Source organism: Necator americanus, chromosome II, assembly GCF_031761385.1.
Source record: "Necator americanus strain Aroian chromosome II, whole genome shotgun sequence".
Lineage (NCBI taxonomy): Eukaryota > Metazoa > Nematoda > Chromadorea > Rhabditida > Ancylostomatidae > Necator > Necator americanus.
In genome coordinates, this window is record NC_087372.1 from 26628231 (window position 1) to 26769845 (window position 141615).

Sequence of the window (141615 nt, forward strand, 5' to 3'; positions counted from 1 at the left end):
TTTGTAGTACCAGACAACATAAAAGGACCAGAATCCTTTTCGTTTCTGTGTCTCACTGGAGCACCAGAGTACGTAAGATTTGAAAAATTTCTACAAACCCTAGGTTTTTTTTGGAGGTCATTTAAAAATTGGCATCATGCCTACATCAAATGCTGACGTTTTGTCCTTGGAATCGTCTCCAGTATTTTGCTAAGCTTTTTTTCAAACGTATACTTCACGTGTACAAAATCACATAACTTCTTGTGAGAAAGAATTGAATGTCATTTTTGATCTCCAAAATATTTAAAGTACACTACATTGGAGTGTGAAATTATTCAAGAACTTGCGCAAGAACTGTACAAAACTATTAATTATAAAAGAATTAAGTTACACAATTAGAAAAATACAAAAAAAAAGTATTCGTTATCTTATTCTAATTCATAAGCTATTTTCCAGCCTCATTTGCGTATGCTTTTTTTATCTTCCACTTATCTTACTCGCAAGTCTTGCTGTGAATTGCAAGCATGTTCTTTTTAAAGGAAGGCGCTTCTGACTGTGGATGTGGTAATGGTTACGACACTTGACTACAGGATTATTACGACGCCTTCTTTCATGAGTTTGTAACTCCTCAGAGCAGAACAAAAGAAGCGCACCTATTTTTAAGGATATTCATAACACAAATGAAGTGGGCTGGGCATCCGTGTAGTAATCTCCCAGAGAAAATTAGAGCCTACGCCATATTTAGAAACTAGGATATGTCTTGATTAGCAAAGAGAGAGGAACAATATCTTAATATTTTATTAGATTGAGCTGTGCTGTGATGGGTTTGCAGAACTTCGCAGTGTCCTTTCTGAATTTTATTTGTTTTCAAACTCATTTATTTTATTCTTAATATTTTATGTCCTAATATCCATGTTTTCGTTGCCTTTATGCTTCATCCCTTTAAAAAGCACAGCATAGTATGCACAAATTCTGAAAGGAGGTTCGATTCCCGAAAGTTACCATGCTCGTTTGCAAGTCCGACTTTCACTTTCAGAAAACACCGGAATTCTTTGTGTTTTACAGGCGTTTCTCTGCAATTCCTTTAACAATTCATCGTCGAAAATATGGATTTCACTACTGCTCCAGGAGTTTCCACATAATGGCGCTGCAAAATCGTCAAGAACGCATTCAATTCCAACGATTCTTCTCTAATCAGCGCGGAAAAGTCCCCAGCACAAGAAACTGCTGAAGCGCGTTGGCAAAAGACCGCGCCGATTTCTCGTTCGCTACACTATTCGTGTCTTGCGCAAAGGAGTTCGGCTGGATTGTCACAAAACTCTGGATCTTCCCGCACAAGAACCGTTTCTCAGCGAATCGACGGCTTCATCGACACATATGATATAGTTGTTTTCATCACCACGCAGACACACTGCGTGTCACCATCGATCTGACTCGTATCTGTCGATGAGGTCGTACTCTGCAGGAAGGGCACTCCGAAGTGGAACAACTGAGGATATGGACCGGTTGTCAGACTGGTCTGACACGGAGAAGGCTACGAAGTGTGCCGGAGTCCTTCTTTCTATAGTTTCGTTCTCGCTGTGTAAGCAATGAGGAATGCGTTGAAGAAGGAGATTCGCAACGAAAACTTGTTGCGCAGCATGAAATTGACGCTCCTTAATGGTAGTGTTATTCTTGAGTTTTTGCACTTGTTTTCGTACAACTCTGCAATCTGCCTTCCTGAAAGTGAGATCGAAGGCCCTAAACAGGATTTTTTTTATCACCTCTTGCCTTGTTGTAGGCGACAGGAAGATCTAATCTCCTGGGCTTCATGAATCTATGGAATGTTTTCAATATAATTGGATAAAATAAGTAGGTTTTGAGCAAGTAGAAGCTTCATTTCTTCACTGCTAAATTTCTGAGCTAAGCTCTTCAATGGTCTATGTCTGATAAGGAATGCGGAGACGAGTCCTTTGTTTAGTTAAAACAAAATTGACATATCGCTGCCGATGTCCGGCAAAGATGCGTCAATTTAGAAAAATTCAAAAAACTGTTCTTTTAGAGTAAGTCTAAACTTCATATTTTAAAAAAAGACTTTAGGATTATGATAATAATTAGACATTTATTAGGACATTTATCAGGATAATGAAATAAAAGAAGATCAAAAAGGTTTCAATCAAAAAGTGAAAATAGCGCACAAACGGCGAGTCGTCGTTCTCGCCCCCGAACAACAACATGAATCGTGTCAGGAAAAAAAGAGTTGCAGACAGTTTCGCATGCGCAAGGAGCCAGTTCCTCATACTATATTGGTTTTAGTTCCGCATACCATGTTGCTGAATTTTTGTTGTCTGTCAATTTAAATTGTTTTCAACGTAGTTTTTTTTTACAAAACAACCTCAAAAATTTTTTCTAAAATTTTTGCGATATTTTTATGTTCCGTTTAGTCCATTTGTTCTGCTAAACAACTCCGAAACGAAAGACTTTGATTATAGTAAAGAACTGCTGCATTTTCATTAATGGTTATTTGAATTTTCGAGGAATTTTTAATTTGAAGATTGTAAAAAAAAAAGTTAATAAGAGAGGAAACTCACCACTATGGAACAAGACACTCGTACATATGGTTGCTGACATTTCAACATCCAGCATTATTTCTTTTTTCTATAGAAATTTAAAAATCACTCGAGGTCGTCACAACTTTTTAAAGTTATATTTAAAGTTCAAAAAAACCTGAAAAGTCATCTGGAACGAAGGTAAAACGATCAGCCAGGTTACCTGTACTACTGTCCCACTGCTCTGTCGGCAAATAAATGTATACAATATTTACACGGTCTTTAATAACTTTGCGATTGTTTCAATTTATACTATGACTATACTATGACTATGACTATGATATACTATATGACCCGCACAAAAACCATCGGAGTTTAAGAGGATGAATTTGTTTGCAGTTTATCTTTATTTCTCACGAAATGCTCTTGATAATCCAACAAAACGATTGTAAAACGTACTGACAGCGCTGGTTTACACAATAACTTTTAATTATTATAAATATGAAGAGAAGGGATACCTAACTTGCTTTCCTCAATATAGACGTGCTTGATTACTAAATCACTTAGGTCCGAATCGCTCACAAAATTGGTTCCTGAATCATATTCTTTCTTTTTGCTATATATTTACTGTATTCTTTTCGAATTTGTCCTCCCCACATCTTTTTGGCACGCAATAGAGCGCAATAAATATATAACTAAACAAATACTATTGGTGGAAGGCGTTCTTTTATTAATATTCCATCATTTCCATATGTGTCTCTTTATTCTCCAGAAAAGTGAAGAAACCTACCAAGCTCCTTTTGTACACCACAAACATTTCGTTCTGTTGTGTTTCACATCAAGAATCCAGGATTGAGATCATGACTCGATTCGACTGACGAAAAAATAGAGAGGAAATGCGGTGCCTCTTCATGCTCTCTGGCGAATTCTTCGTGACTATCCTTTTTCGGGAAAGAAACTAACCAATTCATATGTTTCGTTGTAGAAAAGTGCCTTTTTTGTGTTTGCTTTTGTTACTTCAGCGAAGAAAATAAAAGAAAGGTGGTTTTGGTTAAACATACCATCACTTCACTCAAATAATGGCAAATGTTGCTGGATTTTTCCTTCTTAGATGGTGCCTTTAAATCTGTTTTCTTGTTGAATGAAGCCTATTTTTTAAGGTAAAGAAATTGCTTTCTTTTCCACTTTTCTCTTCTCTTTTTTCTCTTTTTCCTGTCTCTGCCCCGGAGACGAACCATTCTTTTTCAACCATCTTTTTTGACGAACCATTCCGTCAAAGTCAGCAAACCAACCACATATGTGCTGATCAGATGTTTGTGAGTGAATCTACTTTGACAGCCGCTCACGTGATCCTCCCACACCTCCAGGCCGTGAAAACCACGGATGCGTATATAAACCTCAGTAGCTTCCATTGATGTGCTCGGATTCCGTCAATGAACCTAAGTGCTCTCCTCTCGTTTCTCACAGGTTTGTTACAATGATAGCGTTAATTCAGGTCTGGGCAAAAGAACGAATTATATGCTGGGTTCCGTTCGAAGGCAAACTATGTTCGGTTTTCCCTACGTTGTGAGACTTTGCTGGGTTTTTTCTGCGAATCGAAAGGTGCTGCAGTTAGTTGCTGTTGCGTAATTCACGGATGTGACTGCGATCACATCCAATTCCTATTGGAAATCCAGAAAAGTACGCGTTGAACAGTCTTGTGTGCTTTCTTCTCCCCAACGTCGCTACGCGATAGAATGTGCGTGGTATTGTTGGCGAAGACTACATATATCGCTTACTTTTTAACCTTTATAGAAGCTGTCAATAGGAAAAAAATATAAAAGTTAACCATTGTAAGTAACCTTGAGTCCAGCTTTATTTGTGAGTCAAAAGGGTTTATAAGTTATGGGTCAAAACTACATGAAGCTAAGTTACGTAAGTGGAAACGAAGCTCGAACTGATGCGGTGGAGCCTAGCAGTTCGAAACGAAGGAGGTCCCTTGCCAGCACCACGCATCGCTGCAGTACGCGAAGGTCTCACCTCGATTCCACCTGCTAACTCCGCTGGCTCGCTTCGAGCGCAGTGCGCTTACACAACTGCATGAAGCTCCATGTACTTCTCACCTGACTAAAAATTCGGTCGTCGTCTAACGTCTGCAACCAAATTAATCTAACTCAAATAAACGGCAGAAGCTGTCACGCGGGGATGTTTGTTGACGCAACGCGGAGTGTCGTTGTTTTATTACTTCCATCAATTCTGCAACCTGCACCTTTAAATTACACAGTACAAAGAGCTTGAAGCCTGGTGCCGTAGCGCAAGCTTGACGCTGTGAACGAGGGGTCACGATCGAAGCTGGATCATCACTAGCGGCCAACAGACTAAAGAGATGAGTAAGAGTCCCATCTCAATCGCATCCAGGTCGTTTCGGCGCGACTACAGCAATGATACAGAAGTGGAACTTTTATTCATGGGCAGTTACTGATATTTTTCAAATCATTCTTGCTATATTATGCAACTCGTGATGTGCTCGTATCGTATCCGTGCGCAGACAGCAACATACGCTCATGTCGGTTGTGTTTCTTTCACTCTTCGAGTGCACAGTGTATATACACCTCACACAGGGCGAGAAACAAAGCCATGATTTCTCTTTTTGGCGTTTTCCTTTGATCCTTGAAAAAGAAAGGGCTGGGTTTTCTTTGCTCCATTCAAAGCGACAAATTTCCCAGGATGATGGATCTTCACTTTAACGAAATTGCTTTCTAGGCTTGCTTTTCATGTCCTTGACAAATGCTCAGTATTTCCAAAGAGCAGGCCCCGAATTTGCTGGAAGGCAATCGAGGATGTACCGAGGCTTCGGAATGCAGCAAGCTAACCACTGGAGAAATTGGGATCGAGCTGTTCTGTCGTCAGCTTGATTGTATAAGTTCATACAGCTGTGAATCGATTATTTTTCGGTGTTAGAACGAATAAACGACTTTGAAAATGGATTGAGTACGCATATGACTTCCTAGAAATGCTTAATACAAGGTCAAAAAAATTTCACAGAACCGAAAACAACGAAAATGCGAAGGAGATCCCTGAAAATGGACGCATTCAGCAATTGCCAAGCATTATTTCTCATTGCTGCCTTTACGACCAAACATACTCTCACGTTCTAGAAAATAAACGAAGTCATTGATAGGAGCGTTTTGTTTATTTATGTAAGTAACAAGCCAATCACTGTGACAGGTAGTGTCTCGTACCATCATTTAGAACGAGTGAACTTACCTACTTAGATGGCCCGTCTTCACTTCACGTGCGGGCCCCAGCATCTCTTCCACTTGTTTCGTTCTCTCACCATTGCCATCCAATATGTCCTTAAGTTTCGTGAGTGACGTAGACGTGGTCCTTGAGCAGTAACCAGCCTACCTCTCAGCTGTTCTATCTGTGGGCGAACACATTACTCCATCTTGCTCGCGGCCTCTCTCGAGGGCGTTTAGCATCTCTTGGGAACCACTCTAGCGTACATTTAGTCTATCTGTCGTCGATTTTTTCCAAAATGTAACCGACCCATATATGCTCAGCTTTGAATATAAATTCCCCTGGGTTGCAGAGGCGGGATAGTGCCCTTAAGTCCAAGACGAAGACCGTCTAGGTGTTGTGTGCGCCGGTTGAACTTCAGAAGACATCATTCAAGGACTCTATGAGTAGTAAGCAGCTTCCTACGTACCAGCGGTGTCTGCTCACCTCTCCGCTGCGTAACAGTGCGCTGGAGGGACGGTGGACTCGAACACATAGCTCGGCACGGAGCTCTTAGTCCGTAGCCTCCCTAGTTCCGTAACCTAGACTATGTATCGCAGTTCGATGGCCAGAGTCACCTCCGTTATTTATAAAGTTCCATTATAAAGCAGCAAAGCTCTTCGAAGGAAAGAACTTAAAAGAACTAAGAATTATCTGAAACGACTATCTAACCGAAGGTATCTAAAAAGAGATAGCATGGTACTTAATTATGATAGAATTAAGAAACCGCGAAAAAAAAAAACGAGGAGCTCTAGAGAGCCTTGACTTGGGACAAAAAACATTCAAGTCGAAATAATAAAGGACAACTAGCAAGAAAAAGACTCCGTTGAATACCCGAAACCAGGGTCAAGCGGGGTGACCCTCCCGAATACGACCCTCCCCCTTCTTTTCCTTATTTTTCTCCTCTAACGTTCCTGTGGCAGTCCTCCATTGCTGCGAATTCAATGTACTGAAAATTTCATGAGTTTCGAAAAGTGGAAAATTAGTCGAGGAACAAACGGTAAATGAGAAAATTGGTAGCTGACCGAAGCGAAGAAATACCATTTATTAGAAGACGCAAACTTGCTGAAATGCTGTTGAAATACTGGTATTGAAATGTTTTCATTTTTATTCTATTCAATTTCTACTCTAAATAAATGAATTATCTTCAAATTCTGATCACATAATATGACGGAAAAATAGGATGGTCAGGTGCATAGGTCGAACCACAGAAGGACGAAGAAGAAAAACGAAAAAAAAATCAACATTTTGCCCCTGCAATATGACAATGTGGCCTCCTAGGTTCAATTCTCAGCTGAGGCAAAATTTTTCAAAAGAGACAGAAACTTGAAACAAACTCTGAACTTTTGAACTGAAAAACGAAGAATTTTATTCTACCTAGTATGCAGCAGTTTAAAAATTAATTTAACAAAATTTAACGACCTAAAAAGGTCAGATTTTGTTAAATTAATTTTTGTGTATATTGTTGGGTCTGGGAGATAGCGAATAACTTCGTCATAGGAGCACCAAAAGAAAGAGTTTAGGTAGTTTTTGAGAGAAGAAGGTTTGCCCTGAAGAACAGTCACAACGCTGTTTTTTTGGAATTTTGGTGCGATGAAATTTAAAATTTTCCTACTTTTTTTGGATTTGTTCCTTCTAAATTTGAGAGAACCAGACGATCCGGGAAGGAGAAATTTCGCACACGCACACCGCAACCGACTGTGCAACTGCACCACGCTTCACGCCGTTTTGACCCGACTACTTGAAGTGTGTTTTATATATGTAGTGTATTTGTATGTGTACTTGTGTATGTGCAGTGCATGTGTAGCGTGACATGTGTTTGTTTACTTGTGTGGTATGTGTAGTGTATGCGCATGTGTATACGTATACATGTGGTGTGTGTATGTATGTATGTGTGTATGTATGTATGTGTGTATGTATGTATGTGTGTATGTGTGTATGTATGTGTGTGTATGTATGTATGTATGTATGTATGTATGTATGTATGTATGTATGTATGTATGTATGTGTGTATGTATGTATGTATGTATGTGTGTGTGTGTGTGTGTGTGTGTGTGTGTATGTATGTGTGTGTATGTATGTATGTATGTATGTATGTATGTATGTATGTATGTATGTGTGTGTGTGTGTGTGTGTGTGTGTGTGTGTGTGTGTGTGTGTGTGTGTGTGTGTGTGTGTGTGTGTGTGTGTGTGTGTGTGTGTGTGTGTGTGTGTGTGTGTGTGTGTGTGTGTGTGTGTGTAGTGGCGTTCGTGCTGTGGTGAAACGGTGAACGAAATGAACGAAATTCTAGGGATTATTCTAGGAAATTTTAGGAAGCAGTCGGCTTTGCACCGACTTGCACCAAAATTTGCACATGGACGCCTAATTCAAGGTGCAGTTACCAGAACACTTTCCGCTTGAAGCACTAGTACGACTATATCGATCATATCGATTTCGTGTGCGTAACGAAGTAGAGGAATTGATAAAGTGTTTTATAATGTCTTATAAAATTATTAGTTCAAAATAAAACGAGTCTCCTGTAGTAGCAATATAAATGCTGCTCCTATTTCTTCACAAAAACATTTTTAAATGTTGGTATACTGATGGAATTGATGCGACACAAGTGAATCCATCGAAAGTCTTCCAATACCTCACTTATACGTCAGATACTTTGAAAAGTTTGAATCGTAATTTCTTTGTAATTTGTAATTCTTTGGACACTGGTTATTTTTTCAATCTCGAACACCCCAAAAATAGCACAAATCATTCGCATCGTGAAGGTGCTGGTAGCGAACAGATTTTCAAACATCGATGAACGTCACTCTTAAACAATTTAGATTTTGCTGCATTGTGGCTTGGAGATAGCACTTGGAGACACAAAACTGTTGGTTTTCCCGAATGTACAATACGACACTCTTTTTTCTTAGCTAAAAAAAATTAGTGTAACTTTTAGCATGTACTTCTTTGTAGTTGATGCTCTAAGAGAGTTTTTCTATTGTTAAAATAGGAATAAGATGTGGTAGTTTTTTTTTTATTAAAAGCCTCCGATTTCTTCCTTTCTCCTCAAGGAATTTCAGTGCACCTCTCGTGATTTGTCTTCCAACTGTGATTTTCAGGTGACACCTACAGATTACCATAGCAGATGATCATTAATACTTCTAACTGAAATTCCTCTAGTTTTACTCTGGATGCTTTAGGAGAAGTAACATAGAAGCCGTATTCTTTGTGAATCTTCTGAAATGGAATAACAAAAGATTTTAAAATTACCTCACAACTTGTCCCCTATAGGATTCCCTCTCTCATCTAGTCTTGATTGGCAGGTAATTACGCAGAAATCTCTTAAGACGTTTTGTAATTAGCTGCTATTCACGTCCTGTTATCAAGATTTCTCTTCCACGATTGGCGCATTCCTAACAATTTTAATGCCGTTAGCATTTTCAAAAACAACTTTTTTTTAAATCAACATCTGGTGGCGATCTCTTTTATTTTCCAATAAGCTTTTCAATAGATGTTTTTTCCAATGTAATGGTGCAACTTTGAAGAAACCAGAATAGTCTCATTAGCTTCCTTTCTTCATTTCCGCCATAATATCAAGTTGGTGAAGAATTTTATCTTGAAAATTATCCAGTCTACTGGAGGTGAAGGGAAGTACCGTTGCTTTTCCGATGTTTTTATTTGTTTTCAAATTTTCCATTCCTTATCTGTGAAATGAAAACGGTTTCTGATCTAAGAAAACGTTATTGAAATGTAAAAACACCTCTATTACCGGCCGATAAGATCAGTAATTGATTCACCAACAGATTTTCCAAATACAGGTCAAACAGAAACCTCTGTTATTTAAGTTTTCTAAATTGAACTTAAAAAACAGAAAACTCCAAACAGCATGATGTTTTAGTTAGTTCATTCGCCATTTTCTGCGCTTGCCTTCCCTTATGAAATACTTCCTTAAAATAGTCACTGTAAAATAGTCACTGTAATTATCTACCCATATAGGTTCCAAATATTCAAGGACGTGCTTGAATAGTGATATGCCACCCATTTCTTTCTTTATTCTTTCTTAAGCTCCAGCATAGAAAAAGTTCCAATGGAAAACCAGATAAGCTTTGAAGAATAAATAAATAATCAGTAAAAAAATTGTTCGTAATTTCAGCTTTTGTACGATGTTTTGATTCTCGTAGTGGAATAAGTTTTTTAACGAATATATTGGGAGGAACATGATGTACAAGCTTTATTTCAAATAGTTCTTCTTTTCAATCGACAAAGAAGAAAGAAATAGGAATCAAGAGACTGTGCAGGTAACGGTTTCACAATCCTAAAGGGCTGAATGCTTCCATGGCCTGTACAACAGAAGTTGCGTTTACAAAGTTTTATTTCTCTTCGTCTCTCATTCATCCTCAGTGTTTATTCGTTCTTGCCTTTTGTTCGCGTATATTTTGAAATATTAATACCGGCAATGTATTCAGGATTCAGGATTCAAGATGATTTCGTTGTCTCAGTTAACGCGACTGGACAAGGATATCCTGACGCGTTCATGGAATACTGTATCACGGTTGGTAGTCGTTGTGATTTGTGCAATTTGTGTAGCAGCGCAGAAACAGAAAGCAACGCGTGCCCAAAGCAGAGAATTGCCAAATCACGAAACGAGTCTCCAGAACATCTTGCAAAGTTTCCCTTGCATGCGTAAAAATTGTGATCAGCGTAAGCGTGAAGAAAACATTAGCTGTCACGTTTCCACCATCCATATAAAAAATTATATTAATTATAGAAACATTAATAATACCGAAAACTGCCTGAATGTACTTTCCACGACGTGCCAATATGTGTTCACAATCAAATATGCCGCAGTCCTCATCGGATTTCGCTAACCTTAAAGGCACCGTATCACGAAGCAGATAGTGTGGACACCTCATTGGTCTTCGACCGCTCGCTCGTGAACGCGTGCGTGCTTAAGGACAGCACGTTCTAACGAATACGAAAGTTCTAACGAAATAGCACTACCTCATACGAACAAACACTGTTTCCAACACTGTTTTCCAGGACGATTAGGAGGAAATGACTGAAGCTAATCATAATCTACACTCCGTGTTTTGTATTTTACCAACTCTGCCAGTTTCGTGATGCATCGCCTTTGAGGAGGAGCGCAAAAAAATTGATGAAATCGTTTGCTGCTGCACCATGTCGTCAACGAGCTACGCATGTTCGTGATTAGCTTCGTGGTTATCCCTAAAGGTCAAGTCCCATCAAATTCAATACGATAAAAAAGTCGGGAACGCGATCATCGTCTCGAGCAAACTTCCACGTATTCGACTTGCATCGCTCCTCATTACAGCTCAGTACAGTACTGTTCAACACGTTGCTGTACCAGTCCTTCAGAGGTTCTCCCGCAGATCTGATTACTTTAATTTAATTAATTTGAACCCAGAATTCTGCCTGCATCTTGTACGACGCAGGAGAGTCTCAATCAAGAAGTGGCAGAACTGCTCACTTCAGCTGCTGTAGATAAATGGCGTTTGAATTCTTCTAATTTCTTCGTTTAGGGTGCCACCTCCCTCTAAGTGTTCGTGCAAATTTTCGTGGCAGCCACAGAAAAATTGGCGCTTTATGCATTAGTAGATATCTTTTGATATCCATATGTAATTTGAGTGAGTGGAAAGCGTAAAATTTCAGTAGCATGTTAGATGCGTGAGTGTTTCTCGGTAGCTTAAATTGTGCTCTCTTTACAGTACCGATATTCGAGATTTCTGCACATTGACTCCGATGTGATCATATTTAAGGGACATAGAATCTCTAGCAGTGGACATCTTTGAAATGATATTTGAGCAAGTACCCGACGCAAAGCTGATGTTCCCCTTTATGATGAGGGATCAACGAGAGGATGATAAGAAGTCCAGTGAACTCATTTTCCATGCTCTTCGATTTATGCAGGTGGGTGCGCCTTTCCTACCGTAATCGCTGAGTAAACTATTTGAAGGCATCACCCCACGAATCTGAGGTGGTACGGATTTCAGGTGGAGTATTCGTATACGGCATAGTAGGTTATTGAGAGGAGGGTAATTCCGTCCATTTCTTCCTAAAAAAAATTGCCGTAAAAAAACGGCCAGACTTGTCTGGGCGCACAAGGCTGGCGCGCTCCAGTCGAACTCGTTGTATGAAATGGCGCGCCGGAACGCTCGAAGCCGTATCTTCAGGGCCGTTTTTTACGGCAATTAGGAAGAAATGGACGGAATCACCCCTACTTCATAATCTACGATCCCGTGTACGAATGCTCCACCTGAAATCGGTATCACCTCATATTCGTGGGGTGATGCCTTTAATACACACTTCCGTGCACTTAGGTTATTGAAACTACGATGAATCATTTGGAAGAACCCGAAACGTTAGATCCAATCTTCCTGAACCTCGGGAAAATTCATGCTCGACATGAAGAGCAACTCGGTTTCAGGTACGTTGACATGTGGCTTTGAAATCATATCAGATGTCTACTGTGCACTGCTTTCGCTGCCTTTTTCAAAAAATACTAGGAAAAGAATGAATTACTCGACAGTATGAGAAAACATTGGGAACAAGATATCAGCTAAATAATAGGTAATTATCAGGACCATATTTTAGAATTCTCCGCTCTAAAGTGTTAACGGATGCTAGTCTTCAAGCATCTAAATTGCTGCAAACATTTGGCACTTTCGGAAGGCATAAACTGCCCATGTAGGACTGTCCTTGAATCTTGGAACGTTGAATTTGTGGTTTTTCATTCATTTGCTTCAGCTGTGGCCAAGATTGGCAATTATCTTTATTAGCAGCTAAAGTTTCGCTGTTACCGCCTTTGTCAGAGCCTGGAAAAAGCCGTCAGTATCAAAGCCGTCAGTATTTTCTGACGCTGACAAAGACGACGCTTTTCTAAGGGGTAACGTGTGCACAGAGGAGCGCTCTAACATACCTCGCAATGACCGAAGTGGTTTCCACGCCGTTTTTTTAAAAGGCTCAGCGAGAGATTAGCGGAACCATCCAGTATCTATAATCTACAACCCCATCTCGCGGGTTCCTTGAGTGCAATCACGCTGGTTTCCGCAATCTAACGTCTAATGTACTTCCGAACTCCTCGCTGTGGGTTCTGCTTCATGTCAAAATCGTGAGAAGCTGCCTTCAAGGGAACTTTGTGAAAGCGCAAATAAGTTGAAATGATACTGCATGTATGAAAACCCATATGAAAACTACTGTTGCCTATTTAACTATTTCAGTCCTCACTATTGGTCTGTGTTCAAAGAGTGTGTGTTGTTTCACTTCAGGAAGGCAATGAAGACAAACGGAAAGTGAGATTTTGGCCTGCATACAACAAGATCGACTCATTGTCAAACTTTCTCTTCACACTAAACTCGTAACCTTTATAGATTATGCACGAAGAGCAGACTATCCGCCCAAGAAGTTGATTCCTCGATTATACTGTGGAGGGAAGTAAGCAGTCATCGACTCTCACCTGGAACTTGATAGTTATGTCGCTCCATTATTTTCAGGTGCTCCGTTTTATTATACTGCACATGAAAACTGGACTCGAATCAAACGTGATGATCCGGAAAGCTAACCGGCAAGAGGTACTCAGCTTACATGTATGCATGCAGTTAATCGTAGTCGCTTTCTCTTCCACAACGAAGCATGCTAGTCACAGGAGTTCAGTGACGCTTACAAAAACAATAAAACTCGATTTTTTTGTTTCTTACCTGTACCTCTTTAGATTTTCTCTCTCAAAAACATCACAGTTTTCAGGCAAAATCGTGGAAGAAAGGTCATTGTTCTTTAAAGGCATCACTCCTTCACGAATCTGAGGTGGTACGGATTTCAAGTGGACTATTCGTGTAGGGGATCGTAGGTTAATCGGGGGGTCGATCGTACGGGTGAATCAGTCCATTTCTTCCTAACTGCCGTAAAAAACGGCATAGAAATTTACGGCTTCAGGCGTTCTGGCGCACTATTTTCTACAAGGAGTTCGACTGGAGCGCGCCAGCCTTGTGCGGCGCCGCATATTCCGGTATTCCGGGTTTTTTTACGGCAATTAGTAAGAAATGGACGGAGTCACCCCCCTCTCCATAGTCTCCCATCCCATATACGAATACTCCACCTGGAATCTGCACCACCTCAGACACCGCCTTTAAAGAAAGCGTAAGAAAGCGTGGCAGGATGAGGGATAATTGTTTCACGTGCCACGTCTGAAACTACTTTTTGTTTCTGTCAAAATGTAACTCGACCTCGACTTTCCTTCGATTTTAACATGGCGAACGTTGGGTGCTAATCACTGAAAGCTCAAACACACCAGATTTCCCTCAAAAGGATTGTAAACAGTCAGTTAACTGGAAACTAACGTCGGATTAAATAGCTGAACATTCAAGTAAGTTATTTAACACATTTTGGCACAGTAACGCACCAGTTGGCGGAACAACGTTACTTGTATGGAATGCCAGACATTCTCTCCTTACTTCACATGTGAAACCTACGTTAAGTGAAGTGAAGTGAGTAAAGAGTAAAGCGTCTCGCTTAACCAGTGCGGCTGGGAGGCGCCACTACGTTCGCTTCAATTCAGAATCGTTTGAGGTTTACGAACGTGTAACTGGCCAGTATAGTGACTTGCGGGAGCTAGCCGATGTGCATTATTAGCAATGCCTTGTTCGTTGCGAAGAAGTAGAAGCAGGTCCAGAAGCCGAAGAAGACATAAGAGGCACCTCAGCCGTTAGTCGTTTGCGGATTTTGCGTATAACTGGTACTATATTGTAGATCACCTCAAACACCATGAGAACTCCTTTTCCAGCAAAAAAAAACAGTAGAACCAATTTAATTTAATGCAGAGCCCAATTTATGCACTATTCACCTCAACGGAGTTTGATTTCGGTGTCGTACATGGGTTCACTGAACACATTTTGAAGACTCGTTTGGCATATTGTAACAGGCACCTCTCCTTCCCTCTCGCAATTCTTAGACGTTCATCTTGATCACCTTGACTCCCGTTGACCTTCGAACTGGTCGAGCGGGCGCCAGTAATTCTTCCATTTGTCCCGATCGCGTGCCAGAGTAGCCCGGTGGTTCCCCCTTTCGCATGGGACACGAAGAGCATCATATTTTTCTTTGAAGGACTTCGTGAAGAAATCTGACCATCGGGTCGGCGATCTTCCTGTAGTGTGCTTAATATCGCGGGGAACCCAGTCGCTCACGGCTCTGGTCCAACGGTTGTCATTAAAGCGCATCACGTGTCCGGCAGACCTTATTTTACTTTCCTTGGCAAACGCGGCGGCGTCTCTAATCTTCGATCGCTGACGTAGGAGAGAACTTCGAATCCCGTCCCTCACTTGCGTGAAACGGGATACTCCTAGTATCACTCTCTCAATTGCACGTTCAATGACGCTCACCTCTTTTCTTCCTGCTTGCGAAATGCCCAGGTTTCCGAAGCATAGGTCAAAGCAGGAAGTACGGTGGTGTTGAAGAGGTGAGCACGGAGCCGGGTGTTCCTGGTCTTCTTCACTACATCCTCAATGCTCTTGTACGCTCCCCAAGACGCTCGTCTCCTTCTGCCCAGCTCGGGGGTCAGGTCGTTCATCATGTTCAGTTCCCGACGCAGATAAACGTAGCTGGTGCATTCGGATACGTTCGTTCCGTTGAGCCTGAATGGGGCATCCGAGACCCATCAGTTCCGCATGAACATCGTCTTTTGTAGATTCAGCTGAAGATCGATGCATCCACATGTTTCGTCGAATTCGGTCAGCATTCGTTCCGCTTGGCTGATGCTAGGTGTTATCAGTACGATGTCATCAGCAAAGCGCAAATGGTGTAGCTGCCGACCATCAACCTTCACTCCCATGTCGTCCCATTCCAACTTTCGCATTGCGTTCTCGAGGGTGGCTGTGAATATTTTGGGTGAAATTGTATCACCCTGTCGAACCCCCCTTTTCACGTCAATGATGATGTTCTTGTAGAATGGCTTTTTTTTCTTCTTTATTATTCTTAGACGTTACCAGAACGAAATATCTTCTGAGATTTTTCTAAGCTCTAGTCCTCTGGCAAATCAAAATCACTGCAGCGAGTTCACATCAACAACCAAGACGAGAGGAGTGGTCGGCAAGGAAGAAGCCAACGCAACGAAAAAAGTGAAACTTCGATCCCCAAAATCACATTTCAGTTGTCTCGCATAATATCTTACGACTAGATGTGTCAATTGTTATAAAAAACTCTGAAATTCAATCTTATGTAAAGATTACTTCCTTCTGTTTGATCGTTATTGATTCCAGGTGATGAACGCTCTGATGAACAACAGTGACTTGCGTTCGTTGAGAGACACAAAGCACGGAGTACCACAGGTACGGCAGGTGTAGTAGGATCAAAACGACATGAAGCACGTACGCAATTGCGTAGCTTCTCTCGAGGCGCTTCGATGGAGCGTAGCGGCTGGGAGCGTGATGAAACCCTTGCTGGCACCAAGCATCGCTGCAGTTTGCGACAGTCCCACCTCGGTTCCAACTGCTGCCTCCATCGCGCCGTTTTGAGCGCGTACGCAAGTGCACCGCAACTACACTGGTGATTCGTGTCGTTTTGACCCGACTATATAGTCGAGTCAAAATGTACTGAAGATTGGTACACCTACATAAGTGACCACACTCGAAGCGGCGCGGCTGAACTAGCGGTTGATATCGCGGAGAGACCATCGCGAACTGCAGCGGTGAGTGGAGCTAGGAAGAACCCCGCTCAATACGAACCGCTACGATCCACCGCGCCGCTTCGAGCGCAGCCGTTTGTGTAACTCCACCGTGTTTGACTTCACTACTTCTCCTCAGTCAAAGAAGTAAAACCATACACAGGAAATTTTGTTTCCATCACTTTCTCAGAATGAACTGTTTCAGGCATCAGAAGAACTGCATCGAAAAGTTCACAGTTTCTTCGTGCCAGAATACTTTTTGAAAAAAATGCCCCAGTTTGATGCCAACGAAGGAGATTTGGGATGAGATGACTAGGCCACGCCCGTTGTGTTACTGCCATATGAATACGATCCCTTGCTCAAAATTTCGCAGTAAGAACTCTGTCTCGTTAACTGTTAAGCACCTGTACCATTCCGAAGCCTCACAAAGCAAGTATTTATATCTCTTCAATAAACTTTAAAATCTAAAAAAAGGAAAACAAATAAATAAAGTCGTAATCATTCTGTGTTTTTGCTCCTCTCGCTTTTATCTGTACAATAGAGCAATCATATAAACAAGATATATGATCTTTTACATAATATTTTCTGAAGCATTGAATGTATAAGGAGAGCCAGATAACTCGGAATTAAGTTCAATTTGAATTCTTTGCTAACTTTTATTTCCTCTTGGAATGCTATCCAGCGTTAAAGTAATACGCAAACATCATGCTATATAATAACGCGCTTAGTCCGTGTGTGTTTGTCTGTGTGTCACGAAAATACTTCTTAATGATGCAAAACTCTGTACCGGTGGAGTGCCGAACCATTGCCATGCAAAAATTTTCAGAGCTCCTTAAACACGCATGTTGGCTTAGGCAAGTTAGTTTCTCTCATATGTTAGTGAGATTAAATAAACTTTTATGTGAATGTATACTCCCAAAATTGCTAACTATCATGCTGTACAATAACGGGCTTATTCTGCCACGTGTTTGCGTCTGTGTATGCGTGTGTCTCAGTCAAGAAATTCCACAGAAGGAGACAAATACTATGGCGTCGGTTTGGTGCGCTGAAACCTCAACGCGGTAAAATTGGGTGAAACGTGTACTGCGACGTCGAATTCGTGCCCCGCAGCTAGATAGTTGTAAAATGGGATGAGGCGGGTCACACGGGATTGAAATGGTGCGCCGGTGTCAGAAAGCTAGAGGGGGGAGAGACGGGTTCCATTCCGTCGGAGTGCGCGGGAGCCCCAACGCATAAGTGACCACACTCGAAGCGGCGCGGCTGAACTAGCGGTTGATATCGCGGAGAGACCATCGCGAACTGCAGCGGTGCTTATGCAATAGTGATATCCACGTCATTCCATGATAGCGTTTCCATGGTTCCTTCGCATATCTATTTCCCAGCATGTCTCCCTAACGCTGTTGTCATCCTTTTTCAAAAGGAGGTAACACACGTGCAAACGACTGTTTAGATGCAATAGGTAGTAACCAACAGTTTACGCGACCTGACGTAGAACGTCATTTTTATCACTACAATAGTGATATCCACGTCATTCCATGATAGCACACCATTTTTGCTGATAGCTGAGGACGGAGCAGACTCATACTTCGAATAATGTTCCAAATTGTGGAGGTTTGAGGGAAACATAGACGTGAAATCAAGCTGGATTGCTCTCCAAGTATAGAACTGAAAGTTTAAGTAAAAAAGATAAAATCATTCATCTATACTCGAGTTTCCGGGTAAAAAAATGGATAAAGCTTTGATAAAAAGCAATAATTTCCCAAAAAAAAAAATGTCGCTACTGCTATTTCTTATTGGTCGGTGAAAACGAGCGGAGCGAACACCAAAATAAGTCCGAAGTCCGGCTTTAGCCGGACGTTCAGGCCGGTTGATAAAATAATCGTAAATGAATGAATCAGCACAGCAGAGTTTTGAGCTTCAACCTGAACTCAGCTATTTTTAAAACTCTACTTGCTGGACATACGCCTATTAATTATTAAATCGACTACTATAGGGCGACTCAGTAGTTCTTGGTAATGCAAAGAACGTTCCTATGACACAACGAAGGGGAAGTAGTTAGAGGTTATCACGCATCTCCGAGACATCGGAAGAATCGAGCATATGATTCCAAAGAATCTTGAAACAATGAAATCTCTGAATGGAGAATGAAGCTTCAGGAATGTTATATATTTTAGCTTTTTAGCTTCAGGAATGTTATATATTTTAAGAGCTAGTTGAAGCGAATCAAGATTTAAGCAAACGTGAGATTGATGGCAATTGGGGCGAGTACAGTGATCTAAAAAAAATAATTCATCAACACTTCCAAATATGGTAATTTCTATCATTTCTCGCCAATTCAAAGGCTTACACGGTGAGGAATGTAGCATACTCATTAGGCATATAACAATCAACATAATCTTATCTACTCAACTAATCCAAATATTATTCAAACTGGAGCAGGCCTTCCTTAACTTCAATCACGATGTCAATTACGCAAGAGCAACTTCGAGCTATCATCTTCTATGAATGGCATGGCGGCATTGGAGCAACGGCAGCAGCCCACAACATCAACATCAAATTGCACGAGGGCGCTACTACCATCAGGACTGTCAAAGACTCCGACTTCGAAGACAAGCCCCGGTCCAGCGGTGGCGGAGTCTTCGACAGTGACAAGTCCTCACTGTCGAAGACTCCGCCATTCTCCACCTACGCTGTCGAAGAGGATCCGAAGATCAACTTCCGCAGTTTTGCGACGAGACTCGGTTGTAACCATTCGTCAGTCGCCTCCAGGCCCTTGACTACAGAAAAGTGCTGGCTCGATGGATCCCTCACACCTTGACGGATGGCACCCGTTTACCCGGGTTTGCATCTGTCAATCTTCGCCCACATCGAAAGTAGTTTCTTGAAGATCTTATCACTAGAGATGAAAGTTGGGTCCTCTACGACTGTAACGTGCACCGTGCCGTGTGGCTCCCTCGAAGAGAAGACCCGCCTACGCAAGCCAAATCGGACCTCTACCCCAAGAAGTGTCTCCTTTGTTGCTTCTGGGATTCGAAGAGAATGCTGCTTCATGAGTTGCTCCCACAAGGCCACACGGTCACCGGTTCCATATACCCATATACACTGGTCAGCTCGCATCGCCCGTTCGAGAAAAACGGCGGAGACGAGCTTCGGCGCACCTCCTCCACGATAACACTAGGCGCCATGTAGCTAAGGAGACCCATGAAAAACTGGAGAAGTTAGAGTGCCCCATCCCCCTATTCTCCCTACCTTGTCCCCTAAGATTACCATTTATTCCGGCCCCTCAAGGATTTCCTAACTAAGGAAATCTTTACCAATTTTGCAAAAGTCGAAAGGACGGTCAGCGACTTCTTCGACTCCCAGTTTCCTCATTTCTGGGAAAAAAGGATCGCTGACCTGCCCATTAGGTGGGGTACTGTTGTAATTAATAATGGTGATTGTATTACTGATTAATTTCTATTTTAAACTTAAAGTAAAAAGTTTAAATTTCTGGCGTTAATCCGCTTAGGATGCACCCCCACATTCATTTCAATTCAGAATCGTTTCAGGTTCACGAACGTGTAACTGGCCTATACAATGACTTGCGGTGGCTAGCCGATGGGTCAAGTCAGTGTTTTTATCCTCCCAGACAAGTCTGGTACCAATTTATCGACCCCGGAGGGATGAAAGGCTTGGTGAGCACTAGGGCGAACCTCCGATCGATCGTGCAGGAAGCAAAACCTCTAACCGTTACACTACACCCGCCCATATTTCTTCTATATGGGATATATATGACGCAGTCAGTTAGAGGTCCGCTGTAGCTACACGGTCGAAGGTTCGAATCCGCCCTAGTACCCACCAAACCTTTCATCCCTCCGGGATCAACAAATTGGTACCAGGCTTGTCTGGGAGGATAAAAACACTGACTTGATCATCGACTGTCCCCCGCAAGACATTGTATAGGCCAACACACGTTCCAAAACCTCAACGATTACGAATTGCAGTAAAACGCATTGGCGCATCCCAAGTGGATTGATACGCCAGTGACTTTATCCTTTATTCTATTGTAAGCTGTGTAAAAAAATAAAGCAGAAAAAGTGACAAATGGTGACAAAGCTTTCTGTCCAGGCTAATATATACTAAATCCTAAAGGCCAACGAAATCATCTGAACTGGCGAAATCTTTTTTGTAGGAGTAATAAGCAACATCCACTGCGAGCGAACATCACTTCGATTTTTTTTCGCAAAGTTCAAGGACGATCTCATAAAGACCGATCATACGGAATAATATATGGAGTCTGGATCAAAGCAATCTTGCTCGACTTTGGAGAGGAGATGTCCTCTATTAGTCAACACTCGCTGACGATCAATATTCTTTGGTTGCGAGTTTTAGCTTGTGTTGAAGTTGGAGTGTTCGCAAGCTTACACTTATTCAAATTCAGAGCACCTCAAATAAAATATATGTTCAAAATATTTATTGTACCCGGCACATTAAATTACGAACCCAAGTGACCGAAACAAAACGAACAATTAACTTGTTTTTTTTTTAAATAAACAAAACAGAAATTAGTTGATTGTTGTGAACAGAAATTGTAAACTAAAACGTCAACGATGAACAATTTGAAACAATATCCGTTGAATACTGCTGACCACAAATGAAAAAATGGCTCAGACTGAGTATAACTCCAAAACTTTCGTCGCCTCTTCTATTTGCTCTTGTATCCGCCTCCTTGGGGCATCTCCAGCTACATCTTTCAGGCTCTAGGATGATGTAGAATTTTCTGAGGATATTTTGTGAACAACATATAAATTATGAAGAGTAATCACATGAAAATGAGTATAAACACATAGGACAGTAATCAAGTAATGTACCTTTCCCAGTCGAACCACCTGACTATGATATTCAGGAATATTTCGGAATATTCGAATGTACCTATCTCCGCAGGTGGCGATAAGACGGCCGCAAGGTGAATATCTAATGACATGAATACGTTGGTCGGCATGAACTTCAGGCACTGGAAATTGATCGTGAAAACAAATGAAGGATGTCATAAAAAAAGGTAATTGGCCATTTTTAGCTGCAAATGTTTTCTGCACTATGAAAAACTTACATTCCGGAAAGTGTTCATTTCCATCCTCACTGCTAAACACTTTAAGGGTGGATCCGCAAGCGACAGCAAAACTTCCACCGGAAGGACTTACTGCTAGACGAACACGATCAGAACTAGCTCCTTTCAGCAGGGTCCATACACCTCTAAACTTCTTGATTTCATTACAATCACATTATAACATAATATCAGAACAATTGATGGTATTTGGAATATAAGAGGCAAACAATTCGGTCACATTTTTCAGTGCACTAACATGGAGCATATAAAGTCCTTAGATGCGAATTATGCATATACAGTAGATCCAGAGTGCTACGGGAATGCTTCATATGCGATGTTCATTGGTTGTAGAGTGACCCCTAGGAACCTATCATCGTTCCATTTCGAGTTCCCTTCGAGTTCTTAGATCATCAAGCGTCTTAATAAACATATATCAAGTTAATCATATAGTTAAAGATTTACCGACATTCTGAGTATTTCATTCGGAAGTAAGACCAATAACAAGGCTTTGTTAGTCCTCAAGTATGGTTAGATCGAATCGAAGTTGCACACCGATACATCCTTTTTTAAAATCGTCAGTCGGATATTAGATCGTTATGGTTGCGAACGGCTGGCACTGCAGAGATGAGTGGAGCCAGCGACCATCCTTATCAAATCCGCAAGTTTCGCTTTCGCAGTTTCAGGACGACCGCTTACACTATTGTACCAAACTTTAGGTTGTTTTGATACCAAATATAACACAGTACTGACTAAGACACGTTAATCTTACGTATCTCCGAAGTTACTACAGCATCGTCAAAATAGTTACTGATAAAAAAGACATTATACGCAAACATTCGGATAAATGAGTTCGGTACGAACGAAACCTTCGTATGCTGCGCCAAGGCAACGACGGTGAAAAGTACACCATTCAATCGAAAATTGCGTAAAACACCTTAGCAGAACAGGGAATCACTTGATGCTTATGATAAAGATCAAATGCTTCAGATGTAACTGCCTTTCAACTAAATATCAAGACCAGGTCCTACTTGCCGATGACAGTTTACGGCTGTATTCCTATGGAGTTAGAAGATGAGAACAGGCGCGAGTGGATGTTATAAGTTCTGGAATTTGAAACCAACAACAAACCTACTTATTGAGGACTTGAGCCTCCTGGCCTGCTTGATAGCGAATATCTGTATCGAATACCCTCCAGCAGCCATCACGAGACACAGTGATAGCACGAGATGAATCAGAGTTGAACGCCACACAGAACACACCAGAATCATGCCCCTTAACCATAGTTAAAAGCTGAATTAGTGGAAGTCTTGGAAGTGTAGAAAGAACTGAATAAGACCTTTAAATTGAATGCCTTCTTTGCATCTTGGAATACACCTTCACGATTGAAAAGCACCTAAACCGCAAACGTAGACGAGTATTTCGGAAACTCCTTGGTCACAAGTGTACCTCATATACGAACACGTCCGGTGTAAAACCACATGTAGCAACAAATCGACCATCAGGAGACAGCGCAGCATCAAAGAGAGAACTCAGCTAAAAATGTTAAATTCCTGTGTAGTTGGCTAAGCCTTAGTCCCCCAAGGCAGCAGTTAGGTTTTTTGACAAAACCTAGCATGAAACAGACCTTCGGTTCTAAAACTTTCAGGATGTTTCCATGGATATCGTACAGTACAACTTTCATATCAGGAGAAGCCGACATTAAGAACTTCCCTATATGCAGTAAAATCATCAGTCGTATCAATGATAAAAGAAGTTATCATTAACAAACCTGTTGAAGAAATTCCGCAATGCGAAATATCTAAAGCATGAACAGTGGGAAACGATACATTTTCAACATGAACGAATTTGTATGCACCACCAGCTTCTTTTTTCATCAGTTTGAAAACTGCCAACTAAACAAACTTTTACAACAACATTGCAGATTAAACGAAAAAAGGCGCTGTAAAAGTGCTAATCTACCCTGTTAGAGCGCTTCATGGCAAAGATCATACTCTTGCAGTCAGGGGAGAAGGACACTTTCGTAGCAGTATCAAAGTCCAGAATCTGTCGAACACTCTTGTGTTCCTTTTCCTCAAAATCCTAAATAACACGACAATGAGTTCAAAAGAACCCAGTGGAATGAAACTCACAATTATTCTCAGACACTCGTACCTGACGGACTTCGTGCGATGACCGGCAGAGCAGTCGTCGAAAATGTGACTCGCACGATTATCACCGGCCGCAAGCTTATTAAACACTATTTTGTTATAATTTGCGGCAACTACACTGCCGCATGCAGCACACACGGAAACTGAAAACCACATTGATGTCATAGGCTTCCACTATCGAAATAAATTATTGTGTTTCTTTAAACACTACCGATCTAGTAGAATACTACCAATCTCGGTGATCTACATGTGCGAAGAAGCATGTTCAAAGACAGTAAAGCAAAATACACCCAACAAACAAGAATGAGACAAATAATTGCTCGCTGCCAGTGTGGTGAACCGAATTCGCTCGCTATTCCGTCAGTACAAGTGTTTGAGTAGAAACTACGCAGGATTCCATGCACATACCCAGATGTGTTCATTTCTCGAACTTCGAATTATTGAAAAAAATGCATTTGAGGAGGTGACCATCTGTCACACTTACTCGCACATCCCACAGAAACGCGGCCCTATCGGTGGAGACACTGACAAGTTTCTTCCCGTCTTGTGCGAAATCCATGCCTGTGATGTCAGTTGTGTGGCCTTTGAGAGTTGTGACGGACCATTTGTGCTCATATGAAACATCCTTCGCCTGCAAGCGTAATTGGTAAGCGCGATATGGGTAGACTTTAAAGCGTAAACATTTTCTTTGTTGCGTGAGACTTATCTTGCCGAGCAAAAACTAGCTTTTTAAACACCGCACCTGCATTTTTGATCTGACACAACCCATTTGAAAAAATACTTCCACTATTGTTCAAGCTTAATACTTGTACTCATTGAAATTGAAGTTGTCCTCTTGAATGCATCGCAACAACTGGCTTCGAACTCTTAGGAACTTAACTACTATAGTATTGGCGAACGATACTTTCACAAAAGTTACCAACAGGTTGCCAATAGGTTCTACTACCTAAGTCCAATAAATGTCCTCATGCGAGAGGGCGCGATATGAGAGCGTGCATCAAGCTGTTTTGCATGCGTACTGAGTTGGAGAACGGACTGATGCGTCTGACTGCTCTTAATGACGTAAATCCCCGGATTTGTGGACGGAGCTCCGCGTTTCTAAAGTGCTAATTGTGAACTACCTCAATCTACTCTTTTGGAGATCTCAAACTTAAAGATTTCTCCGAACCCTACCTTTAACATATTCAGCGAAATATGTACGGAACAACATATAGTCCGATGCAACGGATGTTACAATGTGTTAATACGTAGGATCCTATCCCTTGTTCTTGGAGCTACTGAGTCATCCTGAAACCTCCTGGGTTTGTGCAGGGAGTCGTGCATTTTTCTTGTGAACTATGGCCCGTCTCTACTTACCGGAGAATGATCCCAATCTTAAGAATTTCTTCGAACGTTGCGTTAAAGATGAATAATAAGCAATAATAGCGAAGGTAGGAGTAGTAACTACAGTATCGATGTAATCGTAGGTGTTCGTCCAAACAGTGGCGCGTACGAGCGTTTCCGATTGAGTTTTGACACTTTTGATCCTCATTCTCACTGCGGAGATCAGTGGAGCTAAGAAAGTTTCCAACTTGACCGGAACGGCTAGCTCCACCGCACCGCCTCCGAGCAGACGCAAGAGCAGCAAGATGCAGGTTAGGCCCAACTGTACTTATACGAAGGTGAATAGTAACAGGTGGTACCTCTTGCGAAGGCCTGTGTAGAATCGAGGTTATGATTTTTTTTTCCAATAAAATGCACCCACATAGCTTGGGAACCGATGTCCAAGCTCATAAGAACCAGGCTCTAAGGACGAATGCTAGAATATAGCAGGATCAACGCGACACAAAGCTCGGTGCAGTCACGTAACCCACGGAGCGGTGTGGTAGTTGGGATTGAGGGGTGACTCTTACTAGCACCCTTCATCGTTGCAGTTCGCGATGGTTCCACCTGGATCCATAGATGCGATAGTCGGAACCGGTGCTCTGACCCTCTTCACTTTTGAGCGGTTGGAGAAGGGACCTCCTACACTTTTAAACGGTTGGTGAAATTAACCCTTCACTTTTGAACGGTTGGCGAAAGGACCCCCTTCACTTGAGCTGCACCCCATGGGCTAAACCCCCTTCTTCTGAGAAAGGTCCGGCTTCTCATTATCGCACCTATGCCTCGATCCCTACCGCTAGCTCCACCACCCCGCTACCAGCGCAACCGCTTGCGCAACTGCACGTCCCTATGACCTGGTTATACATTGGCGGAGCGTACATCGACATCTCTTAATACTGTGGCATGTCATAAATGACAAAGAAATAGGAAAAGCGTCCTTATGTTTACCATAAAATAAATGCAGTAATGTACCTTTGCCTTCCATTGTTCGTTTTTCTTGTTTTTAGTGACCTTCTTCGCCAATTCCAGTTTTTGTCCACCACCTGCTTCTTCTTCTTCTCTTTCTTCCTCTAATCTAAAATTACTTGTTAAGTACAAACAACACGGAGCACGCTACATATAGTCCGGTCAAAACGACATGAATCACGAGTGTGTTGCGGTGCATTTGCGTACGGGCTCGAAATGGCGCGGTGGAGACAGCAGTTGGAACAGAGTTGGGACCGTCGCAAACTGCAGCGATGGGTAGTGCAGGGAGGATTTCACCACGCTCTTAGCCGCTATGCTCCGCTGAAGCAGCTCAAGAGAAGCAGCGTACGCAATTGCGCACGTGCATCATGTCGTTTTGATCCTAGTATAAGAACAACTAACCGTTGTTTCTCCAGCTCCTCCTTTTGTTTTCGAGAGAAGTAAAATACAGAGGAGATCATGATCACCAGAAATCCCACGAGGGCGGAAACTAGTGTAGGGATGTCCATCTCCTCAAAATTTGCCATGAACTGCTTGTGAAAGGATCTAGATGACGAACAATATTATGTTCTGCTTAGTTCATGTGAGGTACGAAGAGACTAAAAGAAAAACAAAAAAAAACAAAAAAAGAAGAAAGGTAAAGGAAGAAAGCCCCGAATAGTGCTATATACGACAACCGAGAACGTCGGCGTCGGGGAATGATTTCGAGAACATATCAGGTGTACGTGGAGCAGTTATGTTGATTACTCAATATAACTTTGATCACATGTATGTATGCAGGTATACGCCTGAGAATAGATGGCCTAAGTAAACATATGCTTCTCTTTCTGCGCTCATATGTATGCGTTTTCCTCGCAACTCGTAGAGTGGTTTTAACGAAAAGCAAGTGAATACGACAAACAAAAAAATTCTAGAAATTAGGTAAATGCAGATAGATGGAAGTTAGAATGCGGGAAAATAAGGCCAAGGATGAGTTTTCTACAGGCATGTCGCTAGTTTGTTCCAGCTCATAATTCATGATGACTAAATATATAAAGAGAGGGGGAGAACGGGTAGAAACATGAAGATGTTGGGAATTCCCACGCTCCAGGAGATAGCATTTCCTTCGCCATACACTCGTAACGAAGTCAAGAGTAGCTCGATCGAAAGGCCGCTTCGTCGTTTGTGTCGGTGACCATTCTTTCTCTGTATGAACTGTGACGACTTTTTTGTTTGTAAAAGAAGAATCACTCAGCGAACCGTGCAATGATCTGTTGTCCGTTGAGGTCCGCAATAGTACGTGAACAACGCTGTTCGGTTGGCACTTTGCCTCTGGTCATTCCAAACCTCGGGAAAATGTTCTTTTCTTCTTCTCTGGCTGGAGAACGGGTTTTTTCCTGGCGACGCAGTTCTTGGTCGCTTCCACGTGTTTCGAAGGCTGACGCCTCCGTCGTCGGGTGGCCCAGCTCGTCGAGTCATCGCAACGTCTTCGTGTCTGACGTGTCCATCGTAGTCGATCGATACAATCTCATTCTTATATCCACGTTTTCTGGAAGCTGTTGCTGTGCTGGTTGTTTTCAGTTTTTAGGTAACTTTTTCTTAAGGAAGTCTTGAGACTGCTTAGTGGATCCGCTCTTTCGCGTCTCTTTGCTCTTTCATTCTTATTCATAGTTAGCGCTCTTGATCGCTCCTGTGTTCGTCATGCTAATCTTGTCGCTTTTTTATGTGTTCCGCTATGAAAACAATTTCATTTCAGAGCAGAGTTTTCAAACATGGATGACGACCTAAGGGATAGGCCTGGAGTGGTTTCCCGATTTTTTCACTGCATAGAAGTCGTAAGTTCTTATCAAGGGCTTTGGTTTAGTTTCTGAACTTCATTTTTTCTCGTTGAGTGACTTGAAGGTTAGCTTAACAGTGTGCTTATGCAGAAGAATCTGAGGGAAACGGGCTCCTGTATTTAGAGGAAGGAGAGCGGGGTTGCAGCGGCGCAAATTGCAGGAATAACAGATAGTAATGCCGCATTAGTGCCCTATAATTGGCTTCTGCATTGGTTTTTTTGTTTGGGATAATGTCACACTGCGAAAAGAACGACACGAAGTAGAAAGAGATTGCCAATGATTCAGAAGATAAAGCTTGAGGCTAAGGCTGGAGTGGAACAAAATCCCGTTGTTGGAAAATCTACTGCACCGAAATGCGAACTGCTGTTGCGGCCATGCACTGTATTTCAAAGATTTCAGTTATATTTATGAAATATACTATTTGTCTCGAAAAAATATCAATTCCAAGATCTGAGGAGTATTCGGGAAATAGGGAGGAAGTTTCTATGAATGTTGTGTTCATGATCGCTATTGCAAGTGCTTAGAGGTTTGCTAGGTCTTCAACATTGACGAAATCACAAATCATTCTAAAACGCAAACCAAACTGGCTATATTATACATTCTGCAGTGTCATACTTGCACATTTGCAGTATTTTTTTTTTATAAATCTCCCATTCTTGCTATTATAGACTTATAGAAATTCGCACCATCAACCCTTCGAACTTACAACGGATCTGTTTACTGTTTTCATTGAAGCGTTTTGTTCATTCATTTTGTTTATGTTGGGATGCCCAACAAACGTGTTTGCCGTTGGTGCAACAAGGATCTTCTTCGCTTCAAATACAGAGCGCAAAATATATACAACTAGAATCAACATAGTTGCAATTCCTTGTCAAAATGATTCGATTCAACTTCCATCCCTATGAGAACCTCCAGACCTGAGAAGCATTGCGAAATATTCACCGACAGAGCTCAAGACAAAGATCAGTCAATCTTCCAGAAGTCTCCGGTCGGAAAGTGAATGAATTTAAAGTCGCCGTCAGTAGAGTAAGTAGAGTAGCTTTTGCTTCAGAAGCTCATGCAGACATCGTGGATCTTCATTTTAACATTCCCAAAAATTCGAGTTCTCATAAAAACTTGCCTTCGTAAAGATATAGAACCAGTTCGACAAAGAATATCCATCACTACAAGGAAGATGAAACGTTTGCAATCAGAAAAACGTGGCTCACATTTAGTCGAATATGTTTTGGACTACAAAGTTCTTAAAAAAAATATACGCATGCATCTTAAGCATCTCTTTCAACAAATCGTTCAGGACTTCACTTATGCCATTTCTCGTTGACGAAGTTGTAGTTACGCTAGAGATCTATTTCAATAACATTACGAGACCTGCAAACATACATTGTATTTTGACACGCCAGTACGTAATCTTACAGCACAGAATTGACATGGGAAGTTTTTGTAAAACTTTTGTTGAAGAAGTGGTAACCTGGAGATTTTTGTTTGTTTTCGTAGTTCTAAAGAGCAGTTCTTGTTGGCTTCGCGATTGCAACAGAATCGAAGTATCTCAGATGAATAACGAATAACTTAAGGTCCGTAAAGAGTGGTAGATTCTTGAGATCAGATTAGCTCGAGAAAGAGATATGCCTGTTGTTCTATCCACGAAAGCGAGCACTTCTGGGCGAAAAAGAGCAATATCTGATACAAAAAAGAAGTTTTTTTAAAAGTAAGTACGCTATCTTCGAGGCTAATTTCTTTGCTTTAAAGCCACGAGCATTTCCTTCAAATGGACTTCTTCTCGCGTTGACCAGATGTTACAGTACTGTAAAATATATGTGCCTGAAGCGACTAAGGTGAAATTCACAGGCGCAAACCAAATCCCTTTTTCTACTCTTCTTTTATTATCAACTGATATGTAGTTGTACAGAATGTTTATTAGACGTTAAGGCTACAGTGGAAATGAAAAATACTTTAAGAATATTGTTAAGCCGCTTCTTGAGTTTTCATTGTTTCCATTTTCTTTTCTGATCACCTAGTAGCAATTGCGTGCTCATATTTTATAACGCACAGGTGAACAAAGGTACCCACGAACTCTTCCAAATTTGTGAGTAGGCACAAAATGATTGTCGAACGATATTTTTAGGAATTGCATTGAGTTTCTCTTAGTATGAGTGTAGTTTTCTTTTCAGAAATATCAATATTATCTGGATAGGCTCACACCACAAACTGCTATCCGATGGCTGATTGCAGTTGTAGCTATTTTCATTTTTTGCGCTAGGATTCTCTACCTCCAAGTTAGTTTTCAAAATTGAACTGCTTCGTTACTAGAAAATTTATTTTCTTATTTCAGGGTTTCTATATAGTGGCATATGCTGTTGGTATTTACTACCTGAATTTGCTTCTTCTTTTCCTTACACCCTCCATCGATCCTGCACTAGAGGATGACGACGATGGACCTGTGCTTCCCTCTAAAACCACGGACGAATTTCGCCCTTTCATGCGTCGACTGCCGGAGTTCAAGTGCTGGTACGTTTTCTTTTGGTCATACGAGGAAGCTTTAGAGAGAAATCGATGTCTGTATATTTTTTAAAGGCAGCATACCACAAATCTGACGTGCTGGTACAATCAGCGGGAAAAGCTAGGGTTGGGGTAATACTGATTTAGTTACTACGAGGTACGTCAGAAGGCAATTCCATGTACACGTTCTATGTAAAAATATAGTTGGGGGCGCTCAAACGCGCACTTATTTCTGTAGTCTCTATCTCTTAGTACCTTTAGCTTACATGTCATAGATCTTCTAAGAGTAATGCGCTGGTCTGAGGGCTCCCACTGATTTAGTTATTTTCTTCCAGAAATAATAGCGCGACTGAGTGGTTCCCTCACATCTCCCAACTACACTTTACCCACGTTCCGGTCTCCCTTAGTGGCCTATTCATTGGTTTAACTCGAAGAGTTTGGTGAGGCGACCTGACTAACCTCATTAACCTTCGTCTTCGACGCCGCTTTTTACGATGAGAGGCTACAACCTCGTCTCTAGCTTCTTCCAGGGTGTTCCCTCACCACGTCAGATTCGTCGTATGTTGCTTTTAATTGAATTCTTAGGTGTTTAGATATATAGGATAGATAATGCACTGTGATCACAAATTTTATTTTATGCTTTTACTTGTTTGTTAGCGAATACTTTTTCATTTGATCCTTCATATCCCTCAATACCTTTTAAGATCCATTACCTGTTTTTTCTTCCCATTTTCCATTTTCTGCCCAGGGACAATTCTTCAAAAGTAGCGCTTTTTCTCCGAATTTTTTTTTCATTGTACGTTGCTGCATAAAGAACACCGTCTTCTTTTTTTATTTTTTGACTGTAAAACTACCTGGGCAGGTGTTGTAGTAGGAGATAGAACCTAAGGCAGGCTTTCTGCGCCGTTGCTAGTGATCTAAACTTAGAAAAAACCCTTGTTTATACATTATTGGTCTTTTCAGGCATTCTGCTATGAAAGCTACTCTCATAGCAATTACCTGCACATTCTTCGATTTCTTCGATGTACCAGTGTTCTGGCCCATTCTTGTTATGTACTTCATTATTCTCTTCTTCCTGACAATGAAGAGGCAAATCATGGTAGGTTCATATAATTTTCACGGTCGAGCCTGTAAAGTGAAGCTTCTGAAAGGGGTACGGGCGGGGAGGGTGGAGTTTGCTGCAAATTTGTGGGTTTTCCTGATGAACAATGAAAGATCTGATTTGAAGTTGCCTATGTGCATTGCTAAACAGTACTTTAATCATTGCATTTACATCATGACAGCACTGTAAAAAGCATTCCTCTTTGCCATGCATAGATGAATGTTCTTTTTTCATTCGCTCCAGCCATTATGCTTTTTTGTGGTCAATGATTGTTGGCTACATATTGGTTTCTAAATCTATTCAGCTTTCTAAGATAAATTTTCGAAGAATTGCTTATTGAAGTTGGTTTTTTCAAATTTCTTCACTCTGAGTATAAACTACAGACTGAGACCTCGTTCTCACGCTTTTGAAAGTAATGTGGAGAGGGCGTTGATGCTAATGACGATTAATATGCATAATATGTCTTGCGCTGGAGCGTAGATTATTTGTTTGTTAGTGTTATTTTTACATATCTACTCATTTGAGCAGCTGTTGTGTGTTGTTGTTTAATTGGGAGTTGCGATAATTCCAGCATATGATCAAGTACAAGTACATTCCATTCACCGTCGGAAAGCCTCGGATGGCAGGTAAAGAGGACACTGGCAAGGTTGTTGTTGGATAGAACTGATAATTGCTTCCTTCTGTTTGAGTACTTCACCCGTTTCGTTGACCCGTACTAAGAGCATCACTGTTGCTGTACATGTGTGTCATAGTATAGCAGTAGTTTGACGCAGTGGTGTGTGTTGATATATGGGTTTTCTGTTTTTCTGTTCATTTGGGACTATCAAGCTCTTTATGAAATGCGCTAATAAACGACGTGTTGGCGCGCTATGGTTGGGTCAGGTGGCTTCAGTTTCTAGACTTATATTAGGTATTCGGTAAGGAAGCAGCACTAGACATTTATTTGCTGAAACCAAGTCGACCACCAACTCAGCCGCAGAACTCGTCGTCTTTTGAATGTTTTTGACAGTCACAGATGTTCGCCTATGAGTTCTTGTTTTTACGAATGGCAGCGCCTTTCCTTCCTTATATTCTTATAAGGTTGGAAACAGCGTCCACACCTTTGGGCCTTGTGGAGAGTACTCGAACTGTGAGAATTATGTATTGTTGTAATAAGTAATTTATTATATAAAGATGATATCATGCTCTATAGTTTCTTTTAATTTATTTGTACGACTTGTTTAAATGGCTTATCGCAGACCAAACCTGCATATGAGATCTTATCTGTTCGCTAAAAAAAATCTATAGAAGCAACTTCTAACGGTACTGATGAGAGCGCCGGCAGTTATCTCATAATGTTAAGGGCATTCACGAAAAAAAGACTTCTTTGATTTTCTTACAATAATATTTCCATAATCAATTTAGATAGGACAGCAAGAGGAATCTAGTCAAAACTCACGGGTGCTGAAGTAGTTTTAGAAGTTTTGTTCACTTGCGCGTATCTGCACTCTGTGACTCTGTGTAAATGTGATTGATACAGTCTAAGTTCTAGAACAAATGATTAAACTTCTTGCTCTCTTAGAAGGTTCAGTTCACTTGAGTACCATTTCACTTTATGCTAGCTGAAGGCTGTTTGCATAAAACGCTATTCTGCTGAGAACTAATTTGTTTTCTGGATATGTTTTGATGGTATTTTGAATATCGGATCTTCCAGAACTTCCAAAGAAAATTTGATTTGCTGTAGATGAGTGTGAAAAGTACATGCTACAGCAATTATCAACTGATTACCGTTGGTTCAAATCTAACGATGGGCGTTGATGTGATCGCCCACACCTACCTTGAGGCCTCCATTCTCGTACTTGTATTGAAGTTCAGAAGAGCTGCTGGAATAAATTGTTGTTGACTGCGCAGTTATCGCTAATCCAGCGATATTCGTAGCACTTGTATGGTCTATGCTGTAACTATCATGCTATGTAGTAATGGGCTTAGTCCGTCACCGGTGTATGTGTTTGTGTTTTCAGAAACGGTTCAGTGCATCTGCTCCGCAAAGCGATAAAATGGGTGGAGACGGGTCCCACAAAGTAGAATTGAATGCGCCGGCGCCAGAAAGCGATAAAATGATCTGAGACGGGTTATACGACGTCGGTTCGGTGCAGCCACGAAGTGGTAAAATGGAGTGAGATAGGTCCCACGTCGTTGGATCAGTGCGTCGACGCCAAAATCCGATTAAATGAGGATGGACTGATCCTGCATCGCCAATTTGAGGCTGTCACCAGAAAGCGCTGAGAGGGGTTCCACGACACGCGATTGGTGCGACAATAATGTGTAATAATTGATAATTCAAAGCGGTTTTGTTTTATAATAAATGAGAACTCATGAACTGTTTTATGGCCGTGACAACTGCATGCACCCGCTACCTGTCTAGTTCCCCTCTAGTCAGATTGACTCAGCGTGTTTGTTGGGCTCTTTCTTCGAAGACTGGGAGCGTGCACACTTATGCACAGACAGCTGCTTAAATATTAGTTGGCAATTGACGTGGTCTGACATTATGACTGAATGATTTGTCCGTATAATGATGGCTTTCATGCCATTTCGTGTTTGCATCCCAACGTTAATGCCTGAGTAGAAGGACGAAAAACTCGCCTACTATTTCGAAAATAGATGTTAAATCAAGTTTGAATATCCTCAAAATGTAGAATATTCATACCTTTGTAATCAAATGACAACAAGAAAACAGATTGAATCTTCCACCAATGCGTATGTTTTTGGAAAAAAAGAGCAAAATAAACCTCGCTTGAAAAAAGAGCTGTTTTAATTTTCGGCGGGAAGTGGTTCTGCTTTGAATTTGCATTGATAAGTGAAGGCGAGCGAAGTGGCACCAGAAGAAGTCTGAAGCGGTAGCCGCACGTTAAAGGCATCACCCCACGAATCTGAGGTGGTGCAGATTTCAGGTGGAGTATTCGTATACGGGATGGGAGACTACAGAGAGAGAGGTGATTCCGTCCATTTCTTGCCAATTGCCGTAAAAAACAGCCGGGAAGATGCGGCGCCGCACAAGATTGGCGCGCTCCAATCGAACCTCTCGTACAAAATGGTGCGCCAAAACGAATGAAGCAGTATCTTCCGGGCCATTTTTTACGGCAATTAGGAAGAAATGGACGGAATCATCCCCTCTTTGTAGTCTCCCATCCTGTATACGAATACTCCACCTGAAATCTGCACCACCTCAGATTCGTGGGGTGATGCCTTTAAGGAAAATCGACGATACTCACGGATATACGCAGACGTTTTATTAGAGTCACGCTCCATCTCAACAACATTTCAAGTCTTCGCAGCAAATGTATCACTTAGCACTCAGATACTCAGATAATGACACATGAATACGAGTATCGATATGTCCTGGGAATTGATTTAGGTAATCAGGGATATCAGTGATATTGATTTATTTTTGCGATGTGGGGAGTGACAACGTGACAGCGTGGCAAGTTCTTAAATCCACGCTGTTCACAATTTCTACATGGAAACCTTCTTAGTTTTTAGAATAATTGATACACTTCTTTTGCGATTTGGTACCCAAGTTTTTTGTGCATGCATTGCTTTTTCACATCAGTATTTGTGTTTGAAAAATAATATTAGAAACGCGAGGAGTTGGTTTAATGACGTCAAACATTTGACGAAGGTGAGTGCTATTTCTGATTGAAAAGTACAAACTACGCAACTCCGAAGTAATACTTCGTAAAATTATTCGTTGGAGTTGGAAATAATGAAAATTAACGAAACAGATGTCCATTTGAATACAACCGTGCCCCGTGGGTGCACACACCTATGTAGCAAATGAATGTGGATTGAGCAGATATGCAGAGAACGAAAGCGAAACCGAGTGTTGTCGAACAGAAGTCAAGAAAGGGGTTTGATGAGAAAGTTTTCCAGACGAGAATTTTTCAAAAGGGATAACGAAAAACAAAAATAGAAGAATTATTCCAGGGACCTTCGAACCACTTTTCTAATTGCAGTGGTTTTTATTGGGTAGAAGAATACATAACATTTTTATAGCTTGCTCCCCTAAACTTCAACGCATCGTTTATCTCATCGTTTGTCAGGAGCAATTTCAACGGAAAAGCAAGTATTTGAAATGTGCTTCTTCTTGCGGATTTTCTTTTTTTTTTAATTTAGTGCTATTCAGATGCTATGGTGCATTACTCCCAAAAAAGTTTAAGCAGGGTCGTTTGTGAAGTTGATTCTGGGCTGCCATTCTACTGAAAGTAACTGCCCTTCGTTTGTTGCATTGCCTTATCTATCCCTTTTCTTGAAATACAGAGTGGAAATGGATGCTTGATAATCTTTCTACTATCTCATATCTTTCACATATCTCGATACGTATGTACACACTCATGCTCTGGTGGAGCATAATGTACAAATCAGTGCAAATCACGGGTGTTAATTACATCAAAAGCGTAGCTATGCTTACGTATATTAGGTTGTAGCACTGGCTGGTAGCTTTTTCATTTTGCTTTTTGTTTGGGAACAATTTGCGTTCTACTTGAAAGAATGTATGAATCATTTTGAAGAGTTTTCTCTACTCTACATACATAATGTAATCGTTTTCCTGAATGACCTGATATTGAATAACATGAATTAAACCGAAAGGGAGTTTTCTGGAAAACTCCGTTTCTGTTATTTCGACATCTCTCCTTCTACGCGCTTCACCGAATCCACCGAAGCAGACCGAAACAACTGCATCATGTACGAAGAGAGAGTGGGCAAAAGAAAGTTGATCGTGGGGTAGAACTTCGTGAAGAAAGATGGGGAATACTAAGCTTTGACTAATTTGTTTTCGTAGCTCTGTAACATTGAATGAAAATTTTAATTAATAAATCACGGAATTATGCCACTACATCGCATTCAATAAGGAACAGAAAAAACCCTGAAAATGAGAAAGTTGCGTTTTCCCCTTCCAAACTTAGCTTTTTTTATGTTTCTAGGAGAGCAGTCGTCGTCTTGGAAAAATCACGGACCCGACCAGACTAGATCACGCCCAGCGTATTAAAATTAGCGGCAACGCAACACAAACGCAGAAGAAAAATTTAGGAAATTTAGCGACGACGGGTAAGGGTGTAGTTAATGAGTATGGCGTGATCACGCCCAATTCCGCTTATTAAGGTAAGTCCAGGTATCCAGGTAAGAGGCGTGAGAGCGAGCAGCACCTTTGCGTCCTCCGATGCACTTTGTTACGCGAAAACGCGGATTATTTCGTTTTCGTCCAGCGTCTGTAATCCAACTAATGTAAATCATATGAGCAGAAGAAGCTGACGTACCGCAAGATCGTAGACGCGTTGCGGCTATTTATCCCCGGTAGCTGGTTGCAGCGTTGGGGAGACGGAACCACACAACATTTTTCATGTGCTCTTTCTAGATACTGGGGAAAACTGAAGATGACCACGCTCATGGATTACACCACTACCTATATGTGTTCGTTGGGAGATCCCCGGATGAAATGAATTGCCTATCAACATCGTCAATTTCGTGATACGTTGTCTGTAATGTAGGCTTTCTTCCTACCTGAAATGTTACTTAAGGGCATCATCCCACAAATCTGGCGTGGTATGGATTTACAATGGAGTACACCTATATCGGGTCGCAGATTATAAATAAAGGGATGGTTCCTCTCTCCCTGCATCGCTGTAAACAGACGGCTTCGGATGCCGCTCCTTACGCCGTTATCTACTGCAACGCGCCACTTTTGCGCCCCTCCCCCATCTGCGATTCGTCGGATGAAATGAATTGCATATCAGGGCATTCGAATAGATTTTCAACGAATCGCAGGCGGGGGCAGAGCACAACGGTGGCGCGTTGCAGTAGAGAACGTCGTAAGGAACCGCATTCCGAAGCCGTCTGTTTACAGTGACGCAGGGAGAGAGCGGAACCACCCCTGTCTTCACAATCTACGACTCGATATAGGTATAGTCCAACGAGAATCCATACCACGCCAGATTCGTGGGGTGCCTTCAAAGACAACGTATCATGAAATTGATGTAGAGTGGAAACTTAATGGAAAACATAGAGTTCGCGGTGTAGATTACGAATATGTGCGTGTTCCCGCTCAGTTTCCCTTAGTGGTTCCAAAAAATCACGCCCGGATTCGTAATCCACACCTGAAGTCTGTTTTCTATCACGTCTCTGCGCTAGTAACGCCAATTTCATCATGTATCACTTCTAGAAGAGGAAATGCGTCACTTTCCGCCACTGAAAACGTTGGCGGAATAATTGTTACGTATCTTGGTTACGGCTCAGGAAACGTCTACGAGATATACATAGTGAACTCTTACTTGTATAGCCATCCATTCCCTGGATTAATTCCTGGCCTGAAGCAGTAGCATGCCTCTTGCGTTTGATCACGGGATATATCACTGATAATATCTCTATCATCAAATATCTGTTGAGCTGCAGTCCATCGAGAGACCACATCATGTTGTCTCGTCCTGTTACTGACTCTCTCAACAGCGCTCCAAACGTAATACTCCGGAGTGCTAATCCTGATTATCTCAGATCACGTACGCAGAACCCCAGACCATCGAAAATGTAGTTTCTCGTATAAGCTTCGAACTGCCGATGCTCTCTGACCATCTGTTTTGACTCGGGCACTTTTACTTCACGACTGCTTTACCTAGGCTGTTGCATTTTTATAATGATAGATAGGGTTTGTTTCAAAAAAGTCACCAGTAAATTCAAATTGAAATCAGTGCATATTTATTCAATCTGTCCTCCTCTCCTCTCCTCATGCTAACATTTCTTCTTGAGTAAACGAAAAGAATGGAACTTTGGAGTCACCGAGAAATGGCTGAGAAAGCCTTTCTGAGACGATCTTCTGTCTCAAAGAAAGGGCTTCTCTTACAAGTCGAACACAATTTGCTGGTACATCTTCTAGAATTGTGTTCGGCTGAGAAAGCAGTGATTTGGCAAAGTTTGTTTCTGACCATTCCACTCAGACAAACTTTTGCACGTGTGATGGGCCCAGTCCACCACCCCGCAACTTCTCTCTTCTTCCTCTTTTCTTCGAGCACAGTCGCTCGAGCAACTGCAGGTCGTTTTGACCGCATATGCATATTTTGACGGTATGTCTACAACAAACATTCTATACCATCGTAATTTGGTTGACTCGTTTAGCGAAAAAGCAGAAAGTTCGGCCGTTTGGAAAGTCTCGGCAATTAATAATTGCTTCTTCTCATTCGTTATTTGTATTATCGCTCAAACGGAAATTCTACAAACACACAGTTTCTTACATCAAACAAAGAAGCAACTACGACCTAAGCGACCGATGATCGCATCGTACATGGGCATAGTTAGGGGAGTAGCTACATCACTGACATTCGCGCCGAAATAGTGTAAACATTTCTGCCTAAATTCCAATTTGTGATGTGTACCTTTACGCAGAACAACTGCAGCGAGAATTTCACCCTGTACGACAGCTCTAAAGTCTCTTCAGTTAAGTTCTTTAGTTTAGGACACACATCATATTTAGAATGAAGGTAAACGAGAAAGAACCACACATTAAACAAAGTTAATAATAATAGCAATAATACTAATAATAATGATGTGATAAATATAATAATAATAATAATGATAATAATAATAATAATAATAATAATAATAATAATAATAATAATAATAAATAATAATAATAATAATAATAATAATAATAATAATAATAATAATAATAATAATAATAATAATAATAATAATAATAATAATAATAATAATAATAATAATAATAATAATAATAATAATAATAATAATATAAACACAACAATAATAATAAATACAGCAAACAAAATTAATTGCTGAAAACAGTAGGGAATAAACTTTCGGAAATATCCTCAGAAAAATATGCCAGGTAAACTCCTTTTCCAACATTTTGCCTCTAATTTGTCACGTTTTTTATATGATAGGTTATTGAGATTTATGCAAGAGATATATCTCAACGAACATCATCGCTCCTAATCATATCAATCCAGGTTCAAGGACAACGTTTAATCGATTACTACAGACTGGGCACACGTGGTTAGTGACGAACCTCGAGGTGGACAGATAACGGCACAAAGAGTTCTATCGTTATGTCGCATCGATTTCACCGTTCCTGCTTCCAATCGCTTCGGTTGAGTTCCGAAGTTTCCAGTGATCTCGCCGATGACTTCTGCTCACTATTCTGCCGTAATAGTTTAATCTCAGTAGTGAACAACATTTAGCTGTCATTTCTTGTCGCAAAAAAATCCTGTATAAAGGAAAATTCTCTTCTGCAGGGTCACGTCGAGTCCATGGTGTGGTACTATATTTGCCGCGAAAATTTTAACTAGAAAGGATATGAGCATCTCTTTCTATAGGAGTTCAGGGCAGAAAATGGCGCTTCAGGATCACTCCCCTTTTTTACATGCTCATTTTTTAAATGAAAAATTATTGTTCTCAGAATGGGGAGAAGAGCGACAGTAAGTAAGACGTCTGGACATGCAATTCCAGAGAACTCTAAGAAAATACCGAATTGAGAAAAGAACGGATTAAAACATTTTTAAAAGGGTCACGTATAAAATTTCTCGCTTTATTTCAAAGACACCGGATTTTCTACTAGGCTTCGTGATCGCAATTAACGGGGTTGGTAGGTTTTACTGCTTTTTGAAATTCTCCAAAGCACCCCTTCGAATGAGACCGAAGACTGTGACGTCACGCTGATGTTCCCCCTTCCCACCGAGTGTTCACAGCCAGCCTGATAGAGACGCCAACATCACGGGACTACGGTATATGAATGAATACAGACCCCGTATAGAAGACATTGCCGAATAGACCGGATCCTCATAAAAGTCAGTCAAACGGGCGCTTTCGATAGCTCCGTTTCACTATATCTCTTCAATTTAACGCCAGTTCTTCCTTCTCGTTGTTTTAGCAATAATGATATTTGTAAATAACTTCCTGACACATGCAGAAATTTCTTGAACTCTGCATAGCACGAGAGGAACGATCCCGCCAATTCATTTCTCGATTAAGTTATTGTTGTTGCGAGCCAGCAAGCAAGAAAATGTCTCATTTATACGAACGTCTGAGAATATTAACTTGGAAGTCATAAAGGTCGAGACGAAAGCAGGCAATATGTTTGGATGTGTTTAATATTACAATATTGACAAATGTTTTTCTTTTGAAAGTTGTTTTCTTCTACAACACTCAGGTTTGAGTTGATATGAAATGGGAACAACAAGATAAACAAAGGAGCCGTCAAACAAAAGAAGTAGGTGACTCAATGGTTGTGAATGGTCAAACGTTCCAGCGCCACCGTATGACCACGGCTGGAGGAAGGCGTTGCAGAGAGAGAATATCACGAAATTTTCAATGTTGGAATCTCTGCACAAGCAGGTAGTGGTAGGAGTGTTATTCACGCGTTTGAGAGAGATCACGCCGAATTAACCCTTCTACAAATCTATATGAGTGTGGTTTTAGTGGTACCCCTTTGTGTTTTTGGCTCTTTAACGATGCAACTTATTACGACTGATAAAATGCAGGTGATTCGCAACATGTCGCCAATTGTGTGACTGAGATAGCTTCTGCTGCTTACTGCAGCTATATCAGATGTTGGAGGATGGTAGAGCTGGCCCTGTTCGATGGCGGAATAAACTGCGTTGTTGTGAAGATGAAAACACACAGGGCCACTGTGCACAAGTTCTTATGGATTTGTCGAGGGAAATATGTGTATTTGTTACTCACTTTATCATTATTTATTTACTTAGTTGCTCCGTACTTGTGAACTACACCCCAGCTTCTGCCAATTTTTGCAGAGTCCCCAAAATCAAATTTTCTTCATACACTGCCTCTGAGAAGACTTGAAACTTCTGATTGTCTCATTTCGGCAACCGTAGTCGTAAAAATTTACGATGTCACACTTATGCCAGGACACACTACGGAAATCTCAGTCAAATTCATTGCACTTATTCTGGAACAAATCGATCGCAGAAACACTTTTCTGATGGCGATGGCGCAATCGGACTGTAACCGGAAACCACCGCCACTATCAGAATGTTGCATCAGAGACGGCAGCTTTTTATCGGCCCTCTTCAGCTATCTAATCGCCAAATCGGACCGCGCCATTGGGCGTATGTAGTGTACAGAACTGCACTATAATTAGTGGTCTTATTTGTTCTATATTCTATTCTAGTTAAATTTTAGTTGTCTCAGTTCACGAATTCAGTTAGTTGCCTCAGCTATGATATAGATCTTCTAATTATGCAAGTGAAATACAGAAGAGACATGAGCTTTCATAGTTTTCATTAACATTGGGTGTTGCGGCGTCTGGCTCAATGGATATTTGTCTCTCATTTGAACACTCGATATTTGAAGGGACTTCCTGTATGTTCTCCTGTTTTGCATACACACACCGACAACTGTTAGAGCCACATATGATCTGCGCATGGCTGAAAGAATAAGCTGAATCACAAATACATCTTGTATCTCGCCTTGTACGGCCAGGTTTCACCTCAGCCTGTCTTTGAAGGGCTTCCGCAGATCAAATGGGTTCTATTTATTCCAATACTAAATGAAAAACGACTTAGCACCTATGTGTCTCAGCTCCAATTTTAAAAATTCATTGCTCTTTTGGCAATTTTCTGCGGCATCTATGGCGGACAACAATTTCGAACTTATTTATCTTCTAAAAACAAAAAAAAAAAACAAAAGGCATAAGAGAATAGATTCTTTTCAACCTGCACCTATTTACAGTACTCAAGAGTTGATTTAGTTACACACAAAGGGATGTAATTAAGCATTTAGCTGGACATAGAGCAATTTTCAATCGTTGCGGAGCGCCGTGCGACTTCAGCGCTTAACAAAACATCTACACTCTAGCTGTGCTCACAATCCGCAAAGGATGTCGATAACAATTCTCGAAAATCGTTCAAGTATTTCTTGTACGTGGTACTCACAATGTCTTATCGCGTTATTTTGGTCACGTCATTTTCAAAGCCACACAATCTTTTCCACTTATCGTGAAGTATTAACTTATAGAGTGAAAGCAAAAGGCCTACACCATCAAAAGGGCAGAAAACTGCAAGTATTCAGTTGTGTTCTCGCATCTTAGTTTGTATTTGAAGAAACTATGAGCTTTTCAGATGAAATCTTTATTAGTCTGGGTTTTCGACTTTTTCGCCCTCATCAGAAGCCAGAACCCTTTTACGGTTTGTGAGATTCTATGATCCACACCATCGAGTGTAGACACCACTCCATTCAAGCCTCTGAAGGTGGATAAAAAGCTGAAACGTCAAGCTGATAAAGGTCCCATCTAAAAATCTCGCAAGCACATCTATAGAAAAAGTAGACAGAAGTATGCCGACGTTCCAAAACACGAGAACGCTTAAATTACTAAGCAAAACACATGGATGAACAGAATACCATTTATCACATGGCTGCGACCTACCAGTCCAAACTATCTGCGCAATGGTCAGAAGACTAACGGTAGGTCAACTAACAAAATTGTAGGGATGACTTGAGCAACTATCACGTTTAAGGAGACCACAAATAAGACGTTCGTGATGCTTCCTACGTCAGTTAACTTGCCTGCAGACATTCGTGACTGTAACAAAACCTCATAATCAGTCATTGATAATCTACCACTCTGAACATTTTGATATAACACGAACAATGTGCGCGGAGATAGTCAGTCACACACAGACAGATAATCTGTGACCTCTCGTTCCTGCAAAAAAAAAATCAAGGAAAAAACTGAAACAGATATGGATCGTGGTCTGCTTCAAGTATTACACAATAAATAAATCCTTTGTCTCAATTTCGCTCTAGAATGACATATCACTGCAGAAAAAGCATGTCAAAGCGAATCCGCTGAATCGCCAAGCTGAATTGAGAGACTTCCCCACCCCCGTGATCGATTTTCCACGATCAATGCCGACATCCGCTGTCGGAGAGGTTTCACCCCACAGGCGTCCGCACGCTCATTCCGTTGCGATGCGATTGGACTTCAGTCACCATGCATGTTGGCCGCTTTCTCCGATCCAACAATTTTCGCTAGTTTTGTGGTTTTCCCGGAATCATCGCTTTTTCGCACATGGCTTTGTTATGCTCACGGTTTGGTGAGGATAAAAAAGCAGATCACTTTTGAAAAATGAGTTGGGGTCACTTAGCCCGTTCACAATGTGTATTTTTCTTGTCCGTTATCTGTTTCCTTTTCATATTGCTTTTTTCTAATTCTTCGTGAAAAAAGAAAACTAATTACCTCGAAATAACTACAAAAATTCTAATAGTTGAATCTCTTGAAACAATTGTTATCCTCTAATCTCATTCAGCACATCTACTTCGTGTTTTTTTTCTCCTCTTGGAGAAAAAACACAGAGCTACATAAATTAGGATATGTGTTGTTTAACTGTTTTTGCATCTTTTTTTTTAAATTAATGCTCTCAAGCTCTTTAGGAGGAAAATTTTCCTAATACTAAAGGTACCGCTTCCGGTGGTGTGGGATTGAAATTCCTCTCACGCAGCCCCTTCTCCTCCATCCAAAAAACATTCTTAAAGGATTGATACCAGGCCGAACGTTTTCTAAGAGGTTTTGAGAGATGCGTTTGTTTGCTCGTCCTCCAAATCGTTCACTTCGTTCATAGCAGAAAAGTCATCTACTGAGGCATCTCTCATGTCTGGGACAGGGACGAGAAACTCACTAGAAACTCCGTGCAGGAGCAGCCTTTGACCTCGTCTCTAAGTCGTTGCGCGATCGTGACATGGCGTGATCATTAACCGAGACATTTCATTTCAACGACTGAACGAGAGGGGCGTGACGAAGTGGCTGCGATTCGCAGCGCACAGCAACAAACAACTGCCGCAATCGTATAAAGGAGAACGACGCTCTTTTCCATCCATCCACGTGGGCTCCGCACCACATGGGGACTTCCCCGACCGTAACTCGGTTCCTTCGCCGCCGCCAGAAACTATCGCTCGTTAGGACCGGTTCCATGTTGATGAAATGTACAGATCGCTCTTCTCCTTATTAGAAAACCGCAAAACTTCACCTATTAATGCACTTCCAAGTAAACAAACAAATAGATGAATACATAATAACAAAATAGTAACTCTTGGAAAGTAAAGTTGCAAATCCTGAGCTAGTAAGGAAAATTTTCCTTCTTCGAAATCTTTATGCTCTGGAACTGAGTTACCTCCTCTATCTTGATTCTCCATGTATGTTTCGGTATTTTTTCTTCTAAAATGTTGAGTAGGCAGATATTTCCCATCCTCTACGAGTACTTTCGGAAATAATAGACCAACAGGTATTAAAGATACGAGAAAATGGAGGGCAAAGAAATGAACTTCATCTGCTATGCTTGAGGAGTATTTGCTTATTTATTTATTCACATGCACCAATTATGCCCCAGCTTTTAGCTTTATTCAGAGACAGCCCTCTCCTCGGCGAAATTGCTTCGATTATGCGCTAAGTGGATTTCACTTCCGGACCACTGGAAGCACTGCATTACTACATACTAACATGATCTAGTGATTTAAAGTTTAAGGAGTATGACCTTAGTTTCAACTGAGGTCCAACTAATTAATAAATTCAGTGAGCCGCATAGATAGATATTTATCAATTCTTGATCGCGAAAATTCTCGAGGACAACTCTAAATATTGGTTAGAAGAAGCTTATGTGCAGTCCATATTAGTTTAGGTGATGGTGGTTTTATCACTCTGCCATATTTTCCAGGTTGCAGCTCTCTTGGGAAGTTCTGATTCTCGAGGGGGATCTTTAGAGATTATGTATACTCAATATATATCTCCTTAATTATAATATATTTTGAAGCTGGTTTATGACCCTACCTGATCAAATAAATACCACAGTCAATCTTTGATCTTTAATGGGCGTACGAGCGTTGTGACACTGTCGCAGCAAATTTCCATGCTCGCTATCTCGGCAGTTTTGTTTACGTTTCCCTATCGGAAACGATCGTAGGCTAGCGATCGTAACTCGGCATTTTTGGCTGGCGAGAGAAATCCTACGGTAGACCAAAAACCTGTAACCGCTTATTTTTTTTCTAATAATTTGTGAAGGATTTCTTTACATAAACTGGATAAATAAGTGAAGAACTACTTCTTGTAACTCCGCTGTACTTTGTCGGTGTTGGCGTAGCTGGCACTTTCTCTGAGCCCTCTTCTCCATCGCTTCACATCACAACGTGCGACCGCCACATGTTGACCCTCCCGTTAGTAGCGGATGGACTTTGTTCTAGCGATAGGCCTGTCTCCGAGACACACATTATAGAGGCCCCTGCGTAGGCCTCTTCCTTTGAGCATCTTAATAAGGTCATCAAGATGATAACAGGAGAAATCCTGCAGAGTTCTCATCTCTCGTCGGAACAAGAGAGGATCTAATCTTTTTTTGTTCCGACTTTTTGATTCCCTTTTCTGCTCCGTTCAGTTTCTCTTTCCTTCTTTTTTCGTTTCCGCTTCTTTTACAGAAGTTTGAACATGTGAATCTAAATGCAATGAATAATGACTAAACACTTCATCTGCTGGGAAATCTGTCCTAGCTTTTCATACTTTAGTGTTCTTCGAACAGAAAAAGATTTGCTCTCAACTATATAGCTTTTTTCTCTTAAATTCCTCTTTAAAAACACATAGAATTTTAGTTTCTCTGGCGAAACTCGAAAACAATGATTTGGAAGTGTTGGGAACTAATCTATTAAGTATGGATCACAAAACACCCCTAACAGCCCACGCAAACACTGACATTGCGTTCTAGAGCCTAATGCTACATGGGATTCTCCGTTGCATTAGTACGACTAGTGATTTCGATGTTTGACGCGCATGCGTAGCTCTCATTATTTGCTCTCACTCATAGCACAACCTCCGCCTATTCCTCACTTTCTAACCCTGCTCATCTCTCTTTTTTCTCCCTCTCTCTTTGCAGCTTATTTTCCCCCCGTTCGCATTGCGCCGCCTTGTCTGATCCAAACACAAACAGTTAGCACTCCCGCCCATTGCTCAACGTAACTCCTCAGCGTTGTTTTACGTCACACCATCATCTACTTTTGTTGTTTATGTGCTGCAGTAATTGGTGCTCAAGTTCCGCGGCTTGCTTCATCTCATCTCTTTTTTTATGTGTTTGCTGAATATCACTCCTGGTATTACAGTGAGAAGATGATGTTCGAGATTGAAGAGGAGATTCTCGATCCACTGGAACCACTGGAATCGACAACACCATCTACGACTGTGTCCGAGAATCCATTCCGTTTCGGTGACAGTCGTTCAGCATCCACAAATTCATTAGTGATCGATATCGCCGAGGATCCCATTTATGTCCCGTCGCCTACAGCGGTGCAGGTGGGTATCAGACATCATCAATGCTGAAGTAGACTTCCTGTTTTAATATAAAAGCAGTCAGTTAACTCCAGTCGAAGACTAGTCATGCTGGAGGTTTGTTTATTCAACCATGCGTATGTTTATGCGACATCATGACTGGCGCATGTCAATTTATCAACTCCATCTGATTCTCGCTGATATTGCCGGTCTTTGCGCCACTGTAGACATTCACTCCCAACTTTTAATAGGAGCTGCGAATATCTGCAGAATACTAGAGTTTGGGCTCTCCTATCGCTTCCCTTCAAATACTCACACAGCTTCGGTGAAAAAAGGACGAAAAGCTGTTATTTAATGCATTGGTGTAAGTTGCAAGATTAGTACAAAAGATACGGTAACGAGTGCTTTCGCATTGCGAGGGTTGCGCAACATCATTTGATACCGTAAGAAAGTTCCAGCGTTAACTTATCGTAGCGCAATTCTGGCCACGTGTGGAGGTACTTGATAAGCGATAAGAAACAAAGCCCATGTTGTCTCTTTTATACTAGGGAAAACACCTTACATACTTACTTAGACAGTCTCTCTTCACTGAACGTGAGGGTCCCAACACCTTTTCCAATCTCTTCATCCCCTCTCCACCGCCATCCAAAATGTTCTCATGTTTCGTGGATGACGTTTCGTTGACTAGGTATTTGAGCCGTGTCCAGCTGAGCGCGTAGCGTTGTTCGTGGGGGGACTACCTTCAGTGCAAAGTCCTAGAAAACGGCAACCATGTGTGCACCAGAATTTAGAAAACAATTCTGAAAAATGAAGCTGTTATGGAGAGGACCGAGTCGAAGGCTCTCACGGTCGCTGTTTTTTTGCGTTCCTTCGAAACGCTCCGAACTACACCCGCAGTAAGACCATTTGATTTACTACTGCAAGGTCATTGCACTTTGTTCTGGGTTTGTCAGGTTCTTGTCTTTCCGAGAAAAAAAAACATTACTCTCGAAAGTGTACTTTATACTATGATTCTGTGTTGTGTAGCCTCTTCACTGGAAAATAATGTCACGTGTGGAACAACTGCGAGTTCTACTACGCTAACTACGTGGGTTTCAGCGCAAGTGTGGTCGTTCGCGCTTCGCACGTTTCACATATCATCACACTGAACGACAAAGAAAAACACAAAAACGTAGTGTAAAAGAGACGAACCACACTGAAACAAATTGAAACGTGATGTGCAACGGCTGAATGTGTACGACGAGCTTTCCGAATGAAGATCAGGGAACGGAAACTGCCGTCTAAACCCTCTAAAGGGGGTGATTGTATGTTGAAGAACAGAATATTCAAGTGACTTCACGACCCTATCTTTGCTGAAAAAAACATAACGTTAAGAGAAGGTAGACAGAAAGGTCTCAACCATTTGTGATTAAGATTAACAGTGTAGTAACTGTCCCAATTTTGTTGATCTGACCACTTTAAGTGTTTGAAAAAAAAATACACCATGTTGAAAATTAGCGGAGTAATGTTTCCTGTGAATTCAGAAGATGTGGCATTTCCCTGAATAGGGACAATTTTGTAATATCTTAACCATAGAGATGCACCCGAAATTATTCTCAGCGTCTAAAACCATAACTGTCTGGTCGAAACCGACGTGGTATACGGTGCAACAAAAGCGTCGTAGTTCCAATCGAGTATACGCGAGTATGAAGGGATCATTGCAGCGCAACTGGTGGCCGTTTTCTAGCTCGAAAGAAGAACTGACATCCTCTGACGGACTGTAAAGGATAAAGTGTACGGACGTTGGTCAAACCATATGCGGATGCGACTACGCGTCCAATTTCCATTCAGGATCGCTTGAGGTCGATGGACGTGAGTGCTGCCTCACAATGGAGTGCTGGGAAGTCGATGCGAATAGTCAGCGTCCCTATCCTCCTAGTCAAGTCTGGTACCGATTTAACGTCACTATGGGGATGAAAGACTCGGTTGGCGTTAGGGCGGTTTCAAACTATTGTTGGTGCGGTCAAACATGAATAAATCCGTCGAACTGTTTGGATTCCAGACAAATCGATCAGCTACGGCTTTATAACTACATATTGCAGCTACTGCTCACTCTTATTGGTTAACCCAACTGTCCGGCGGAGTATTGTGGCACAAATCCATAGCTGGAGCTTCAGTCACTTCCGTTTCGAGGAATGTAGCGGGTGGATGGAGCATGTACATGAAAGGGATAAAAGCACCCCACGCGTTCCCAAGGTTTTTTGAAAAGTACACAATAACATGCACTTCACTTTACCATGATTGTTCGAAAGAATACTTTCTCTGGAAAATATGTGAATGCGTTATTTTGCACTCTGAAAGATCTACACCAGGAAATAAGGACTCTTAACAATATCTTGACTGGGATAATTTCACCATCTGTCATGACACCAGATAAGCGGAGGATGAAAGATTACCAGCTGTTCAGGAAGAAGTTCAAAGTCCTTTTCTCCGGAGATTCTACAGCGGGAAGACTCTACCCAGCTGCCTTTCCTATTTACCTACGTATGTGCCTCTTCCACCTGACAGCATGCTCGAAAGCGCATGATGCAGGCGAGAACGGAACTTCGTTAGGAACCTGTCCAACCTTCAGGACGCTAGCAGTTAGGCCTAATACTTCTCCGGATGTTGTTTCTTGGGAGATGCTCAAGAAGCTTTCGAGTAACTGTCAACTTCCACGGACCGTTCGTGGACACAATCATTGGTGCATTGTCTGTCATAATGTTTTAATAATAGCTTATCGCATCAATTGCCATGCACCAAATACTGTAGAAAACGGTTAGATGCAAATCAATTCCTAAATGATGCCATAAGTAAACAAAAGAGTAAACGGGCAACGTGTTTGTAATCAAAGATGATCCTTTTGTTCAGAGGTCGCTATGTCTGAACGCCACCAGCACTTTGGCCATAGATATTGTGGATTCGGAGGACGACCTTAGCCCCACAACTAACCAGAAGAAGCTTTGTCTGTGCGCTAGCATGAACCCTACTGAGGTAGGTTCGAAACGAACGAGTTGTTACAAGGCCAGAAATACAGGAAGAAGATGTTTCAGACCCAGGAGAAAGGGCAACGATCTCGGAAGAGCAGCCAAAGTGTCATGTTTCCTTACCATACTCATCCGGTCACTGAGGACTACGTTGTTTCGCATGAGGTAAGTGGTGAAGTGTGAACATATCAAAGATTGACATTATTTGCATTATTTCTGATCAATTATTTTTAGATTATTGGAATTGGCGAGTCTGGAAAGGTGATGGCCTGCTACAACAAGGACACCAACGAGAAATTCGCTTTGAAAGTGCTTCGTGACGGTCCGAAGGCTCGTCGTGAGATCGATCTGCATTACCTTACTAAGTAAGACGAGACTAACGCTGTTACCTTAGATAAAACAAGATAAAAGGATGTAAATCACGCAAAATTGATTTCGGAATGTTAGGTTCTTGTTTCCGAAATTCTATACTGAAAAGATAAAAACAAATAGATTAAGGTGTCGCAGTTACTTTCAAGACGCAGTCGGAAAGTGCTATCTTCGCGTTCAATCGTGAAACCCCTTTTTGGCTTCGGAAAACAGTTTCAACAACAAATCTTGTTTTGATAATAAGTTAAGGAGACGTAGACTACGCTAGAGTAATAGTGTAGGTAGTATTATAACTATACATTAGTTCATCAGAAGCGAATTTTTGTTTTCGGTCGAATCGAGTCTGCGTAATAACCTATGAGGTGCAGCTGATGCTTTTGAGAAAGTGTTACTAACTTATTGATTATGCTGTTTATATGTACTAATCGAGAAACAATTTTTGTTTTGATAACAGATAGAACTGGAAATTTGTTTGGTCTCTTGCAAATTATAGTTATACACGCATGTGCAACCACACCAGAACCTGAAATGATCTGAAGATAATTTCCATCTTTTCTTCTTTGTTCACTGTGACAGACGTACTCGGTTTTTAAAAAGTATTTACGAATGAAAAAAATCTTCCTGAAGGAAACTGCTCCTGATTCCATCTAATTCCGTCGGTCTAGAATAAATACCCGTAGCCTTCCAGTTCCGTACAGTAGGGATATTTTTGTCGTAAACACCTATTTTATCAGTTTATTTCCTCAATTGCGATGAACTATAAACAAAATCTGAAGAAGACGCGTTGATGTTGCGATCTCTAGTTGTTACCAGGGGTTGTGTTGTTTTGCAACAGAGGGTAATGGTAGAGTTGATTTAGTGCCCACGAGAATATCGTGACGATCATCGACATCTACGAAAACACGTTCGACAACGTGAAATGTCTTCTGATGGTGGTGGAATTTCTAGAAGGTGGCGATCTGCTCAGCCAGTTCGAAAACCAGGGAAGCAAGCCGTATTCAGAGGAAAGTGAGTCCATAGCTAGTTTATGCCCTCTTTTGAACTGAATACCATCACCACAGATCTCTCAGGGGACAAAGTTTGCAGTGTCACACATCGGCACAAATATTGATGCCTGGAAGCGATCAGCGATTAGACAGTGAAGACTCAATCAGCTTTGTTTCAGAAGTGGGGAAAATCATACGTCAGATTGGTTCGGCGGTGGAGTACTTGCATGGCATGAACATTGCACATCGAGATATCAAACTGGAAAATATTCTTTGCAGGTTAGTCACTGTAATGCCAACTTATGAAAAATGTAGCACCAGCTACCTGTGTGGAATCACTGAACCTTTAACCGTTACGATTTGGAAAATACACTTTAACGCTCTTACTACAAATTTTGCTCAGCAGTATAGACATGCTTTTCCAAACTTCGTCAAACTTGAAAAACTCAAAATCAAGCAAAGCTTCTGAGCGTAGGTGTTTCAGATATTATTCGTAAATTAACTATTCCAGACTAATTCCTTCTTCCTGAGAGCCACTCCTGAGAAATCACCTTACATTAGTATGTAGGATTCAGAAAGAAGTTTTCAAGAGTTTCAATGAAAATGCAAAAGACCCTTTGTAAATCCAGAAATTAGAGGCCCCAGTTTACCTAAAAATTCAACCTCATTCCAATGATTTTAGTTCTACGGGTGACAACTGCGTGTATAAACTGGGAGACTACGGGTTTGCCAAACGCCCAGAACGTAACGTTCTTATGGAATCGCCGTGCTGTACGCCGTACTATGCGTCAGTTCTTTCCAATTTCCTCGGAATGAACTGGTGTCGCTATCTGATTTATTTCCTCACTTCAGACCTCCTGAGGTGCTATGTCGCGAACGGTATGACAAATCTTGCGACATGTGGTCGCTGGGTGTGGCTATGTATATACTGTAAGTCTAACTGTTGGTGTTTAGTTTATTCTATCGAAAAAGAAACCTCGTGCTTGGCGTCGTACCTTGTGAACATCTTGTGACAACCAGTATCGTATCTGAGAGGAAAAGTGTTCTGAAATCACTGCACTATCCGATATAATTCATATTCATTTGAACACTTGAGTTCCAAATTTAAGAAAGCTGATTGAAAATTCTATTTTAACAGGGCAATACAGCCTCTCACCACATCTCTCGTTTTTACGCAGAGGGATAATTTATTTTTGCCACAGAAATTGGCAAATTAGCGATATCCAGAGAGAAGGAAATCAAATGCAACTAAGGCGAGAACTCTTGTTGTGTTCATACAAACGTGTGTAATTTGTCGGATAGTGTGAGAAGACGACGAAAACAACAACAAAAACTGCTTCAGTGTTCCGAGTGTGCGTGTCGTTTGATGGAGAAGGATGGGTGTATAACCAAGTAATTGATCACTCACTGAGAAACTGATATTTCAAGTTTCATTTCAGAGGGAATGAAATTACAGAAAAGAAGCGTCCCTAAAATTTGACACTAGCAATATCGGTAATGTTGGACTTCTAAATCCATCCCGATCTATCAACCGACGCACACCATTCGAGTTTCATTCGTTTATGAAATGTGTTTCGGATACGATACTTTAATTGTAACGAGATGTGTACCTGCTGGGTGGTTTACAGACTATGTGGGTATCCGCCGTTCTACAGCATGAAGGGCCTTGCCCTCTCGCCGGGTATGCGAAATCGAATAGCGAAGGGATACTACGCGTTTCCGCCGGAGGAATGGGACCAAGTGTCTCAATCCAGTAAGCGTAGCACACCACACATACCTCCTCAATAGTAGCCACTGGTCAGCCCAGTAGCTCTCATCCTCGGCGTCGACCAGCGCGCCCCGCGCCATACGCCGCATTGTCTCTGATTACGGGTCCTCGTGAGTAATTCTTGCCCCAATCCCTCAAATTTATGGACCCGGATCAAGATGATGGTACGTACGACACGAAGCGTTTTCTCTTTCTTGTCTTACATTCTCTAATCTCGTCTTCTTTTGTTAAACTTCCTTAACTCTCAATCATGTTTCAGAGTAGTTGTCTCGAGAAATTCCCGACAATGAATTACTACCTGAGTTCATGAATCAAATTTTAGCCAAAGATGATATTCGATCACTGCTTCGCACGGATCCATCTGAGAGGATGGATATCCACACACTGATGGGCACACCTCTCGTGACGGGAGAAAAAGAGCCTGTCGGAATTGCTATTCCTGTCCTACACGAAGAGGAAACAGATGAGGTACAGTTCTTCCTTTTGAAGCGTAGGTGTTGGAAATGCAAACAGCGACTTTGCGAACTAACGAATATATCGTTTTACATCTCGCAAGAGCAGCATAGATGGTCATTCGCGATGTCAAAGTTGTGCGTCGTATTATATTCTGAGATCAGCGAAAAATAAGACACCTCTCCTTGTCGGCCAAGTAGAAAATGTGAAAGAAACAGCGTTTATGAAAGAGAAATCGCCCGACATCTTTTCGAGATTTGTTTTTTTTTGCTTTCGCCTTTCTCGTTTTCTCATTTTCGGTTTTATACTTCGAAGGAGAGATGTTCTGAGAGCATAAAGTAATTATGTGTGATAGGAAAATTCTGCTTCTCCGTCATCCCATAGTTGACATATAGTCACGGATAGGTATGTTTCTCTACTGTCATTGACCAGCAAGTTTGATGTAATCCGGAAGAGAATGGAAGCACTAACATATTCGCATGAACAAATTTTTCAAATAGTTTGTATCTGTCTGTTCCATTAGGAAACCTAAGATTCTCTCACAGATTGCCGAGGAGCCGACGGTCGTGCCTCGCAGTGTTCGATTCCTTCGAGATGGCGTTAAGCCGCCACGATTACACAGCATTCAAGTGAGTACTTTCTTCTGCAAACCTGTTGACGACAAAAATCTGATGGCACTTTAACACTGAGTCTTTCAGGAGGAGGTAGGCCGAGCTCTGGATATGATGCGACTTGGCGCCGACTCGATCTTCCTCAAGAACCCGCAAACTTCATGCAATAATCTTTTTGCACGACGTCGCACAGCTCACCTCAGCATTCCTAGGGTCCAATGTTGATCCTCGAAGGGAAATCTCGTTCTGATTACTCTCCAGAAATTCAGGAACCTGCACCATTCTCCTCTTCAGTCGCTAATTTGTGGTAGCGATCTCTGGAACATTCATCTTACCACCTCCACGTTTCATCATTTTCTGTAAATTATTGGAGTCTTCACTCCAATCCTTTCTCTACGAGTTGCTGGCCTCAGTTTTATCTTCACTTGTTACAAAAACTCAGGGAAAGAGGACTGCAACACGCGGGGATCGGTAAGTGCAGCACTCAGAGAAGCATGTTTTGCTAGTCGTGCTTAAAAAAACGCAGTAATGAGATGGAATTTATCAAGATTCCATCCACTTGCTCAACTATCAATATAGGATGACTCCATTTGTCTGTCTTCTAATTTCACAGTCTTTCCTGACAAGTACAGCTAGCAAAGGAACTTCTTCTACAACGACTAGCGTTGTTTCCTTATTACTTGCATGTTCTCCTTTTCTCTCGGAAACCTCCAAACTGTCCTTCTATACTTCTATGTTGTTTGGGAAGAAACTGACTTTGCGCTGTTGCGTCGATGTACAATAAACTTGCTGACTGCGAAAACGAAGACTTTCCAATAGAAGTGCTAAACCTAATTATGACTTTTCATTCACATTTTTACGAGAATGGTTTATGAAGACATGTCTGTGCGCACGGAAGAAACAAACATATCCCTGGAGACATCTCCACCTCATATTATGAGTTCGCATTGGAGATCTTGGCGTATTCTGAGACTACGCGATACTACTATCTCTAATATATCAAACGAATGTCATCAAAGATGCAAGGAACTTATTTTAAAATACTAATGTATGCGAATTAATCCTAAAACAGAGCACTTTGTGGCACCTATTGTCCTTCAGACAAATCTACAGTAGACGTCTACGCGGTGGGAACGACTGCGCACCTGCTATAATACCGCGCACCTGTAATAATGCAATAAAGGCAAGGAGACCGTGCCGTCCTGAGCGTTACGGGTTGCATGATGTTATAACCCCTGGCTTTGACAGTATTATACTTCGCAATCGCTATAAAACTCTATACGGCTAGGAGGGGGTCTGCGAAAAAAGGGTAGGGAACTCCAAAGCTTCTCCGATCGAACTGCTAACTAGAGCACAAAGCTCGTCCTTGACTGTCAAGTGCAGATTGCGAAAGGAGTGTAGTGCTCTAGTCGCTAGTCGATTGTAGCAGTTATGGAGTGCCCCAAGATGCCAAAACCAGAAATTTGAAGGTTTTGACTAATAAGAAGAAAAGGAAGGAAGCCACCGGCGCTCCGTTCTCATCCTTGTTCACGCGAAGAGAAAAAAAAAGTGAAATTCGCCAAAACAATCAACAAACATCTATCGTCAACAAATATGGGCCCGAAACGCAACAGAAAGTAGGTGTAGCAAAAGTCGAGTCAAAAGAAAAAGGAAAAGAAAAAAAGAGAAAGAAGAAAAAAACTTCTTCGCTTCAAAAAAAAAGTGAAAGCCCCTCTCGCTCAATAGGTTTCCAGGACAGTGCCGCCGAGCTGAGGTCGAGTCGGAAGTAGCTGAAGCCTCCTGCGATTAGTCCGGGATTCCATTGGAAGAGGCGCCGTGGGACCCTCACTTATCTCTGCAGTCCGATCTGAGTTAGAGAGCGTTCCTCCTTAAGCGCAATTCCAATACAATTGCACGAAGCTTTAGGTTGTTTTGACCCGACTATACATTTAATAGTGGGCGAATTGCCCAGCAGTAGGTCGAGAAGGCATTCTGCAACCATATTCAAGATCAGAAATGCTTTAGTCATGTTGCTCGAAAAACCTTGGCGCATCCCACGCAATAGCAACAACAGGAAGAGGAGCCAAAGGTTTCAGCGGAAATAGCCAGTCTAACCGAGGAGGCACTTCTGACATAGGTTTCCTCAGCGACATCCAAGCAATCCTAACTGGTTTGAAACGGTCCCGATAAAATCCGAGAGAAAGTTGGCAAGCACTGTGCACCATATGTTTTAAACAACATGCGGAAAGTATATATCTTCACACAAATCTATATAAAATATTTATTCCTACTCAACAGCAAAAGGAGATCGTGAATTTGAAATAAACATAAATCTGTGTGTAAGACTGTGTGTAAGAGCAGCATTAATTCCTGGTCTTGTCTATGTTCTCCTTGTTTTCGGAACTATTCAATGTAGACGATTCCACTCTCGCAGACAAACTCTCTAACCGTTGTTTGAGATTAGCCAATTCCTTTTCGCTGAAATTTGAACAGAATCGATGTTCCAGTCTTAAAAACACAAATGAGTAAACTGACCCGTGCTCTAGTACGAATAAACTTGCGCCAGATGATGCAGTGAATGGTCGGGCTGGGCCTCTCGCTTCTCGCTGTAGCTCAGCAGCTTGCAATGACAGCTGAAACTAGCAACTGAAACAAGACGAAAGATGTAACAGTAAACTGTAAGCTTCAATGCGATAAAGTTTTTGGGACAAAGTGCAGGAACAAAACAATTGGTGGTGACGGACTTCTCTGAGATGTCAACTTCCTCGCCTTTATTTCAGAATCGTGGATGTTAATTGGTACGCGAATGTTGCCTCTACAGTAACTTGGGGGCAACCGAAGCTTTGACCAATTTCATCTGCAAACAGTTTCACCACAGCTGGTCTGGTCAGGATACTTTCGAACCGTTAGTCGTACAGATGCTCCAGAACCTCTTACCATTGCGCTGTACTCCTTCTAGCATTAATATTTTCAAGCTAACATATATGCATATCTTTCAGCGCGGACATTTACGACAAAGCTACTACTCTAAAAGACTGCTCTAAAGTACAAACTATAAACCCAATTCCGACAGAGCGGGCGTGAAAGACGATGGTTTATCGTACTGACGAAAAAAACAGAGCAAACTAATCAATTTTTCATTGGGAGTCTCGTATATCGAAAGGAACCGATTGACCAACTTTACTGCACCAATACAGCAAATATCGGATGGTGTGGTTCGGCACGTCCATCAGCTGTCCGACGAACCGACCATACTTTGGTTATTCATTCGTAGTTTTTCATGTTGGCTTGTAATAGTTCTGAAGCGACCTAATGGCTTCTAAAGAATTGTTCTCTTTTGTGAGTGGTATTGAATACACAGAAGGTCAAAACGTCTCGAACTCAGCGCAGTTGCCCATGAAGGTGCGTTCAAAGCGACAAGGTGAAGTTCGCGGTCGGAAACGGAGAGTCGACGCTGACTCCACTCATCGCTGTGGTTCGGATGAAGAGCGAGCGTCAGATCAATTTGACCCGACTATGACTTTTTTCGCGTGAAGAAGATCCGTGGCTCTATAAACAGTGGAACGAAAAATCCATTCTCATTAACAGAATAGTAGGAAGAGCGTTAAGTTCTTCGAAAGGAACATTTGAAATGCTCATACCATGGAACTGTGGTGTCAGCATTTCAAATGTTGACATCACAGTTCCATGGTATATAGTTAAGACGGGCATGCAACACTACTTCTGGATTTGAAAAAAAAACTGGGAGAAATACGAATATATATGAACAGCGATGAATGAATTAGAAAGCGAGTACGAATACAGATAACTCTTAGCTCTAAGACATTGACAAAACACTCTCGTACGTTTTTTTTAAATTTTTAAATGTAGTTCATGACGGTTTACTAGAAGTATACGATTAAGAATAATAAGGTAGAAAAGGCAATCTTTGGAAACAAATGGAACTCCACAGACCTTTGACGTTTCCATCGCGTAAGTAAGCATTCTCGCTCGACACTCTTTTAGCGCAGCCAACAGCTTTGTTTCTTCGCCACTTAGTTTCTGATCGTGGGATCGGGCAAATATCTAGAAATAACCAGTACTACCTATGATGATATAAGAAGAAAATTCTATGTAGGGAATAAAATGTTCGCCAACTCTGTCTGCACGTGCTAACGATTTCGCAACATCTACTCGCAGTTTCTCTTTTCTATCCTTGACGGATACATTTTGACGGAGGACCTAAATATAGGTAGCAGGAATTCAAGGCTACGAGTTGAAATTACTAACGCTGATCGCATACTTTAAGCAGCCTCTGATTCATGTCGTTTTGTTTTTCGGTCAGTTGCTTCGCCATTCTCAGCAACGCAGCAAGCCTGAAGAAATTGAGGCTCATGAGTAGTTTATACAACCGTAGCTCTCAGAAGCGGAATAAACAGTAGGAGCAGGAAAATATTAGAGAAACACACCTGTCTTGGCTCATTTCAAGAGCAGCAGCCAATACCAACTGATTTTTATGAGCTGTGTTGAAGTAGTCGGAAATGCTCTCCAAGAATTCTAGCGGAGACTTGGTGGTTCTAGAAAAAGCAGACATAGAACGACATTAAACGATATACACACATTTTGTTCTGTACTAAAGATAACTTGTGTTGAGTTATAAAAATAATTGAATATAATGATGGTAAGAAAAAATCAACAAGTGAGGAAATCACAAGTTACCGTTACTGCAAACATCTCCATGGTGTCACATCAGTCACCATTCACACCATGCTAATCCCACAAAACTTATCTTGCAAGACTAGAATATTATTATGAACTGATAGTCTATATCAACGGTAGCTTATGCTGTGCTGTTCCTATGTTTGTCTCAGTGGACATAATACATTTTTAAAGGCATCACCCCACGAATCTGACGAGGTATGGATTTCTGATGGACAAACTCTATACCGGGCTGTAGATTGCGGGATCAGGGGTGGTTCCGTTCATCCCTCCCTAATCGTAGTAAAAAAGGCTTGAAAGACTCCGTTTTTCAGTCCCATTTCAGTTGCAACGCTCCACTCTCGCACACGCGAGCATCCATCTGCGCAGCAGTGGAAAGCCAGTGAGTTCTCCTCGATGTCTATTCAAACCAAACCTATGAATGGGTTGCTGAAGGGACCAGAACGTATAAATAGAGGAGCGTCCTAACGTTCCTCGTAGGAACTAGAGCGGTTCCCAAGCCGTTTTCTAGGACGATTAGAGAGAGGTGACCGTAACAACCCTGATTCGGCAAACTACAACTCCATTTCTAGCTTTTGCCGTGGATCCCCTCATCACGTCGGATTCGTGGTATGCTGCCTTTAATTGCGGCAGGGGAAACAGATTCGAGTTCGTAAGTTACTGCACCGTCACTTGAGCAAAAAGAGGCATGCCAGCCATACCTTTACCATGTATCTTCATTAATCTGAATAGTTGATTTTTATTCAAAAAACTTATGAACATGTGCAAAATTGTTGTTCTCAGCTCTTTTTTCTTTTTTTTCTCACAATAATCAACTAACATTTGCACTCTAATCTGTAGTCAAATAAAGTAATTAGTTCTTGATGAGGCACTTCCTATGAACATTTCTACGACTAAGCCATGTTGGCACGGCCGCTAACTCCTAAAGACATGTCTGAACATTCAGGCAAAACACCAAATCTAAGTTACATGAAAAAAGATATGAATCGTAATGAGTTTTGTGTTCAAACTTGATAATGAACATAATTTTCTTCCAATAAGTACAATAAACTCAAATGACTTACGACTTCTTTTACTTTTAAGAGCTTTCTAAAAAATAGAGCATTTTAAAAATCTAAATCCTTTTTTTAAAACGAATGGATTGAATCCTCTACCACATACATGATACGAGGAAGCGGTTCCTTTTTAACCAGAATGGCCTCTAGAACTTTTTCATTCAATGGTGACCGTGCGCTTTCTAGAATGGAAGAAGGCTGAGAAAAAAACCACGTTGGATCAGCAGCTTTCTGCCTAAAACAAACATTTAATAAATATGAAGTTAGCACCGGTAATATTTCATAACGCAAACATAGAGTGCACTTAGGAGGCTCTGTTCCAAGGTATGAGTTCATACTATCCTATTCATGCTAATCTTATTCATGCTTCATAATTCGTTCCAATGAAAAGCTAACAAGGAATTATAAACGTAAGCCTCAGAGTGCGCATTGTTTGCGCTTCCCATGAACTTAATGTAAAGGCGGATACCTTAAGAAAGCAGTAGCCAATGGCGGATCCTCGGACGATGAGACGACGATCGTAGACGTTTCTCCAGCAGTTGTAGATTTGCATATTAGATGTACAGCACAGTTGTGAGCAGTACAAGGGAACGTGGGATCACGTGTATCACCAAGGTGTAATGGAATGTTGATCAATTCGCGAACTATAGAGAGGCTCGAAGACGGAGTCGTGCTTATACCACTGTAAAGTGTTTCTATTTTATCGAAAAAGTCAAAAAGAAAGATAGAAGCACACATTACCCCTGGTCCTGAAGCATTCTAGCATATTCTAGAATCCACTGCGACAAATCCAAATGCAAAATACTGGACTTATTTGCTATGATGACCGTATATTCAAGACCGGTGGAGCATACGCTCATGGGATAAGTTTGAGGAAGTTGCAACTGCTCATGCAGGAACAAGCTGAAGAAAAAGAAAATGAACTACAACAAATGACAAGTGAAAACACAAACTGGAATACCTATAACCGCACTGTTCGTCAGGAAGAGCTATTACAAAGGAAATAACATTTCCAGACGAAAGGATAGCAAAAATAGAGAAGATCTGCAAGAAGAATAGAAGAATGACTATTACGAAAGTTGTTGATCTAACACAACAAAACACATGACAAGCAGTTTCATTTCAGTTGTTAAAAGTGGATTTTTTCGAATTAAAAAAAAAACATTGCTGCAATGAAATTGAACACTACTTCACACATGTATATGTTAATGGCATGAATAGTATATATTTTATATGTAATGAAAAAAATTAAACCTACGTCATTCATGGGGTGATCAACAATTTGGATGCCTACAGGATCACAAGGCAGAGCTGAAGGAGGAACAAGAGGTCGAACAATTGGTTGGGCATTACCTAAATGGATGGGAGGACTAGAACTATGAGGAAAACCAGATGAACCAGAAAATAAGGGGGATACTCACTGATGACACTGATCACAGTCGCGTACATTTCTCCTTCTGAATCAATTGCTATCACGACAGGATTCTCTTCTGGTAAGGCTAGACAATCAAATGACACTGAAATGCTCTGATGTCTAGATAAATACTACAAAAGAAGACTTTAAAGAGTAATAGTTGGGATACGATGTATTAGATATTTGAGCACTGTAGTTCAAATAGTGGAACCGAATGCAATGGAATAACTTTTGAAAATAACCGTGAAAGGCGATTTCAACTTTCGATCAAAGTCGAATTTGGTTTCAGTTTTTTATTGAAGCAGTTGGTGCCTAGCATGCCAACCAACATATCACCAAACACGTCTTGTAGCGTATAATGAAATGTCCAAGAAGATTGAGTTCAACAGACTACTTGGACGCTGATCACGTAGGCGCATCCCTTCAAGGCTGATCAACACCGTGCAGCTAACCCTTTATCCTCTCCAAGATCGATGACTGCTTTCATTTTACAAAAAATCTCTCCAACTTTTCAAAGACTTTTCTTGATGACAGATAAAGGGATACATTGCAAGTTGCGAGCTAAATTGCTCACCAATAGACTTGAAGAGACCGTACGAATTCGATCCCGGGGTTTCCTGGGGTCGGTCGTTAGCACACATAAATAATGAGTAGTCAATTACGGCATACGGGACGTCACATATATTCTCTGCTCGGTATAATCTGCAAAAGTTAGTGGGAAGGTTTGATACATTTATCTATCGTTGGCTTTGTTAAATTGATCTCAGCAGGTTAAAGATCCTAAATAATTGCAGAAGTGCGTCAAATATTGTGAAGCCTGTACACTGAATTACCTTATACGGTTATCATCAAAGAGCACTGCAAGAAAGTTGACCATAGAGTTGAAGGAATCAGCAAATATCCACCGTAATTGCAGGACGTGTGGAGGTCTTATAGACTCAAAGAGAGTAGGGTGCACCCCTTCAAGCCTAGAAAATCGAAGTTATTAATTCTTTGTTTCCTTTACAGTAGAAATGGAAGAACATGAATTTTCACAAAACAAAATACACATGTTCAATCGAGATCGAAAAAGTGTTCGCCTCAGCAAAACTGGGGCACACACACACACACACACACACACACACACACACACACACACACACACACACACACACACACACACACACACACACACACACACACACACACACACACACACATACACATACACATATACACATACACATACACACACACAAAGGTGAAGCCCATTTGGTCTACAAAAAGGTGCCCAGATTCTATAATGTCACGGCAAACAATTTATCAGTTATTTTCGTTTATCTCCATTGATAGAATTTAAAAAAGTGCTACTTGTCGAATATGTTCAACCAAATTAGCGCGATGCGTCACGACAATTTATGGTAAGGCATCAAGAAATCTCCAACTTGCCCTAATCCCCAACGTTGAAGACATTCAGAGCCGATAGGAATGAGAATATAAAACTTACTCGCAAACGTACTGATCGAGGGGAATATAGTTCTCAGATTTCGAAGCCCACAAATCCGTGGATACTCGCACAATAAAGAGATTATCTGCAGAGGAAAGAGCAATAAGCGATCCATCATTTGTGACGGACATGGAAGTGACATTAATATCATCCGGAATACGCGGTGATAAAGTAACATTCTGCAATTATCATTTCAAGGGGTGAAATCAGTGTTTCACATAAGTGGAATTAGCACAAACACAATACAACAACATCTGCAACATGATAAAACTTACATACATGGCGTCGAGAAAAAAAAAACGAAAATAAATTCAGAAAAAAAAAACTTACTACAGATTTCGTATATTCCGCATATCCGCGATTATTAAACAGCCCGTACACAAAGTCCATAGACCCATCGCAAAAAATCACCAAATTACTATACCGAAAGGACGATATCAAATAAGGTCTCCCGACGAGGGACTTTCTCAGTTCACCGAAACTTCTTCTCATCCTGTAATAAAACAAAGGCAAGTGGGATCAGTAACAAAGGAAACAACGCAGGATACGAAAGCGAATAGTGCCTAGACTAGTCCACTTCTTTATAAAACTGAGATTGTAAATGGTATTTGGCGAAGGTTTCAAGTGTTTACGTAGTGTGTGTGAATGCACACACCACAACATATTTCAGACAATCTAGCGCCCATGTGTCTTTTCATGTTCAGTGTGCACGTACATATAGTTGAGTCAAAACGACATGAAGCAAGGACAGCTGCGCTCGAAGCGACGCGGTGGAGCGTAGCGGTTGGGATCGTGTAAGGATCCTCGCTACCGCCACCAATCTCTGCATTTCGCATGGTCCCACCTCGATTTCAACCGCTGTCTCCACCGCACCGCTTCGAGCGCAGGCGCTTGTGCAACTGTCCGTGCTTTATGTCGTTTTGACCCGACTACACTCTGCACAAGCTGAGGGCATCAAAAGCAATTATACTAGGGTCAGAACGACATGAAGCACGTACGCAATTGCCTACGCGGCTTCTCTCGAGGCGCCTCGGTGGGCGTAACGGCTAGGAGTGTGGTGCAATCCTTACTAGGACCACCCATCGCTCCAGCTTGCGACGGTCTCGTCTCGGTTTCAACCGCTGCCTCCACCGCGCTGTTCCGAGTGCGTACGCAAATGCACCGCAACTGTACTCGTGGTTCATGTCGTTTTGACCCGACTATACCACCGTCAAGTTGGCTCCAACTCAATAAATCCTTCAGTTTTACGCCAGAAGACGAGAGCACACCAGTTTCATATGTGGACAATCTAATTAAGTCCTGACGCTCAGAAACACAGGAAGCGAGCGGGACTTGATAAAAGCAGGCCAGGTTCAGACATCGAACAAAGCGAAACATGTCCTCGCACACGCTCTACGCATTCTTTGAAGGGCTGCAATAAAAGTTAATACCAAACGAATCAATCAGATATCCTTTTTGATGAGTATTAATACCCTGTGGAATCAACAAACGCTCTTAAGTGGTGTAGAACTGTAACTATAGGGAGAAATTCACATTAGAAACCAGAAAAGAACGAATTCAACTGATAACATTTCGCGCTTTCTGAGTAATCTCAATATAAAAGCTGACTCGGCAGGTCTACTGGATTGTCGTGACGGCTGGGCAATGCTCATATTGAGGGAGATGCCAAATATCCTATTTTCATTCTACAGAAATCCTTCTTATATACCCAGCTTCAAGCTTACAGTCAATGCGTATAAGGTTAGACCATGTCATTGCACATGAACAGCACATGCCTCGCTTGGAATGTGGGCCTAATATTCACTTCAAAACTACGGTGGAATAATGAAGTTTAAATCACAACTATCTGAAAACTCTAGAGGTGAAATGGCAAGATTGGGCTGTTGCAAGTTGACATCGTAATGCGCACATGGCACAGAAAATCTTCACCGAGGAGTCCTTGAACACAGCCTAATCTTCTCTATTTACAAGAAGAGCAAAATCCATGCTAACATTACTGTTTTCTCCATAGCCTTCGAGGTTTGGTTTTTTGCGGGAACTGCTTATCAACCACTGGTGTCCCGAACACCATCAGCTCGACTGTGTTGAGAGTAACGAAGCGAAGTGTCGTTTCCAGATAACTCATGTTTTCCGTAGGTAATCGAGACACTTTTGGGGGGGGGGGGTTGGCCCCCAACAAAACCCTCCCCTGGAGGTTCTCCCAAAAACCAGGGACTAGAGGCTTGCAACCTGCCCGTGGGTTTTAAATTTCATGCAAAAAACAGTAATAGAAAAGAGTCTCCTGACTCCGGTAGAAAGCCTGGTACGGTAGCGCCAGGTAGGACGGGGTTGCAGGAGTCATGTAGGCTACCGAAACGGAAAAGGACTAGGATGACGATCTGTACTTATAACGCACGCACGCTTGCATCGGAAGCGGCCATTGAAGATCTGATGGTGCAAGCCAAGAAGATCAAGTACGACGTCATCGGACTGACCGAGACGAGACGACGTCACTCTCTCAACGCTGTATTTGAAACTGGAAAGAACTGTTCTTAGGAACATGCGACAGTAGAGGTGTTGGTGGAGTTGGCGTCCTCGTCAACACAGTATGGCACAGAACATCGACTCTTTCGAACAACTCGACCGAATCGGACGTCTGCGGATGAAAGATGTGGTCCCACATCGGCTTTGACTATCTTCGTCGCTTACGCTCAACATCAAGCTACGAAGAAGAAGTCGAAGCTTTCTATATGGACCTGGAGAAGTTCTACGAGAAGATCATGCCTTTACAAGGTCATAATTGGCGACTTCAACGCCAAAGTTGGCCCAAGAAGAACGCCGGAGGAACTTCACATCAGGACCCACGGCCTACAATGGAATGACCAGGGAGCTTTCCGAGTTCATCATGACGACTAAGACCATCCATGGGAACTCGCAATTCCAGAAGCCCTCCTCTCTACGCTGGACGTGGAGTCACCCGGTGGAGGGTACCGTAATGAGATAGACCACATCATCGTCAATAAAAGGTTCTGCCTGACGGATGTCGCTGTTGTACCAAAGTTCTATACGGGATCGGACCATCGCCTCCTCCGAGGAAGATTTTCTTTCACGCGGAGAGCAGAGAAAGCCGCCAAGTTCAGCAAGAGAAATCCCAAAACTACCATCAACTGGGATCTCTTCGCTACGTTAGCCGGCTTTGGGAAGATTCCGCAATGGACAACATCGACGAGGAATACGACCGGCTTGTCAAACACCTTCATGACTGCGCGAAGAAGGCTGAGAGTATTAAAACAACCAAGAGACGCCTGTCTCTTGAAACTCTTGAGCTGATACGCCAGCGTGGAGCAGCACGAGCCGCAGGGAACCAAGAGCTTACGTCCGAGCTCGCAAGGCTTTGCAGAGAGGCGATAAAGAAAGACCTTAAAGAGAGAAGAGCAGAAGTGCTGGCTGAAGCAGCAGAGGCGGGAAAAAGCATCCGCTATGCCCGCCGAGACTTCGCCAGTCGCAAGACAAGGATGACAGCTCTCCGGAACCCGAAGGGAACAACCATTGCATCGAGAAGGGGAATGGAGAAAATCATCTACGACTTCTACTCTGATCTCTTCGACAGCCGTGCCATTGCCTCCTCACCATCTGAGGGAAGATGGACATGTCATTCCAGCGGTTCTCCCGTCCGAAATACGACATGCTATCATGTCGGTGAGAAATCGTACAGCAGCCGGTCCCGACAGAATAAAACCAGAACACCTGAAGAACCTTCCGCCAGTACTCATCAACACCCTGGCGAGGATCTTCACACGTTACCTGTCGGAATGCAAGGTCCCTAAACAGTGGAAGACCAGCAAGACCGTGTTGCTGTATAAAAGGAGATCCACATGACATCGGCAACTATCGCCCAATCTGCTTACTGTCCGTCATCTACAAGCTCTTCACAAGAGTGATCCTTAATAGGATTGAAAAGGTCTTGGATGAAGGACAACCATGCGAGCAAGCAGGGTTTCGAAAAGGATTCAGCACGATCGACCATATTCACACTGTTTCGAGACTCATCGAGGTATCACGAGAGTACAAGATGCCGCTCTGTCTCACTTTCATCGACTTGAAGAAGGCCTTTGACTCAGTTGAGACGGAAGCGGTCGTGGAAGCCTTGGACAACCAAGGCGTTCCCACTCAGTACATAAAGGTGCTTCGAGAGTTGTACAGTAACTTCACGACCGGAATCTCGCCATTCTACAAGAATATCATCATTGACGTGAAGAGGGGGTTCGACAGGGTGATACAATCTCACCCAAAATATTCACAGCCACCCTCGAGAACGCAATGCGAAAGTTGGAATGGGACGACATGGGAGTGAAGATCGATGGTCGGCAGCTACACCATTTGCGCTTTGCTGATGACATCGTACTGATAACACCTAGCATCAGCCAAGCGGAACGAATGCTGACCGAATTCGCCGAAACATGTGGATGCATCGGTCTTGAGCTGAATCTTCAAAAGACGATGTTCATGCGGAACGGATGGATCTCGGATGCCCCATTCACGCTCAACGGAACGAACATATCCGAATGCACCAGCTACGTCTATCTGGGTCGGGAATTGAACATGATGAACGACCTGGCCCCGAGCTGGGCAGGAGGAGAAGAGCGGCTTGGGGAGCGTACAAGAGCATCGAGGACGTAGTGAAGAAGACCAAGAACACCCGGCTCCGTGCTCACCTCTTCAACACCACCGTACTTCCTGCTTTGACCTATGCCTCAGAAACCTGGGCACTTCGCAAGCAGGAAGAAAACGCGGTGAGCGTCATTGAACGCGCAATTGAGAGAGTGATGCTAGGAGTATCCCGTTTCAAGCAAGTGAGAGACGGGATTCGAAGTTCTCTCCTACGTCAGCGATCGAAGATCAGAGACGCCGCCGCGTTTGCCAAGGAAAGTAAAATAAGGTGGGCCGGACACGTGATGCGCTTTAACGACAACCGTTGGACCAGAGCCGTGAGCGACTGGATTCCCCGCGATATTAAGCGCAATACAGGAAGACCGCCGACCCGATGGTCAGATTTCTTCACGAAGTCCTTCAAAGAAAATTACGATGCTCTTCGTGTCCCACGCGAAAGGAGGAACCACTGGGCTACTCTGGCACGCGACCGGGACAAATGGAAGAATTACTGGCGCCCGCTCGACCGGTTCGAAGACCAACGGGAGTCAAGGTGATCAAGGTGATCAATCGAGACACCTGGTTTGGCCTTCGATAGTGTGGTGAACGACGGCATCTTTTTGCAATATCTGGGGATCTTGCGCATAAATGCGTGTAGCTTATGCGGGTCGTACACAGATAATGCGTGACCAAAGCGTATACTCAAATCTCTGGTTGCGTTTAGTATAACCGGGGCCACCCCAAACAGTTGGCAATCAGACTCGTATGCGCTGCCGCACTCGACTCTGTACCCTTTAAATATAAAAAGCAACATAAAAGCGAAGAAAGAAAAGCAGTTATTATGATTGTTATTGATGGGTGGCGAAGATGTGAGAAATTTCTATGAGATTTTTTCTCTGGATTTGTAAGAGTTCGCTCAGTGCGTGGGTGTACAAGGATGAACTGCATTCGCGCCGATTATAGTAGGGAATTTTTGAATGTCATGGAATCAGTACATTACTGTGGAGGTGCATGCTACTGTTTGTTAAACCGTCGCTCACCGAGCATTCCTTCCTCTGAAGTCTTTTTTTTTTGCCTGGGATGTGGCCGCCGTATGGTTTATAAGCCCATCTCGAATTATGTTGCGGCGAAAATTCTCTCAACCAAAAGAGCTGATGGAAACCCCATTAGAGTTCAACGTCGTCTAGATGTGCCTTCGTACGACCGCGAGATTGCTGGGACGTAAACTCTGGATCGTAAGTACTCACGCATCCAAGGAAACCGCTGAAGACAACAGTAAGGACGCCTTCCACTATGAAATGAGTTGCTGCGCCGTGGTTGTACAGCGGTAAAAGGGGGGCGACAGGTGCACCGATGTCGAATTGGTGCGCCGGTGTCGTGGTGAAGTAGAAGGAAGTGACACGTATCACGGGCTTTAGCCGGACATTCAGACTGGTATACATATATAAACTAGGATCAAAACCACATGAAGAGCGTACGCAATTGCATACGCGGCTTCTCACGAGGCGCTTCGGTAGAGTGTAGATGAAGGATGAAACCCTGGCTGGCACCAGCCACCGCTGCATTTTGCGACGGAGCCAACTCGGTTCCATCTGCTGCCTCCACCGCACTGTTTCGAGCGCAAATGCACCGCAACTGCGCTCGTGATTTATGTCGTTTTGACTGGACTATATATAAATATAAATATAAATATAAATATAAATAAATAAATAAATAAATATATATATGACTTACTTGACTTAATTGGCGGGCTGATATCATCGCCTGACGCGATTACCCGCAGCTTCGCCGAGATGTGCCGTCCCTGAACATAGCTCTGACCAAACTTCTCGATCTTCTGCGAGAGCTTGCACAGAATCAATCCATTTGTCGCTATTCCCTATTTTGCGAAACCTTACGTCTTGCCTGAACTGCTTATGCACGCCGAGTGTCCTCAGGTCGTCTTTCACCACCTCAGTTCAGAACTTCCGTTTTCGCCCAGGTGGCTTCTTCGATCACGAACCCGACAAACTCCTCAGAACTCGTTGAACAAGGCGATTATGTGGCTCCTTATTATGTTACCATAGAAACGAGGACGATTTTCTGTAGCCACTTTTGATGGTAGTGTGAATACCTTCCATGTCTCATCCACCGATACACCACATCGCATTCCGCGTAAAGATCTTCATCGTGCATACCCAAGGCTAACAGTAGCCAAGCAGCCATCTAATCTGCTTCCTTTCTGTGCAGTCAAGCTTCTCTATCACCGTAGACGGTGTTGCCAAAGTCTCCGATCCGTACATCATGATAGGGCGAGTAGCGGATAGGTAGACTCGCAGCTTGACTTCGTTGGTGATGGGGGGTCGACCACAGGCATTTCGTTGATTAGTTGAATGCGAAAACGACCTTGCTCGAATCTTTGCTGAATATTTTTCTCGTAGCTGCCGTCGTTCTTCACCGTATAGCCCAGGTAACAGAACTCAACGACGAATTCGATCGGATGTCCGTCCACTCTGATTTCGGTTTGAGATCTCGAAGAGGCCGCTTCTGATTTGTACTTATCAGCGCGCAGACATAGTCTATAGGCTGCAGCCAGCTTCGAAACGAGGTTGAGAACGTGTTGAACTTTTGTACTACTTCTCTCGAATACAACGACATCGTCGGGGTACTCTAGGGGCAAAGGGCACCCTGATGGTGCTAAGACGATGTCGTCAGAACACTGATCTACCGTTCATTGCATAATGTGGTCGATGGCGAAATTGGACAGGAAGGGTACTGCCACTGCTCCCTTTCTTACTCCAGTTACCACCTCAAACAGTGTTGTACAGTCGGCTGGTGCTCGAACTGCAGCAACTGTTCATTGAATCATGTCATCAAGCAGGCTAACGAACTTTTCTGGTATTCCATCCGCCTGGAACGCGCTGAGAAGACGGCCTCGATGAGGAGAGTCGAAAGCGGCTTTCTAATCCAGAAACGCTAAATGCATTGGCTTCGAATACCATAGTCGTGGATCGGCGAGGACGAAAGCCACCTTGCTCGTCGCGCGTTGTTTCTTTGCGGTGTTTGATAATTCGGTCCAGGATAATCCCCTCCAAGAACTTGTACATCACACGCAGCAATGATATTCCCCGATATTTCCTAGGATCCGTGACGGATAATTTCCTGTGTAGAGAATTATGAAAGCGTGTCTCCGCGAGTCAGGCAACCTTTCTTCTATCCATATTGGACGGACGATCTTTGTCATCTCACGAATTCCAGACGGGAGGAAGATACTCCTGCTTTAATTCCGTCGTCTCCACCAGATTTTCCATTTTCATATTTTAATAGATCTTTTCATACAGATCAAAACCTCCCACTTGCTCGATGGCTCCTCGTTAACTGCGTGTGTCTACGTGCTCGAGTTCAGGAGCTGACGGGGTCCAGGAAGGTATTGTAGCATTCCCTCCACATTGAAAGGGTTACTTACGAACAGTCACTCCATTGGCAGTGTTGAGGTCTGTTTTAGTAAAGCATAGGCTTTCCGCTCTTTCTTGTTCTCCCACTCTATCCGGACTCCTTAGCTCTTGATAAGCATTGGTATTTGCAATTTTGTTGCAGCTGACGACCCAACTTCTTTCTCAGATGCTTTTCATGGTTGAAATCACCAGTATTGTGAGCTGCACATACAGAATTATACGTGAACCTCGTCTCTCTGGATACAAAAGCGAACTTCTTCTTCGGCCCTAGAAGCGTTTCCTTTGTAGCGTCCTGGATGCACTTTGTAAAGGAATCGGCATCATAAAGTCTCCTCCCTGTCAGTACTCCAACATCTATAGACACATCGATTTTCGGCTGCAGAAGAGCTTCTCTGTTTCTCTTGTGAAACTGTAACATCAAGTTCGACTCTAGCTTGAAGCTGAGAAGAACTGAACGGTGGTCAGAGTCGAACTTGATGTACCAAACAGCTCTAGATTTTCGAATATCTGACTGAGAAATGTTCCTCGCCAGAACGTAGTCGAGCTGATGTTTAAGAGTCCTCATCTTCCGCTTGCGCTGCTCTTCAGGCGTTAAAAGGGTTGACCCCTGCCACGAGGGCTGGTGGCGTCTATGATTCACTTTTCATAATACAAAATTTTAACTTCACTGATTATAAAACTGATTCTTGGAGAGTCCTGATTTTGACCGGAAGTGTTTGCTTGAATCGATGATGAAGTTATGAGGGTAGAGACCTAATTCAAATTTTTTGTAATTAATAACTGCATTGAAATCGTTTCTCTTGAACTTTCTTTCGGACAACAATTAATTAAAATTTTTACTCAGAATATGAGTAGAATCTATGCATGTACTACTAACGTCATACTTTGTGAGTTGCAACACCGTCCATTTTAGATAAGATTTGAATTTCTACAGATCCTTTGCAGGTTTTGTTTTCGTTAATAATCATTCAGCGAAGCGTTGTATTCTCAAGAGCTGAGAATTTTCCACACTTAAGCGCAAGTGAGAACATTTTGCTATGTCTTTCCTTTTCCAAGTCTAGCATGCAATACGCTTAGTTGTAGTCAAACTCTGATTGTTACACATACATATTGACATATCATCTGGATATGCTATAGAGTAGTAGCGTCGTAAATTTGATTCTTGTAGTCTGAATCCTGTATTCTTCGATGATATTCAGCCATAGTGGAAGGTTTTTGGAAGACATTAATTTGTTCTTGCAATAAGTCATCGAAAATCCTGGCAATCCATTGGTGCTTGCATTGCGAGTTTATTACCTCTCCTTCCCTTCCAAAATTTTTCAATCCTCCATATTTTTTTCTGCTGCGTCTGAGCTCGATTTGGTTTTTGAGTGGATCAGAAGATTCCCCTGTTCCTATACTCTATTCCTCTTCTATGTAGTGCTTTGTTTGACTTTGATCTTAAGTGTGGCCATTTCTGGTGACCTTTGAAGTATTAGGATGTTAGGAAAGTATCTGATGAAAATTTCGCAATAGCGCACATTTTTTGAGATGTTCTGGAATTCCCCGTTTTAGATGTATTATATAAGGACACTACCGCTTATATGCACATAACATATCCGGCTCCCCCTTCCTTGCCTATTCCATCCTATAATGGCCGAACATCCCACCCATATCCGGCACGTACCCCTTTACGAGTTCGAATCTGGCCACCCCGCTGCTGAAGCCCATCGAAACATAAGTTAAGTATTCGGCACTGAAGCTCCTTCTGAGCGGTCTGTGCGCTCCTGGTTCTGGCGTTTCAAAGCCGGGAACAAGAAATTCCATTCTGGTCGACCGACTGCAATATCGTTCGACAAACTGAAGAGTCTGGCGGAGCAACATCCATATGAAGGTGTGTGGTATTTTGCTGCCAGTCTTGGCTGTTCGCTGTCCACCGTGAGCATTGGACTGCGATTTCTCTGAATGGTGAAAAAGCTCGGTCAGATGCTCCCACATGCATTGAGCGACGCAACCGCCAAAGAAGTCTGGACATCTGCAACACTCAGCTGCTCTCCAGAAGCAGCAGATTCGACTGGCTGGACATCATTGTCACTGGAGATGAAAAATGGGTCCTCTAGGTCAACCACACCCACAAACGTGCGTGGTGCGCTGGCGATGAAATGCCGGATCCTTTCGTGAAATGCAAAACCATGAGAAGAATGCTGAGCGTCTGGTGGGGAGTTTATGGAATCTACCGTTTCGAACTGCTGCCGAACAACACGACAGTTACTGCCGAGTTTTCTGACGAGACCAGCAAGAATGCAGGACTGGCCGACAAGATGAGCAAGGAGCACCCGAAGCTCGAGAACGTCTGCTGCACGATAACGTGCGCCCTCACATCGCAAAGAAGACTTCCCGCAAAATTCTGGAGCTCGAATGGACCTGGTCCTGAGCGACTACCACCTCTTCCGATCGCTTCAGCATCATCTGGAAAAGAAGCGCTACGATGATCGTGACCAACTCGAAAATGACCTTCGGGCTTTCTTCGCCTCCAAGTCGCCGGAGTTCTACGCCAAAGGAATCCGTAATCTTGTGAGACGTTGGCAGAAGGTTGTCGATGTTGATGGAGATTATTTCGTCGAATAATAAAATGTTGTTAAAAAGTTGTGTTGTTTTGAAATTTTGCCGTATTTCGGCAGATACTTTCCGAACACTCTAATAATACATAGGAAGAGATAACTAGGTGACGCCCGAACATCAGCTGTAGTAAAGACTGTTAACAATGTTGGGTCTTGCTTCGCACTGATAATCGGCAAGATAAATAGAAACATGAATAAAACATTTCTTCTAAAGGCCACTGCTTGCCAACAGTTGTTTTTGCGCTGTTGAAGGGTACATCCTTTTGATTGGCGATACATCTACCAAACCTCCAAAAAGTAGGAAAAATTCCTTAAAATTCCTTCGCTATACTGAATTTTAAGGCAGAGGAAGATGAAGATCTTTGTAGCTCTCTTCAGCGCTGCTCAGATGTCCTGTTGTCTTTCTCTCAATTTAAGCTTAAAGCTTCTGTGGTGTTAAACTCTACGAGGCAAGCTCACATGATAAATAAGCACATGAGAATACAACAATAATAACCAAGAAAAGTGCAGAAAGCATTCGACATCTCTGTACTTCACACATATTCGCAGCCGAGGTTAAACGTGTGATGGGATTTTGCGGTGGGAGGTAGTAAATGGGATAACATGATAACCAGGACAAAATGTTACGTAGTATTAGGTAATTACAGAGTTGCAAAATAAACAATACAATAAACAATACATAACAACGATACGAAACAATAGATAATGTTAAATGATTACATAAAAAGGAAATATTATATTTGTTTTCAGCAGTAGGACAGAATGGAAGCTTCAACATTTTGTTTTGAAAATGTACAGCGAGTTGACAATGTAACAGTGGGACGATCCAGGTTTTACGATTCGCTGAGTCAAATTTTTGAGTTAGATACTTGAAACCACCTCTAGAAGATGAAAATATTTAATTATGCATAGATTTCAGCAGCTTAAAATTGGATTTAATGGACTTTAATGACGAAAAAGCACAGATTCTGTTCACATTAAGTCAGGAAGATTGCGAATAACTTCGTCATAAGAGGACTAAACAAAAAATTTAGGTAATTTTTTAGAGAAGAAGGTTTGCTCTAAAAATTGTCATCGCTATCGTTATTTTTTCCACCTACTATTCTTTTTGGAATTTTGATGGAACAAAATTTAAAATTTTCCAACTTTTTTTGGATTTGTCCCATCTAAATTCTAACCCGATGGTTCGGAAAGCAGAAATTTTGCACCTAAGGATTTTCTTAGTCCCCCATCTGAATATATGGGCGATTTCTAAAACGCCGTTCCATTTTCTGGAATGGGAAAACTTGCGAAATCCCACTTTTTACTCGCGCGCTGGAAGGTATGCTATTTTGAATAAAACTCAGTGACTCAGAGTAACTTAGCGCGAAGCAAGTCATCTTCCACTATTTTATAAATGAGGATTTTCTCTGTCGCATGCTTTATCACTCGGTTTCCAGGGTCTCGCCGTTTTTCCAAATTTTTGACGGGACAAAGATAGTAAAAATGCCAATTTTCCCATCTTTGTTCCATCAAAATTCTAGAAAAACTAGGAGGTGGAAAAAACAGTGGTAAGACTGTTTGCTAAAGCGAACCTTCTACCCTGAAAAAAAATACTGAATTTTTTCTTCTGGTTCTCTTATGACAAACTTCTTCGCGATCCTACAAGCCTAACAATGTGCACAGAATCTCAGGTTTTTTGGTCATTAAATTCCAATAAATCCACTTTTAAGCTGCTGAAAACAACACATCACTAAATTATTCATCTTTTAAAAGTGGTTTCAAGTTCATAACTCTTTTGCAAAAATTTGACTCAGCGGAGTGTCGAACCTGCGTCGTCCTACGTATTGTCATATTGTAAGGACAAAATGTTGATTTTTTCGTTTTTTTTTTGACGTTCCTCTGTAATTCGACCTATTCACCTGACTCTTCTCTTTTTTGTCGCACTACGTGCTTTACTTAGTGTTCAGAAAAAAAAAGATAAAGGACAAAGTTTCTGGCGTTAATCGATCCTCTTGGGATGCGCCCCACATTCACTTCAATTCAGAATGACTTGCGGTGGCTAGCCGATGTGTCAAGTCAGTGTTTTTATCCTCCCAGACAAGTTTGGTACCAATTTATCGACCTCGGAGGGATGAAAGGCTTGGTGAGCAGTAGGGCGGATTCGAACCTCCGATCGGTCGTGCAGGAAGCGGAACCTCTAACCGCTACACTACACCCGCCCTGTGTTTAAAAATATTCAATAGATTTTAGAAGAAAGTAGAATAGAATAAAAAAGGAAATATTTTGATAGCAATATTTCAACAACATTTCAGCAAATTTCCACTACTTGGTGTTAATTAGCTCCTGTCAACTACCGAATTTCACATTTGTCTATTGTTCCTCGGCTAATTTTCGATTTTGTTTTTTCGTAACATACGAAATCTCCAATATATTGAATGGCAGAAACCGATAACTGTGGCAGAAGTGTTGGAGGAAGAGAAAAAAGAGGGGGCGGGGGTTTCTTATTCCGGAGGGTCGTGTCCCATCGCCACGCTTGGCCCTGTTCGCAGCTGTCAACGATAAACGCTGAGGATAAGTGCAGCTCGCGTGGTGACCGACAATGATGATGCATTGGTGCAGGAACTTCTCGAATCGTTTGGTGTTCACTTGATCGCATCCATTACAACTACACTCTCGCAGCAGTAACAATCAACCAACAGCGTCAGAGGCACCAAGTCCAAGCTGCGCCAAGCAACCATTGCGCTTGGACCTTTCGCGATCCCGGATCTCACTTGAGCACAACTCTTCCGTGATTTTACATTGAAATATAAGCCCACATTCTTTCCGTTATTTTTTTTATTTTTTTATTCCCACACATTTACCGTTTCCCGCACTTTCAGATCGTTTCATATGTAGCAGTGATGATGCGACATTGGATATTGCAATGTTCTTTATAATGATAAATAATTCGATAATCATATTAATTCGTGTTCATGTCACATTGAAAGGATTAAGGATAAAGTCTCTGGCGTATCAATTCACCTAGGATGCCATGACTGAAAATGAATGAATGACCTATACAATGACTTCCGGGGCCCAGCTGAATTACGGGGTATCAAGTCAGTGTTTTCATCCTCTCAGACAAGTGTGGTATCAATTTTTCGACCTCGGAGGGATGAAGGACCTAGTTCCCACTAAGGTTTCGAACCTCCGACCGTGCGGCCACAGCGGGGCTCTTACCGACTGCGCTACATCCGTCAGGTCATATCATATTAATTTAAATTCCTTTGTTGTGCTATGTCATCTCCATCACATTTTGAAATAAAGAATGACTAGATGGCAGAATTTCGGGCCAGCAGAATACCAAGTTACAAAATTTTCTTCTTAGCATATTAGTTCCATTTTATTAGCTCATTTTCTCGTGACAGTTACCACTTTCTTGGGAAATTAATAAGAACAACGTCTGATAGCACAAAAGATGCATTTCCTATTGTCTAATGTCAATTTGGGTGCGTATCAGAGCAAACGCCTGATAATGTTCGTAGAAATCCTCAGAGGAGATGAACTACCGTGTCTCTCGGTAGCGGTAGTTGAAAATGAAATTAATTGCGAAAGTTTTGGAATCCGTCAAGATCAAAATGCATCCGAACAAGCCTTTGCTGCTCTGTATTTTGTGTGCTTTCGTCATTTACGTACATATCCACCAACAATGCAAAAACCCTTTATATTCATTCTCTTTCTATGAGTTTGAAGTTGGTTAAAAATGGAGTTCTATAAACAATTAAGAGAAATAGCTGTGAGTTTCTCATCGGAATATTATATTTTTGATTTTTTTTTTATTTCAGACACTAAGACCCATCTTTCGCTAATAGATAGTCTGTACATTCTTCTTAAAGCGTGCCACTCGCGTAATTCTTAGACGTGGCTCAGAAATGGTCGAACATACCCGTTCTGTCACCAAAACCTGTGCACATCCAAGAGACAATTGAACTTTTTTGAAAGAGATCGAAGTAGCAGTAATTGGCTTCGTGTACTAGCATATGTATGTAATTGCCACACGACCGCATGTGACTGCATGCAGATCACATGAATAATCATTGCTGCTTCCTACCTGATACCTTTTCCAGTGCTGAGGAAATGTCTATGAAAGCTGAGTTGATTTTTCTGGAGAGTTGTAGGCACAGTCATGTGAACAGCAGTTTCATCACAAGGGATGACTTAATACCCATACAAACTTTTTTTGGACTGAAGGATGTCCTTAATCCATCACCAGATGACCACTGAGAATGTTGCGCCATGGACGGGCAACTGCTCTTCCACTGTTACATTTGGTCGCTGTAATCTTGGACTCAATCCCAACGCCCGCTCAGCATATTGTCACGAAAGAACGCTAGACCACTATCAGCATATCATCGGAGTGTTGTTGTCGTTGTCCTTTTCTCTGCAGTAATTTGAATCAGTTTACTGTAGATCTTAACTTTCCGATTATTCTTATGGTTCTACGGTTACTTCTGTTTCGAATTCTATTCGCGTTTTTTTTTCTTTACGAAGTGGAGATCACGTCTTCACCTGCATATGTAGAGGTCATCATCTTTCATATCACGTCTACACAAGAACTGTAATCATCCCAGATTATGTTTGGTACCCATTTATTGAACCGAATCGAAAAGCGAATCTTGAATCGAAAGGCCTGGTTGGCACTAGGGCGATTTTGAACCATCGATCAGCCAGCAGAACTACTTACTAATTGCGCTAACACCCACCCATGTATGTATGATAGACGAAAATCATGTAGATCCGTTATGGAAATTAACGCCGAAGTTATTATGATCTAGAGATAGGGGAGAAACTTTAAAGAGGAGGATAGAAATGTCTAACAATGAGCTCTGTGATATTATGTATGTACTTATTGCATTCCTTCAGTAAGAGCCATACGTTAGTTTCTTGAAAGCTAAAAGATGGTCTAGTTAAGCTCACAAGGATCAGCGAAGTCCTGATAGTTACTCATGTACGGATGGAATCCCTGTTCACACGATCTCTCCCTCATCCTCCCTTTCCTGGAAACAACGGTGCTTTAAGCGTTCTTTCAGATGCACTTCACTTCATATTTTTCTAACATAATGTGCTATTGTCTACCGATAGGAGAATAACCGACATGAGAAGTCATTAGAACGTCGGGAAGTAAATAATTGAGCATAGGAAGAAGAAAAAGTAGTAGGACAAGAAAAAGACGAGGAAGGCAAGCTTCAATTTGTTCCTTTATTCATGATTAATGTTGTTCATTTATTCAGTGATTAATTAACAATTAACAACACAATTACTCTCAACGTCCTTTCTTTAATTTCCGTAACTTCCTGGACACTTATTTTTCCCTCACTTTGCCTTCACCTTTCCTGATAACACATCTATTGATGGGAATATAAATGAAGCTGCGAAAATTTCCTATAGGGTGGCGGGATTTTTAGCAACTTCTTGAAAGAGAGTAAATTTTCAGTGTCCTACTTATAAGTACTGCTTATAATGTTCGACCGATATTTTACGCTAACTTCTTGTTCGCCATCTGCTTTGGATTTCTTTCTCCTTTTTGAAAAAAAGGGGCGAATATCTCGGAAGTCCTCGTATTTAAAACTCAGAGATGTGATATATCATTGTTGTTCTTCAGATAACGTTCTTTCACGTTAAGCAGTGCTTTTTCAAACGACAGACGTCTTTCTCTGCTTTGTAATGCAATTTATTCACTTTCATAGCGCTTGTTCAGAATCGCTTCAAAGCTGATGAGTTTGAAATTTCAATATTGTTAAAAAACATTTTGTGAGTTTCTTATTCTTGAGAAGCTATTTATGGAAATATGTGGGGTTTTGATCAACTGTATTATTAGACTTATTGCTTTGGAACTAATCTGTGTCCTCAACAACAGTCGCTTCTGCGTTGTAACTGGTAACAAATAGCATCATTCAATAGAAGATTTTTTTGATTCACTAGCCGTAATTTTTCTTCTATGCTTGTGTGGAGATAAATTGCGCCTAATCATTCGAAAAGTTTATGATTCAATTCTTTCTTGATTTGAAGAAATAAATAGAGTAGGTGGAACGTACATAAATCACCTGCTCACTCACTCTATCAGAGCTCATTTTCACCGTCATCGTTTAGAAAAAGATGCTGAATAATTCTTTCTGGAAATCCAAATGCTAATCACGGTTGGTTTAAAACTGAATTTATAGCAGAGGGGGTGGAGAGGTGGGGGGAGTTACATCTGAAAAAGAAGAAAAAAATCCAATCTTCTGTATGCATAACACTTATCCTTCTTCGTTCTTTGCAGCAAGGAAAACTTCACGAATGTGTCTTGCACTTTTCATTTATCCTCTACTACTAAACCTCGTTTACGATGCTACATTTAAGATCTGTGGAGCAGAGATATGCGCAATGAATAGAAAATATTTGTGAAATATTGTGTTATTTGCTATATGATAAACATGATGAAGAAATCATCACAGTCCAGTAAAAAATTTTCAATGTAGTGAAGTAGGATTTCAGCTGCCGGGTTCTTTGTTTGATAGCTCTCGTTATCAGGGAATCTAGGTCTAGCTAATTTAGTTTCCTTTCGTGTTTTTCGCACATTTTTTGTTTCAAATAGTTTTGTATCTTCTCAAGAAGTCAGAAAGAAGAAGTTTATTCAGTTCAGTTATTTTTTGTGACTTAATTCCACAAACAGAATTTTCCTTAAGTTCATTCTTTTTTTCGAGTGTCCATCTATTTATTTATCATTTTGTTTTATTTATTATTTCATTTTATTTATTATTTTATTTTTATTTTACTGCTTATTTTATTTCCATGACTGAGATCAAAACTCGCTCAATCCAGTGTACTGTTTTGTAGCTCTTGTTGTAGGCGCTCTTTGCGGCGGAGTTCGTAAACGAGCGGTTGTGAGCAAAACTTTGAGTCAGTCTAAGTAGGAGCAGATGAGCAGTAGGGATGTGCTTCGACCTGTCGCCAGGGCAGTCGATCGATCCTAGAGCATAGTGCGCACATGAGATTAATGTACTTCTTAGCCGGTAATCGATGCGTTGTCGAGAACTCGCTGCTTGTCCCATTTTGAACGTGTTGTCAGCTAATTAATATTGAATTCATCCGGAGGATTTCTGCTGCCAACCAAGCGTCTTACGAAAGACTGGTTGCGAGCGCTACGCCTTAATTCTCTTCCTCATTTCTTGTGGCTTTACCGCACTCACCTTTAGTCTTACTCCTGCAGTAATCTTCCTCCTCTTCTTCTCATTGTTAAACTACTTCTTCGTTTGAAATCATGCGGGGAAATCTCCAGTTCTTGGAAGAAAGGATGAACTGCCCTAATGATCTGCTCTAGTGTTCACTGTTAAAAACGATGCAATTTTTCAAAGCATAACTTAGTGCTATGACCTGTTAGATCTCAATTATACTACGTAGTCCTGCCCCTTCCCGTGTTGGTAAAGTGGCACGTGCCTAGACGTCTTTTGGTCTCCCTCAAGTGGCCGACACCCAACGAAGACTCTGCAGATTTAGGTGGCTTTCGTCAGTTTTTTCATAGTACTTCAAGCACTGCATCGTTCGAAAGTTGAACACATCCATCATTCTGAAGTTTCCGCGAAAAATTTGACTACTGGGAGCCGATTTTTCCGGTTTCAATCTATTTCAAGCTATTCGCGTTTTGTCGAATTTTCTTATCCTTCTAATTTGCTTCAAATAACAAACATTTGTGGAATGATAAACCTAGCGTTTTTGAAAAATTTACTCGTTCAAGAAAGTTAACGTTAATTATTGTTAACACTTGGTCGTATTTGACCACAGACGAAGTTGACGGCGCTACTGTGTGGAAGTACTTGTAACAAAAAATCTGTTCTATTTTTCTAACAATCTAATAGAGACCATATGCTCGAACAACAAAATATTTACATTTTTATACATATTCATGTGTATAAATGCTTAAGCAAGCGCATTTTTATGCATATATCTTTTAAAATCAACTTCTGAAATATCTATTTACGTGTGGCAGTTTAGGAATTCTACTGTGAAGCTGTAATGCTTCTGCATGTGAAGAGAGGAAGAGTCCTAAACCCGGAATGAATAATAAAATAACCAGAGCTTGTTAGAATTGACCCAGATCATGTACGATTACCAATTTAATGCGATTTTCAAATCAGCACTGGCATATGTGCTGCAATGCTGCTTTGTAATAATAAATCACGAAAAGCCGAAGAAGAAGAAACCTCTCATTTTCTCCGAGTAATTGGCTATTTGGGTTTTATGTGCTTAAAACTCACAGTCTAAAGAGATGGATCTAATGTGATGTCCTTTAATCTTCCGAAATCTCTTAGCTAACCATAAAACGTGACAACTAAGCTGACAAAAAAAAACTCGTATCTTACCGGTCACACCCCCAGCATTCAATTCCATCTCTTCTTCTCAAAAAAAAAAAAACTACAAAAAGGTGCGGAGGAGGACTCGCTAAAATGAAAGTATACTTGGCGGGATCACTTGCCCTTCTTTCATGCTCCGGCTTAGTATTGCAGTGGTGGGAAGCGCTAATACAATATATACATACTTGTGCATTTGGGTACTCCAGATAGTTTTTATCACAAGATTTTCTGCTGTCTAATCTTCCCAACTCCTTGAGACAACACGCCTCTCCGATCTAAGCACATCTTATTTTACCTTTAACACCTTAGAAAAAAGAAAGTAGAAATCCTATTATAAATTTTGTTTGTTAGGTTTTGAGAGAAGATCAGCGTAGAACAAAACCTTTCTCATTTTCTGGCGCCACAATCGCAAATAAAGTTCTCTTTCAACTTCCAGCCCACTCTTTCAGTCGAGTTCCAACATCAGCGGCCGGCCGATAGCTGTTTCTTGGTCTTCTTGCTCCTCTCTTTTCTGTTCTCGTGGAAAATCCATGGAATACATACATCAAATAGCAAAGTACACTTTAAAATCTAAACACCGCAGAACTGTAGAGGGCCTTATAGATGCTACGCATTTTTTAGGCATTTATTTCAATCAACACCATCGTAAACTCTATTAAGAACATGAAAGACCACTTTTTTGAGATATCCATTGGATTGAGAGAGTCTGAAAATTATTATCATTCATTTTTACTTATAACATGGCAGTTGCATAGTCTCTCGTAACATTTTCTTTCTGAATTTCGCTATTTTGGCGTGAAATATTTTTTTTTTAAATTGGGAATCTGTTGTTGGCCGAGATGTTTTGGTGCTGTTTGAGTTGTTCTAATATGTGTGAAAACAACGGTGAGCGGAACTGCTCGGAATCCTTGCAAGCACTCACATTTTTGGGATGAACGTGAATTTCCGGAGAAACACATGCACAACTGCTACGTTAGCAGCATCCCATAACATCTAATTCGTCAATTTGATTAGGATGAAGATTGACATTCACACATATTAATCCAAGAATAGTCGCACCCATGTTGTACGTTGCTCTTTGAGTTTTAAACCTTCACGCGTCGTACCACAAGGAATTAGCGTGAGGGTATGATTAACGAGCTGCATTGCGTTATAGAGCATTCAGACGCCGCACAATGGCACCGGTTTTTCTATGGCAGCATTGGCAGCCTGTTAGATTTACTGGAGTAAATCTGCCCCTTTTTACTGGTCGACCGACTTCTAGTGGTGCAAACAATTCCACCTAAGATATGATACTAACAAGTTGGTTTTGATTTTTTCTAATTACAAAATCTAGATCTAACTATCAAGTATTATTAGAGTGGTGTAATATTTTCGCTTGTTAGTTTTTTTTCATTAAATAAAAGTATTAAAGTATTATCGTTCATAAAAATATAAGAACTGATGAATGCACACATCAGCACTTTAATGTAAGCTCACAAATAATTCCTTAATCTTTCTTGCAAAAAAAAAACAGCTGAAATCTATAGAATTCAAGATTTCGAGAACATTTCAAGAAAGGAAGAAATAATCGTCTGTACTGTTGAAATATTACACAAACGAAAATCGATGGAAAAAATGGCTCGAGGTTTTTCTCTCCAGAGGAAAGCTTAAAATGTCAGCTGTCGAATCTGTATGTGCTCGTAGATTTATAAAGGAATTTAATACATTATATGTATCTAGATTCGTGTAATCTGGAAAATTGAAATGGGTCTTCTTCAACCCAATTTTAGAAATGACTTTGTAAAATGTAAATGTAGATTTAAAAATGTAAAATTATAAAATTTGTACAATTCCACCGTAAATGAGATGAAATTGTAGAATTGTTTTTCCCTTTCAATCTGCTTGTAGAAATGTGTACGTGATGGGGATCGGCAGAATCCTCAACAGAAATAGAACACACTCTTCAGGTGGGTATGATAAGGTAGTCGTGGGGTGAGAGGAGGTCGTGCCCCAGCTAATTGGTAATTTGTTGCGTGAACGCTGAGGGTGCAGTATGTAGGCCCATATCAGGTGTTAATGACGCGAAAAACATCGCCGTGAGCATCACAAAATGCGAACGATCCTTCCGCTTCTAAGACTGTGAGCACACAGAAATTTGAGTTCACCTACTACTGTTATACTATTTCCAGACGGCATAAGCGCATTCGTCATTGACGACATGCATTTGGTCGTGGGAAATTTGCCTAATCTTCGCCAAAAGCGCAGCAGCGAACTGTCGTTTGAATCTCCTGTTTGTTTGCTATCGATCAGAAATGATTTCTTACTCGATGCGACAAATGTCAAAACAATGCGTTTTCCGTCTTCTCCTTTGATAAACAATGACTGTAAAAAGTAAAATATTGGGCAAGATGAACATGCGCCGACCACTATGCGACTTTTGATCTACCTCTCTCCGATTCGATCGCCACCCGTTTTGTCTTCACGTCCATCAATTGGGCCTATCCATTATTTCCTTATCACATATTTTATCCATTTCTCCTTCGACGATCGCTATGCAATGTGTATTACGCTGATTTACACCCGTTCGCCGCCATTCTCTCTTTTATTCTACACATACGTCGTCATGTTGAAAAATAGAACTGTGAGAATGGGCAGAGTTATTGCTGGATTTTTTCTGTTGAATTTTTCATTCGCTAACATTGCACGACTATCCATAGCGACTGAGAATCGTCGGTGAGGAAAAAATCAGTATAGATCATTGTTTTCGTGCTGTTTTCGAAGAAATCGATGTCTTCATTGCTCCTAATGAGTCTTTCATCACTTGAGCGATGCGATACCGTTGTTGCTTTAGTCGAGAAATTACAACCCCATCAATAACATTGCTAGTTTTTCAATGTCAATGGATTTCTGACATGCCGGGAGGTCATTTTTTTTTGTGATCCGCAAAGAAAGATGACTATCATGCTTTATTCTTAGTTTCTGGTTTCATTCCAATTCGAATTTTAATGTATATTTGGGTAGATTTTACGTTTTTCATGTTGTTCCTTCAGGCATTTTACAGTTGTGGTCAGAATTTGGAGGCTGCCCGTTTTTTCTGGCATATTCGTCATTTTTTTTTTGAGAGTACATTAGTAACAAAACTTTTTCTAACTAAGAAACTTGGGCGAATGCTCGACAAAGGTCCTTCTTTTCCTATCTATCTTTCCTTAAAAATATCTATCTATCCTTAAAAAATGGTATCATTCCTTAAAAAAGACATCCATTTATTTATGGATTCATTTGTCCTACAGCTAAATTTACTTCCTGAAATCGATATGTTTTTGACATATATAAGAGAGGAGAACAGTGTAAACGGAGTGTGTTACTCAGTGTATTCTACAAATGGGACAGAATGTTGAGCTATGGCTCCACTCCTTCGTTGAATGCTTTTCGAGAGAATTTCGATCATTTTGTACAATTCGCCCGATTAGAAAAATGCGACGAGACATTATAGGTAACATTTTCTGTTTATTAAGCAAAAGAGAGAAATGTCTACGTATGTGGGTAAGTATTGTATTTTTCTCCTCTGTTTAGAAATAAGTTATTTCTCTGTTTCAGATTTGCTTTATTCTGTCTTTTTGGCTGCATTACAACAAAAACCCGATTTTTCATTGCGACAGCGTAAAAAAGTTGCTGCAATGTTTCCCATAGTTTTAAATACGTGACCGCTTTATTGTCATTTTTCTTATTCAACCATACTCGGAGCGTAGAATTATAACAGCTGACATCTTCTGAGAGAAAATTTTACACATGGATTTTAAGCAACTGAATGATTACTTGTATTTGACTCCAACGCGAATTCTCGGAAAATTTTCCATTGAAATGGGAGTTTCATTAAGTACAATTGCACGCAGTACAAAAAATCTGTTCTTGTTTTATTGAAAATAACAAAAAATAATAAATAATAAAATGTAAGATGCCTAATCACCATTCTTTTGGTGAATATTGTAGCATTTTATCGCACTACATTTTACGTTCACATCCCTAGAATATGTCGAATTTTAATCTTCCGTCATTCCTTTCTCAACTAATCAACATCACTGCACATCAATTGTTTCTAAGAAATTACTTCCCGAGCTCTATGGTTTTTTGCATCAGCTTCTATGTTCATTTCCATGTCATTAATAAGATATTGCTATTGTAACGTTAGTTATACTTAATTAACGGGGAATAATTTGCCTTTGCTATTCTCTTTTATAGAGCACATTCCCTTTCTCTTTCTTCGTATCAAGTGCAGAGAGCTTTTCTAGGCGAAAATATTTCACATTTTGCAGTTCCATCCATTCTCACAGAGATTCACTACCATTTTACTAATTGCCTTAATTTTTTTTAAAGGATCAGCTACGGTTTCGGAGTCGAGAAAGAAAAGTTGAATTCGTACATAATAAACTCGTAAGCAGGAAATCTGTGCTAATCAAAGTGCTTGTTTTTTTGCTTGAAGCAATGAATGCCTCGTTAATGAATAGAGGAAAACAATGTGGTGGATAAAAAGGACTGTGGAAATTATTTCTTGCTCTATTTTTTGAATACCAATATTGCGTGTATTATATCAAATGCAATTTTTTCCGTCATGGTTCTTGTGTACCCAAAATCTTTTCCTGTGAGCATCTGTGGATGGTAACTGGCTAAGAAGTAAAACTAGCGGAATGCCGTTTTTCTCATCAACTCATAACATTATTTCTTTGGCAGCGCAACTGGAAAAGTCAATTGCAGTGGCAGCTCAGGTATACGGCTCAACTAAGAGCCCATTTCATACCGGATTCTTGTTTAATTGGCTTCAGTTTTATTTCAATGGGGTTTTTTCGAATAAGTGCTCTCGTCACTTTGAAAAGTGTGTTTTTACACTGAAGTATCTGTTGTTTCACCAATGACATCGTATCCGTAAACACTACAGATGTTTCTTAGTTTCTTTTTCACTCTTACTCCTCCAAACTGAATTGAACAAGAAAAATGTGTCGGAAACCTCAATTCTTTCGTCTCGGTACTTCTTAACTTTTAAAAGCTGAAAACCTTTTTTACTTTATTTCAAGTTTAATGTAGAAATTCAAAAAAGCGTTCACTCGAAGGGGTTCAGAGCTATAGAGCTACATAAATAACATATTTGAAATTGAGAAAAATATTATTCGAGAGCAAATATTTAATCGAAATAAAACGCCTCGAAATTAGGCAGCAATCCAGCAAATAGCTGACTCCCGCCTGTTATTTCTGCTGTACTTTTCCTCGGTATTTTGTGATCCTTTTTACTTAAAATTCCAGCCTCTGCTCAAAGCAGCGAGTGGCTATGGCTGGAATTTACAGATCACCATTAGGTAATTTTGTTCTTGTGTTTCAGATCATTTGGGTAAGTCATAGCCTTTTAGTGCTAATTGCCCACTTTCCAGTCTCATTTCCGTCTCGCTAATGCGAAGAGTGTTATCAACGCCCTTCGTGTTTACAATGTGTCTTCTGTACATTGTGTTTATTAGCGTAAGATAAACAGCTCGATTGTGTGAATTGAATAGGAAATCATAGGTGAATAAGACATGACCCATTTTCAAGGCTAAGCTCAAGAAACCCTGAAAATAACTTTTTATACCTGATAGACGTTATTTTCAAGATATACTACATCTGCAACGATGGTGGGAAGGATGGGAAGTCCAAAGCCTTTGAAGATTACGGGAACGAAGCCATGCAAATGCAAGATGAATCTTGCAAAAACAAGATGGTTACCGTCATCTAAGGATCTCTCGAGGAATGCACTTTTCCTGCAGCAGCTGCGTTCTGCTGTTGTGCCGTTTACGGGTTTCCTAGCGGCTGTCCAGCCGTGTGCGGCTTTATCAGTAGCAAAATTGTTGACTCAATTTTTGGCGTTATCATTATACGATGTTATCGCGGCCCGGTTGTTTGAGTTCTGCTCTCTTCGCAGCCCCGCTCCCGCTCTTCGTTAAGCTGCGGATCTCAAGAAGGTCCAATCTATTGACTCCTATTCACCGACTGAGCACTCTGAATCGTATTGCCCTCGTCGCAACCGTGTTTCCTTGAAAAGTGAGAACTTTGTTCTTTGTTGCTTGTGAGACTTCTTTTAACGTACTGCTAGAGAATGGAGAACAAGGTAGAATCTTAAGAAGTTCTCCGTTGGTTTGCATAACTCCATAGAGCAAAATGAAGAGAGTGTCTTAGAATTTTCTAGCGAAATTATATGCTAGTCACTACTAGGATGAAAGTGGAGTCTGCGAGTTCAGGCGCAAAGTCACCAATCAAAATACGTGCTGGTGCCGATCCATTTTTACCCTACAATACTTTTCTCTGTCACGTTAATTAGGATGTTCTTCTCCCTCTCCGGGTAGCCCTTTTATGCAGAAGTTTTTCCTATCCATTTCGATTTTGGTCGTGGACACCGCGACTATGCTGCTTTTTTCCGTCTGTTTTCGTAGTGTCGTGTTGCCTGGTCCGCTTTCTCAATCACCTTATCTTTGAAATGCACATTGCAGAATGAATAATCAAGTAAACAAAGAAATCAACAACCATTCACCTCTGTAGCCGCATTCCAAAAGAGCCTAAGGCAGCTTTCCTGAGGCTGTTTTTAGCAGGCTCTCCAGTAATCCTTTATTTGGAGTTCTTTCGTTAGATTGAATTTCCAGCAGAATTCTTCGAGTTCCTCCTCCTCTTTCAGTTTGGGGACAGCATTTTCCAACTCTTAGCATCTAGCTCGCTACTTAGTTATGATTTCGAACATGTTCCTTTCCGCTTCTTCTCGGCCTCCTCTCTTTTCGCTTAACACGCAAAACTCGCTTATTGCTTCTCTCTGAAGTACCCTTATTAGATTATTTGCTTGAATCTCGCTGAAATCGTTCCTCAGCAACTTTCTTTCACGACATATGCTCCAGAGGATTATTGTTCACATGACTGGGAGCAATCAGCTGTGCCTTGCTGTTTTATGTTGGTGCACTTCCTTTTCCCATTACTGTAATTCTAATGTAATATTTGTTTCCTTCCTGTCGTCCCCTCTGTGAAATCAACAACTACTCATTTCCAACGTCAAAAATTCATGAAAAGCCTTTTGGTGCTGAGGAAACTCTGACACATCTGCTAAAAAATATCTAGCTCAGCAGAGATCAAGGAGATACCTTGTTCCTATCGTGTCGCTGGTATGCACGAGCTATTCACGGTTTTCTTAAGATCGGCACTGCAGAGCAAAGCCGAATCTGGGCCGTCGCAAGATTTTTGATCGCAGGTCTAAAAATAGAGTTGGCGTCTGCATTTTTCAGCAGCTATCGCCTGAATTAATCCAAATTTAAATAGTATTCATTGCCCAAAGCGGCCGACCGCAGATCTCACGTTTCCCTTCAGTTTTCTGTTACGTTTGACGTCAACGCTTAGTTTAATAGCGGTTTCTTTGTAATTAGCAACCTATGCATGTTTTTGGCTTGCCACTGTGGACTTGTTTTTATCTGGAGAGATCTGATTTCACAGCGATCACATTCGCCGGCACATCTCTTTCCGTGTTTAGAAATTTCGGCAGATTTCGTTCTGGATAGAGATAGAGACGTCGTTGGCGAACTTCGGTGGTTTGGAAGTATTGACACTCTTTAGTTTGCACTCAGAAGAAGCCGTTTAAAGCTTATTCAAATAGTGGCTGGAATTTGTTCCTTTTTTGAATATGACTATTCAGAAATGTTGTTTTCTTTTAGTATTTTCCCAGTTAAATGTATCAAACGAAGGATACCTCTTCTTTGTGGAATTTTCACTCCAACATCTTTGATGCCATACATTTTTCACTCCTGTTCTTGACGTGGTTGATATAGCAAAGATTCTTTGAGTCATTCCATGAGTCGCTCGCTCAAACGAAGGATCTCATTACGCAGGGAAAGGAGAAGAGTTCCTTCTAGAAACAATGCGCTATCACTAATCCTAACCAGTTTAAGGACGTGCTGCAGAATCCTAAATTCATTGCACATATTTTCATGGATCATGATCACCATCATCTTAGTAGTCCAAAAGAAGATTGTGAGCGTGTTTGGGATCGGTTTCGAGGAGGTCACATTGATGTGTGCAGAGATGCTGGGCAAATGGAACTACTAACAGGGGGCCACAATTTTGCAGCCTGCAGTCATTTTATTGGATTTAATGCTACCTTCCTATTGTGTTCCTTCGAAAAACTGCACAATTGCTGGTTTGGACTTCAAAGTTGGATTTAGGGGGGCATTCTTTGAAGGAGCCAGCTTCCATGGTCTCGCATTTAAGCGAGTTAGCTCTATTTTTATCTTTTCGGTGTCGATTTCGCCTTCTTCTGAAACTTGCACTTCTAGTGTTGCTTGATTCTTCGCAGTGCTGCTAATTGAATAGAATGCTCAAGCTTCATGTATGAATTTAGAAAAAAATTGGAACTCTACTTCTGCGAGGCGTTTGACAAAACTGAATTTATTTAAAAATAGTGAAAAAAGCTAGGAATAGTCACTGTGTATTTGTGTGTATTAGTTTAACGTCAAAAAAATTCTCTTAGAACAACTATGCCAAATATTTGAAGGGCATGACGGCTGAGTATTTCTCGTGGATATAATACGATTTCAGGAGTAGAACTCTTTTTGATTTTGTTGATTCTTATTTCCTCGCTTTCACGTTTTGGTCAGCTCGATTTCTGAACTATTTTTTTCAGATGAGTTATGTCTCTCGTTTATTCCCACCGTACTACAAATACGCGGTGTTTCTATTCGTCGGATTTCAATTTCTCTACTGTGCCTTCGTACTCGCAATAAGGTATTCGATTGTGTTTAGTTTCAGTCATTCTGCTCTTTTCCTTCGAACAAAATCGGATTATTCCAAATAGAAGTTCAACTTCAAATAATTCTAATTTTTGGAGTAATTCCGCACTCATCATCCTTACATTCTACATACTGTGTCACTGCCCATATTTCCTGCTACTAACTTTACTGTCTTAATCTTTTCAACAAGAAAGAATTGCTCTGAGAACACTATGCTTATGGATTTATCGGTGGTAGGGCACCAGAGAGCGCAGAACAGGAGCAGAACAATTACTTGCTTATGTGATGGAACCCCATGAGTTCGCGTAATAAAAACCCGCTCTAACAGAGTACCTCGTGAAAATTTCTTCAGAAATAGGAGGTCTCAGTTTAATGGGCGGAATAACGGTCTAACTGGCACAGGTGATGAAATAAAAGCTCATGAAGGTGTGCGTTGTAGCATGAAAATACGGGGATCTTATGTGATTTTTCTTGGGAATCATCATCCGAAAATTTCTTTGATCTACCTTGGTATAGAACACATCCAAAAGCAATTAATTATTATGTTAGCAGTAGTAGAACATGATTAGAAGTACTGCTCTCCATCACACATTTATTATGTTTATTGACACTCTAAAAACTAAACAAAGTACTTTTGCTTCTCAAATGATCTGTGCTTACACACCAATAACAGCATCGAGGGGAGCTTTTTTACTTCTCTCTCAAAAAAAAAAAAGAAAAAAAAAGAGCTGTGTTAGAATGCGAAGCAAAACGCTGTTCCCTACTTCCGATCTCCAGTTAATTCGGTTTCGGCAATTACTACTAATACCGGAAATGCTCTTCATTTGCTAACAAAGTCAAGTAGCGAAGCTCGCAACAACGACTAACAAAACGAGGATTTTTTCGCACCGCATATTGATTAGTGATTAACATGTGGTGCATTTTCGCGTTTTTGCGCAGCGCATGTTAATCACTAATCGATATGGGGTGCATAAAAATTATGGTTCCCCGACTAAATCACAGCGGCGGTATTTCAAAGAGGCAGGGTTACGAACTTAAAATCACTTAAATGCATCACTCCACGAATCTGAGGTGGTACGGATTTCAAGTGGAGTATTCGTATACGGGATCGTAGCTTATGGAGAGGGGAAGGCCGATTCTGTCCATCTTTTCCTAATTGTTGTAAAAAATGGCCCTGAAGATGCGGCGCGTGCAGAAGGCTGACGCGCTCCAGTCGAACTCGTTGTAGAAAATAGCGCGCCGGAACGCTCGAAGCCGTATCTTCCGGGCCGTTTTTACGGCAACTAGGAAGAAATGGTCGGAATCACCCCGCTCTCCTTAATCTACGATCCCTTATACGCATATTCCACCTGAAATCCGTACCACCTCCACAAATCCATACCGTAGATCCATCCACAAATCCGTACCGTAGATTCGTGGGGTGATGTCTTTAAATCGGGGGGGCTATCTATTGTATCCATGAATGAATAAATAAATAATAAGAATATGTAGATGAATAATATAAAAATATGATAAAATGGTTTGTGAATAATATCATGATATATAATAACGAGCTTAGTCCGTTGTGTGTGTGTGCGTGTGTGTGTGTTTGTCTGTGTGTCACAAAATTCGAAAAAAGGGGTGCGACGGGTCCACCCGGCGTCGGATTGGTGAGCTGGGGTCAGATAGCTATAAAATGTGTTGCGACGAGTCCACTGACGCCAGATACCTATAGAAAGAGGTGCGACGGGTCCACCGGCGTTAGATTGGTGCGCCGGCGCCAGATTGCTATAATATGCTACGGATCCACCGGCGTCGGTGGACCCGGTCATTGGTGCGCAATAACTTAGTGTACATGACGCAAAAGATAGATGGTTGGAGCCGTTTCATTGCCGTGACCACTGAGCTCTTTGCTTTTCACCTTTATGACTCCTCCGCGTGCCTATTTCCTTCTTCGTTCGCCTCAAATTTGTAGCATACCGTTCTCAGAAACTGGCTGCTTAAATAGTAGCAAGATGTTTATGTGATCTGACGTGGAACGTTATCTTTATCAGTAGAATAATGTCTTTCACGTCATTTAATGTTAAAACATCATTCTGTGATAAACATTGGGAGAAATCAGGAGGAATGCCCATACTTCGAGTAATGCTTTCAAATTGTATCTATATTATTCTGGCATCGAAGGAGTGTTTGCAGCTGATGGTCGAATATTCTCCAATTGTAAAATTGACACGTTTAGAAGAAAAATCCCGTAGTCTTTCGCCTCAATTTATAATATAAAGAAGAGAAGGAAAGCGTTGTTTAAAAAAACACAAGTCTAATTTTACATAAAACACCACTACCATTAACTTTCATTGATCAGTGAAGGGGAGCGAAGCTAAAACCACCGAAAGTCTGAGGTCCGGCTTTAGTCGGACATTCAGACTGGTGAATAATAATAAAATAACGATTAGAAATAATAGATTGCTAATGAAAACGTGGTTTGATAACATGAGTTTGCGCTTTCTTTGTATGTGTGTGCACTTTTCATAATGGGATGTTTCTACATATGCGTCACCTTAATGACTGATCACGCTAAGGTTTAAATAGATATGTAGGGTTTACTACCGTTCTTGAATTCTGATAAACTCATCCATCTACAATAATTGTTTCTCTGATAATTTTCACGTCCATTCCGAATTTCGAAGGGAGGACGGCGCATTCCGATTTTTTTTTCTAAATTCGCTAAAACGATGTCAGACGTTGTCCAGCGTTAATCTAATATCACGACAAGGAAGTCCGTCAATCCTTTCAAGTGATTCCACAGATTTTAAAGGAAAAGCTTGAGTGCAGAATTTCGCACATCGTGTTTTTTATTTCTTTTTTTTTGCCGGCGGTCTCTTTTCTACAATATAAGGAGAGTTTTTCATTTAAGTGAAGCTTACTACAAATCTGCCGCACTAATTCTACCCATAGCTTACCGGATGTTTGATGACACTGTGAAGAAAAATGTGCCGGGATTTGACTGGACCCAGGAGGAGCAGCACCAGCTCGAAATGGTTAGTTCAAATGTTTATCAGGCTGGTGATGTAGCTGTTGGCGTAGAACCCGCTTTTGTTGCCATTTTCTTATCTTGGGGGTTTACTGCCTGCAACTGAAATTTAGCAGGAATGCTTTGCAGTACAAATACAAGATGATGATCCTATGGGTAGTGTCAACGGTTGGAGTGCTACTGTGTATGCTCATCATAATTCCTCAGTTTTTTGACTTCAACGACAGGAAGGGGAATCCCAGTCACCTGGTCAGTTTTCCACTTACATTTCACTCAACCAGTTGATCTATTCCTCGCAATGTGTAATCATCACCGCCACACTTACACAAGATGAGTTCGGAGGCGAATACGCACACTCGCTGTTCATTTCTAATAATATTTCTTCTAAGAAATCTGAAATATGGAAAAGGAAGTGCAAAACATTGCGATAAAACACTGTACCATGAAAACTACTAAACACCATTCGTCTTTAATTAAATTTTGCTAAAATATGTATTATCTTTTGTATTTCTAAATATGTACAGAACGTGTAATAGGCCCCGCTCAATTCCCCCAATCGTCCCGAAAAACGACGTAGAAACAGCATTTGGTCCTGCGAGATGCGTTTGAGCGCTTAACCCTTGCACACGCTCCGTCCCCTCAAAAAACATAAAAAAAATATTTTTATGGATTCGGCACGTGCACAAGAGTGTTGCGTTTTCACGTACTTCGTAGGTACAAACGCAGTTTCCCACGCCGTTTTTCAGGACGATAGGGAGAATTGAACGCAGCTACGCCCGTACTCCTAATCTGCTCTTCAAGCTCTATGTTCGCCCGCAGATACTCTGACATTGTCGGTTCCTTGATAGGCTGGCTGCCTTTAATGTCCGTCAATGATGAAACGCGATGCAGCATATCTCAGTCAAAAAAACTATCTTCTTACGGCATACATAAGAATTTCGGAATATCTTGCTCAAAACGAATCAAGTGCAAAAAATGCAAATCAAGAACAAAAAATGCACCTTTGCTGTTTTTATATAAGGCAGCAACTTGCACTGAAAATTGGAACCAGGAACCGTTCAACTGGAAAGCAGAGATCCCGTGTCTTTTCAACCTTTCCAAGTAATTGCTTTGATATCCAAACGGTATTGGTTGTGTTTTGGATCATATTTGTGTTCGCATGTTACGTACTGCCAAACATGCTTATTTGGAAATCGCTTTAAATAATACTCTTGGTTTGCAGGACATGTTGAGGATGACTATTCCCACGCCCTCTTGAATACTTCAAAAATAGGCCCCCTTAGGAGGTTCTAAAACTACGTTAAATTGATATTGTTTGCTGAAAATGAATGAAAGTCGGTCTGCGCAAATTCGAAGCATCTGCGAGGAAGTTTCTGTCCCAAATCAATCCTAAAACTTGCTTCTCCTGGTGCTCTTCTTTAAGCTCCATTCCTCTGCAAAAAATTCTCCAAAAAATCATTTAAGGGCATCAAGATGAAGAGACCACAGGCGTAGTTCTTTTGAAGTGTTTTGATGTGCCGATTATCTGTTCACTTCAGTGTCTTGTACATCGACGGCTCGGTTGGGTGATGTTCGCCATCATGGCAGTATTTGTGATGACAATGCTGTTGGCTGTGTTATGGGCATGGTTTGGATGTGGAGCGGCGTCGCGATCATTCCACGAACATTTCGGTCTAGCCGAAAAGGAGGAGATTTTTCTTACAGAACTTGAGGAGAAACTCGACTGCATCAGTGACGACGACAAGGAGGTGCTTGACGAGCATGTGAGCGTGATGTGATCTTCTCATTTGAATTTTTTGTTCATCATCGAGCATGCTTTACACCAAAACGCCTCCTTTTAATAGGGTGACTTTTCACAAAAAAAAAAGAGAGAAATTCATCTATATTCTTGGGCAATTCAAGCGGGACATATAGTGCTGAGATTTCTGACCGCGACACCGTTCAACGTAGCAGGCGGACTCTAGGAACCTGAGTCTCCTTACGTCCACTGATCCTTCATGGAGCCTTCATGCTTCATGCATTACTCGGAAATTTTTGTTCCCCGACGTCTTCTCAGGGTAGAAATAGTTTTGGAAAGTGAGCTCAAATCGTACTATTCTGAAGATAACATGTTTCTGTTGCGATGAGTGTTGGTTTCTTGGCAGTTATTACGGAAAAACTACCGTACCCTTGCCTTCTACTGAGGGCGCATCGAGGACCAACATTCTGTTGTGTCTAACAGAATTTATGTTTAACTTATCATCTTCGGTGTCATCTATCAGAATTTTTCCATAGTTTTCTTGCAATATTAGTTTCTAATTGCATTTAACTTTAAGAGTTGTCAGGTCAAAACGGCGTGAAGCTCTGTGCAATTATGTAAACGGGAGCGCTCGAAGCGTCGAGGTGGAACGTAACGGTCGTTGCAGTTTTCAATGCTCCAGTAGGGTCAAAACGACATGAAGCACGCGGCGCGGCGTCTTTGGAGGCGCTTCGGTGGAGCGTCGCGAAACCCTTGTTGGCACCACCCATCGCTGCACTTTGCGACGCGACGGTCCGACTGCTGCCTCCGCTTCGAGAGCGTACGCCAATGCACCGCAACTATGCTCGTGATTCACGTCGTTTCGGCCCGACCATACCTTCACCGCGCCGCTTCGAGCGCAGCTGTTTACGTAGCTGCAGCAAGTTTTATGTCATTTTGACTCGACTACAGCAAGCCGAGGAATAATTAGGAAAATGTGAACAGCACTACACATCTACAGAAAAAAGTTAGCTTAGTGCTTATCTATGCAGTGTTTAACGAAACTATCGAGTAATGCAGTGTTTTCGACGATTTTAAGCAAGAGTAGGGGTGAGAGAGTCAATTTACAGAAAAAAACTTGACTATTAGTGTAAACCTATGGAATGTGGTTGAGGAATTTGGATTTCTGACCTAATCCGGAGATTTGCTTTCTAATTTTGTCGATTTGAATTCACTGGTTTTCCTTCTATATTCGCGTGTGGCATGTGATGAGGTGGTTTTTATTTATGTTCTTGTCATAGTCGTCAACACAGTCGTCAGTGCATTTTCTTCTGTTTGCGGTAATTGTGCAGTGATTACGGTGATTATTTGTGATCTGGTTTTTAAATGTGAAGAGTACTGTTTTGAACTTACGAAAGCATGCATCGCATGAGGTTCTCAAATTCAATTATCCACGACCCAAATCCTAGTAGAAAATTACAGAGGTGCTGGCAAAACGTCTCGATTGGTTTTGTTCACGATCTTTGGCTAGACCTCTTGTTGTACGTCTACGTGGTTGGGAATATTCTCGCTTTTCTTGCGATTCCGTTCTTCAACAAATGTGAGTGTTCTACTTTTTCATTCATATTTCTATTTTTATCTCCAGAAAATCTGAATTTCGGATTTCTGGATGTCGGCCTAGGCTGACATCCAGAAGTCTGAGATTGATTTTTGAATGTTTTTGTATCGTTCCAAGTTCTTCACTCCTTTTACATTCAAAATACTAATTGTCTGTTAAAAGGCTCACATTTAGAGAATTCAGAATATGGGAGCAATAATTCTTTTTTTTTTGACATTTTCGCCTGTAAGACTTCATTAACTTGCAACAGTCCACAACTGTGACGCATTGTGACTTTCTGATTAGTTCAAGCCCGCGCACGCCTGGGTGGTCAGGATAGCGGCCAAAAATTAAAAACCTAATCATTCCATCACCGCTAGGATATAATCACCAATTAGTAAGCAAAACAAAAAACCATAAAAAAATAAATTACCTAAACAAATATACAAAATTTTTAAAACAAAAATAGCTTTAAAGTAACGAAAGAACAGAATCCGTAAGCAAGCTTTTTGTAGCCTAATTTATTCTGGGCAGAGGATCTTCTGTATCTCTGACTTCTTGAGACTTACAGGAAGGAAAAGAGTTCAAATTTGGAAATTTCTAGACTTTCTGAGGGTGATATAAAGACAAACTCACTCCCTTTCTTTTTAAGACACCATACAAAATGCCATATACTTCTATCTAACACTATTATTCTTTGACTTATTCGGTAATTTTCGACAGCTCATACCACTCTTCTTTACATGTTTCCTTATAACTGTGTAGTCCTTTGCACCTCTATGGCCCGAAGAGCATCTAAGACGGTTGTCGCCTAAAACAGCGTACCTCTGTAACGCCATATCCATTGGGCACGTTATTTCTCGGAGGCATTCGCGGAGAATCCGCCGGGACCCTCTTTACCGTTCCCCGCGCACGCCACCCTTACCCCCACTTTGCCGCGTCTACCGCTCTTACGACGATTTTTTTTTCGCCGCGCCTACAGCCTCTTATGATGCGCTTTTAAAATCGAACGGAAAGGAAAGTACCTGGTGTTAGATGTTTTTCGAAGGTCTACATAAAGTGTGCTTGTAAGTTAATATAAAAGAAGGAAAGAATGAAATAGGTTTGTATAAGTGATATGCGATTTAGAAATGCGAGTGAAAATGAAATTATCCAGTTTCGAGTTGTTAGGTGGAAAACACTCATTCTTCTCTGGGAATGTAAGAGATGTTTCAAAAAATGTCTCACTGATCGGTGTTATGCTATTTTCTTTACTTTTTTTGCGCTTTCTAAGAATTTCTTTTTGCTTATCTAGCTGGGTAAAACTGGCATCCAACGATTAACGAGGCGCGAATAATGTCTCGCAGACATACACTGTACCTAAAGGTATATCTTGAAGATACAAAGGTCTCTGTTCGCCACTAATACACCTAACCTGTCATATTGATTTTATGTAGAGAATAGATAGAATTGAAGCGATAAAACGATGTTGAAAGAAGTTTGAAGTACCATACAAAGTTCTATTGTATAAAACGTGCAAGCAAGTATTGAAATATTTGACATGCGCTCTATATAAACATTATATCTAAATAAAATTTTGAAAAGATAAAATGAAGAAAGGAGTTTAAAGAATGTATACAAAGTAATAAGCGCATAAAGTTGCTGTTATTATAGCTGCTGCAGTTGAAATTTGAACACGAATTCGTTGCATGGCATCGTGACAAACACATACTTATGCACTGCTAGTTTATGTAGAAGACTTAGGGCAAAATGTTAAGTTATGAGATCTGTGAAAATGTATGCATGTTATTATTTTCCCTGGAGCATCTTTTTGAGATAATGTTTGCTTATGTAAAATTACATTGGATAGAAGGATCTACTTCTTCGCTTTTATCCCCAATAATATGCGCTTAGTTTACTATATCCGTACATCAGAATCTGCTGTGTCAATTCGTTTTTCACTCCCCTCCCTTCAAAATTCGTACTATCTACTGCTTCGTCGCGGTGCGAACGTCGCGCGCGACGTTGATCAGAGAGCAATAGGAAGGCGGGGTGTAGGTGATCTCAGGCGGTCGTGGAGGATATCTAGCTGGTGGAGAGGCAGCCGTAATTACGTGGAGGAGCGCGGTGCTGAAGGGAGGACAGGAGAGGTCAGCCGGTTTTCATGGGTACCTCTTGTCCCGCACCCCAAAGCATTAAATGGGAAACTGAAAATTCGACGTATCTTTTGTGCATAGACAAGAAGCAAGTTCTACTGTTGCAAAAATCTGCCGTTCCTCCGCGTGATTTCCTCGTTTTTTTCTGGATCGTTCAAACACTGATTTATCAAATTTCGTAGTAGATTTCTTGCCTTACCTTTGGTCACGTGAGACAACAAAGTGTTTGGGATTCTGTCGCTCGGAATGCTCCAACAGAGGTTCCATTCTGCATCGTCTACTTCAGGCCCATATTTGCAGAGTAAAGATTTACGCCAGAGAATATGTCTAAGCTTCTCTGGCTTTATTGTTCCTCTTGATTTGAAAATTTTCACTGCATGCGAATGTTTGGCGCCTCCAAATAGGTCAATACTTGGACAGTTTGTCGGATCCGCTAATAAGTTCCATTATTTCAGTGCTGATCAAGCCTGACGACGACGACGTGGACGAAAAGCTTCTCGAAGCGTAGATCATTCAAAGCCAAGGTGCCACTTTAAGTCTGCATAGCTAATACGAAGACAGGTTATTTGACTTTCGTTACTTCCACGAACTACCTAGCATCTCATGTGACATTCGCGTCTCCGCACAACGTGATTTCATTCCCAACCACTTGATTTTGTAAAGTTTCGTAATTCTTGAAGCACAGCTCAGTAAGTTCAATGTGATGTCCGCTTCTGTATGGGTCCAAATTTTCTGCACATTGTTGCTCACCAAGATTTGTTTTTGCTCAATTAAAATGATTCTGATTTGTGATGTTGTTTATATCAGCTCTCTTTTACTCATCTTCGTAAAAACTATTGGTCACTATACTCACTATGTCTTCGTGTAAGAAGATAAATGTTTCTACTCGTTAGAATAAGCCACGTTATGTATCATTTGCAAATGTGATATAAATGCTTATATTACATTAATCGCTAGAGATGAAAGGAGAAAATAAAGGATCTTGCAAAGTTATGATGTGCAGCTTCTCGTCACTACAGACGCTTTGTGCTATGGTATTCTTAACTGCACAAACATCAAATAACTGTAGCAGGGTCCAAGCGACATGGAGTACGGTCAGTTACGCAAGCGGCATCGCTCGAAGCGGCACGATGGACATAGCGGTTGAAATCGAGGAGGGAACTACATCACGAACTACAGCCGAGAATGGTGTCAACAACGTTGTCCCCGGATTCTAACCGCCACTCTTCTCCGCACTGCCTCGATCGCAGTCGCTTGCGCAAATGCATCGTGTCGTTTTGACCCTACTATAAGTGACTTGGACGGAAACAATACAGAGGTCTCAGTAGATAACATATATTCATACTACTCTACACTAACCAAGTATTTTTACTGTTTATTGTACACAGGTTAAAGGAAGGTTATAGAAAAGTCGAAGTGAAGTAGTGAATGAGTGGCTTGCTAAACTCGGTCGGCGGGTGACATTACCGAGCGCAATTGTCCATCTCCTCGCCGTGGTGTATCACTATTAAACATACTATAAGAACACTCTTCTTGATCTTCAACAAGATCATGACCGGGACGCAGGTGGCTTCGCGCTCGTCTTCCCAAGAGTTGGACGACATCAGGAATTCGTGAGCCATATCTGTCAAATGTTAATTATTCAAAGAGATCAGAGCAGTATACAGTCTGCGTTGAAAGTATTCAGTGACCCGTTACGTCCTCTGTGGAGACCGTTCGGTTCCCCCCTTCAACGAGGAGGTACTGCCTCACGTCGACTGAGCACCTTCGAGCAACGAACGCTGTATCATAGAACATTAGAAAAGATCAAAAGTATGGAAACCTTGGATCACATGCATACCAAGATCCGCTTGCTTTCACATTTAGCTCTTGCACAAGAAAAGTGTACAAGAGTCTGCTTATTCACTAATCCGATCGGTATATATTTCTCCTATGCAAAAACCAGGGCGGGTGTAGCGAAGTCGGTAAGGGAGTCTCCTGCAACTGCACTGTCACTGGTTCGAAACCGTCCTAAAGGAAACCAAGCCTTTAGCCTTTGCAGTGCATCGATAAATTGGTACCAGAGTTGCCTGGGAGCAGAAAAACACTTACTACTGGATGAATCAAGTATAATAAGTCTGCACGCGCGTCAAGTGATTCTGAATTAAAATCGGCCGCCAATTCGCATTCCCAAACGTGCTAGCCTACTCTGCGTACTTTATTTTTAATTCAAAAGCTAGTCGTGTATATAGAATGTAGATGGTGAATCCTGAACTAAGTCTCTCTGTATTTGTGGAGTTTTTTTCATGTCATAACATCAGCCAATCATCATGGTGTGGCAAAACACCATAGAAACATTAAACCGTTTGGAAATCGGACGCTGAATTATCAGACGGTGAAAACTGGAGCTCGAAAGTGGGAGAGAATCCGAAGCACAAAATTTATGTAGACGTCAGGATCGAGAAAAGGGACAATTCAACATGCACTGACAACATCAACAATCAGCATCCTGGACAAAAGCGAAATCGTGTATGTAACGAATAAAGAGACAGATGCCGTAGCACCACTAAAACACAGTAAATCCTTTTCTTTTCAAGATGAACCCGACTGTCTGACTTGCGGATTTAGGTCTCTCATTGTTTTCAACTACATTTCCAACTAAACATCTTAAACGAGAGTTCAAAAAAAAATCCTAAAAAGGCTCCGATAGTGCCAACATTCTTAAGTTTAGAGGATCGTTATTTATTAAAGAAGAACACCAGCTTTAGAAACACTTTTAAAGGCTCCTCATCTCTTCTCGACATCTCAGCATTGTGAATTGTATTTACAGTTCAAATGCTCTTGTATCTTGGAGCCTCGGTATATTCCAGGACTAGTTCAGGTTCCTCAATTAGTTAGTTAAGCAATTAGTTCAGTTAGTTGTGAGCAGCGGTGTCCTTTTTTCCAACGTTTTCTGTGAGTACATGGATAAGCAGGGTTATGTTGCTGACTATGCTCGTAGACTACTTCTAAAGAGAACCTTCAGACAAAAAATCGTTAGCAGAGAATAAAGTTGCGTACATTCGAAGAGAACATACCAGTGTTTCAGCTAAGGAAATTTCACAACTAGTTCTCTCTATTGCTTTGATAGAGCTTGGGAATCTTATAACTTCTCTGCGTGTTCATAAGGAATGCTCGCAACCACGCAGTCTCTTCCCACATGTGATGGAGCACAAGATACAGCAGAGTTTGTAACAAGGCAGTCTGCCGCGACACGACCGCCCGCGCAGCAGCTCAAGCATAGTAGGGTCAAAACGACGTGTGCAGTCGTGTACGCGGCTTCCCCATCGCTGCAGTTTGCGACGGTCCCAACTCGGTTCTAACTGCTGCCTCCATCGCGTCGTTTCGAACGCGTACGCAAATGCACCGCAACTACTTTGTTCGTTTCGTCATTTTGACCCGACTATAGATTTACATGGGGCCGTTGATTGGAACAATCTTATATTTATTCAGTAAAGCGCCACACTACTCAGTGTTCCGATAATCGCTATATATTCAGAACAGAAGCTATATCCATTGGAACTGCATGTGAAAAACTGTAGTTATATTTCCTCGTTTTGCCAACGAGGTTTTCATGAAATTTTATCTTTGGCTTGACTTTTCGAGAATCTCCTCATTATCAGATTCCTGGAAATGGTTCGAGGTTTTCGATGCTATACATATCCCATTAAATCCCCCTTCTCTCCTTGCCAAGCTTTGATATCGTTCCGAGTGCACTGCACAACAACTCCCAACAAGAAAGGAAACTAGCCAGTGGAGTCATCGCGTCCCAAGCAAGGCGGCAGAAGAATGAGAGACATGATGGAAATGAGTTTGAAATGTAGAGCACGATTCCAGCAGTAAGAAGTATCCGGTAGGAAGGCATCAGAAGTATTCTGGATTTTCAAAAACGAGTGTTTATCCATTGTTAGTGACCTTCTAGACACACTGCATACATCACATTCGGAATGGTAACAATCTAAAAGAAAGCGGCGGTGGAGCGCAGCCGCTAACGCAACCGCACCGTGCTTCATTTCGGTTGGCCATAATATATACAGTTGTCCGCAAGGCACGTTCCGGTCGGTTGTGATCATCTGATGGTCATAAGACTCGGTGTGACGGCGGTAGCCACAGTCCGGTGAAAACATTCAGTTCATGGTGCATCATCCTATAAACGATTACGTACGAAGCGGCACTGCTTTCTCAACAGCTCGCAGGTGACTGTGGGTAAAGCTAAGCATGCATGCAAAGAGTGCGCCTTGATGAACAAGTTAACATCTCATAGCAGCGATCTTGGATAGGGTTGATCTCCAACGTTAACCGTTGATTTCCCTTCTCTTGTCTTTATACATACGTTGTGAAAAGTTGGGAACTGCGAATCAGCGATCAGCGCAAAAGCTTAGAGTTCGGCTAGTAGATTACTGAACCCAGGTCGATTCCTTGATCGTCGTCAAGAACAGCATATGAGTCACTTTTGCTCCCACGAGGAACGCTTCTATTCACAGGATCTATTTCTCAACGGCCATTCTCAGCGGCCTATTCATTGGTTTTACTTGAATAAGCTCGCGAGAAGAAATCATCGATCTTGGACCGCTCGCACCTGGATGCGGCGCGTGCGCAATGGTGGCGCGTTACAACTGAAGCCGCTTGAAAGACACCGTCTTAACGTCAATTAAGGAAAGACGAGCGGAACCACGCTGTGTTTCACGTTCTACTACCCAAATTCTGCGCCTTACCTACGGGTTCTGCACCACCTTAAAATCGTGATATGCTGCCCTTAACAAAACGGACAGAGGGCAAACAGCTTGTTCAATGATTGATGGCATGGTTTTTTAAAGTTAAAACTGAAAAAAATCGTTAGTTATTCCAGTTAACGCGCCCTAGTGCGAATCGCTTGACCCAAATGCGACGACGCCAAAATCGGCGTGGTGTGTATGTACGCTTCCTGCTCCCTGAAAACCAACACTGATTTGAATCGTTAGGGCTTACGCGGTCGTGATCATTAATACTGCCGCCGATGATTTTGCTGGTTCCATTCATCCCGTTAGGCAAACCAATACTCTTAGGGGACTATGGATCACCTCAGAGCGTTTCTCTTCTGCATGCGATTTATGTTTGCCAAAAAAGTCTGCTCACTTTTGATGCGCAGTGTTTGGGATCGGGCCTTTGCGTAGTTCGTTAGGCAGCCGAAACTTTGACCGAAACTGCGCTAACAAAGTAGACCTCATTTAGAATAAGAAGATGCGCGCAGCATTTGAAAGCTTCCCTATATCTGAGCGTTCTAGTATTTTACGAGTTGGTGCTATACTTGTTTCCATTTTTGCACCAGTTATGTCTTTTTTGTACAATAATTCTGAAAGGTCACTTTACATCCACACCATGCATTTATAGCTGGCGTCGAATGTGCTCAACCGGATGAGTCTGTCGCAACCCAAGCCCTTTTGCGCGGTGATACAGAATCCTTGTAACTTGTCGTTGTGGGGGGGCACTCAGTGACGCAGTTATTTCTCGAAGTAAATAATCAAATCAATCATGGCCCTAAGGCCTAAGCATTGGTCTTAGAGGATCTATGACATGTAAACTTACTTTACTAAGAGAAAAAAGTAGTTAGAGCTTCGGGAAATAAGGGCGCCACTGACTGCCCCCGTCCCCAACGAATACAGATGCAAGTGGATGCTCGCCAAGTAACATCTGAATTTCAATATTGGCAAAGGTATGTACAAATGGGTAGAAGAGATGACTGGTGCAGTGATGTAGACGATTCCGCTCGAATTCGATGTAGGACCCCTTCTTATTACTTGCCGTCTGGTTGGAGCTGGTGAGTGCTCCAGCTTGATTGCAATTGCCTACGCAATTGCACCAGACTTCAGTCGTTTCGATTCTAGTGCATTTAAATATCATTGTTTCTTTGTATCCTTGACCTGACTTCGCATTATTATTTCGTTCTACAATCCTAGATTGAAATATATTCTAGTTGTGCTTGCCTTACTTCTGTTGTGTTGTGTTTATTGTTGTGTTGCTGTTGAGCTAATGGAACTGTTTTAGCTACAAAGTAATATGTTTTGTCAGATCGCAATATTTTTACCCCGATCTTCTGTCAAAAGGAATTTAAGCCGAGCCAATGGAAAGAAATGCAGTATCGCACAGTACAACACCGACATCTGCACGCAGTCCTCGAAGACTAGTGGATAGAATCTTCCGAAGAAGGGTTAGTTTATTTTCATCATCGCCAGTGTAGTCCTCCGTTGTTCCAACTGATCGAGCTTGCGGAGGTAATCCTTCCATGTGTCCCGATCGCATGCGAGAGTTACCTTTCGCATGGTAAACGAGGACATAAATATGGAATATATTAGAAAACAGCTTCCCCTCGGGAAACGGCTTCCGGTGGATCGTGTTTCCCGAGGGGAAGGTCCTGTGAACGATGAACATCGCTTGCACATTGCAGTCTGTACGAAATTTATAACGTCCGTCAGCTACTAGGATTTAATATAGGGAAATAATAGTAGCACCATGACGGTTATGGTTTGCATCCAACTTCTATCCACTACTTTATTTCGAATCTCGTTTCATAAACTTTTATTATGTCTTCCTTTCTGTCTCAGACGCTTATCGGTGACTGTTTTCAATGGGTCACCGTCGACTTTTTTGGAAAAAAAACTAAGATAGCAGTTAATAAAATGCATGTGAATGTTGTCAGCTTAGTGGCACTATTGCCAGAGCATGAAATCTTGACCTATGTTAATGGTAATTGCTAGCGTCTACCAGTTCCTACAGTAACAATCCCGAGAGATTTCCAGTTTCCTATGAGTTAGAATTTTGTGTATGCCTTAATCATTTTGCTCGAGTGAAACTTGACTAGTTATTTGTCTTCCTTCTTTTGCTTACCTAATTACTTTCAGAATAATTTCTTCAATTTTAATAAACTTCAAGCCTTTTTCTTTTATTCTAGGGAAATTATAGTTCATTCTCTTATATGATATCAATATTTTACGAAAGCTGAAAGTTTACGTAATGAGAGGGCACTCAATCGCACTTTTATTTGTGAGGCTGTATCTTCCTTTTTTCTCTTAGTAAGTTTAGTTTGCATGTCGCTGATCCTTTGAGACTAATGCTTAGGTCCACTACTGATTTAGTTATTTACTTCCAGAAATAAGAGCGCGCTTGGTCCACCTGCTACACTGTACCCGAGATCCCAGCAGTAGATTTTTGGCTCGTTGCTTTTAATTACCAAAATGCATATTGAAGCGGAAACCGGTCTTTTTTGTATTAACATTTTAAGCGATGAAATATAGCGACAGAATGAGTGAGTAGGTATTTATGATATGCGTCTTCCATTTTAAATCGGTTTTTATCGAAAATTACATCTGGTTGAGCATTTTTCTTAGCATAGCGTTGCACCTCCTGTTTTCCGTTTTCTGCTACTCTGATTGAAATTGTTTAGATTGATTCGAGAATCACTTCATACTTCCCTGTTCGCAAGCGTTATCTTGAAGATTTCTCTGGCGTGCATGGGAAACGGATGCGGAGAGGTGTGATGATTTCTGACGTTGGTTTTGCCTCACCGAACACCACATGTAATGGAACGACACCTCTTCATTTCCGTAATTTAAGCATTGAAGAAGGTACAGTATCTGATTATAAGGTCTTATGTCTCAGATGAAATCTTTATTAATTTTCAGAAGAACCCGAGTATGCTGTGAATCTAAGAAGTGCAAGTACTGACTCTGGGCTTTCTGTACGCGCTTTAACTGCGCTGGGCACATTTGAAGAGCTGCCTCATACTTTATTTTTTCCCCTATTTGACAGTCTTGATGGTTTGTTCCTCTGAGTTTACTGACCATTCCAATACCCAATAGTCCTCTCTATCGTTCTGTTTCCAGCTTCCTGTTTGAGTTCGTTTTGTATGACTTCATCTGCCTGGACAAGTTATTTGCTCAATTATATTCGTTCTAATTCTTTCCTTCAACGTGTACAACGCGAAAGCAAAGCTTTTTCTGTAAGCGAAGGAGGTTGTAAGAAAAACTTTTTTACCAGGCAGGATCCATTTTATCTTTATGGTGAGTTCAGACGTGAGTTTGCAAATTGGTTAATGCTGGCTTATTCTGCGTGTGAAATGCCTACGCTTGTGGCTTATCATCAAAAAGTTGTTTCATCATTTCTAAAAATGATCAATCTATAGGAAAACTTCTTTAGAATCTTCTATAAACATGCAATATATCCAGGAATCCTTTTAAAATCTGTGTCTGTCTGTCTTTCCACTGCGAGACGAGTTGCAATATTGATGTCGTTCTGCCAGAATGCTGTCGAATACGGAATTGACCGTTTTGGAGTTGGGCGGGTAATTCATACGGTGAGGAAATCCTTCTGCACGTTTGTTATGTAGAAATGTTCTCAAGACAATGCTGCTTGTTAGAATCCTAGCGAAATAAAAAAAAGAAAATAATTAAGAAATAGAGCCCTAATCGACGTAACACGAAGCTGTGTAGAAATAAGAAAGAAATGTTCATTATTTTACCTCTTGGCTTCAAAATGGTTTCAAAATGAAACTTGTTTGGACTCAACTTTTCCAACCTCGCAACTATGTAACACAATTTTTTTAAACTTCGATTTGGTTTCATTCATAATCGTAATTCTTCGATTTTCGCCCATTTTGCTAAAAGATAACAAAATGTTTCAAAAATATTGAGAAGGAAACATAAACTCAGAAGAAAGAAAATAAAATCTTTCGTGGACACAGACATGGACTTAACGCTGAGGTTATCACTTCCAAAACAAAACTTTCCAGAAGAGTTATTTTTACGATCTGAAATGGGAGTTGCTGGAACGAATTGATCCTAAACGTTTGAGGATTGCTTGGATTTGTCGGCCATGAATCAGCCCCTTCAAGCAAGTGAAGTTCTTTGGGGATGGGGACTTTTTTTAGTTCTAACACCAGTAACTCATTTATACTTATTTAAAAGGTTCATACCTACGAATGACGCAGTGGATGAAGATTTGTTCCTATTTAACACGCCGCTGGGTTTTATACATTTAATTATTTATAGTTATCATTTATGGAATTTGCATTATCTATGCAATCATGTATTATCATCATTATCAATTATTATCTATATAGTTTAGAAGATAAAGTTTCTAGCGTTAATCAATCCGCTCGGGATGCACCTCCACGTTCACTTCAATTCATAATTATTATTTATACAATCATTTATACACTTGTGTTTTCACTCACTGATTAAAAAAACTCCACAAGATAGCAATAAGTGTTTATGTGGTTATTGATCACTGATTAGCTTACTCTGTTCCAATTCTTTCTTTTTTATTTACGTTCAAAATGATTGTTTTTCTACTCTCGCCTGTCATCGTTCCTTTACGGAAAACTTGTTAAATATTGTTTTCACAGATGTGCTCAAAGTGGGCTTTTTCCGAATGTGCTAAAGTTTTCGAATCACTGCTTAATATTAATAAAGGACGACTTAGAAACATTTTGAAGAAGTTAGAAAAAAGCTCACCAGGATCGCTGCCATTGATAGAGATGGAGGTAACCGGTATTCTATTAGTGTAATCTTTGGAAATGTTCGATGACCCACTTGTCGAGGATTTTTTCAGTTTCGTAAGGCTGCCCTTCCTTTGCTCCTGTCAGGCATTGATGCAAAATATGAGGGGAGCGAAGTCGAATATGCTTTTTGGTTGTCGGAAGTAATGCGGTGCTGCACCAGATGTCCCGCTGTTCAGAGCAAATTATTGATGATCTTGTTTGGCCCCACCACGACGGATTCCGGACAGAGTATCTTTTACATCTTTTTCCCTAACTATGTTGATTGCTGAGCAGTCTATTCTAGAAGTTCTTTTCATTGCGTTAAATTTGTTTTAGCACTGATTGACTGGCGACTTTTCTGTGATCGCACAATTACAACACAAAATCATGCAGAAGAGTTATTGAAGCCCCTGTCCGAAGCTCTGCACGTGTTGATGATGACAAAGCAGCTTGATATTCATCAACCATGGAGTCAACATGATGTTTTCAACGTGATAGAAGAGCTCACCAGTGAGTGTTTTGAGTCATTTATTCTTCCTTTTCATACTTTATTTCATTCGTTCAGCAACACCTGAGCCATGGTCCTTCGAGAACTTTGTCTCATTGCTGCTCTTCCGCCCTGCTCTCATTCCAGTTTCCCTGACCGCTCGAATGCAGCACAACTACACAGATGAGGCCTGCCTTATGTTCAATGCCTTCGCCACTGTGCGTATTCAGCTCAACTGAGTGGTTTACTAGTATTAGCGCTCAAGGTGTTCAAAGCTTTCGTTAGATTCCCTACTACAATGATATCTTCTTCTTTTTAGATTAGATTTTTTTAAAAATGAATTACGACAGGAGGCCTAGCACGAATTTCACCTCTATCTTTCGAAAAGATAAGGATAACGTCTAGAAATTATCGTAAAAATGGGTAATTATTTCAAATTTTATTTTCGGGGGGCGCTTCTGAGTTTGCAGAACTATCTACTCGTACAGAGGCTGATAATTATTTTGTTCCGGAGAAGCACAAAGTGCATCGTTGGGTGCCAAGTTGTCTCTTCATCCTCTGTCAGAGCGAGGTCAAAGAAGACGTAAGATTTGAGATGTTCGTAATCCAAAACGTACAAGGTCGCCTAGGTTTCAACCGCTTACATATGAGCCAGAGTATCACTGTAGCCAGCTAGTGTCTGCCTCCCACACGGGAAGAGCACAGTTGAGTCGTTCGTGAGGGTCTCATCTTGCAAATGTCTGCAGCACATCTGTCCGAATCCAGGAATCCAGCACACAGGCAGTGCTTTGACATATATATATATATATATATATATATATATATATATATATATATATATATATATATGTATATATATATATATATATATATATATGTATATATATATATGTATATATATATATATATATGCATTCATAAAGTCGGCAATTCATTCGCCTTTTTAAGTGGTTTGAATAGTAAGTGTAGGCATGCCTTTTTTTTACGAATGAGAAGGGATGTCAGGTAGAAAAAGAGAATTCTTTGCGGCAGTTACGTCGCGGTCGCTCAGAGTAAGGCATTCACTGCCGACTGTATACTTCAGGATTTCATCAAAGTTTTAATTGAGTTCAATCTTCTTCGTCAAGCTATTTGTGAGAATGTGTCCGTTTATTGGATTTCAGATGTCGCAGCGATGGAACATGGATGTTTGTCAAATTATTCGGCAGCCGATAATGCAGACTATGGCAACTCTTGCAAGAGAGCATGGAAGAATATTTTACAATCATATTTGTGAAACTTACGCACAGCAACTGAAACAATTATCTCAGCGTGGTCAAGGTATGCTATTTTATGTTCTCAGGAGGAGATTTATTCAACTGGTTCATCAAACGTGCATGTGAATGGATAACGGCTCAGCTTGATGACCTCAAACTAGTGAGAGGAACTCCTTGTGCACCTGTTTTTGGAGATTATATAACGTCTCGAGAACGAACATGGCGTTGATTAATTCTGTACAGTGAATATGTAGTCGGAGCGGAACCGCAGAATTCGAGAAATTGTCGATCTGCCCACTAATCAGTGCGGTTTCGTCACCAACTAGAGCACCAGTGATGCCACCCACGCTACTCTACTTCTGACTGAGAAGCATCTTGAGAAGCGAAACCTTCGCATCTCGCATTCCTTGACTTAGAAGAAACATTCTATCAGGTGCCGCAAGAAGTTACGCTTTACGACATGCTGTCCCAGAGGAGCTTAGGAGGAGGGTTCAAATCTTCTACACGAAGTAAATTGCAGACCGCTGCGGGAACGTCTACCAAATTCCTGATCTCCATCGGCCTGCATCAGCACTCGAGCCTCTTTCTGCTGCTCTTCATAATAGTAATGGATATCATGACGAGAGACCTGAAGCCTGCATCATGGTCAAGCCGACTGCGTCATGCTGTCCCAAAACAAAGAAGAACTGGAGCAGCAAACACAAGTGTGGTGCATTGGCCGGCAAGCTTCGGGCTACGTTTGCACGAAAAAAAAAAATACCGTCAAAATACATGGCGACCGACGTAAATGAGACCGACACCATCTGGATTGACCACATAGACCTTTAGAACAGCTCTGCTTTCAAATATCTCGCATCCGACCGTAGCTTTGCGCGTGAGGTTACCGTTCGAGTACACGTGGCGAGCAATCAACGGCGTGCTCTGTGAGAAGAGGAAGCCTGACAGTGCGAGGTCAAAGGTATACAGAATCGCCATTCGACCTGTAGCACTGTGGAGTGCTCTAACCCGCGAGAAAGTGCGCGAACTTGCATCCGATGCTATGTTCTTATGAAGTGATAACCATAAATGCTATAGTTGGAGCCGGTGCTCTGACCCCTCCACTTTTAAACAGTTCGCGAAATTACCCCCTTCACCTTTGGACGGCTATCGAAAGGACCCCCTTCACTTGAGCTGCATCCCATGAGCTGAACCCCCTTCACCTGAGAAGGGTCCGGCTTCTCCCTATCGCACCTATGGTGATAACTAATGAGACCAAAGATCTCAATCAATAAGATTAGTCTCAATAGGATCGGAATAGGCCTAGATGTGCTCGGAAAGCGAGCAACTGGACGGGCGAAATAGCGCTGGTTTGATACGATTCACAATGGCAGAAGCTAGATGCCATACACCTTATCAAGCACACGACCGAGCGGAATAGCGTCGTCTGAGTCAGGAGAGCGTACCTCGCCACTTAGCAGCACAAACGCTGAAGAAGACGAACAAGAACTTTGAAGGAATTTGTAAAAAAGTTATGGCAAAATCAGATGCTTATTCATGACTGCTTTATGTGAGCGCCTTTGTATGTGAACTCAAGAAAGAATCCTTTCTTTGGAGTTCACAAGAATTAAGTGAGATGGTTGAAGGACACATGTGTCGCGATAACTGCCATTAGAAGCGATACAAAGAAAGTGTATTAACAAAAATCCATAGTATCCTAATATTTGTTTTTGAGATACAAGTAAGCGAAGAACAATCCAACTATGCTATCAAATTTTGTGTTCAGACGCAGCTGAGGATCTCTCAATCTTAATGGCTTCACATGCAGCTGTCACTCCGCTTCTGCAACTGATGTCGCAATCTTTGTGGTAGCTGCTCTTTCGGATCTTGAACGTTTTAGGCCACCAGAGCTAGGCAATATTTCAAAGATTACATTTGTTATTGATTTTTTGCTTCATGTACATAGCTACGATCTTTTTGGAAGTTGATCAGCCCCGATTCTGTATTTGTTACGCTTTCAGGACCTTGAGTATGCTTTTATTCTTGATGTGTACAACACTCTGAGTGTCGCTTTTTGCAGAAGTGGTCTATTTTAGTGCCTTAGATCCCGTAGGAAATATTAAGTTCATTTTTAGCTTTGGTCTGCCTTATTTAAAACTGTCTCACAACAAAGCGGTGACTTGAAAAAGGTCGTCCAGGGGTGGCGCGATCGCCTCTGATTAGGTTTGGAAGGTGTTGTTCATTGGTCGCATTCGCTGCAATACTTTTATACAACGGGTTCCAAGCCCACCTCTTTTCACACCAGGTCGGTTGGAGTCAGCTATATGATCTGTTGTTTGATTTTTGATTTTATTTTCCTGTTTTCTGTTGAAAATTCCTGTGAATGATTGTCCTGTGAATAACTCTGTGAATGAACTAAATTCCTGTAAATTTTTTGATCTCATTTCTAGGTATTGTGTCCACGTCCCCCAGCTGAGTAGTTAATAGTGATGATTATGTGGATTTCCTGATCGATTTCTTGTTGATAACTACCGTAAATAGTTCTTGTATTTCCTTTGGAGTTTTGAATTTTGTTAAAAGTCATGTTGGTCATGTTGTTTCTGTGTTTGTGATTTCGGTAAACTTTCGTTGTCTGGGATAACTGAGTGGACTGCTTGGAGCTGCTTTCAGTAAGGCAGTTTCGTTTGAATAATAGCGTACAGTGTGCTGCGTCGTAAGATGACGCGAGGAATCCGCCTCACAATCCTAGATTGTTCAGCATTGTGTTTTAAGTATTCTTTTAGAATTATGGTGGTACTGGCCTAGATTTCTAGATAGTAATAATCAAAGAAACTATCTTATATACGAATATATTTGTCTATTCACGATGCGATAATTTTTACAAGGCACAGATTTGCCCGTTCGTCCGTCCCGAACGAATTCTCATGTACACCCAAAGATCGGGCGGGTGTGTCTCGAAGCTGTGTAATTGAACCACTCCTATCAGTTCTCGGATTTCAAATTTTAAGTCAAATTGTAAGCTTCTGCTATATGATTTTTAAATATTTTGTAAACATGCATTGCTTTGTCGCGTTAGTATCAATGCCAAGAAATAACGTGACTAGATTGAGAGATCGCGCTGGATGGAAATGAAATCCGTCTCCAGAAAATAGCAAACAAATAGAAGAAGAATGCGGAAAGGAAATTGAATTGAAAATTGATATTGAAAAAGCGCAAAAGTGTTATTTTTCCAAAGATGACATCATTTGAAAACACTGGCAACCGCTGACGGCACAATTCATTCGAATATCGTCGCGAAGGTATGATCTCGGTATAGCCGTGTTGACCGGAATTGTTCGTTGTGGTTGTGTCTATACCTCGTTGCGACGTTTTGATGGTGCGAAGTGCCACATTTTACTGTCTCCTAATGTCGAAGAATGCGTGTTCTTAGTAGTTGATAGCTTCTTCTACGTATAAAATCACGTATGTGTACAATTGTTATTTCTTGAAAGATTTGCAAATTCTTTATATTGGCTAATAACACTTCAAGTCATTATAAAACACGGACTAAGACTGATAGAATCTGAACGAATTTTCTACAACCCTTGAACCGCTGCAGTTGACATTTGCGGTTGTTTTTTCTCGAACAAGTTGCGTATCTTTTAATGGCGGAAGAGATATATTAGGACTCTAATTGAGGAGGTTCAATTGGTGAATACGATTAACTGCCTTGAAAACCTTTGGTTGGTCTACCTTGAAAATCACTAAGTAAAAATTAAGCGCGTGGAACTCGTAGTAATTCGTTAAGAATATTGGGATTTTTCAATCTAGACTTATAAAAGGATCTCTGGGTAGAGAGCGATTGATGATAATATCAAATTGACCCTTTTTTTGATTGTTTCACAATGATTTTTTTGTTTTCGCTAATTTTACTGATATTTCTGTGTATCTGCTCTACAGAGGACAGGAGAAGAAAAAGACTTTGAAAATTTCGCATTTATTAACAAGTAAAATAAATAACACGAGCTCGCTAAGACAGGCGAATCGTAGTGAAAGACATGGTTGAATTGAACACGTTTTACAAAGAAGTAAAGAATTAATGCACAATCAATTGCCTATAATTGTTTAGTTGGATCTCCGTCGGAAAAGAACTACTAAAAGGCACTCAAGTGCTCAACCTCTGTTTCTGATTTGTTCGGCTTGCGAAGAGATCTCGTTGATGAAGTTCTTGAAGGCATTCGGGTCTCGCAGACACTTTTGTGCCTTGTCCTGGAGGTGGTACTTGCACACGTCAACCCACAATCTATAATGTTAAGCCATTAAATTCTTCACCAAACGTAATTCTTTTTCTTGAATTATTACTTCTGCAAAAAGCACCATTCGCTTGATGCTCATAAACAACTAACATTCGTTAGAGGCAGCATACCACAAAATTGACGACGTTGGGATCTCTCCACGGAAAGTTAGGGTTAAGGGTGTAGATTATGAGTGTAACCGTGACCATACTCAATTCACGCTAAGTATCCTGAAAACCGTGGGAACCTTAATTGCAGTTACGCATCTTCCTCCGAGACACCGTACAACGCCCTGCACACGCATCGCGTCTGCGAGGAAGCGTTGATGATCACAGATGAATGACAGAGAGTGTGGTCACGATTCGCAGATTCATTTGCAGCCTATCCAAGAGTAACCGATGAATAAGCCTGCTGAAAGGCCCGACGCCTTCACAAGGATGATGACCTTGAAGTGCCTCGCGAGAAAATTCGTAACGGGAAAGCCGTTTCCCAAGCCGATTTTTTGATTTTTTTTGACTTTGTTAATGGAGCATGAACACGCTCATACTCGTCATCTACACCCTTTAAACAATCTTTTCGTGAATAGTTCCGAACATCTTCAATGTATTTAATGAGCATTTCGAAATCCAAAGACGATTGCAGATTACTGTAGGCTTTTGAGGAATCTGTATTCCTTTGGGGACTAGAATGTTGATCTTCAAAGATACTCAAAGCGTGGACAGTTGATGGGCTCTGCTGATACACTCAGATGAAGGGTTTCTAAACAGTAACTAATTACTTTAATCTTTCGCTACATTGAAAAGTGAGCGCTGATTGAATACCTCCGAGGAGTGGATGATTACCAATATCGGTAGGTAGGTCACGAATATAAGCGTGATTATGCTCAATTCCCCCTAGTAGTGCAGAATCCAAAAATCACCTTGCACCTCAACTTGTTATTGCGACAGGACGCGGACAATTCCCTCGTACTCCATGGTCCGCAATACAACTAATAGGCTATTTCTAATACTTTTTTTCCACATAGTAATACTTTTTTTGTCATACTCAGAAGGCTGATTTTATCGCCTGACGCGGTTACTCGCATCTTTGCCGAGGTGTGTCGTTCTTGGAATATAGCTTTGCTCAACCTTCTCGATCTACAGGTCGCAAAAAGTCCATCCATCGTTACAGTCCCGTAGCCTGGCCTCTGGCGCGAACTGCCCAAAGATACCGAGTGACCCCTCAGGTCGACAATGTTCGGCGGTTTAGCGTGACGCAACGGAGAGTTGTCACCAAAGATTCCACGCTTCCTCTAGGTGTTTAACCTAGTATATTTGGGTTGGGCATTGGCAGCGTGCTGGGCGTTGTATTACTCGTACGTGCCCAGAGCGTACACTCAAACGTCTGATTGCATTTGGTGCAAGCCGAACCACCGCCAGCAGGTAGCAATCAGACTCGTATACGCGCCCCCACGAAAACAATATCTGGCTAGAAGTTTGTAGCGACGCACAACTTATATTTGAGGATGAAGTCGTCTGTGGTGTTTGTCGCGTGTTCCTATTTATCTCCACTACGATAGAGTCTACATTGAGCTTCTCTTTGATAACAATGCTCAAAAAAAAGTTCAAGGCATTCACACTTCAGGAGAATTCCATCCTCTACTACAATTGGGTTTCAGAAATTGAATAGGGTTCTGGGGATTGCAAAAAAACAGTGGATATAGTTTCTAAGTCCTCCCTCGCCTGGGATCTAAAGTATTGAGTGTAAGATTTACGACGTATGAAAGAAAAAGAAATTTCAGCCTACCCAACTACTTGAAAATAGACACAAACGAGAACAGAACACTCCGACTTTGATTTCCTGTATCCGTGTCCTTGTTTTCCTATATTTGAAGTTCTATGCCATGTTTTCTATTTCTTTATCATAGTCTATCTTTTTACTTTTATTTCTAGATGAAAAACTGGTATGGGAGATAGAGGTTTTGGGGGACGGAGAAGGAATCTCGGCGGATTCTCCGCAAATGCCTCCGAGACGTTACGTGTCCGATGGATGTGCCGAAGGATACGCTTACGACGCGGTTACGCTGCAGTCGTTCATGGACAGGCAGACAGCCGTCTCAGATGCTTTTTGGTCATAGGATGCAGAGAACCACTCACTTGTATGGAAATATGTGAAGGAGAATGGTGTGAATTGTCAAAACTGTCGAATAAACTAAAGAACAACAATGTAGTGGAATGTAGTTAAAAGTACATGTTACTTTGTTTTATTTCTTTAATAAAAGAAAGGGAACGAATTTTGTCTAGATGTTACCCCCAGGAAATCTAGAAGTATTTCCAAAATAAGTCTTTCTTCCAAGGTCAGATATACACAAGGCTCGTGTGTCCAAAAATAAATTGGGCTACAAAATAGCTTCGGGCTTACAGGATAACAGGATACTGGGGTGGTGCGGGTTTGAGGTGAGTTATGCCTATACAGGGTCGTAGATTATAGGGACGAGGGTGATTCCGTCCATTTCTTTCTAATTGCGAAAAAAAACGGCCCGGAAGATACGGCTTCGAGCGTCCCAGCGCACTGTTTTCCACAAGGAGTTCAATTGGAGCGCGCCAGCCTCGTGCATGCCCCCGTATAGGCATAGCTCACCTGAAATCCAGACCTCAGATGCCTGGGGTGGTGCCTTTAACGAAAATTTTCACATTCTTAATTGAAAGCTATTAAATCTTCCTCTCATCTTCCTCTCTTTTTTCACGTATGATTAGCGGTAGGAAGACAGAGTCAGCCATTCAGGCAGCAACGAGGGTGACCCCCCACAGGGTACACTCCATCGCTAATTGCTCTGCCAAGTCATCAATCCGCCGGGACCCTCTTTACACGCACCCACAGCCTTTGAACAGGGAACTCGTGTCCTTATATCTTCAAGCAACTAATACCCGATGGTTTCAAGCATTTGCATTTTGGATTTAGATGGATGTGATTAGATGTAGTGGTTTTTAAACTTGGTATATGATTTAGTTAGATTTTTTAAGCGCACAATATAAAAACAGTGTAACGGACGATTTGTTGAAGTGGAATAAATGAGGCGCATGAGTAGCGAAGAGGCTGTAGCGGCAGCCACTGCGCTATCAGAAGCTGCGCAGAACAACTCAGGAATAACAACTACTCCTATCTAGAACAAAAATTATGACTATTTTTAGGTTGGGCACAATTTTTCTATCACTAAACAGGAATGTTCGACTGCTTTCAGACCCATTCCTGATAATAAGGTGTCCTCTCTCTTGTAATTCCCATTGGTGTTTAGAAGTTCGTATTTGACAGTGTATTCCGTGACAAGCGAAATTGTCTTTTTGTCTACATAGTTGCCGTTTGCATAGTTTTACTTATTAAAGGCATCATGCCACGAATCCGGAGTGGTACGGAGTATTCGTATACGGGATCCTAGATTATTGAGAGAGGGGTGATTCCGTCCATTTCTTTCTAATTCCCGTAGAAAACGGCCCGGAAGATACGGGTTCGAGCGTCCCAGCGCACTGTTTTCCACAAGGAGTTCAATTGGAGCGCGCCAGCCTCGTGCACGCGCCGCATCTTCCGGGCCGTTTTTTACGGGAATTAGGAAGAAATGAACGGAATCACAACCCTCTCCATAATCTACTATCCCGTGTACAAATACTCCACCTGAAATTCGCACCACCTCAGATTCGTGGGGTGATGCCTTTAAGTTATGAAAAGTAAGCATCCTGAACTTAGATATCACGCTTTTATTTCTGCTTACCGAGCACAGCCAAGTTTTCGATCCTTTCCGTCCGTGAAAGAAAAGGTCAGCCAGTACTCGTTCTGAAATACGTTCATTAATAATCAGCAGCTAGTTCGAATACTACATATAACTCAAAATATATAGCAACAAACCGACTGCAGAGGCCCAAAGAAGGATTTAGGAAGGTCCTCAGACGAGAACACTTTCGAAAATGTCATAGTCCAGTGTCCTTTCGGAGGTGGGCAAAGCTAAACATTCCCAATTTGCATAGTTTATAGAGAAGAGAGAAGCAACATAGGCAAAAAGAGAGCAAAAAGAAACAAAATTACTTTGTTTTGTCGGAGGAAATCCTGAGCTTTCGCGTCTTTGATATACTTATGTGCTCCTTTCACTGCCTCATTGCACTTATCCAACATGTCACAGTAGCGACTGAAACCACGTGAATATTTATTCGTTTTCATTTTTCCATACCTTAGCGATATTAAGTTGAATTGCTTGAATTTGAAGGACTTTTCTTTCGAACATCCATAACAATGAGTTAATACATATTTCTTTCTGATTTCTGGTAGTTTTGTTTTGGTGAAGTCCCTTGTTAAGAGAATTTTTTGTCGTCATTTGACGAAAGGCTGATAAAATCGAGAAATTTTACTGCTTTGAATGTCCACCATGGGAAGTTTTAAATATAAAAATATATAGGAACAAACTGCTAAATGTTATATATATATATATATATATATATATATATATATAACATTTAGCAGTTTGTTATAACATATATAACACGATAAGTTAAGAGGTAAATGTTATGCTGAAAAAGAAGATTTTCCGCACATTATTCTGCTCGTGTCCAATTAAGAAGTAAAAACTGTAGCAGGAAACATTTACGATGTTTGCACAGAAGTCGCTATTAGTATGAGAAAGACTCTCGAACACTCGCTTTTGAAGGAGACGGTTTAGACCTGAAAAATATGCGCCACTCCGGAAGAACGCTCACTTTATAGAAAAAAAACTTTTCCACTTTTCAAAAATTCGCTTGTGTTACTGTACGTGATCACCTTTTTAACCTGTTTGTCCTTTAAATGGCTAAAAAAGAATATAAGGATAAAGAACGGTTAGAAACTATGCACGAACCCAATAAAAAGAAGTTTGTTCCACGTAAAAATAACGATAATAGGCTTGTTAGCAGTGCAAAAATGATCAACTGAAGTGCTGGTGCAGTGGTCCTGAGCGGTCAACAACAACATAAAAACTGACTAGACTGTTGTTTACAACCTGGACGCATTTAAAACCGTGGTTTTAAAACTCCCTTCTTCACTGATTCTGTCCGCAACTGTGATTTAGCAGATCTCAGCGCAATAGTCAAATTGCATGCTTATAAATAGCCTTGTTTTCTTGGTGTCGTTTTTGCTGCTGGATGAAAATGACGTGAGAAGAAATTTGCTACACCCCTTCTAAGTGATTTATAAGATGAGAAAGTCGATGTATGTGGCCATTACTTTTGTTTCCAATCTTAATGTTTATGTTTCTATTGCATTGTTCCTCAGATAGTTATTCTTCTCTTATTATCAAATTTTATAAAGGATAAATAATACTGGTATCATGTATTGGAATGAAGGGTAATTATAATTAGTTGATCAAACCCATTGCTATGCGCCTACGCAGTCGACTTCAGTTGAGAATTTTTTGAGGTTTATTAGCGAGAGTGCAGCCTTACAATGACTTGGGCCAGTCGATGCATCAATATGAGTGCTTTTGTCCTCCAAGACGAGTCTGGTATGAATTTATCGACCCTGGAGGGATGAAAAGCTTGGTGGTTCTAGGACAGTTTCAAACTATCGACTATGCAGTCATAGCCGGATCCCCTTGTCGACTTATCGACTGCCCTACATCTGCCGCTCAATTATCAATTATAAAGAGGAAAAAAGATTGGAAGAGAACATTCAACGGAGCACATCTTGTTGTTCTGAGGGATTGACCTCTATCACGTGATAGGCGATGAGCAGAAAATATTCTTGAACTTTTGTTCAAAAAATCTCTTTCTCCTTGGAAGACGCAAGAACCCACTGGTTCACCAACCTTGGTAGTCGGTGAAACTGCTCAGTTTGTTTTTGGGTCTGGAGTTCTTACGTGGTGTGGTTAGTACGATTTCGAGGCTTAGCATGGAAAAAGGAGTTTGATGGGATGTGCACGCATCAAAAACCCGGGACAATTTTCGTGCTTCTGATAAAGACGAGGTTGTCGAAACGTTAGGCCACTAATAAAGTTACACCAAACAATCGTTGGCACAAGAGGAAAACTTGAATCCTGTTCTTGAGAGTCTCCGCTGATGATACGTAATACAGCAAGCTCCTATCTTCTAAGTGGAATGTGAATTAAAAAAACATATTTGATTCATTACTTTTTGCAAAAGGCACTGGAAGTCCTCAATCTCAACAGACATCATCACTGTTTTTGATGCAGAGATCCCTAGCTAATTTGCCGTTCACCATTCATTCACTCTTTTCGCATATGAGAGACAGATTTTGAATCTTTTCCTGTTGTCGGGAACGGCCTTAAGGCAAATTTCCAGCAAGACTTGAATTTGACCGCCGGAGAGTTAGCGTCTCCAGGCTCCAGGCTTCAACTCCTCTACTCATGTAACCAGTTTGTATTGGCGAATGTTACCCATACGGCTGCGTAACCACCTTCCAGCCTCTGCTCCTCTTACTGCAATCAAAGAAGTTTCTAGAGTGCCTCGTCACTGACCACAAAATCTTCTATTGGTGGCGAAGTGCGCTCCGAATCTTTCGAATGAAAGAACCTACTTGGATCAACAAAATTGGACATGCACCAGAGGAGGATCCTTGTCTTCTGGATCTAGTATTCGAAAAAATGCTCTTATACTATTTGATAGCGCAAAGGTGTACAAGGGAATTACTTCAAAAACTAGGTAGATGGTATCCGCGAAAAGCGGCCAAGAAGATCTACGGTGTTTTTTCACCCTTTGGCCAATACATGGTGTGGTTTTGTGACTGGTGATTATTCCGCAGAGATGCGTCTAAATATTTAAACATTTTCTAAATATTTTCTTCAGACTGGTACTTTCTCATGCGTCTGTTCATTTGCTCGTTCTTTCATGTTCTGTCATTTAGTTTTCTATCTATTTATTTATTTGCTTCCTTATTTTCTTTCATTTAGTTTAACTTCAGAAGTATTACTTCGTAAAAATGTACTGCTTTCTTTGTTTGAGGTTATTTTGTTTCTGACCAGTTTAAAAAAGAATATTCCTCATGCAAATGAAAATATTTGTTAGCAAGCAGTACTGCTCAGATGTGGGTCGGTGATGATGTCGATCACTTATACACATCGGAATCACTTGAAGCAACAAGCAGCTACTGCATAGTTGTATTTGTGGGATTCTTCTCGAATCTCTCGAACCAGTAGTAATCGTCACAGCCTGGACACGAAAAAAGCTGAAAATGCACTCACCATGATCCAACCCCATCACAACCGTCTATAATGTTCCATCCTTGGCATGGAATCACCTGCCAGCCTTTGGAGCCCTGTTTATTTGTGACCGCATGTCGAACCTACATCAGAACGAAGAAATGTTTTGATGGAAAGAAGGTGAAGGGTAGAATTACAAACCTCGAGATCCATTTCGATCTTGTCGACGGGCAGATCCTCAGACACATCCATAGTCACGTTGAAGAAAATCGGGCCTGGGAACCGTGGATAGTCAGGCCAGATGACGATGTTCGACACGTTCACTACATAATTGGTCCACTGAAACACAGAAGAAGAAATCGGTGAACGTTTAAAATCCTGTTTCACTCACTCCACAGGTTCTATGGAGGCAGCAATGAGAAAATTTCTCTTATCCTTATCTGCCAAGGTGTTATGCAGAGTTGCGCCGATACAGCTGAGTCTCAACGTATCAACATTGAAACGGGGCGGAAGTATGCTAACTGCACTGTTCTTAAAAAATGAAAGACAAAAAATTAAAGTGTCTGGGGATACCCAATCCGCTCGGGATGCGCCACCGCGTCCACGTCGATTCAGAATGGTCTGAGATCTACGAATGCGTGTCTAGCATACATGGCTTGCAGAGGCTGTCATGTCAGTGAGTTTACGTCTGGTACCAATTTATCGACACCGGGATGAACGGCTTGCTTAGAATCAAGGCGGTTTCGAACCATCGATCGATCGTTTAAACGCAGCTGAACCTCCTACCACTGCGCTACACCCGCCCCTCTTAAAGAATACTTCACATTAAAGCGAACAAGACAGCGTTTTTCTTTCTCTCTTCGTTCGCACTGGAAATAATTCATTATTGAGAGTATCTTCTTGTGTTTCTATTGAGGAAGGATCTAATCTATGTATAGTTTGCAGCATTCCCATATCCGCCCAATCAATGTACGTTGAAAAATGTTCATTTTATCTAGAGCCCATCATTCCTGTTCTATTGCTGGTCCATTTGAAGTTTTGAACAAGTCACCGCAGAAGTTTGCTCATTGATGTTTAATGCAGAAAATAATATTCTAGAAAGGTTCTGACCAAAGTGAAGATGGAAAGACTTGGGATAATGAAGTTAAGAACTAGGATGTTTCATGTTTTTTTTTTGATAAAATAGGGCTGCTTTATTAATAAAATAAAACATCTAAGGAGGCGGACATCGTGAACAGATATGACCTCTTTTTCTCAGAATGAAGGGCAACTCTAGGGCAGTGCACTGGTAACTCGTTCTCTCCCCTAGATTTTCCCGTGAACTGCTCACTGCGGCAAAACAACCAGAAACTCAGCTGCCATGTGGAAGTCACACCACATTGCAATTATGGCGGGTTCATCTGCTGTACTCCTGTAATTGATTAGCTCTCCTTCGATCAACTTACGCCCAGCTGTGGCTGCAGGACTGTTGTCATTCAAGAGGAGATTATGTTCAGCTATTTTCCGGAGTGAAATAGTGACAAGAAGTCATTTGAAAGAAGAAAAAAGATTGTCAAAAGCAGATAGTTTGCGTTGTAAATTGATCGAAATGTTTGTTTGTTACGTTATCAATGCCCCCTTTGCCCCCGAAATGCTTCTGCAAAGGATACAATTATATTTCCCTTGAAGAAGGTTAACAACCCAAGTCTATAGTGCCTCAAAGGAGTAACAGAACAAAGTAAATTAAGCTTGTCCTGTATGTAGTTTGGTTTTACCATAGAACATTCTTACTGGCGCTTTAAATAGAGGATGTGCTATAATTTAGCCTTTCTTACATTGATGTGGACGTCCTATCCATATTAATTGGTTCACTGTCGATTAGAGAAACGAATTAGGAGTTTCACTTCATTTTAGCTTCTCCAGCAGATTCTCAACGCTTCGGTCAATGATTACATTGACTTCGTATGTACAGAGCCGCATCCGTCGGCTGAGCCCATTGATGTATGGTAGTGGGGAATTCGAGCACCTTCCTCCCGCTCTCTATTGGGTAACCCACCCATTAACCCACTTTTTATTGGGTAACTTCATATGTAGGATAACAGTTATGCCGCAGTTACAGCTAGGAGTAGGTTGATCAGCGGCCGTTGATTTAAAGCACTTCGGCCAGGATACTTCGGCAAAGGGCGGAACTTCCACTAGGCAGCTGATCTCTTGGTTACCTTGATTCTGTACGGAGTCAACGGCAAAATGTAGGGAACGGAGAAAGCAAACGAAGCAGTGGCCAATAATTGCCCTACACCTTGATGACACATTTCTAAGCTCCCGTTACTGGAAAGCATATCTATTTATTGTGTTAAGCAAGACTGCAGGCGCCATTCACAAGTGCATGATTCAGTTTTTGCAATGTTTTACTTCTTCCTTTTGTTTTTGGAAAGATCTATAGATATTTAAGACTTCTAAATTTTGTATTTGCTTTCTTTCAATTTTGTTGAGTTGATGGAAATCAGTTGCTTTACTTATGACCCTTCTAAACGTGTTGTAATTGCATCCGTCGAGATGACGTTTGAAGTGAGATCTGTGAGAAGGATATTTCCCTAGAGCGCCTCTTCGACGATCTCTTCCTAGACTACTCGTTGAGCGGCGCACAGAACCGATCCAAGTTTTTTCCCCGCAATTTGCTGCTTAGAGAACTGGGAGACAATGGACAAAAGAGAAAGAAGTCTCACCTGCTCGCTTGCGCAGCGACTAAATTGCCATCCTCGGATGACCACTCCATGCGGTCCAGTCTGATATTTTTCCCAAAAAGGTTGCACTCCAGGAAGAGCTTCGTTCCATGCCTTACTCAGTGGTGATTGACACCACGCTAAAGGGACGAGAACGGCGAGGAGCAGAAGCATCCTGCAATAGTGTCTTACATTTAAAGATACGGTAAGACCATCAAAAATTAGACGAAGATGAAACAAGGTGTGCGTCAAGAGAGGAGTATGAATTGGGCCAGCTTATATCAGCGAACAGGACATAGAGCATTAGACAGTTCGTCAGCCAGGATCAGGATCAAAGCGCTTCGTCATATCGGTCAGAGGGGGAGCTATCTTCGGAGTGGTTAGTGGGGAATGAAAACTCGATTCTAAGCTCCTAGGAACAAGTTCGGCGTTTGTTGTGAAAGCGATTGGTGCGATGGTTCTTGCACCATCACCACCGTATGGCAGGTTCTGAACAGACTAGCCTCCGTCATTGCGTTGTATAACGTCCAGAAATAGGATAGGAGAAGAATTGAAAGATTCCGAAGAGAAACCAGAAGATTATGAGTTTGTCAGTGAAAGGAAATCAGGACAGCGTGAACAAAATCGTAGGATTTCGCTGGATAATTTGTGGGGTGCCAGAAGCTCTGGAAAATCTGATATTAATTCGTAAAATTTTAGAGAAAGATTGGAAACCACTACAAATTTGCCACGATTTCTGGTTTACTTCCCCGTCTTATTGCAGATTTTAAAATTATAAAATTTGAATTTACATAAGTGCACGATTAACTACCTGTGCTGATTTCTAAGCTTAATATTGATCAGTGAAAAAGGAGCTTTCTATTAATTCGCACTACAGCGATCAATGACACAACGACATGACGACCTCTTGAGAGGTTTCTGGAATGATGGCCGAGAATGGTCAGAGACCGTCTGATTCGAATTGATAGGAATTTCGGGCGTATCTTTGGTCGCGCTAACCCAGAAAAAAAACTTGCGACCTGAGCTGGTCGTGGCTTCCACGTCATTTTTTTCCCAAGCTGTAAGAAAAGTACTGAGATGATTAGCTTGAAGTAGAGGGATCGTTCTGGTCGTTCCATGTGAGCCGGATTTGCAGCTTTTGCGCGTGCGCATCAGATCAGTGTTTTTCCCTACACAGCTGATACTAATTCGCAGCCGCAGCGCAGCCGATAACCACAAAGGCATAAGGATGGGAAGGTCATTCTATTTCTGATGTGGATTACGAGTATTCCTGCCGATATTTCACTCGCCTCTACATCTCATAATCATCATCAAATTCTTCCAAAGGCGCTGAGATCGAGCCACATGTCCTTTTTTTATCGAAACGGTAGAGAGACATTTTGGCGTGAAGACAGTATTGAGCTATGGTTTCATCAGACAAGTGGAAAAACATTAAATACATTCACCTTTACTGTGTCGCAGTGATGGCCACTTATTTCTTCAAATAAGAAGATTCAACCTTTCTTGTTCTGCCAGCAAAACTTATTTCTACCTATAAGTTTCATTGCGCCCGAGCACAACGTTTATAACGAAAAAGATTTGAAGGTTTAGAAATACTTCTTAGTACGACAAACGTTAGTGTATTTTTAGTGAATTTGGAGGGTAAAACAATGGTTAGCAGAACTATACATAAGGTTGCCATACAGCCTTTGTAAAGGACATATAGGCGAGAAACCGAGTAGAGTAGGAAATAGGATAGAAAGCGATGTAATTGGGTCAGCGGTCGGGATAGTCAGAGATGCATCGATTGGTAGAATAAGACGATATATAATTGCTCGCACGCTGGAGAGGCGTGGACGCGGTAAACTCGAGATAAATATGATGGATCTACGGAACGGAGAGAAGTATGACGTGGAGAAATCGCCGTGAAACCTACGGTCGCTCTTCGCCACCGTTGGAACTGAAAAGCGTCTCCAAATCGTTGCGAGACAGAGAAATGGTTGAAGGACAGAAAAAAAGTAGAAGTGTCCGAAAAGCGAGGTGAACGAGGGCTGACGAATCGCTACTGGTTCTGGAACGGTGTCGAGCTGGGTGAAGGCCGTACGTGATGTTTGGTCATCTCTGCACCTTCCTTCGTTTTTCACGTTATTTTTGATTTATTTCTAATTTTGTTTCAGTTGTGTTCTTGTGCGATTGCGTTCATTTTGTTTCTCTGTTCACAGTGTGGTTTCTTCAACCTCACGGGTATTTCCAGGAAACCGAAGCACCATTTTCTTATAATCATCACAGCCTAGATCAGGAAAATACCAACAAATTGATTCTTTTTACATCTGGAATTCTTTCAAAAAAAATCTCACCAAATGTTCAATCATAAAGTCCCTTTGTGTAAACTCTGCATATTTTTGATCTTTTTCTTTTTTGAGAGGTGAAGATTACGTGATAAATATCAACTCAAAACCTATCTTCCTTCTACAAAAATTCGATTATCGTTTCTTATCCATCCATTTCTTGCTACTTACTACTGCAAAACCGACAATAAATAAAAGTTTTGCACGGGTAAACAAAGTCGTAACTTTGCATCATTTTCAACACTTTTCCCGTTTGAGTGGTGGTGGAAATTTGTTTCCTTGAAATATTTTATTCACTTTAAAGTGTTCCGACTAATTCAGAAGAGAAGATTTCTAATTTGCATTGAATTGCACAATTTCAAGTCAGAAATTCCATTTTCTTTTTGGAGACAGAGAGAGGGAGAGAGGAGGAGCGATGTAAGTATATGGTCTCACGCAGGAATGCACTGCAGAATCCATCTAAAAACACACAAAGAAAATTGCTGCCTCATCGCAGAACCATCCATTCGCAGACGCCAGTGTGTCCAGTTCCCCGTGGACATAAATATTCTCCTGTAAAAGTATTAATACGGCCTAAATAACTTTTTTTTCGCATGTCTTTTTTCCACAAACTTTAAAAGCGCTTCATTCAGACTCTTGTGACCAACTATTCTGGGGATGTGTCGTTTCTTCCTATTCCTTTTCAAATAAAATTCTGTCAATACTGAAAGAAAACAGTGGAAGGATCCACTGGTTGTGATGTGAGATGCCCAGTGGACTCTTCTGAGATCGGGATAAACGCCTGCGTTATGGTTAGCTAGAATTCAAAAGAAAAAACTTCAAACTTCACAAATTCAGCTGAATTTGATATCATTCGATAGACCATTCCTTTTACTGCAAATTGATCTACTTGCAGTGTGGAAACGATGCATCGTGTTTTTGTAGAAACAGTAAAATTTTTCCTTCACTTTGCCCTCTTGACACCTTCAGGTCTCACAGTCTGCTGATTCAGACATGGCATAGTAGAGATAAAGAGGGTCCAGGGAAGTGCCGAATTTCTTGACTGGAACATTTATTCGTTATCAACAACAACAACAGTAACAACAGCAACGAAAACTGAGTAAATAATGATAAAGAGCAAATCATAGAAGAAAATCCTGGAAATCGGAAGGGTTGCGAAATAAACATTTTTTGTTGACAAATTTTCGCACTAAATCTTCTCTATCTGGAGCCGTTTCCATCAAGTTGTGGAAATCCATGAATTCTCGAATATACATAACCAAAACTACCAAAATGGTACCAAAATGTCTATTCTACGAGTATTTAACTATAACTTCACTTTAACCGGATTTTGTTTGCATCCAATTTCATATATCCTCAGGGCGCAGTTATCTCAGAGCCTGTTCCCTTGATTTATAGCAGTTGGTAATTTGGGAAATATGTGCTATTTTAAAAGTTTTTCAAAGTGCAAAATATTTTAATGCTAGCTACATTTCGTCCCTACGAATCGAATCATGTCTGATGATAAACAGCAAAAGAATTAAATTAGCTTCGGAAAAGAAACGCGGAGTGGCGTTTTTCCGTTTTCTAGCAAAGAATTACCATGGTTACTAAAAGTTTTCGAATTCTATCACTGCGATACATGCGGGGTTTTTGTCACTATGCATTTCTGAACCATTTCTTTCTTTCTCTTGTGTGACAAGCAATCAAGTATGGAATAAGCGTGGTGCAGTTCCTTTCTTTGGATTTTCTCATATATCTTTCTTATTCTCTAATTAAGAAAGTGAGCGCTTTGTGAAAGTTTTTCAGAGTTGAGGAGAAGGTAGATAGATATACATATCCATCCTCACGAATCGATTGTTTTCCGTGTCTAATGATATGCGGCAAAGTGAGATAGGCAAGGACATTGAAACAAGCTCCAATCCTTGATTATTTTTCCCCTGTCCTCTTTTCAATGGTTATTTTTCGATGAACTCTTGCTTTGTTGTTGAAATAGGTGAACTCGGACATCATCTTAATTTTTGATCGTAAACCTTACATGTAAAAATGGGAGGAACAGAAACAAAATTAGAAGTTGGAGTTGGGAGAACAAGAACTTTTGGTCTGTGGTAGAACTAGCGTGTCTAGTTATCTGCTGGAATCTCTTCAGAAAAAAAAGCCAAATTTGAGAGCTGAGATAAGGTTTGTTAGAGCTTTCAATAGCTTGCAAGAGAGATAACCGTTTGGGGATCCATCACTTCCTATCCAGTTATCTGGAAGATCGATGTGAGTTCCACTATAGAAATGCGTTTGCAGCACCATCCTTATGTAGTAGTCTTTTTTTTAGATGAGTTCGGCTCTTCACTAGAGCTTGAACTGAACAGCACAGCTGCTACGCTCAGTTCCTGTTGTTGGTATTCTACTAGAGTACTCGAGGCATTTTCAGAGGGTCCTAACTACTAACAACGTGTTTCAGATTTTGTCAGCATTGGAGTGTTCAAATATTAGAGTCGAAGTACAACTTGAGAACGAATTCGGTAGCGATGCGAAAGAGCCGTGGTGTTTGCTTAAAGGCATCACCCCTCGATTCTGAGGTGGTGCAGATTTCAGGTGGAGTATTCGTATAAGGGATGGGAGACTATGGAGAGGGGGGTGATTCCGTTCATTTCTTCTTAATTGCCGTAAAAAATGGCCCGGAAGATGCGGCGCCGCACAAGGCTGGCGCGCTCCAGTCGAACTCCCTGTGGAAAATAGTGCGCCAGAACACCTGAAGCAGTATCTTCGGGGCAATTTTTTACGGCAATTAGGAAGAAATGGACGGAATCACCCCCTCTCCATAGTCTCCCATCCCGTGTACGAATACTCCACTTGAAATCCGTACCACCTCAGATTCGTGGGGTGACGCCTTTGAGGAGATTCTTCCACGATCCTTTCCCAAGATCTACATCAGGAAACGTGTCTTTAGTTGTAAGCTAGACAATTTGTTTTTGAATATACAATACATCAGTATCCCCTCACTGGAATAACCTTTTGGGTTGGTTGCCATCTCGTTTACGACAATTCAGAATCGTTTGCGGTTTACGAACTAGCTTGTTCAGCGACTTGCGGGGCTTGCCGATGTATCAAGTCAGTGTTTTTATCCTTCCAGACAGGTCTAATGCCAATTTATTGACTCCAGAGGGATAAAAGGATTTTTGGAGTGGTGCGCAATCGAACCTCCGATCGATTATACTGAAGCCGCAGCAGAACCTTTTACCGACTGCGCTACACCGCCTAGGAAAAAAGTAATGGTTGTTAATCTTCCGCACAAGTCTTTGAATTGAGCTAACTTGAACTCATTAGATGTCCTCTCCCGTGGGCCGCTCTCATTCAACTCCAGTCTGAAGCGCAGTCTTTTTGCACCGCTTCACGTCAGTGCGCAAGCATAATGTCCTGAATCTATTACCCTCACCATTTTCAAAAAGTGCAGCAGTCTGCCGACTGCAAGCTGATTAGCTCCCGCTACCAGAAGGTTCGTTCCCATATATCGCTAACTCGGAAGCTCCCGAGCTCCCTTTACTCTTTTCTCCAGGATCGCACTTTTTTGCTGGACATGTCCATTTTTTTCTTGCTTACGTTAACTTTGCACACTACGTTTTCTCATTGCTGTAAAAATAAGTACACATCACAAAATATAGTCAGATCAAAACGACCTGAAGCCTAGTACTGCTGCGTAAGCGGCTGCGCTGGAGGTGGCGCAGTTGAGCAACCCGCTGCTGTCGAGGTGGGACCTTCTGGCTCCACTTGGCAGTCCAGAGAGAGCTGACGGGATCGAGATGGGACTGTCGCTGAATCCACTCGGACTATCCAGGTGAGTGGAGCAAGAGGGTCGCATCTTTGCTGCTCCACCGCGCTACTTCTACTGCAGCGGATTACGCAGTTGCATTAGACTTCAGGTCACTTTGACCCTACTAAAACTTGCTGCAAAACTGTTGAAATGCAACTTTGATTTGAAGTGTCGGACAAATGGAGAATCGAACGTAAAAATTTGCCCTTTGCGTATGTCGGAATACGGAAAAGGAGTGGCAGAAAGGGACTCTGGTTCATATTGATTTTGTATACGATTGATTGATTTAGCTGTGTATAGCACAGTCGGAAAGAGGTTTTGCTGTGGCTTCATTATTGAAGGGTCGAAACCGCCTTGGCGCCATCAAGGCCTTTCATCCCTCCGGACTTGATCAAATGCCACCTCAACTGTCTGGGAGGATAAAAATATTCACTTGACGAATCGGCTCGCATCCGCAATTCATTTCACAAGCTGCACACGCGCTAATCAACCATTTTGAATGGAAGGCGAAAGCGTTTGCAGCACAACCCCGTAGGGATTGGCTAACACCGTGCACTACATCCCCTTTTTTGATTTTCTGTGGTTTTTATCTGTCCATCTATAACACTAGGTTTGAATCGAAATAAACAATCGTGCATTTCTGGATTTTGTTCCTAGTTTGTGCCAATCACAGACGAATTTGTACATGTTCTTCGTTGAAGGTCGAATTGCTGGAATACGTTAAAGTACATTAAGGTCTTTCCACATCCAAAATTCGATATTTCTGGAATGAGATCTTAGCGCATTTTCCCCTAAACACAGGTTCTTGCGGTGACCAGAAGGCTGTTTGCCGGGAATCAGCTACCTAAGACACAAAAGCTCAAATGAACACAAATTTATGTCATTTTGACGCTCTATTGCCCGTGAGATGATAAACGGTTGTAATTTTGAAGCAAGTGAAAATTCCCGCTGAACGGAGATTAAATACAAGGATTTTGTCGTTGCGCGATCTACTTCCGAAAAGATTTTAGCTTTGTATGCGCTAAAGATTTTTGAAGAAGTGTTTTCAGCTTGGTATTGACTGCATAAAATTTCACTCATAAACAAACCTCGAACTGAAACCGCGGTAATCCTCCAAATTGTCTGCAGTCCAAGTCCACGTTCAGATGCCAAACAAACATTAATCTTGAGCAAATCTCCATTGAACGAATGCAACACAAGTGATAATAATAATAATAATAATAATAATAATAATAATAATAATAATAATAATAATAATAATAATAATAATAATAATAATAATAATAATAATAATAATAAGTGAGCAATGATAAATAGCAAATGAAACTAGTATCAATATCAATCAAACTAGTGTTATTTTGGTGGAAATCATAAAACAAGCGCAGGGTTCGTAAAGAAGGAATTTTCTTTGTGTTTTGCTCACAAATTGAATGGCCTGCTAAGTTTATTTTATGCTGTGCAAGAGTTTGTGCTCAACAAACATAGTGTTTCCGCAGAGTTTAGTGGCGCATTCCGGAATACTGTTGTGCAAATCAGGGTCCCACAAAATATTTCAATCATTCACTTGTTTACGTTGCACCTCTAAACTCTGAGGGAAACACTTCGTTTGTTGAGCATAAAATTTTGCATAGCATAAAATAAACTTAGCAGTCCACTCAATTTGTGAACACAAAGATAATTCCTTCTTTACAAACCCTCCGGCTGATTTATGATTTCCAGCAAAATAATAGGGTGTCCAGTTATCCCAGAACCTCCTCGTTAAGCATACGCTATACGGTTGTCTCAGATAACATGGCCCAACCACTCTCATTCGCCTGCAGGTTAAATCTAGCAGATTTCTTCTTTTTCCGCCTTTTATTGCAATTTTACTATATACATCTCTCACTTGAAAAAATCCTTTTTCAGAGTCTCATTTTTGAACATTATTTCACTTTCATTTCTGAAGCTATTAGGTTGAGTCATAAATAACTTCCGTTTTCTTCTCCATACATTTTCAAGGTGGCAGGGTATTGAGTTTCTCTGCTAACTCGTTGTTGTTGTTGTTTGACGTGGATTTGGTTCCAACATTGATTTCAACATAAACCCTCCTCCCTGTGGTTCGCTTTCAAGCTTTTTTAGTTGCTTAGTGAGTAGAATATCATTCCTTTTTACTTCCAATTTCTGAGCGTCCGGTTGTTACTCCTTTACCATCCACACTTATTTATTTTGAGTATATTTTTTGAGTCGTGACCGAATCACTGTTACCCTGTTTAAATTTCCAAAACTTTACAAGTCATAGGCGTTTTTTTTGCTGGTGTTGCTTAGGTGATCAAAAAAAAATTAAACGAACGTTCACTAGCTAAAGAATAACGGAAGTTCTGAATGCGTAGTGATAACAGAGATCCCTAGTTTGGGTGACCCATTGTAAGCGTAAACAATGACAACAGGTACCATGGCGGAAGCTATTTATTACTTAACCTAATACATTTGTGTTATTGTTGTAGTATTATTTCTATGAAGCGCCTTAAATTCTAGAAACATTTAATGCACTGAGAACTCGGTTTGGCGGAGGAAGACCTTTTCATATATTTGTCTACAATGAGATAACAATAACTTTGGAATTATGAGTAATTCTTTGATTTTTCCCCCAAAAAACTGGTTCTGCAGGAAAAAAGGATGGATGCGATCCTTCTACTTATTCAGCCACAAAGAGGTGGCAATATGCATGAAAATATACACATTTGGTACTATGTTAGCCAAGGCGGTGCAACGTCTCCTTTTCTGCTTTGAAATGCAGAAGACGGAAAAAAGGGGAGAGAGGCTACGAAAGGGAATTTGTTGGTTTTTACGTCACGCGAACTGTCTCTCGAACAAGAGGAAAGCAATTAGAAATGCATGAGAACAATGTAGAGGATCAACGTTGCCGAGTCGTGTGAGATGAGCTTTTAAATGTCCTGGATTTTTCAAATTTAGGACACAACTCTTCAGCCTAGAAAATCAGATATTATGCAAACGGTATTCTGGGTCCTGGATCTGATAAAGCAACGTTCTTGTTCTCGTATTTCTTTACGAATTTTGGTCAGGAGAAGCGCTCTTCCTGAGTAAATAGGAGCAGCCATGTAATCCTGTCAAAACATTCAACTCGCCTTTCAGAAAATGTCATTTTTGCTCACTACATGAAAAGTTAGGCGTAATCTAATTTGATTTCAACAGGTGATGTTGATTCCTTGTGTGTCGTCTCAGCGTAGAAGACGTCTCGGGTTGTTTCTAGCGAAACTCTGTTGAATTCTCCGCAGCTTCTTTCCTTTATGCCATGAGATTCATGTAGCATCCTCAGTTTTTGTTATTTTCACGGAAATCCTTAGAATTCATCTTTTGTTCTTGCAAACCAAAGATGGTAAATAAATCCTGAGATGCTAAAAACGCGCAGTCAGCCAGTCCGCTGAGTGCTTTGGATTGAATTTCCATTTCTTCAGGGTACGCAATCTTGATCTTCTTGGTTTGGTTTTTATTTCTGGCAGTAGTGCATTCTTGCTAGTGATGCAAAGTGCTTTATTTAAAGAGTGACGAACTATCATCAGTTCAAAGGAGAACCAAAAACATCCTTTTTCAAATTGGAAGCCTGGAGTTTTGGAGTTTTATTTAAAAAAAAAACCCTAAAGCTGCTGTTAGTTTCAGAGAAGTCGTGAAATCAGAAGCAATACTTTGCAAGAAGAAAACCCGCCTCACGATCATGTCAAAACACTTTGACGCTTAAATTCCTATCATTCTGATCTTGGTTTATTTGAGGGATGTGCGGATGCTATTCACGCTGTTCATAATGTAGGCCGCACCTTTGCGAACTTCTATAAACAATTGTTCTTCTTCTCGTACTCTTCCAAATCCTCCAGCACAAAGATAAAGTTGAAGTGCCTTGAGCGGTGTTTGTACTATCTATAGATTTAAGTTTGAAAGAAGTTAAGAAGCTTCCTTTTTCAACTGCTACTCAATGTTGTACTCTCATTTGTACATGTTCATGAGATTGTATATCTCAAGAGCAGATACCATAGATCTTATGGAAATTCAGTGAGATAGAGCTATGTTCTCGTATTATCCATGAGCAGTATATAAAAACTACGCAACAGCTCTACTTTCAGCTCTCTATGTAATAATTTTAATCCTCTTCTGCTTTAAGTAAGCTCTAGGGAATTCACTGGATGTGAGAATTACTGAAATGTTGACTAATTAGTATGCAGATAAGTGTGTGGGTAATTAGTAGATTATGCTTTAATATCTAAATTACGCTACACTTTGTATTAGGTATTTAAATTGCAACTTGCTTATGTACTTAAAGGCATCATGCCACGAATCCGAGGTGGTACGGATTTCAGGTGGAGTCTTCGTATACGGGATAGTAGATTATGGGGAGGGGGATTCCGTCCATTTTTTCCTAATTGCCGTAAAAAAACGGCCCGAAAGATGCGGCGCCGCACAAGGCTGGCGCGCTCCATTCGAACTCCTTGTAGAAAATAGTGCGCCAGAACGCCCGAAGCCGTATCTTCCTGGCCGTTTTTACGGCAATTAGAAAGAAATGGACGGAATCATCCCGTCTCCATAATCTACTATCCCGTATACGAATACTCCACCTGAAATCCGTAACACCTCAGATTCGTGGAGTGATGCCTTTAAAGCAAAAGTGCTGCTTCATCGATTGGCAATCACAGTAGGCAATCTGTTTAAGTGCAATAAAAAAATTAGAATTTTAGCTTGAACCTATGGATGACTGCGGTGATAACACTGGCTGCACGAAGAAGATTCTCTCAAGCACCATTCAGTGTTTGGAGACATTTATGAGCATTTTTGAGAGTAATTACAGCGCACAAGTAATTACAGAGAAGTGTAGCTCAGACATTTTAGAGATGTTTTCGAGCAAAGTTTGCATGTTCTCTGAAACCTACATGATTTGCTTACCTGATTTTCAATTTAATTGAAATTTTTCTTTTTGGAAGCGATCTCCTGTGCATATCATTCGAAATTCTTTGGAGTTTTATTAATTCGCGAAATCACAGGTCAAAAGGTTCGTAATTGCCATAATGTGGAAAAAAAAACAGAATGTCCTGATATCACTGTTTTTCAAGATGAAAAACCTATGATGTAAGCGCGATATGGGTTTACATCTCGATATTTGCGCTCCGAAAGACGTTAGATACTGCGATTTGAGAACTGAAGGATCTACAAACAGTACGCAAATCCCGAAGATGAAGATTTTTTCCACCTTTATAAAAATTTTCCTCAGGACATCTGTTTGAAAAAATCGGTTTCTGACTCACTCTTAAATTTGTGCGCAGAGTGTTGAACTTTTCGTAACATAGGCTTGCACAAGTGGTATTTGGGCTTTCTCTTCAATTTGGAGTCACCTGGAACATTTCTGCAGGTTTAGATGCTATTTTTATCCTATCCTTCCTTCCATCATTTTCCAATATCTTGCATATGCAGCGGGGTGTGCTTCCTAAATATTAGAAAAACTTCCATTTTTTTACTGCTTTGATCTGAAGCAGGGTCAAACGTGGTGATGGGACACGACATTCTCGAATATATCCTCCTCCCTATCTTCATCGTAGCTGCGACAGCTCTCCACTGCTCCCGATTCAGTATGTTGGAAGTTTCGTGTTTCGAAGGAGAAAAGTAGAAAATTAGCCAAGGAACAAACGGCGAATGTGAAACTCGAAAGCTGACAGAAGCGAAGAAACACAAGGTAGTGGAATAAGCAAATTTGCTGGAATGTTGTTCATATTGATATTGATATTGAAATATTTTCACTTTTATTCTATTTTATTTTTATTCTAAAATCTATGAATACGTTTAAATGCTGATTAAAGGACAAAGTCACTGGCACATAAAAAAGTATAAAGTCTTTGGCGTTTCAATCCACTTGGGATGCGCCAACGCGTTTTACTGGAATTCGTAATCGATGAGGTTTTGGAACGCGTGTTGGCCTATACAGTGACTTGCGGGGGCCAGTCGATGATCAAGTCAGTGTTTTTATCCTCCCAGACAAGTCTGGTACCAATTTATCGATCCCGGAGTGATGAAAGATTTGCTTTGCACGAGGGCGGTTTCGAACCGACCGTGTGGCTACAACGGACTTCTAACCGACTGCGCCACACCCGCCCTTCATTAAAACACGTAATATGGCAAAAACGATAAGATTCAGGTTCATAGGTCGAATTACTGAGGAACGACGAAAAAAAAAACACTCAAAAATCAGCATTTAGTTTCTACAATGTGATAATGAGACGACGCAGGTACGCCACCCCACAGAGTCAAATTTTTGCGAAAGATTAGAAACCTGAAACTACTGCTAAAAGATGAAGGATTCAGTTACACGTAAACAGTTTCCAGCAGTTTAAAAGTAGGTTTAATAGAACTTAATTATCAAAAAAGCTCAGATTCTGTGCACATTGCTATGTCTGGGAGATCGCAAATAACTTAGTAATTAGGAAGCTGAGAGATTTATTTATGTAGTCTCAAGTTCGACCTTCTTTGCATCTTGGCATTGCAGAGGTGGATCGTGCACTACTTTGTTTAGGCAGAACCAAGATTGCTATACACTTTCATTCTGGCTGACGTTTCAGCTTTTTCAGAGCCTGGAAAATCAGAGACACATGTAGTCTATCCCTTCAAATGCCTCGTAACACTATAAGATTGCACAGAAAAAGGATTGCTCAATTCAACGTCAGAGAAGCAGACCACAATAGCGCTCACCTCGATAGCCGTTTAGCCGCGATGTTAGCGGAACAGCGGTTGTTTTAGTTGTGCCCTTAATAGTAATTAATAACGATGCCCCTTGCATCGGACCCCGTAGGTAGTATATGGCAATATAGATCTTGATAATGCGCCAGCTCATTGCTCACAACGATGCATTCTTCTTTACGATTAATGGGTGAACTCTTCGCTGTTGTGTAGAACGCATTCAATGTTTTCCGCACCAGGACTTCGAATTCGTGACAGCTATGTTAAAATGGGTGTTTTCACGACACTGTTTGCGATGAGTAACGTGAAGAGGTCGACGATTTTGATTTTACGAGCCCACCTAGGTGCTCCTTGACCCGAGTACATAGTGCTCTTCCTGCTTCGCCAATGTACTTAGCCCCACGTAGTTGGCAGGTGATCAGATAGATAAGTCTCGATACCATACAGTCCCCCTGGTTTCCATTCAGACATGCGACGCAGTTTGGTGTCTCGCAAAGTTTGACATTGCGTACTAGCTGCTTGTCATAAGCATTGCGTACTAGCTGCTTCTTCAGGTTTGCAGGTAGTATGTCCAGTACTACCATCTATTGTCCTCTTTCTACTCTGCCAATATGTTCTTGGAACTCGATTTCGGTACCATCTTGTTTTCCAATTTCGCCTGTGTAAATGAACCTGGACCTTGAGAAACGGCAACCAATTGTCTATGAGTTTTTCCCTCGTGATCTTAACCTCGGGACTGTTTATTCAAGAGATTGAAGCAAGAGAGAGCAAGATTCAAGAGATTGTTCGTTTCGGCTTGCGTTCGACAGATTATGCAACAATCATCTATGTATCGGGAGTACAAAAGAGGTTTGCGTTTAAGTATGGGTTTTCCATCTTAGCCATGAAAGGAAAGGCTAACGTAGGCGCAAGTCTTTGTCCCATGGTCAAGCCTCTAATCTGGCTATAGCCTTATCCAGACCAGCGATATATTGAACATCTTGGACATTAACTTAACAACGTCACTATTTGCTGTATCGTCAATTCGTACATGTTCAGAGACTTTTAGTGTTCGAGGAGAATAGTAGTGTATTTATATAGTTTTCTAGACAAGAAGATTTGCTCTACGAAATAGTCATAGCGTTTTCTGCAATATCTTAGCTTTTTGGAATTTAGCTGGGAAAAACGGTATAGTCCTGGAAATCGGTAGGTATAGCTTCTGATAGAGAAAATCCACGGCTACAACATCCTGGTTCTGATAGAAAAAATCCACGAATACAACATCCATCCTACAACTTTAAGTTGCTCCGAATTATTGGAGTTTGTTTTGTTCGAAAAATTTTTAATTCTGCCTCACCTAAATTCCAAAAAAAAACTAGAAGGTCCCAGAAAACAGCGATGTAACAACTTTGTAGCCCTCTAGAGAATACCATCCAGAGTATGTATTTCTCGAGATCCTTTTATCACGAAAATATTTGCGATTTTCAGACCTAAAAATGTGCACACAGCAATTTAACAATCTGAGCTTATTTGATAATTAATTTCTATTAAGTCCACTTTAAAACTGCTGAAAACTGCGTTTACATAGATTCTGCTTCTTTTGGAAGTGGCTTCAGGTTCCTGACTCTTCTGCAAAAATTTTACTCAGGTGGATGTAAAAGTTACATGGCTTCAATATTGTCAACACGTTGTACATTTCTGAAACAAAATGTTAGAGCTTCCATGTTGCTGTCGTGGGCGTGAAATATCGCGAGGTGTGTGTCGTCCATGAACATAGTGTTGTCCAACCTTCTTGATCTTCTTCGAGACAGAATTAATCCATACGTCGTTAATACATATGCTACGAAACCTTACGGCCTCTTTCAGCTTGAATCCGACCAACTCCTCAAAACTCGTTGAACAAGGCGATCTGCTGGTCTCCTTTTGATATAACCGAAGAAGCGAAGCCGATTTTCTGTAGCCACTTTCGATGGCGGAACAAGATCTTGGCATCTTCCACATGTCATGCCGGTACACTATGTGCCATTGACTTCTGCGTAAAGCTCTTCATTGTAACATACACTGGTCCAGTAAACTTCAGAAGTCTTGAAAAAAACCAGCGATTCAAGAATACAAGTTAATTAAAGTTAGTTATAAGAAATTCAAGAATTCGGTCTAGAAATGGTGATAACGTGAAGAAAATTTCAATATCAGCTTACTTTCAGTGCATTCAAGCTTCTCCATCACGTAGAAGGTGCGGCCCAAGTCTCCGATTTGTACCTCAAGATGGGGCGAATTGCGGGCAATTAGACTCGCAGTTTGATTTCGTTAGCGATTGTGGTCGGTCATAAGCACTTCGTTGAGGAGTTGAATGCGGATATGGCCTTAGTCCATCTTTGCTGAATATCTTTCTCGTAGCTGCCGATGTTCCTCAACATACAGCCCAGGTAACAGAACTCATCGACGAGTTTGATTGGTTGTTCACCCACTCCGATTCCCGTTCGAGGTCTCGAAAAGATCCACATCTGCTTGCATTTAACAGGGCATAGACGTAATCAATAAGCTGCAGCCAACTTCGGTACAAGGTTGACAACATGTTGAAGTTTCGTACTGCTTTCCGCGAATATATCAACATCGTCAACGTACTCGAGATCGGGTGTCCTGATTGTGCTAGAATGATATCGGCAGGACACTGATCTACTGTTCTTCGCATAATGTCGTCGATGGCGAAATTGAGCAGGAAGGGTCCTGCCAATAGCTCTTGTCTTACTCCAGTTAACTCCTGAAACAGTGTTGTACATCCGGCTGGTGTTCGAACTGCAGCAGTCGTTCGTTGATTCATGTCATCAAGCAGGTGAACGAACTTTCTTGGCACTCCGAAGCGAGAAGCGCGTTGAGTAGAGTCGAAAGCAGCTTCAAAGTCCGGAAATGCTTATTGCATCGGCTTCGTGTACCGCTGCCAGATTTCGATCACTCTCCTAATGGTGAATACCTGGTCAGTCGTAGATCGGCTAGGACGAAAACCAGCTCGCTCGTGGCGCGCTGTTTCTTCGCGATGCTTAGTAAGTCGGTCTAGGATAATGCGCTCCAAAAGCTTCTACATAACACGCAACAAGGAGATTCCTCGATAATTCCTAGGGTCCGTGACGGATAACTTGTGGAGGGGAATTATGATAGTTTGTCTACACGAGTCAAGTATAATTTCGTCTACCCATATTGAACGGATAACTTTTGTCATTTCACGAATCCCAGACGGAGTAAGATATTTCAGCGTTTCTGCGCTAATCTCACCGTCGTCTCCATCAGATTTTCCATCTTTCAACTAAACCAGAACCTCCGATTCGGTCGGTGGTTCCTCGTTAACCGCATACTTCGGCCCATTAACATGCTCGAGTTCAGAATTTGATAGCGCTTGCCGGTTCAGCAGTGTCTTGAAGTGATCCCTCCGAATTGAAAGGGTTGCTTCACCTTCAGCTTTTCCACTGGCAGTGTTGAGGACTGGAGAACATCTTTTCATCTTGAAGCTATACTGCTTCAATAAAGCATAGACTTTCTGCGGGTTCTTCTCCTTCCACGCCTTTTCAAACTTCCTCGCTCTCGACGTCAACTCATTATCACGATCTTGTTGCAGTTGACGACACAATTTTCTTCTAAGGCTGCCCGCAGAGTACACAACCACGCGGCGCTGAACTCTGCGGGCAGCCTAAAATGCCTTTATTGGTTGAAATCGCCAGTGGTGCCGGCGACACAAACAAAATTATACGTGGATTTTGTTTACGCAGATGCAAACTTCTTCCGCGACATTTGAACCGGGAGCGTTTCCTTTGCAGAGTCCTGGATGCATTTTGTGAAGAAATCCGCGTTGCAAAGCTTCTTTTTAACCTGTACTTCAACATGAATAGACACACGTTGGCGAAAATTCGTTCTGCAATTTTCGTCTTTCAAATCTGCCATGTCGATTTTCGGTTGAAGAGGTACTCCCCAGTTTTCCTTTTGAAACCGTTTTGAACAGAGTCGAAAGCAACGTCCCGAACAGCTCTGGATTGTCGGATAACCGTCTGATTGATGTTCCTCGTCAGAACCCGCAGTGGCGCTGAAATTTGAGAGTTCTCTTCTTTCGCTTGCGCATCTCTCCATGCGTTAAAAGGGTTGTACCGTGCCACCCGAGCTGATGGCGTCGATGAGTCTGATGGCGTCAGGCCCTTTTGTTCACATAAGTCAAGCAGACGGTCACCGTTGTCCAACATGCGCTCTGCTGAATAATACCATTTTCGTAGCACATCAAATTGTTGTTCAAGTCCCATCTTCGCAATTCCGAAAATGACCACCTGCTGGCTGGGTATTTATTTTATATATCAACGCGTTGATTTCATAGTGGAAGGCGTCCTTACCGTTGTCCTCAGCAATTTCCGTAGGTGCGCGGGCACTTACGATCCAGTGTTTACGTCCTCTGCGATCCCGTTGTCTTACGAAGGCGCATCTAAACGACGTTTAACCAAAGTCCTCGGCCAGGTTGTTGTAATCGTTCCTCACAACTATCGCGGAGCCACCTACTTTCTTCTCCTCAGCATTGCCGCGGTATATGGTGTTATTTCCGATGCTGGGTCGATCTCTCATCTGCAGTGCAGCAAACGGCACAGAGAGATATCACAGAAGCCTAGACAGGGCGGCTTGTTGGAGTTCACCCGACAGTGTTCGGCAGTTC

The 141615-nt window shown here is 41.4% G+C and overlaps 20 protein-coding genes across 30 annotated transcripts in view; 12 read left to right on the forward strand and 8 right to left on the reverse strand.

The window, feature by feature from the left end:
• Positions 1–10198: 10198 nt before the first annotated feature.
• RB195_019573 (uncharacterized protein) lies at positions 10199–16721 on the forward strand (the record flags this gene model as incomplete). 2 transcript variants are annotated; one of them, XM_064187487.1, is made up of 8 exons in its annotated part: positions 10199–10294; positions 10975–11120; positions 11520–11670; positions 12081–12187; positions 13131–13194; positions 13254–13331; positions 16011–16079; positions 16620–16721. In XM_064187487.1, 8 exons carry the CDS (start codon positions 10199–10201, stop codon positions 16719–16721), a joined length of 813 nt encoding a protein of 270 aa, XP_064043367.1. The 2 variants fall into 2 exon arrangements, with proteins under 2 accessions (XP_064043367.1, XP_064043368.1); XM_064187486.1 differs by lacking the exon at positions 10975–11120 and having other exon boundaries at positions 10224–10294.
• Positions 16722–18875: 2154 nt separating this feature from the next.
• RB195_019574 (uncharacterized protein) lies at positions 18876–19232 on the forward strand (the record flags this gene model as incomplete). The annotated part of the gene is made up of 1 exon (XM_064187488.1): positions 18876–19232. The coding sequence occupies one exon, from the start codon at positions 18876–18878 to the stop codon at positions 19230–19232; it is 357 nt and encodes a 118-aa protein (XP_064043369.1).
• A 1828-nt stretch (positions 19233–21060) lies between these two features.
• Positions 21061–27087, reverse strand: RB195_019575 (uncharacterized protein; the record flags this gene model as incomplete). Of its 2 annotated transcripts, XM_064187489.1 has the most annotated exons (13): positions 21061–21153; positions 21265–21407; positions 21504–21646; positions 22633–22772; positions 22837–22893; positions 22947–23033; positions 23125–23210; positions 23269–23392; positions 23460–23579; positions 24132–24278; positions 25982–26084; positions 26378–26521; positions 27059–27087. In XM_064187489.1, the coding sequence occupies 13 exons, from the start codon at positions 27085–27087 to the stop codon at positions 21061–21063; spliced, it is 1416 nt and encodes a 471-aa protein (XP_064043370.1). The 2 variants fall into 2 exon arrangements, with proteins under 2 accessions (XP_064043370.1, XP_013308096.2); XM_013452642.2 differs by lacking the exon at positions 27059–27087 and having other exon boundaries at positions 26378–26502.
• A 223-nt stretch (positions 27088–27310) lies between these two features.
• Positions 27311–32051, forward strand: RB195_019576 (uncharacterized protein; the record flags this gene model as incomplete). 2 transcript variants are annotated; one of them, XM_064187491.1, is made up of 7 exons in its annotated part: positions 27311–27411; positions 27468–27542; positions 27711–27789; positions 29961–30065; positions 30122–30297; positions 31252–31387; positions 31962–32051. In XM_064187491.1, 7 exons carry the CDS (start codon positions 27311–27313, stop codon positions 32049–32051), a joined length of 762 nt encoding a protein of 253 aa, XP_064043371.1. The 2 variants fall into 2 exon arrangements, with proteins under 2 accessions (XP_064043371.1, XP_064043372.1); XM_064187490.1 differs by lacking the exons at positions 27311–27411; positions 27468–27542 and having other exon boundaries at positions 27727–27789.
• Positions 32052–38144: 6093 nt separating this feature from the next.
• Positions 38145–43905, reverse strand: RB195_019577 (uncharacterized protein; the record flags this gene model as incomplete). The annotated part of the gene is made up of 4 exons (XM_064187492.1): positions 38145–38306; positions 38362–38487; positions 38824–39207; positions 43852–43905. 4 exons carry the CDS (start codon positions 43903–43905, stop codon positions 38145–38147), a joined length of 726 nt encoding a protein of 241 aa, XP_064043373.1.
• On the forward strand, positions 40989–54108 carry RB195_019578 (uncharacterized protein; the record flags this gene model as incomplete). Of its 2 annotated transcripts, XM_064187493.1 has the most annotated exons (13): positions 40989–41098; positions 46526–46715; positions 49581–49703; positions 49763–49861; positions 49931–50061; positions 50925–51073; positions 51231–51330; positions 51734–51838; positions 51904–51981; positions 52680–52804; positions 53142–53287; positions 53818–53901; positions 53971–54108. In XM_064187493.1, the coding sequence occupies 13 exons, from the start codon at positions 40989–40991 to the stop codon at positions 54106–54108; spliced, it is 1578 nt and encodes a 525-aa protein (XP_064043374.1). The 2 variants fall into 2 exon arrangements, with proteins under 2 accessions (XP_064043374.1, XP_013308094.1); XM_013452640.2 differs by lacking the exon at positions 40989–41098 and having other exon boundaries at positions 46533–46715.
• Positions 54109–56225: 2117 nt separating this feature from the next.
• Positions 56226–63007, reverse strand: RB195_019579 (uncharacterized protein; the record flags this gene model as incomplete). 2 transcript variants are annotated; one of them, XM_064187494.1, is made up of 16 exons in its annotated part: positions 56226–56340; positions 56398–56495; positions 57817–57927; positions 58000–58083; positions 58145–58217; positions 58311–58418; positions 59722–59850; positions 60085–60297; positions 60357–60518; positions 60577–60659; positions 60874–60968; positions 61037–61132; positions 61604–61731; positions 61863–61997; positions 62516–62694; positions 62846–63007. In XM_064187494.1, the coding sequence occupies 16 exons, from the start codon at positions 63005–63007 to the stop codon at positions 56226–56228; spliced, it is 1971 nt and encodes a 656-aa protein (XP_064043375.1). The 2 variants fall into 2 exon arrangements, with proteins under 2 accessions (XP_064043375.1, XP_064043376.1); XM_064187495.1 differs by having other exon boundaries at positions 62846–62905.
• Positions 63008–64885: 1878 nt separating this feature from the next.
• On the forward strand, positions 64886–65410 carry RB195_019580 (uncharacterized protein; the record flags this gene model as incomplete). The annotated part of the gene is made up of 2 exons (XM_064187496.1): positions 64886–64975; positions 65051–65410. The coding sequence occupies 2 exons, from the start codon at positions 64886–64888 to the stop codon at positions 65408–65410; spliced, it is 450 nt and encodes a 149-aa protein (XP_064043377.1).
• A 296-nt stretch (positions 65411–65706) lies between these two features.
• On the forward strand, positions 65707–67174 carry RB195_019581 (uncharacterized protein; the record flags this gene model as incomplete). Of its 3 annotated transcripts, XM_064187499.1 has the most annotated exons (2): positions 65707–66313; positions 66361–66848. In XM_064187499.1, the coding sequence occupies 2 exons, from the start codon at positions 65707–65709 to the stop codon at positions 66846–66848; spliced, it is 1095 nt and encodes a 364-aa protein (XP_064043378.1). The 3 variants fall into 3 exon arrangements, with proteins under 3 accessions (XP_064043378.1, XP_064043379.1, XP_064043380.1); XM_064187497.1 differs by lacking the exon at positions 66361–66848 and having other exon boundaries at positions 65707–66321; XM_064187498.1 differs by lacking the exon at positions 65707–66313 and having other exon boundaries at positions 66815–67174.
• RB195_019582 (uncharacterized protein) lies at positions 67012–67701 on the forward strand (the record flags this gene model as incomplete). Its single annotated transcript, XM_064187500.1, has 1 exon — positions 67012–67701. The coding sequence occupies one exon, from the start codon at positions 67012–67014 to the stop codon at positions 67699–67701; it is 690 nt and encodes a 229-aa protein (XP_064043381.1).
• An 898-nt stretch (positions 67702–68599) lies between these two features.
• RB195_019583 (uncharacterized protein) lies at positions 68600–69349 on the reverse strand (the record flags this gene model as incomplete). Its single annotated transcript, XM_064187501.1, has 3 exons — positions 68600–68811; positions 68922–69049; positions 69258–69349. The coding sequence occupies 3 exons, from the start codon at positions 69347–69349 to the stop codon at positions 68600–68602; spliced, it is 432 nt and encodes a 143-aa protein (XP_064043382.1).
• Positions 69350–70666: 1317 nt separating this feature from the next.
• On the reverse strand, positions 70667–71143 carry RB195_019584 (uncharacterized protein; the record flags this gene model as incomplete). The annotated part of the gene is made up of 1 exon (XM_064187502.1): positions 70667–71143. One exon carries the CDS (start codon positions 71141–71143, stop codon positions 70667–70669), a length of 477 nt encoding a protein of 158 aa, XP_064043383.1.
• Positions 71144–72719: 1576 nt separating this feature from the next.
• On the forward strand, positions 72720–73049 carry RB195_019585 (uncharacterized protein; the record flags this gene model as incomplete). 2 transcript variants are annotated; one of them, XM_064187504.1, is made up of 1 exon in its annotated part: positions 72720–73049. In XM_064187504.1, one exon carries the CDS (start codon positions 72720–72722, stop codon positions 73047–73049), a length of 330 nt encoding a protein of 109 aa, XP_064043384.1. The 2 variants fall into 2 exon arrangements, with proteins under 2 accessions (XP_064043384.1, XP_064043385.1); XM_064187503.1 differs by having other exon boundaries at positions 72750–73049.
• A 13147-nt stretch (positions 73050–86196) lies between these two features.
• Positions 86197–99258, forward strand: RB195_019586 (uncharacterized protein; the record flags this gene model as incomplete). Of its 2 annotated transcripts, XM_064187505.1 has the most annotated exons (7): positions 86197–86274; positions 90186–90286; positions 93185–93308; positions 93431–93550; positions 94840–95064; positions 96501–96618; positions 99206–99258. In XM_064187505.1, 7 exons carry the CDS (start codon positions 86197–86199, stop codon positions 99256–99258), a joined length of 819 nt encoding a protein of 272 aa, XP_064043386.1. The 2 variants fall into 2 exon arrangements, with proteins under 2 accessions (XP_064043386.1, XP_013308092.2); XM_013452638.2 differs by lacking the exons at positions 86197–86274; positions 90186–90286 and having other exon boundaries at positions 93234–93308.
• RB195_019587 (uncharacterized protein) lies at positions 87178–93187 on the forward strand (the record flags this gene model as incomplete). The annotated part of the gene is made up of 4 exons (XM_064187506.1): positions 87178–87331; positions 87479–87574; positions 90186–90286; positions 93185–93187. 4 exons carry the CDS (start codon positions 87178–87180, stop codon positions 93185–93187), a joined length of 354 nt encoding a protein of 117 aa, XP_064043387.1.
• Positions 99259–99709: 451 nt separating the features above from the next.
• On the forward strand, positions 99710–99967 carry RB195_019588 (uncharacterized protein; the record flags this gene model as incomplete). Its single annotated transcript, XM_064187507.1, has 1 exon — positions 99710–99967. The coding sequence occupies one exon, from the start codon at positions 99710–99712 to the stop codon at positions 99965–99967; it is 258 nt and encodes an 85-aa protein (XP_064043388.1).
• Positions 99968–104868: 4901 nt separating this feature from the next.
• RB195_019589 (uncharacterized protein) lies at positions 104869–111873 on the forward strand (the record flags this gene model as incomplete). Its single annotated transcript, XM_064187508.1, has 11 exons — positions 104869–104955; positions 106189–106369; positions 106427–106561; positions 106628–106804; positions 106970–107097; positions 108148–108285; positions 108354–108531; positions 108619–108792; positions 108848–108987; positions 109933–110089; positions 111788–111873. The coding sequence occupies 11 exons, from the start codon at positions 104869–104871 to the stop codon at positions 111871–111873; spliced, it is 1581 nt and encodes a 526-aa protein (XP_064043389.1).
• Positions 111874–114153: 2280 nt separating this feature from the next.
• RB195_019590 (uncharacterized protein) lies at positions 114154–124304 on the reverse strand (the record flags this gene model as incomplete). Its single annotated transcript, XM_064187509.1, has 7 exons — positions 114154–114283; positions 118021–118082; positions 118155–118250; positions 118332–118431; positions 121471–121571; positions 121630–121767; positions 124134–124304. The coding sequence occupies 7 exons, from the start codon at positions 124302–124304 to the stop codon at positions 114154–114156; spliced, it is 798 nt and encodes a 265-aa protein (XP_064043390.1).
• Positions 124305–139341: 15037 nt separating this feature from the next.
• Positions 139342–139752, reverse strand: RB195_019591 (uncharacterized protein; the record flags this gene model as incomplete). Its single annotated transcript, XM_064187510.1, has 1 exon — positions 139342–139752. One exon carries the CDS (start codon positions 139750–139752, stop codon positions 139342–139344), a length of 411 nt encoding a protein of 136 aa, XP_064043391.1.
• Positions 139753–140232: 480 nt separating this feature from the next.
• The window catches only part of RB195_019592 (uncharacterized protein), a gene marked incomplete at both ends in the record, with an annotated part of 3927 nt that continues 2544 nt past the window's right edge, over positions 140233–141615 (reverse strand). Inside the window, 5 exons of one of the 2 annotated variants that reach the window (XM_064187512.1) lie at positions 140233–140613; positions 140721–141003; positions 141066–141165; positions 141302–141390; positions 141596–141615. The exon at positions 141596–141615 is cut by the window's right edge and continues 90 nt beyond it. In XM_064187512.1, the coding sequence (XP_064043392.1) occupies positions 140233–140613; positions 140721–141003; positions 141066–141165; positions 141302–141390; positions 141596–141615 (873 nt within the window). Of the gene's footprint in view, positions 140614–140720; positions 141004–141065; positions 141166–141301; positions 141391–141460; positions 141528–141595 lie in introns of those variants that run through there. The other variant, XM_064187511.1, reaches the window with a different exon arrangement.